Raw genomic sequence first — 144,179 nt, forward strand, 5'->3', positions numbered from 1 at the left:
ATGGGCTAGCAAGCACCTGAAACACTATATCTTAGCCCCAACTCCTCCCTTCACCCCAACAATATAAATAACCCTTCCTTCAAGATTGTGATTCTTATTTTTAATTATTCACATAAACTACACCCCTGTTATGGAGAGGGCGGGGCCTCGCCGGGACTACTCAACTGGGGCAGCTCGAAAAGGTTCCATTATTGCAAGAGTGGTGTCCTAGCTTATTCTGATGGAGGAAGAGGTGAGCTGGAGCCGATCTGCACGGTGCAGTCAAGACACTGCTAAAGTAAACAGGACCAGTAGGTGCAGGGCTTTCGTTAATGTAGTGAGGCACCAGGGAATTAGAGCAGGGACTTAAGGGACCAGCAGGAAGGAAGCCAACTGTAGAAACAAGAGCTGAGGAGAGGGCGAATGTGGATGTAATGGAATGAAAACTAAGAGCCTGATGGCATGCAGTAAAGAGAACGACCCAGGGAGCTGCTTCAGAGCAGCCCACCACAATGTAGATCTGCAAACACATGCATACACTTTCTCAAGCTTGTGGCAAATTTGATGTTACCTCCATTTCGTCAGCTCTTGGATGGTTCTTGGGTGGTCGAACCCAATATAGACGAACAGGCAAAGTTTTACTTCATCTCTCTATCTGGGCTAAATGGCCAGTGAAGAAAGAGATCTGGGGCTGGTTGCTAGATCACTAATTGGAAGAACAGAAGCATGGGGGGGGGTGTATACTCAGCAAGACTTCTGTTAAGGGAATTAAGCTGGAGAGTTATTATAACCAACACACACATATATGCACGCACAAGCAGAGTGTGCGTAATGGAGAAGGGATAAGCTTTGGTTGGATTGGGGGGTCTAAACTGTTGAATGACGACTCTCAACAGAGACACTTTAGCTGTTTCCTTAAAGAGAGTCTAGCAGTTAGGAATAAATAATGAAGTGCTGATATCTTTTCTGCAGATGGCATTGGAGCCAATGGTAAGGCATATAGTGACTTAATTACTTAAACCACCACAGGCTCCTGTGGTAAATGCTTTGCTTATCGTTTACATTAGCAGAATGAATATCAAGGAATGGACATAGCAAGAAAACATAAATATGTGTTGGTCACTTAACTTCAATACAGACTTCCAACAGTGTTGGATTTAAATAATAAAAAAGGCAGTTCAAAATAATTAAGTTTTTCTTTTCCTTTAATATCTACATATACAAATGCATAAGACTTTAAAAACCATGATACAGAAAAATACATTGTCACATTGTTCTGGCATCTAACTTCAACAGAGAGCATTTTAGTCTCGGCCAATAAAGTTCACCTGAGATCAAGTTAGACCTTAAAAGTAGCGAGCGTTTGAAATATACAGCAAGAGAAAGCATTCTATATAAGCTAAATATAGTTCAGAATTTTTTTTGTGAACTGCAGACCTGTAGGGGCTAAGGGATGATCACCACACACTGACTGAAAATACTGCCACTGCGCACAGAATGACCACTGCGACGAAACCTTCACGGAACTGAACCAAACAGAACTGTGCTCTGCCACACGTCACAACGCAGTACTCACAGCAGAACAGAGATTAGCCTTTGCACACAATGATTCAGAGCATTAAAAAAAAAACATCATCATGTGTCAGTGCCTGACAACTGCATACAAAGTGTGTGTGAATGTCACAATACAATCACACGTGACAAGTTTAAACAAAGGCACCAAAAACTCAGGAGCTTTGTCTCCTCACCATACTGCTCACTACATATCAAAATATAATAATAAGCACTGCTGACACGTAGAAGCATTAGCACATATCTCTGAGGGGTTTTGTCAGATCTTCCTAAATGGCTAAGGAAAATACAACAGCAATCTATTAATAATCCGAACACAGGAACTATATGTACCATATTAATCCAAAACTAATGAAGGTTGTGCTGAGCAGAGAAGGAGCAAACGTGGGGTATTGGTTAATAAACATTTAACTCGTGACGTGTAGTTAGTGCAATACGAGATTCTTGCAGTCAGACACTGCTTCACAATCCAGTCAACTCCATGACACTAATGCTGACAATCCATCAAGATTACAGATTGGCCAGTTCCAGTTGTACGGCACACACTGCAAATACTCCACACTTTCCAAGCACCAAAACTAATTCTCTACCAAAGATGATTTGTGATTGGAAAGGACAGTTGGTAAGTGACTGGATTCCTCATGGAGGACAACTCTTACTTACATACTATTCATATACAAGTCCAGTGACTCTGGAAAATGCAGAGATTATCAACACATTTGAGACTATGAAGTTGCAAGCAAAATCTGGGTGTTTATGTTTACAATGGCAGCAGTCAAAGACCTCACTGGACTGTTTAGACTCAGTGACCATTATTCACAGGTAGTCCAGCAGGAGAAGCTGAAGCCGTCCCCATCTCTGGTCCGCAGCATTACCATGTAGCCATGTATGACATCATTGGGTCTCCTGAGATTTCCTTTCACGTTTCCCCTGAAACATAAAACTATAGCAGAACGCTATGGCCGCAGCCACACTTCACACACACATAGAAGACTTCAGCACCAAACCGAGAGTCCAATCATTAATCACAGGAGACATTCTCCCTTGTTTAGCAGCTATATAGGACATAAATCTTCTGGTTGCGTTTTGTCCCCCTGCTCAGGTTTAGCCTGATAAAGAACTGTGTTGAATTCTCAAGCTTTTGGAATTGGCCAGTGGCACTGATCAACATTTTCAAGATCTTTCCATAGTAAGTAGTTTCTCCCAGCCTTTGCTGGACTGACTGTTCAGAGCAAAAGAATCGGTCACTGTGGATCACAGACGGGGACTGAAGTGTATCACATGAAAGCTAGAATTAAAAAAGTTGTGTGTAGCATATGGCAGTTCAGTTAGGTCCAGGCCAATTTGCGAGAGATGGCCTGTTTAAAGCATTCGGGGTCTGTGTTCCCCCCAGGCCGCAATGCCCTCTCCAGGCTGACCAGCACGTTCTGGTGGCACTCGCGAATGTTGACCGGGTGCTTGGCTCTCAACAACTCATAAGCGGCGATCAGCCTCATGTTCTGCTTGATCATGAGGTACTGTATGACGCAGGTAGGGGCGAGCGAGAAGCCATCGCGGCAGTGTACCAGCACACGCTTCCTCTTCTCCGTGGAGGCATCGATGCACTCGTTGATGTCCTCGAAGCAGCGCTGTCGAAAAGACTGGCTGTCCCGTGACGCGTCTGGCAGCTCACTGATGTCCACCTTGAGTCGGGACCAACTGTGCTTGGCCCCCCGCGAGCAGGTGCAAGGGATCAGGCTTAAGCAGGTCTCCCCCGGGAGGCTGCTCATGTCGATTATGCTGTCAATGTTGTTGCGGCAGAGCGTGCGGCCACTGTAGGCCGCGTTCAGGTTCCCGACGTAGATGTAGTCCGTCACCTTGGAGATAACTGGCTCAGAGTACTGGAAGTGCTCAGGGCCACTCTGCTTGGGCTCTGGGGTCTCAGGGCCTGTTTTAACCCCGCCATGTCCTGCCCTGCGACTGTAGTTACGCAGTTTCTTGGAGCCGGAGCGGGATGGAGGGTTGGAGTCAGACTCAGAGCTGCTGTTCCACGGTGGGGAGAAGAGAGAGAAGCGGCTGGATGACTTGCTCTTGGTGAGCAGCTCCACAGGGCTGGATAGGCCTGAGCTGGAAGTGGTGGTGGAGCCAGAAGCACAGAAGAGAGAGGCTCTCTCCAAAGAACCTGTGCTGCTGGCAGCCCCAGCACTATGGGCCTGCTCCATCTGCAGACACACACATACACACACACTTCATGTAATGGCTTCAGACAACAGCTTCATCAGCATATTTTGCATTCACTGAACATATTGAACCTTCTCTTCAATATGTTGTTCTATTGAATACACTGGAAAGGAAGGAAGCTAGAGACGCAGGACACACTGCCCATACCTGAGCTTTGAGGTTGTTCTTCCATTCCTGGGTCTCCAGGGCTTTGAAGCGACCATTGCTGTCAGAGGACACAGAGAGGCAGAGGGGCCGGTGGGTTCTGGGGGGCAGCTGTGGAGTCAGTGCCATGGGGACCGGCCGTGAGTCAGGCTGCTCATTCCTACTCATGATCAGATCTGGACAGGACCCTTACATTGATAAGATAAGATAAGGATAAGCAGTCAATTTTATCTATATTTCTGTTAGACAGGCACTGATACAGTAGACAACATCTACGGTTTCACCTGAATTGCTATAAGCAGCATTTTAGACAAATGCTCGGCTTGGCCTGCAATCAATCGCAAAGAACAAGAAGACAAATATTTTAACACTGAATGCCGGTCCAAAAAACTTCACCTTGAAGATACACTGCAGTTCTGCAGTACTTACTGCACAGATCATAGTCAAAGTCAGTTAGCTGAATACCTTGTGCTTATGTTGTAGAACATGGAGCACTGTTCAAGAGCCTGAAGTGTTGCCTTATGTCTCATGCTTACTTTCAATAAGGTGAAAGCCATTTGGAGCCTACCTTAAACAAATGTTTTATACAGTTTATAGACTTCACACAAAGTTATGAAATAACCATGACTGAAACATCATCTTTTCCCCATGTAACATTCTAGACATTTTCATCTCTTCCTTGTTACTCAGGCCCATTTCTCTGGCAAGAGAGGGCCTGGCTTTCAAGCTCAACGGTATGGTCTGACCATAGTCCATGTGGTAGTGGAAGAAAAGAACTCAATAGAACGCAATAGAATATGAAAACCAATCTATAAAGTGAGAGAGCCACCTGTCTCAGAGTGGCCGTGGAAACCCTGTCTGTGGGACTGATTCTAGGAGGACACTCATTAAGGGAGCTGAAGGGTCTTTTTGATCCACAGAAACACGACGCAGGCATTAATACTCCCACATACCTCACTTCAGACTGCTGCTCAAACACTTTATTGTTCAGCTGATTGACGACAAGCGCGTTTGATAACAGAGCGCAATTTCAAACAGAAGAGGCAGCACAATGCATCCGAGTCTCCGCACCCTTCCTGTACGTAAGCTGGTGCTATACTATAAAATACACATGACAGCTGCCGATGCAGCCTCAAGAAATACAAGCTGGTTGTTTACGAGGAGAGAGAACAATGCCTAAAAACAGCAAAGCACAAAACAAATTCAATGGTAAAGATGATTTCAGGGTACAGGGTATTTCATTAACCCCCATCCTTCTATCAAAATCAACAAGGACTGACTTGTTGACTGACAAATACATAATAAGAAAAAGGAAGAAATAAAAAAGAAAAATGAAGAAAATTTGTTTCCTTTTAATTTGATGAGAAACGCTTCACAATTCTGCTTTAGGATGTTTTCACACCTGCACATTTCAAGTCATTTATAGCACACTCAGATGTGGACCAAAACAACCGCACCAAGACCCTTGAGAAGAGGTGGTCTCAGTCGGCTCCCAAACAAACTCAGGAGCGGCTTGTTTGTGATAAGAACATGATTGGACCTTAATCCAACTCAACTACCAGGTGTATTCGGCAAGTTTGCCAAAGCAGACAACCACATTTACCATTTGTGTTGGACAGATTGAATTTAGCCTCTGCCTTAATCCCTCGGTGCAGTGAACACACACATACACACGCTGCGGCGCTCAAGGAGCAAAGAGGGTTAAGGGCCTTGCTCTAGAGCCCAGGTATCAAACCCACAACCCTGCCATCAATCAATAGCCCAGTGCTCCGACTTCTGAGTCACCACTGTCCACAAACTGCACTGTCTGAGTTGAACATCTCCTATAGTCAGGTGGTATATTGCTCAGATTATTACTACAGCTATGAACTAATGCCACCTCTGCCATTGACCCATGTTATATATTACACAGAAATGTGCCCTAGTCTAGAACACTGGATCTTCCTCCTGTATTTACTTTCTTGATCACGCTGCAGACAGTTCGGACCAATAAGCGGAGAGAACATGCTCACATGGGTTGTTGTGATGCTTTTTGGTCCAACTGAATTTTTCCCTGTGTTAAAACAAAGCAAACCAAAGGAACAACACACCAAGTTTCAGACCAGTTCAAATAAACTGTGTGAAAACGGCCTTAGACGATGAAGCTGGAATAGAGCCATGTTCATACACCTTTAATGGTTGCTCATTCTTACCAGTAGCACATGCTGAACGACAAATGGGCTGCAGATGTAAATGGGTGCGGATCTTGAGAGTGTTAAGGAGATTCTTGGAAACCATGCCTAGAAAGAAAAAGGAGAACTGGGTAGTAGATACCTCAGACCTCAGCTGTGTTATTAGTAGTATGTTCTGCAGCTCTCCCACATATATTTGCTAAGTATATCTAGCCTGACATTTCAATAATGTTCTTATCATGCTCTTGCCAATTTCGACTCACCCCTTGAATGTGCGTCATATCTACATATCTACACAAGTAGCCCTTCACAGGACTGAGAAGGAGTGGAAAACGAGGAGCGCAAATTTTAATTGGAAAGCACTCGGCTTGGTTAGCTTGAGTGTGTTGATCAGTTAGCAATGCAAACTCTGCTATGCGAAATATTTTTCTGACTATGAAATATAGCACAACCTGCGAAGAATTGCTTTGTCTGGCCATAAGCCTTAAACTTGGAGAACCACAATGTTTTTGTTGTTGTTGTTACCCTAGTAGCATTTAGCTAGCTAACTAACAAGCTGTGTCTCTACATCCCAAAGCGCAACAAATCGAACATTATATTTTTTACATTTTAAATCTTATAAAAATGTAAGATATTTTAAATACGTTTTTTGCTCCTATTGCTTATGAACAGCTTCATTCTATATTTTTTAATCAGGTTTGAAAAAGGAAAAGCATGAGGTTGCAATGATTTCTGGGCAGGTTCTGCTGCCGAAAATTAACACTACATGCACTCGATTTCTCATATCACCAATTTCAATTTAGCCACATAAAGTAATGAAGCGGCCCTCGAGATGGCATCAGGGATTTCCCGAGGGCAAACAGAGAGGCTAAAATGCAAGGGCATTTAAAAAATGGTATTGAAACGCAGGGCAGGTTTTGTCCTCAACATATATTAGACACAGAATCTGAGACTGTTCTAAAACAAATAATCTCATGCCATCAAATAAATTAAAGGTGGAACACTGACCAACTTTTAGAACACTGACCAACTTTGTTACACTACAAAGAAAGGCTAACTAGTCATTTTTGTTTATTCTAACTTTCTAAATATTGTGTCTCCTGACAATTTCTAGTTATAATTATTTATATTAAGTGTTTGATATCTATTATTACCTCAATCTATTTTAATGCTGTTATGGAACATAATGTGTCTGAAAGTCTAATGAGTAGCTACCTGTATGTCTACCTGCTTGTCATCTTCGCTGTTGCTGTGTTATTGTTACCATTATAGAGCCCATCCCAAGAAAAACTGAATTTCTGAGTTAAATGTGGTATGTAAACTCTATTAATGTGAAAAAGGTCTTAAAATGAAGGAACTCAGTCCACATAATCTATAAACAGAAGCCAGAACGCCTGATGTTATGAATTCCAGTGCATTCCCATACATCGGCCTACAGAAGTGTTCAGTGTCTGTTCAGTCCAATTGAAGTTATATAGAGTGTATAAAGAGTTTTGGCCTGGGATGCTTTTTAAATAAGTCACAATAAAGAGCAGCCAATCAGAACAGAGGCATCTGTCGCATGTACAAATACACAACTACATTAAATTGACAAAAGTATTGGGACTCCTGCTCATTCATTGTTCCTTCCAAAAGGTATGAAGAGAGCTGACCCTGCCTTTGTTGGAGTAACTGTCTCTACTGTGTAGGGAAGGCTTTCTACAACATTTCAAAGCATTGCCGTGACAATTTGATTGCATTCTGCATCAAGAGAGTTAGCGAGGTTAGCGATGTTGGATGGATGATCATCACCGAACCTCATCCTCAACTTACTCCAAAAGCTCTAACATCCCTGCTGCTCCACAGCTGAATGCTGGGGGGCTTTATACCCCTCTATTCAATGCATGGCATTAGACATGGTGCCAATAGATTCATTCTGTACTGGGACGAGGCACATTTGCACATCTGTGTCAGCAGTGTGTGCAACTTAAAAGGGGTGTCCACAAATATTTGGACATGTAGTGTATCTTACCATTCTGTTTGGAGTGAAGTTTCTTATCCAGCTGGTTAAGTGCAATAAAATCCTGGTTCCATTTTTTCACAGTTTCCATCTTCTGCTTCCTGTTGAAAACACACGAATCACAGCTGGGTATTATACTTTATATTTTTATATACTTATACACATATATATATATATATATATATATATATATATATATATATATGTGTATATTATACATTATACAGGTAACTGACAGCATGGATAGAGAAGATCTCTCCCTCTCTCGCTCTCCCAGCATACACAAGAACTAAATGGCAAGGAAGAGGGGGGAAAACACCCCCTGAAACGCTGTATTCCATGACTTATCGGTTGGGGAAACACCAAAGTGTGAGCAGCAGAAATCACGTTAACCAGCCTCACTGCATCGCTTCACTGCGCGACCATTACAACTAATCCTTACGTAACTAGCTAGTGTCGCAGATTGTGATCTGCTGGATCGGGTAAACCCGTTAGGAGCTCACTGCGGAACACCACAAAGGGGTCTGGAGAGAGGGAGAGAATAAGAGAGAGAGAGAGAGAGACAGACAGAAATAAATAAAGAGAGAGAGAGAGAGCACCTTTATCAACTGGCTGCTGCTTTCTGGCAGACAGGCAGGCTGATGCAGCTGCCGTTGTTTCCTGAGCCATGCATGCAAAATACTCCAGCAACCCAGTACGAGGATCGGAGAACCGCATCAAACGACCACATTAAACACGCTGCGGCGCACTGGCTGCTAGACATGCCATTACAGTACGAAGGTGAGGACACCAACCCGAGCCATTCATTCAGCCTTTGCAGCGCTCAGCTGAATGGAGCTCACGTGTACAAGTGAGCTCACACAAGCGACGAGAGGGCATGACGGGAAATGTAGTGCAAACCGGTGTAGGCGCGGTGCAATGAGGGACTAAGCAGTGTTTATGCTTTCAAACACGTCGTGTAGCTTGTACGTTATACAGAGGCATCCAAACTTTCATTTAATAGACTATCAGTCACGTTTACCGTAAACAAGAATGATCTGGATCTGGAATTATCTCAGTAAATCTGTTTATCGCTGTTTTCTGATGTGATCGTTTTTTGGCTTAGACGTGCAGTTCTAGAAAACATCTTTACACCTCTACATTAGGTAAAAGTTAATAAGTTTGTCCTAGAACTGTGAGTTCTAACCATTAAGAACCATTAAGAAACCTATACGTTTTGAGTCTTAATTATAATATAGTTGGAGATTAAAGAATCTCTTTATAAGATAAAGGTTCCCTACTAATTAAGTTCTAACCAAGAACCAGCGAGGAACCTTTTAAGACTGTGGGTCGTTGAGTCTGATAGGTTTAGAAGCTCTTTTTTACCCATTCCAACAATCAATTTTATGTTAAAAAAAAAAAAAAAACTCTTGTAAGTGATGTATAACAAGACTTACTATAATATACTATTAATTAATATTGTTATGATTAATTATTACATGTGGTTGTTATACTTTTATTAATACTCAAAAAAATGTTTGTTAAATTTGTTTAAATTCAATGGGTTACAGACACAAGCAGAAAAAACAGACCATACTCTTTTAGAAAACTTCACGTCTTCAAGTTCACATATGTTCACTTACCTGGTGTTGCTTCTTGCTGATGTTGTGGGCCAGAGCTGTCTGGTGGCTGAGGAAGCTAAGCACAGCTTGTTATCAGCGCAGGGACAATCAGACAGCACAATCACTTCTGGAGCCCTCTGCCTCCTATCAGTGTTTAATTGGACTGCTTCAGCTTTCTCTAGGTTTCCAGGAAACCCTGCCTGACAATGATGTCACGCTCTGCTCTGCCTCAACAATAACCTGCGCAAAGCTCCCGCAGTCCATATCCTCTTATCCTACCTCCAACGTATTTACTCATGAAGTAGCCCCGCCATGTCTGAAGCTACAGTGGGAATCCTAATGTGTGGTGGTGCTTTTATTATTGAAATATGGGGTATAGTCATTGTAACACATCTTCGTATTGTCCATATGAGAATGGGGTGAAAGTGAAAGGATGGATTTGATACACCTAATGGTCCGTTTGAGCTAGACAGGCTAGACTTTTTAATGAGAAGATTTTATTAATTCTGAAAATGAAAAGAGTTGCATCACAAATTGCATGTGGTTTAACGAGACGTGGCGTTAATGGACCCTTACAGATGCATCATAAAGATGAAGATGTAGTCAGCACCAGTGGGTTGTATGATTTACATTTCAAAAAGCTAGGCCGTGCTCCCCTGCATTCAGCAGCAGACAAGATGTGCATCTCTTAAGACCACTACTCTCATAGGCCTTAGCACAATGCAGATAGTGGAAAACACACACACACACACACACTCACACACACAAACACGCTAAGTTTCCTGAATAGACAAGAGTGATTTCCAGCATGTAAATAGGATTTACCTCATGAATGAGTGTGGGTGGTGATTATCGAAAACACCTCACTTGGCAAGTTCCCTCCATTTATGGTCATGATAAAGCACAAGGACCTGTTGAAGGAGCATGTTTTTAAAATATTTCTACATATTACATAACTATTTTACATAATTAACTAGTTAATCAACCTATTCCTGTAAACTAATTCTTATTTGTCTTTGCTTGGTTGGCCAAATGAACGTCTAATCACTGCCAATGTTGTCAGCCTTAGACTACATGCATGCAGGAAGGATATATTCCTCTCTAGGTTGTCCATGCCTTAATTGTTTTTCATCCCAGCAGCTCAGTCGGACTTGTGTCAGCCTGTCAGAAGTAGCTCTCTTAGCCGTCCACTTATCAGCGCTGGCCCCCTGTGAGGATCACAGCTCTGTAGTGTTCACAGCAGGGACAAGAAAAGGCCTGAATGTCACGCCTGCTGGATGGCTCTGATGCTACAGTATGGCCTTTACTGCGCATACTGTGCATGTAGTTTTTGACTTCTCTTAGGGTCAGTACAAACACATTACATTGAAATTTATTGAAAATGGTTTGGAACCAAAGACAAGGCTATCTCCAGAAAACAAGGTGGTGAACTGGAAATATTTGGGTATGGGAAAGGCAGAAGGTACACATATATGCATAGAGAGGTGGGATGCATAGTCCACCGTTCTGAAAACAGCAGCTTTTTTGGTCTGCTTCCTTTTCTGATTAATAGCTTGTTGATCTGCTCCACATCCGTTCAGACCCACAGCATTAATTTGCCTTCTCACAATGAAAGGTCAGCTGAGGTAAGACATGATAGTTTGTAATACTTACTGAAATGTATCATTAACGTGATTGGTTTACAAGCATGAGAAAGTGTGTGCGCATGTAATACAGCAACTATTATCCATATATTTGTTAGTGTGGAATTTCATCATCCTTGTAGCTGCATGTGGTCACGGAGCAGCAGAAATCTCATTAAAGTGGCCTAATTAAGTCAGATGTGTGCTGACACTATGCATACAGACCCTTATCTATTACAGCCACCAGAGAAATCAGTTTGTGTATGTGTGTGTGCGCATACTGCCATTAGAGAAATCAATGTGTATGGCATGGTAGAGAACATTCCCCACGGTAGTCCTGTAGAATCTATTAGGTGGTAACATCAGAGAGGGCGAGAGGCAAAGCATTAGGGAAAATCAGGCAGCTGACTGGGGCCCCATGAGCCAAGGGCCCCATGAAAATACAAATAAAAATGACACAGCTATACAGTATGTATAAATGTTAAATAATGTTAAATATCAGCACTATGCAAAAACCTTATATCTCAAAACAGCAACTTTACAGGAAAAGGAGACAACTTTGAAGCATTCCTATTGGTCTATTCGTCATAACATTTGACACAATGTAAAACACAACTACTGGATTTTTGCCATTGTAAAAAATGTATAGTTTCAGCAATGTCAAATCTAACCTACCCCGGTCATATTAATGGACTCTTCCATGATGTTATGTGCTGACCCAACTGTGTGAATAGACCAGTAATAACAAGGCCATTAAGATATAATTGTATTCCTTATGGTGGCACCACTTCTGACACTCCAGATGAAGGTGCCTATTACACTGGTGAAGAAGCCACAAGATGTGGATTATTGGATGAGGTTAAACAAAGCCAAGGCTCCCAGGGTCCAGTGCTCCAGACCTGTCCTTCCATATAAGTAAGGTAAAGGTTTAACAGTCAGGTTGGTGACACAAGGTATTAAAAGACCTGAATGAATTAATCTACCATTGTGTATCTGAAGACCCCCTTCCTGTGTTTTACCATGACCCCCTAGGCAAAGATCCAAAATGCATGGCAATGCAAGTCAGAACTCAACTGAGTTTGAATTGCCAGATCTCGACATTCACTATAAATGTGCGCTGAGAAGGATAAATGGGTGAAAACATCTCATGTAAAGTATTGTCCTTTTGTGCATGCATGTCAGTTTAGGAGCGTGAACTGTTCATACGTTGGTACAAAAATCAGATTTGGGCCACTTTACTTGAAGTTGTGGCTGTGAGTAGGATTTAGGTTAAACAAAATGACAACAAAAAGATATATTGCTTCAACCATCAATCACTCGTCATCTGCAGTTGTACATGTAATCATTTTTTATATGCATTTTAGAGTACACTTGATAATATACAGCCTAAAACTTTTTAAAACATGTCATTTTAACCCATGTATCAGTTTTTTTACTCTCTGAGAGTGTGTAAATGAGGTAAAACAGAACGTATTTATAGATATAGCTTTTTTGTAGACCTTTTCATCAGGGTTGTTCTTAAATGACAGTGTACACTAGTCAGTCAACTCCTTCTTCTGATGTGTCTAATGAAGAAATTGCACTTCTGTAATCATTACAATCTTTAAAAATGAAGCACCAGACAGCATGATAAAGCCTGCGGAAGCCTGCACTATACTGTAAGGAAGCACTTTCAGAAAGTCTTATTGGTGAATGGAATTCTCAGTGTGTGTTTTAAGGCCAGTGTTGAGTCCACTTGATCAGCTGAGAGCAGTGTATGCCACTGTGCCACTGGCCTGCGTGGGTTTGACAGCATGTCCGCCCAGTGCCGCAGCTGATTCCCCGTCGCATCACAGCCCAAGAAAATCTTCCCAATGGCGTCGTTCCTGCTCATTTTGTCATGGTCCCACACTGAGATTACCACCTGCACTTTCTGTGCAGACAGGGGAGACATGGGAGACAGCTATAGTTAAATGTATGGAGATGGCAGACTATGTAGGATTTATGTCTAATAAAAATGAAGTAAACCTATGAACCTATGAGAGAGATGTTGTATATAAGATTAGCCAAAAAAAAAAAAAATATTCAGCGGAGAGATCAACTTACCTGAATTTGTTCAAAAGACACATCAAAGGTAAAGGATTCATTGAAGTAAGGATTCAGCGTTTGCTTCTTCACTGATGTCTTCTTTTTCTTCCACTTCCTCTGCTCCAGAATCAACTGGACTTTAACATACGGATCTACAGAACAGTCCATGCAAGAAGGAAAAATTATAATCAACCATAATTATTCCACTAAAATAAGACACTTCAGACTCCGGCCCAATTTGCAACCTATGGGAAGGTTTGTCTGACTTACCTGAATATCCTCCATGGTCCATTTTCTTTAAGTTCTTGGCCTCCAGAATCACCACAGTGAGCTTACTTGCAGTGGGGACATATCGCAGGGAGAAGCAGATCTCTCCCAGATGCTCTTGCTGTGAAGGAGTAGAAATTGCTTTAAATCTTTAAAAGCTTTCACTGTGACTTGGTCAAAATGAATGAGTGATGATGATGTCAAACAATAAGCTTAGTCCCAATTTAGTCATTCATCATTTCCAATTAGTGAAAAATCTAAGAAAATCAATTATTAGGCTAAAAGAATGTAGAAAATATTCAGTAGTGTTTGTGTCAGTTAGTGTAGTGACTTTATAGATCTGCTGTATAACCAGGCACTGGAGGGCCCAAATCTTTACAGGATCCTAATAACAGTGTAATCTTTATCCTGCCTCTTGCAAATGAATCCATGGAATGGCAGTACATTTCCTGACCCCGCTGACCTCCCCACAGTACCTCATGTTTTGAGGGTTCGCTCAAGTCTCTCCACTCCTCCATCACATGATTCCAGTCCACAGTCGAAAGCTCCAGCCTCAGTTCGCCGATCACATCATGCTTGGAGAATCTATTGAAGTCGTATACTTGCATCACGAGAGTGGACTCACCAAGCTCCTTCTGACTTATCTGAACACAGAACGCACGACCATGACAAACTTGCTTTCATCTAATACATACAATATTAGGCTGTAATGCCATGGCTATTTTACTGTAGAAGCCTTGCCACTTTCAACTAAATGTACATTTTACCTGATATTTAAAGTATTCGTTGAACACTGGGTTGAGAGTTTTTCTGAACACTTTGGTCTCAAAGGTTTTAGACTTGCTGGGTAGGATGTAAACTTTTACATAAGGGTCAGATGTTCCTCCATGGTCCATGGCCTTTAACTCTGAGGCCTCCTTTATCCCAACACCCATCTGAAGGAACACACAGCCAGTACACAGCTCTCAGATGCAGACAAGGAAACTGAGACTTACTGGATGCAGTGTGTAATGTGCATTGATTATCAGGAACACAGCAAAGGACTGGTGATCTTCAATACAAATAAATGGATGAATGAATGAACTCATTAATATTTATTTAAATAATAAAATAGAGCAGGTGATATCCAGTGTTTCGCAACTCATCTATTCAGCAGTTCCAGTTTGGGAATTAACCACACTTGTTTACAACTGATTAAAAGGGCTAAGTGGACCTCTGAGCGTGCTGCATTGTACTCTAGGGAATAGAGTAGTTTCCCTCTTCTCTTGTCAGCTGATCCATACTCCACATCCTCGGTCTCAGGCTGCACCTGTCAATCACATAAATCATCCAATCAGTGAAGACCACTCCCTCTAGCCCCACTCAGTGAGAATCTGTACACAGCTAACACACCCATTATCTCACCAGTGCTGTTGTAGTTGTTCCATTGATCCCTTTCAGGCTGATCTTCTGATCTGACTTCTTTTTCTTCTTCTTTTTCCCTTTGCAGCAGCACTTTACACAGCAGCACAGCACACAGATTAGAATCACCAGAAGGATGAGGGCGATAATGGCGTAGATGGCCCATCTTGGCACTGTGAGAGGGAGTTGTAAAAGAGAGCAGTTCGTCCCCAATATCGTTGAAGTAGACCAGCAGGGCTGGTGTCGTTGTAGACAGCACTATTGCACACATCTGAAGCATTAGGCAAGAGCACAGCCAGCAGGATTAAAGAGAGATCAACTTGTAACGAGTGAAAAGTGAGAGGTAAGAAATGTGCGCTGGGAGTGGAATTAGATATGCAGCATGGAACAGGTGCCTCAGCAATAACACACCGTGGGGCAGCGGGTGAGAGGGCTAGGCAGGAGGGCAGCCAGCCAAAAGGCCCAAGGGTTGGGGATACTCACATGGGATCTTGTCTAGCAGAGAAGGCCAAAAGCCAGGGCCTGCAGTGGTGGAGTTGAAGGGGGTGGTAGTTACCGTGGTGGTGGAGGTGGTGAGACTTAGGGTAACTGGGGTTGAAGCTATGGTCAATGAATCGTTAGTGCTTGTGTGGTTTAAGGTAGTGTTGGATGCCATGGCAGAGGTGTTGAGATGGTTAGACATTGAGATGGTGCTGTGAATACACAGAGATGAAATATAAGCGGCAATGTCTTCAGCAGCTAAAATAAATGTTTCTCTATGTCACTCTCTGTTGGTTAGGATGGTAACTACACTTCCTTAAACAAGGATGGAATTTCTTCAGGCCCATTGATCACAGGGGGATTCCATCATTTTTTAAAATAATGGGATGTAAACAGGTCAAGAAAATGACCAGGGTGGTTTAATGTGATATGAAATATGTCTTTTTACAGAAATGTACAAAGTAAGACTTGTCCACAGTGGCGGTAACAGGAACCAGATATTTAAAGTGTTTAATGCCTCTAAAAACTACCTTCAGAAAGTTACTTAACTACACTTACAAAATGGTTACAAATACATTGCCTAATTCATAGGTTCTTGTTTTAGTTAGTTTTAGGAGCTTGGTTTGAACATTGCCTTAGTTGGTTATCTCTTAAAAAGAACTTTGAATCATAAGATATGTACTGTATTTTTATTATTTTAATGGTAGAAAGGTAGCCAGTCTTTTGCAGGGTAAAGCAGTACTCACAGAAAGCTTTTTATGGGGGGGTGGACATTACTAATGGTATTACTAATAAACCTCAGAAGTCAGGTTTATTATTTTAGATTACTAAATTAATTTAGAAGAAGCTATATTTGTATTTCAGACATGAAAAACTCTGGGGTTAAATAATAAAAAAAGCTTTCCAGAAACAACAGTTTTAAAGGATCATAGGATCATCTTAGTTAAACACTAAGATGTTCTTCAATTCAAATCTCCAAAAAAGTATTTTATTCAAGAAGTATTCTCTTAAGAACATCGTAATAAAGATTATTTCAGACACTCTTGATTGTTTTCTTATTCAGACTATTTGTAACATAATCTTTTATGCTGCATTTCATAGCTTACACAAACAATGTGAAGTAACATTTTTCATTTTATTTTCAATATTCCAATAATAATGTTCATTCCAATGTTCAGTGTTATCCATGCAGTGGAGAGCAAAATGGAGGACAAACTGAATTTTCTAAAAAAAGGTTTTCAGCAAACAAGAGCCAGAAGTGAATTTTCTTTATGTAGAAACTAACAGTACTTTAAGAACAATCTCAGCTTTTAATCCAGTTCAATTGGACACTGATTCTGCAATTTAACTATTTAAACTGATTATTTTAGAGGCAAACCTTTGGAATTTTACAGCCTTATACAAGCGTAAAGCCATCATAAAGTTACAACAATATTTAGGAATTTTGAGAGACGTTTTGAGAATACCATTTGTTCTGTTAAGAGAAAAGAAATCACACAATTCTTACGATATTTGAAGAATATCAATTTAACCAAACCTTTTTTCTAAAGCATGAAGTTGAAACAAAGCACATCTAAGAAGAATTTCTTTCTTAAGACACTTTTGTGAATTTGGCCTCTGGTTCCTATAATCTCCACTCTAAAAAACAGTCAGTAAGTTTCTCTATGATTCAAAAGATTTTTAATTATACAGAATCTTTGGGAAACTCTGTGAACTTCATTTTTAAGAAACAATAATGAAAAAGAAACAGTGAATGAGTAGCGTGTGTGTAATAAGGAAAAAAAAGCCTAAATGCAAAAAAAGCTAAAGTGTATAACGCAGCATCACGAAAACTCGAGTGCCTTGACAAGAGCGGACATTTAGCCACCACCATAGTTAAACAATTGCAAAGTATGTCGACAACCTCTGCAACAGTCCATTAAACTGGGCGTGCGTCTGTGGTGATAACATTCTTTTTCTATGAAACACAACCCTGTTAAATTGAGCACTGGGTCGAAAGAACAGACACACACTGAAATCACTGTACATATCTAATATTTTTACAGAAAAACACAAAACTGATGGCAACTTCTAACCTGGTACAGTGTTAGACAGCAGCTTCATGCTTGTACCAACAGTGCATATCAGAGTAATAACAGTCAACAGAAACAATCAGACCAAAATGTCCCCAACAAGCTGAATGGTGCAGTTATAACAAGCCCCCCCGAGCACTAGTGCTCAACTACAGCAAAACAACCAGCTAAACTACAATGATGTAGTTTCCCTGTAGTAAAGAAAACTGAATGACTTCAGAATATAAACACACTCACTGCTGTAGATGCTTAGTAATGCAGGTTGGGGTCTTTACTTGTAGTCCTCCTGGTTTAAACACTGTGCTAATTATTACTGCTTTTCACAGAGTTTACACTTCACAACAGCTAATGCAGAGAGGAAGGAAGTTCCTTCCCATGGCAAAACCCAATCAACTCCAAGACGAAACAAGAGCTTTTGGCTTGGAAGTGCTTCTACCATCTTCCTTCATTTAGTGTTCTTACTGAGGACCGTTCTGGAGGGAGATTTAGGATGTCTTCACTGCAGCGAAATTTCAACAAACTGTAGCTAGGATTTGCTGTGAGAGTAGTCATGTGTTTACCTACAGTATATATTTAATGATAATGCATTTAATATTAACTATTCATTCATAAATAAGCATATGGTTTCTTGCCAAACTGTAGATTTTAAACCTATACAGGACATAAAATACTAAATAATTTATAGTGTACTTACTTTTTAAAAATCTTATTAAATCACCCAAGTATCATACAGGTAATATCAAGGGCAACTCAAAACAATAAAATAAAGATACAGCACATACCTGAATACTGTAATTATTAGATGTATATTTCCTTTCTCATTCCATCAAGGTGATTTATTTTGTAGCTTTCAGTCTCCGTCCCACTTTGTCACTAAAGGCATTCTGGAGAAGAGTAAGCAGGCCATGAAGGAAGCTTCCCTCTCACTGCACCCAACACTCTCCCACAGTTACGCGACACACCTCATTTTCACACAGTGTGTGCTCAGAGAAACAGAAACAGTTTCAGGTATTAAGGTGGAACCCTTTAGGGAAAAAAGGAGAGCAGATAAGACGACAAACTGGATGTAAAAAAAAAATACAGATCTAAGAGGAAGTCCAGTCGCTCCTTATGTAGTTAGACTTGGACGATGTAGCTTCTTCGATTTGTCAGTGTCTTCACCTCAACAGTACCCAAGGATGTTGACAATAAAGAGTCCACAAATATATTTGCATTTGAGGTGGAAGTAAAGATAGAAACCAGTTCTGTGTAAATACTGTACGTTAGTAATGGCACTGTGTAACTAGTGACTACCTGGACCTCATTCTGACTCAGACTTTAAGGACCAGTTCAATACGTTTTAGAAACTGCTTTTTATATGCTTACGCCTTGGATAATAGGTTTCCAATAAAAAACAGGGACTTTTGAACTAAACTTGTGGCATTGTGTGTCCATCTGATTTATCATTTCACAGACAATTGTACAAAATTATAATAAATTATAAAGCATGTTTTATAAATTAATAAATACAAATTCTAATTCAATTTACCTTTTTTTTAAACAATGTGAAGATTTCCTGGTTTCCTGGATAACTGAATTCAATCATCCCTCTATCAGTGAAATGTTCCCTGTGCCACTGGCTGCAGCACAAGCTTGATGGATCCACCCTGTGCTTAACAGTTGGAGAGGTGTTCTTTTTATGTTCACTTCCCAATCAACTAAAAGCTGCATGTTTTCTGTAGTTGAACTGTAATGTAAAATTTAGCCTGCTTTATAATTTAGGTCAGCATTTTTAACAAAAAACAATTGCATTCTCCACCAATCGTTGCAGTTTCTCCTCGCTCCTCGGGACTCCCTGGGATGTGCTGCCTCTCTATACCTGATTAGGCTCAGAGCTTGTCACTGTTGTCTGTGTTGGGGCAAGGATAGATGAATCCATGGGCATGAGGTCTTTGGGAAAAACACTGTTTTACACATCACCTCCATTTCCTTGCTCTTTTGTTTGCAGTTGGGTTAAACATAATATATATATAAAATAAATTACTGGAAAAACCAACATTTCATGATGTGATGTCATGTTTTGATGCATAAAAGGTAAACATTAACAGCACGGTCTACAACATGTCAAAATGAAGGTGGCTTTGCTCGTCTGCCATCAAGCTGTCCATGTTTCAGGACAAGATAAAGCCTTAATTCTACGAGTACTTTACGTTGTTTTCTGACTGTTCTTAGTCTGTCGAAGACAGATCATCTTGGTTGGCTGAATCCCATCTGCCCCTTCACTCTGCGTGTTTATCACACGTGGGTTCAACTTAGCAGCTCACTTCAGGCAACTATGCAGGAATCCCCTCTCATAGGAATATGTGACGGCCCTATCGAGACGAAGAAAGGCACATATTATTACACTAATAAAGCTGGAGGCAATCGGGTAAGAGGCGGGTGTTTCCTTTGCTTAATAACTTTAACACGCAGCAATAGCTACGAGCTTTGTACATGTTAGCTAGCACTAGCTAGATAGCTGGTAGCGTTGTTTGGCTGAACTAGCCACATGATGAACGGCAAAGCACCAGGTAAGCACCGCAGTGGCCAAATCTGACCAACTTCAGTTAGCTGCTAGATGTTATAGTATAGATATTACAGTGGGTCAGGACTGGTAACTAGTTGCTGAGTAAGTTAGCTAGCTACTAGCTAGCGAATACCTGGCGGGCTAGGCGGTTAGCTAGCTAGCGTTAGCTTGGTTAGCTGAATGGCTCGAACCTAAACAGGGCACAAATGATGAATAGGTCCAGGATGTTTCAGGCAACTCAAGTGAGCCTTTAATTTAAAGAAATGTAGTTCTGTGGTATAAAGTACTATTAGAGACGTTAAATAGAGCTCAGACTAGTTAATGTTGTGAGGATCTGACAGCAGTGCTGCTACTTCACGGAGTCGGTGGGACAGTGCACTAACGCGGCTGCCTCTTACACCAGACACTGGAGGTTCGAGTCCAGGTCAGGGATAAGATGGTATATATTTTTAAAATATTAAGAAAAAAATCTAAGTAACATGAATTTAGCGTTGTTGAACATGTGCAATAAATTAATAATAAATATACAAGTAATTTATTTAGTCGTAACACAGAAATACACATAATACAAACACTAATAAAAAAAAAAGCTACAATACAAACACATATCTACAGTATGCAAACACGTGCCGTAATGTACAGGTCCAGGTAGATAACGTTAGCAGGAGATTTAGGTTTAAGTACCAACCAAAAACAGTGTGATGTATATAAAGCAAGGATGTTGCACAGCTGCATAAAGAGTGTTTTAGTAATTTAGAAAATCAGGGGGCTAAGTATCACGTAGATGTGCTTGCAAATTATAACATTTTAATATTGTATTTATTTATAGGACCTTATTCCTGGTATAGCTGATGTATGCATCCAGTGTTCTCTGTGTGATGTGATCCTCGGTCATGTCGTGCAAATCTACTGCCCCCTTGCGGCATCTCCATATCACCGCACCATTAATGTGTTTGCTTGCACTAATCCACAGTGCTATGGCAAAGCAGAAAGGTAAATAATCATTTCCAAATTCATTACACATCAGTTCACACTGCTTACACAGGATATTTATTTTGTGCTTCTTCTTGTGTCTAGCTGGAAGGCTCTGCGTTCGCAGTGCTTGGAGTCTGAGCTGAAACAACTTTCAGAGCGCAAGGATACCAGCAAAGATAACCTGCAGGTAAAACAAGCCCCGGTGTCAACTACAGACTGGTGTGATGAGGCTGATGACTGGGGAATGGAGGCTGAGGACAATGAACTGGAGAGCAGTTCACACACTCATCCAGACACAGCTCAGCCAGTGACAGACAGCCAGCTGGAGAGACAACCAGGTGGACTGGTCGACAGTATTGGACTTCAGGGTCTTTCTTTAAATGGACCAGGGGGCAGCGGGTGTGCTGCAGCCACTACTGCAGTGCCCACTTTTCAGTCCCTTTACATCAGTGTGGTGGAGGAGACAGACTTTTTGGGCTATGATGATGTGGAACATGCTAACAGACTGCTGCAGGAGTATGAGGAGAGGGAGGGAGTTGCTGTTGGGGAGCTTGGAAGGTGAGGACACCTCTATTTTGTGTGGGGGTATTGGAACTGTTTATAGAGAATGACTTGTGAATGCCACAAAGGCACCCCTTATAAACAGCCCATCTGATGTTATTTCCACTATCTTTTAGAAGTTTACAGTTTTGAATTCAAGTGATCTCAATAGTGTTTGCCACTTTACAAGTAAACATAGCAGTGCAGGCTGGCTGTTTTCACCACACACGTTCACAGTTCACCTCTAGCATGATGTCAAATCAAATTAAATCAAAGTAAGAAGCTAATTAGAAACTTTATGATGATTATTGCTGTTTAGCAGCTTGTATCTATCAAACATAGCCTCATTTGCTGTAAAAGAAGAATGTTTTATATGCTTTGACTTTAGTAATATAAACATTTATTAGACATTTCTCCCGCTATACTTTAATGTCCATCATATATGATGGACCATTAGCTTCTGTGTCGTGCCCGTAATCTGCAGCAGCAGTCTTTTCTGGACGTCTCTCTGTAGGATCTGAAAAGTTGCAGCAGCCCTTTTAAAAACATACCCTTCAATTAGACACATCCAAGACCACACACACACTTTTACACTTTCAGTTTTAATGAGCAATATGAGCACCTCGACTTCGCTCGTCACAACTTCCCGGACAAAACCAGCTGGAGAACCCAGGCTACAACCCAGCACAGTTCACCATACGCACACACTATCCTGCATTTTCCTCCAAACTCTCCATCATTCGCTCTGACTCTCTCCATGCACATGTGCACTGTACCCCACCTTAAAGTGACTGTTACAAGCGGCATCTGTCAGTGTGTGGATATATTATGCAGCCATTGAACAGTCAGTTCTTGTAAGTGGTGTGTTAAAAACAGCAACAACAAAAATAATCATAGCCACTTTCTGATGGCTAGATGACTGGGTCAGGGCACCTCCAAAGCATTAGGCAGGTTGTAGGGTGTGCCCGGTATGCAGTGGTCAGTACCTACCAAATGTTGTCCAAGAAAGGCCAACCTGTGAACAAGAGGTCATGGGTACCCAGAGCTCATCAATGTGATCCATGGAGGCCCCACCTCACAACTGCTAATGTCTTGGTGCCAGATACCACAGGATACCTTCAGATAAATTTACAAACACTATTTGAGGATGATGCTGCATATTAAAGGGGTTGCTTTGATGTCTATTATTTAAGATACTAGTCATAATGTATTCCAGGTATAATGTCATTGTTCACTAAAAAAAAGAAAAAGAAAAAAGCTTGTCTTGAATGTAATTGTCCTCATATTATGGACGTCTCTTCAGTTGTAAAGGTGAAGGGGGAGAGGAGAAGTATGAGAAGACAGAAGCCAAACACGGAGATGCAGTCTTCTCAAATTTCATGAAAAGAATATCGCTCTGTCCAGAACAAGTTCTTCGGTGAGTGGACCACACAGTACAGCAGGGGAATTAAAATAGTGTAACAAAGCTTAAAGCTAGCAGTGACTATGATACCTTTAATGTGAACTGTGCTATGATTCACTTTAGTTGAAGCCCTCTTAGTCCATATGGTCTCGATCCAATGGCATCCAAAATACGTATATAATTAATATGTGGATTATATTCCAGGATCTTAACTGCTGTTGCTGTTACACATATTATACATCTGTGTATGAGTTGGAACACTAACATAAGTTCTTCATAAAGTTCTTTGTGTGAATTTGACAAGCATATAACCATAACAAGCGAGCCCCTTGTAAAGAATGACTGAACTACAGCAGAAATGGCTGTATGGTATGGTAAATACAGAGCACATAATGGAAAGACCTGTATCTCCAGTTGTGGTATTGACACTCTGAAGTTTTCATAACAAATATGATTTCACATTCTGCTGCTCTTAACAGTTTGTGATTGTATATTTGATGTCTTGGTTATATGCACCGTTACTGTACTTTGCAGGTACAGTTGGAGTGGCTTACCATTGTTCATATCGGAACCTCCTTCAAACATCCATCAGATGGTGCCACCCTGTGCACACTGTGGCAGTCCTAGAGTTTTTGAATTTCAGCTCATGCCTACACTTGTCAGTTTGCTCCGTAGTACAGATTTAAGTTCAGGTTTGTCTTTTGGTAGATTTTTACATCAGAGCACTTGTTTTTCAGTGTTTATTAAATACACAGACCATGCTGATTAGTGGTATGCTATACTGTATGTATAGTGGTGATGCATATATGGTTAATTTAATATGATACTGTCCCTTTTCACAGCCATTAGACATTGTGATACAAAACACAGACGATTACATTCTGTAAATATGTAGAGTTTGCTGTGTAACATCTGGTGCTTCACTTGTTCTGTACCTCTTTAAAACTATACTTCTGTACTTCTTCAGAGCTCATTTTGGAGTTTGGGACAGTGTTGGTCTACACCTGCAGAGACAGCTGCTGGACTTCTGGATCGAACGTTCCTGTTGAGGAATTCCTTTTTGTGCAAGCCGACCCCGATCAAAAGCTGTTCAAATGACACTAGTAACTGAGAGACAATAAAGAGTATACCAACCTATCAGGTTCCTCTTTTTTATATCATAATGACGCAGGATCCACTGCAGTGTTTCCAAGAGCCCCATACAGTATCTAGTAGTAGTCAGCCAAGGCAGCTGGACATGAAGTACTGGACTCACTTCATTTGATGAAGGACACATTTCTTTACTGTTTTGACAAAGACCCTGGGATGAGCAATGAGCTGACAGTGCTACTAGACAGTACATTCATTTGGATGACTGAAAAATCTTCAACAGTTCTATGCAGTGTTACACAAGCTAGATGATTTACCATGCATCCAAAGAGACTCCTCGTTGGTGAAGCCAGTTAATTTGAAAAATGAATCTTTTATATGGCCTTAAATTTTATCTACAAACTTATTTGAATGTTTTTATTATGTGACCTCAAAGAGAGTGAGGGATGTAATATTTGCTTCAGGGAAGCCAAACTCAAAAGTTGGTTAAATGTAACCTTGTGTTAATTGTAGAATCTTGAACTGTTTTTACAGCAAATTAATAGACTTAACTGTTGGAGGGTTGAATGTTGGGAACAGAGCATAGTGGTCAATCGCAAGCTTAGTGAAATGGGGCTGGAATTCTTATTGGTCCTTGTTCACCCACAGTTCTTAAGGAGAAATTTCATCTTAAACCCACTTATGGAGATTTTGACATTCAACAATGTTTTTATTTGGAGTTTATTTAATGTATGAGGACAATTGGATTTATTGTTATATAAAAGCATATAGGCGAAGTACTTAATGCTGCCATATAGAGCTGGGCAATATGACAATATTTTATTCATTACGAATCTTGATCTTATCGTGATACACAATATGCTTTAATGAGTGTATCGTAAATATCGCCAGTGCTTACAGAGCAATGATTAACTGCATGTTTAAGCACAAAGAGTGTAATTAGTATTACTTAATTGAATGGAGTGCAGCATATTTTGAGAAAAAACTTCAGTACTCAGTGTGGGAGAGTATTTGAATAGCAGTTTTTTTTTTTTTTATTTAAAGCTGTTGGTGCTTTGTTGGTCTACATGATGAAATATTGTATATCATAAAAATACATTTAAGAATAAATTGTAATATAACATTTCTGTCATCAGCATTTGTATATAACTTCACCTACATTAATAATGAAATAATGAATCTATAATTAAATGATATTCTTATCAGCTAGTTGTAATCCTTCCTCGTCACACCCAGAGTCTAACCGCCGCTGCCCATTCATCAGTCCAGAGCTAGATAGGTCTATCATTACTGATCCAAAATTTCCCGATCATACAGTGAACAGTCCTGCAGTTTTAAAACTCACTATGCATCTGACAGAGACTATTTGTCTGACTTCTCTCAAAACATCTCAAATAAAATCCTTAGGAAGATACTGGTGATTAGATTAGATCAGATCTTTGATGAGCAGTTCCTGGAATATAGCTCTAGACAGTGATATTCAGGTCCCATCCAGGACACCTTTGGTCCAGAGTGACTGAGAGAAGTGCAGGGATGGGAATTCGTTAAGAGAGACGAGGGTGTAGTTTGCCAGGCCTGCAGTGCTGCAGTGCCCAGCTCCTCCTGGTCGACCCAGGAGCGCAGTTGAGCGCAGAGGAGAGGCCGAGTTCATGCGAAGACTTCATCTCTCGCGAGGAAGGACGCCATTATCGGAATCCCTACAAACAACACGAGAATTCATCCTTCACACGGTAATATAACCCGCTCTGAAGCGGCGCACGGCCAGTGCTGCGGACGCGTCCGCGCCGTGCACATGTTTAACGCTGTTCATTGAAGAAACCGCCGCTTTCTTTCGTGCCTCATACGCGTTACACCAGGAGCTACTTAGGCTGTAGCTACGAGGCCTGGACCCGTTTCCTCTCTCTGTCTTTCGATATTGTTGCATATTGGAGCAAGTTAGCGGGAGAGGCTAGCTATCTGTGTTTATCAGCGCGGGTAGCAAGCAGTGTCTAACCCCTCTGGTTCAGGGGGATTCAGGGTTCCCGGGCGCAGCCAGACCCCAACATGCAGGCGTTTTCTGAGCTTAGAAAATGACCACTAATGCAGCTGTCAACGTTTAGGACTAAATTATAGAACAAGGACGCGAGGAGCCTTGTACTGAGTGATTGTAGCTAGATGCTAGCTAGCTAAGTAGTTAGCTTAGCATTTGGGTTAGAAACAGGTGGCAAATCCAAGCCCAGCAAGTAAAACTCCAGCCCAGGATTTTGTTTCTCCAGCCTCCCAGGCACCTCTGCTGAACCTAAGCCGACCTGTCCAGGCCGCAAGAACAAACGTCTGGGCTGGATTATTACTTTCTGGGCCTGGATTTACCACCGTAGCTCGAGGAAGCTAGCTAGCTAAGCGCAGTGTGACCTTGCTAATACCAACAAACTGCGTCCATGCGAATTACTTAATGCAGCCATATCAGAATTTGCATATAACGCCACCTACACTAATAATTAATGTTAAATCCGTGATTAAATTATAGTTATATTAGACAGCTAGTTGTTGTAATCCTCCCTCGTCACACCCCAGTCTATCCGCCGCTGTCCATTCATAGCTGAATCTCTGCTGCTCCAACGTTTGGGATTGAGGAGTTAGACGAATAAAGCCGGTTTTCGCAGATGCACATGACCATGAACTGATTTATTTATTTATTTTTATTTTTTTAAGTTGTTAAAAATAAGATCATATAAAATGTATCCACATGCACGAATCCCGGATTAAAAGATTTAAGTCTCCAAGGATTATTTTTTTTCACCTTGATGCTTCATACAAATGATGAATGAAGCTGTAGATAAAACTATAATTAGATTAATCATATAGAAAATGCCTGTAGATGGATCTCATAGCTGATATTTGCAGTGCTGAATGAAATATCTGAACCGTTCTTCGCTGTGTGGTTTAATTAGGGCCCCCTTTTATTTTGGTAAAAACAAATATCCACTGTGGTTAGGATATATAGCTCCTTTTTTTTCTTCAGGCCATTATATATATATATATATATATATATATATATATATATATATAAGAAAAATAAATGGAAAGTCATCAGCTGCCATATAAAATATATAATATTTTACCTGATACTGTACAGTCCTGATGCTTTTGACTGGCTGTAACTGTAAAATTTATTTTATTATTGATTTAAAAGTGTATGTGCTTTTGGCCCTTTCATACATGATTTTCTTGTTTTATCAACAAAAAAAATAGTTTTTTGTTGTAACTGATTTTTATTTGTTTAGTTGGTGTTTAGGCATTTTTAGGTTGTGGTGAATCGGCTGTAATGAGAAGCAGTTTGACCTGTGGTTGATGCATCTACCACTGGCAGGTACATATAGACCAGTTGTGGCAGACAGAAAGTGGGACTTACAGAGACGTGTTTAAGGCTGTACAAATTCAGTCACTGATGTGAAATGAATGCAAAATCCAGATCAATTTAGAAATCCTTTCCAGACATGTTTTTACATGAGAAGTAAAGATAGGCGAGTAAAAAGAGAAAGTATGATCACCCTAAATTATGAGAATGCAAGTGTATGTTGTGTATGTGTTTTTTGAATAGAAGACTGTTAGAGTTCAACTTTTTGAACCACATTTCAGTGTGTGGGAGTTAAAAAATAACTTACAAAAAAAAAATCAGTTCTACATGAAATTTTAACACATTAGCTCAGTTGCAGGCCATTTTGTAACCAAACTTGCCTCTATACAGTGATCACTGAGTATTACAGAATCTCAGTTAAAATGCACTGCATTACCAGATGTTTGTGAACACATTGCACTACTTTTAAGATGCATCCATTTCTGACACAGATTAAACTTCCAACATCCTGACGTCAAAGCTTATGCTGCAGAACGCAACCAAATCTGCACAGCAATGCTCCGATATCTAGTAGAAAACGTTCCCTGACGATATAGACAGTTACTTCAGCTGTAGCATGATAAAGCTTTTTAATACCCTTGATTTCACTAGAAGCGTTTAATGAGCAGGTGTCTTAATGCTATAACATACATTAAGGTGAAGGTGTGGTTACAAGACTGCAATATGTAATGAAAGCCAGTTTAAATACACAGATTTTATTCCTTACTTTCCTGGTTTACAAATCCTGGAGTCCTGAAGCATTCCAGTTGATGTCAGTATGTTTGATATCATATTTATTTATTTGTGATTTTCTTAACACAGCTGTATGTCCCAATTTCTACAAAGACATCCTCAGACTGTTGAACACCTCTTCTTCCCACCCACAATACCATTCACAGTACAAACCGAATATATATATATATATATATATATATATATATATATATATATATATATATATATATATATATATATATATATATATAAATACGTAAATACTTAAGTAAACAATAAATAGGTAAGACAAAATGGTAGGGGCCAAAACAAATGTGTTCTCTGGCAATGACCTGTGTGAAGCACACAGGAAGAAGAACAGCAGTAAGACATATCAAGGTTCTTCTAGGAATTTTCTTCCAGCACTCTAAACATTACACACCCAATAACTAGTATGTAATTGTGCATACGCATAATCCAACAATTCTGCTCAACTATAAAACTAGCAGATCTCAAACCCTTAACATGACTCAGTAAGGATAGATCTTTCTGCTGAACCCCTGACTGTATATCCAATCTTCACCGGCTTAAAAAAATACGACATATTCAACACATCTGTTTTTGAAATGTTGAGGTGATATCACAATTTTTCAAATAACTTATTTTTCAGTTCAGAGTGTGCATTGGGAATGAAAATGTAGTATGAGTATATAAACTTTGCTACCCACACAATCTTTGCCGCTCTCAATATTGTGCCCCAGCCCAATGGGGCACAATAATATATATATATATATATATATATATATATATATATATATATATATATATATATATATATATATATATATATATAAACACCAGGTAATTTATCAGTTCTTCTCTTTTTCTTCTCTTTGGATGGTAACATCCAGAATGCTGTAGTTTCACCACTTCACAGTCTGTTTTAGAGACAATCTGCCATTAATATATTGTCATGTGCTGCAATAAAAAGGTGTTTTTATTACATTTTAGGGATGCTATTTATTCCTCTGCTTTTCAGGCTTGAATGATGTCAGAGCAGGATCTGGTGGAGATAGTCCAGATTGCTGTGGCAGACCTAAATCATGAGGAACATGATGCAGGTAAGAGATCATGTGAACTGCCTACATACTGGTATGTACTTATTACAGATAGTATGTGGGGACTTTTCAGACTTGGCCAGTGTTAATAGGTTCACATAAACTTGTGAGTTTCAGGCTGTCAGTTATTGACTTTAATACTAATGCGGATTACCTGTTTCTTCTTTTTTTTTAATCTGAATCCTTATCTATGGCCCATTTCGAACTTGCATGACTCCAAAACCAAATTTTCTGATTCTGGTAATATGGGCACCCATTGATTACAACTGATCTTTTTTTTCTTTTTTAATTACATCATTTATTTAAACGCTCTTAGTAGCCCTTTTTTACATACCACAGTATGTTGCAGACACAGTATGTTCCAAATTTGATCAAGCATTGTTTAGTTCATATTCCTAGTTTTAGACTCTAGACAAGTAGCACTTTGTTTGATTTTACCTGTATTGTTATTTCAGTTTACATTTATCTGCCCTTATTTTCTGACACACTGATTGCATATCCTAATGTGCAAAAATTCTTCTTACTCAGCACTTTGAAGGACAAAAAGGGAGCTGTATGCTATATGTTGTTTAACAGTGCTGTATGTGGGCTGTTTGGATTGGTTTAGATGTGTTGGAGAACCATGACGAGGCTGATAAGCCTGAACGGAAGCGGCCGAGGATGGAAAACAGTAATCAGGATGCAACTCTAAAGGTGAGAAGTGATTGATGAATAAAATAATTGCTGAAAGGGTGACATAATGCTTAGAATATGTGGATGATAATTTTACATTGTCACCTGTCTGCCATTGCCTCCTACTAGACAATGCTTGTGTCCATCAGCCAAGCCATCTGCCAAAGGCTGGATAGCATGGAGACCAAGCTGCAGGTTCTGGAGGCTACATGTCGGGCCCTAGAAGAGAAGCTTGACACAGTAATGGGGAAAAACCAGGGGCCTATTCGTGTCCCTATGGTAGCTGGATCTCCTTTCGGTGCCACACAAACCTGTGACAAAGTTCGTTGGTGAGTGAAACATAGAAACATAGAAACATAAAATATATTTTATTTTATATATTCTCTGCATGTTTAATTTTTGATCCTTGTTATTTGTCTATTTATATTTATACTTTTTATTCTATGACATCCAATGTGGGCAGCAAAGTAAGAATTTCATTGTACAGGGAAACTAGTTTCCTTACTGTGCATATGACAATAAAGCTTTGAATCTTGAATCTTGAATCAAAGCTCATAAGATGACAAACAGTTTCTCATGGCACCTACACTAGCCTGTTTTTCTTTTCCATGAATATTTTCTAGGTCAAGCAGGGGCACATTTACCAGCTGACTCACTCGAAATGAATCTGAGAAGATGCTAACAGTTTCATGTCATGCTGGGACTAATGTCATTAACTTGTTCCGTATTGTTCGTGTTCTCAGTATGGTGCCCCAGACCAATGTGGTAGTGAGTGGTGAGCGTGCTAAAGCAACCCAGGAGGAGACACTCCCACGCACCACAGACTCTCTGGAGAACTTACTCAGCAAGTGAGTCTTTCAGACCTCTTAGTTCTTTGGATGGTTTGAGTCAAACAGAAAAAATCACTCATGAGTCTGTCAGGGTGGCTCATTAAAGGTGCCCTAGAATGGAAAACTGTATTATTTAACTTATAGTTAAATAAGAAGACTTTGGTACATAGAAGTGACATGCCGTGAACCTCAAACGTTGTAGCTTACTCCTTTTAAAAGCAAAATCCACAGATGCAGAGCTGAGGCCAATTAAAAAAACAACAACATTGTTATATAACGGTCCCAGCTCATTTTATTTACACTCCAAAATGTCCATACTGTACATCCAGCCCACAAGTGAAAGCCGTTCGAGGCTAAAAGCAGCAGCTGTAATGGGAGAATCTGGAACGGAGGCCAAAAAGATATAGAGCTAACTCTAATGGCAGGTGAATCAAGAAGCGCTAAAGCATTGGAGGAGGGATGACCGTGCAAAACAAGGGCAAGCCGGTGAAGCAAGTGGGTGCTAGTCTAGAACAGGGCTAAAAACGAAGCCATACTATGGTTCGCTGTACTATGCTATACTGTGCTACATGGCTTCTGTGAGTCAATCACAGGGATGTAAACCAGCCAGTATAAGCACAGTTCACTAATCCACTACAAAAGGAAAATCAGTATGTTTCATTCTCAGACAAAAGAAGAGTTGTGGGCTCTGAGTGGTCCAGTGGGCTAAGGTTCTGCCACTATAATCACTCTGTTGGCTGTTGTATCGGGAGCTGTGCTTTCCTCCGAGCGTGCTGGCTAGCTAACGATGCTGCATCAGCGGCAGTTCAACAAGAGTCGGAGGAGACGCTGGCTAAGCTTTACCCTCCTAATGTTGGGGGTGTTGCTAGGGGCAGTTCACATGTGCAATTCACATGGGACTGTGTAATTGGTCTTCCAAACTGGGTAGAAAATAGGGTAAAATAAAAATAAAAACAAATAAATAATTAAATAAGGAAATTTGTAAATAGGATTTTTCTTTGCCCAAACCAAAGTCACATAGTTACCATTTATATGACAAAGATCATATAAACATATAAATAATACTAATATGCTATAAATGCATTCTTAGGCACCTTTAATAGCTAATAAGAATGCCAGAATTGTTTTAGCCTTTAATTGTACATATATATACATACATAATAGACAAATCTGTTTAAAAATATCAACAGACAATTGCATATATTTGCCAACTATTTGCCAGATTCTGTGGTTTCAGTTTTTTTGTAACAGATGCAATATCTATTTCTGATTTTGCCCAGAGCTCTTGACTTACCCAGACTTCAACCTTTAGAGTCTGGAGCCAAAATGTCCAATGCTAGTGACTTTGAGCCATTAACAGTTGACTGTTTGGCTGGCAGCACGGTAGGCAGAGGAAGACAAAAAACCATTGTTCTGAAAGTCCCAGCACCTGAAGAAAGCCAGGAGGAGCAGGACAGTGGCTCGGAGGCCAGTGACTCAATGTCCAACAGTGGTCAATCATCAGCACAGACCACCAACAATGTCACACTCATCACTCTCAACTCAGAAGGTGAGAAAAAGTGGCAAATGCTCAAAATAACCCTTATAGATATAGCAGAAAAGGAGCTAAAAAGCAGCGGTACAACGATACGTAAGATGTGATCAAATGACAACTAAATTTAATGCAGATTGAGTGATTATAGGGGTTTGTTGTTTTGGGCTCAATGGGTTAATGATGCTGCTGGATCTGGTTGTCATAATTGCAGCTGTGATGGTGGCCGCACACCAGTAACCATTCTCTGCACATATTCACAATTGGAGCTAAGTTTTAGTCAGCAGATTGCTGCAGGGCAGCATGTGATGCAGGGCAGCATGTTTTGTTTTTCTCCGTTCCCACATGTCTTTCCCTCTCTCCACTTTTGGCATTTTCAATCCTATCTTATACCATCTCGTGTTGACCGAGGAATTTTTCCATTCAGCTGCCTCTGTCAACTCAGTCAGGAACAAATTTCCTACGATCAAACCTATCATCAAAATAGCTTTGTCTCTGTCAACATCACCTGTTTTAGTTACGGGATTTTCCCCTGATGTTGAACACATCAAAAAGCTGCTCCCTCTTCTGGGATAATTTTTCTCTGTACCTCAATGGTGAAATCTAAGAATGTTTTGTTTTTTTTAAAGAAAGGTTCACATATTGAGCATAATGAAGAGATTATGGTTGTTGTGCGTATTGAATCTGTTAAGTGACCCATTGTTTTCTAGCTGAAACAAAGTGAACATCTTTAAAGTTGAAAGCCAGTGGTAAGGCCTTTCTTCTAATCTATTGCACTTTTCTTATTTTGAGAGTACCCACACAGTGTGAAAGAGTGGAAAAGAAACAGTTCTGGCATCATGCACTTATATGCACATAGTGTATAGTCAGGCATGTGTTTGTTTATTCACTTCCTTCTTTTTCCGCTAGGGGTCAGTTTTGTTCTGTATGTATACTGATAGCGGTGGGCTTATTTCTTCCAGACCTATTTTCAGATGTAATTCCCTTTCACAGTCTGCAGACTTTTTAGATCTAGAGATATCAGCCGCCTTTGCAAGAGCATGGGGTATTCCACTCGAATTCTGTTTTCACTCAGGCTTATGGCTTCAAAGATGCACACCCATCTGGTGCGCATAGCAAACCCCTGCTTTTTAACTTAACAGTTCCCTTCTGGGTACATCTTCACCTTACCCATTGATTATATACCCCGTTCTCATCCTCACTTTTAGGAAATACTTAAGTAAACAGAAAAGTGGAGAATGAACAGAAATGCTGCAATTACATTCAAACTCAGATGTCTGTTTTTGCCAAAAGACAGACAAAGGTTAAAAAATGTGCAATTCATCTGTAATCTTGTCCATGTCTTAATAAATCATTTCATCCCCTTTCACATGTGTCCTCTGCAGAGGACTACCCAGCAGGAACGTGGCTGGGAGACGAGAATAACCCGGAAATGCGTGTGCGCTCCCCCGTGTCTCCGGCTGACATGCTGCACATCAGCAGCAACTGTCGAACACCGGAGAAGATGGCCCTTACGCTGCTGGACTACCTGTTCCACCGTGAGGTACAGGCTGTGTCCAATCTGTCCGGACAGGGGAAGCATGGGAAAAAGCAGCTGGACCCGCTCATGATCTACGGCATCCGTTGTGAGTCACTTAACCAGCGCTCCACCAAGGGCTGTGGGCTTTAACATACAACGCAGTCTCTAGAGGCCTGAGGGAGGCCAGTCCCATCTCAGTCTAGCAAAATCTATCACTACTGGTAGTGTGGGTGTGTGTGTGTGTGTGTGTGTGTGTGTGTGTGTGAGAGAGAGAGAGGGGTTGTGGAAAAAAGCACTCTTTAAAATGGTATGATTGGTCTGTGTAGAAGTCTTTTTTTCCCTAACCTTTGGCATTCGCTAGCTTTAGTGTCTATGTTAATAGAAAAGATAAAGCCCAGTCGTCCACTTGTAAAATGGGAGATGACCCATCCTGTGTACAGATTTTTGCTGAACTTAGAAGTCTTTTTTCCCAGGGCAGGTTAAAACAAGTCGAAGTCATCCTTCATTACATATTTTCCACATAGATAAGGAGCAGACTGAATACCAAAGGAAATCCTAAATGGCATGCACAAAGGTCATACAGTTCACTTATCATGCTTTAACTAATGCTCTAATGATTTTGAATGGATGTCTGTGATGATTGACGAGGGCGTTGTTAAGGCACTGCATTCAGCCACAAACCTTTCAGTGTAGACCCGGTCACTCTGTAAAGTTGCTGTTTAAAGATGGTAAACACATGCTCAATTACACTACTCTATTTTAAACTGTTAAAAATCATAGTGGTTCAAATTTAGGAAGATATTTTCATTACTAGCCTGAAGCCAGGCTAGTACAGTCACAGCACGTAGAGCACTGCTTCTTTTTTTTTTTTTTTCCCTAAAGGCATCGGCATGTGTGCTTTTCATTATGTGTGTCCTCTTTGTGTGTGTGTGTGTATGTATAAGGTAGACTAATGGTATGGAATGTGAGTGCTGGTAATCCAAAGCTGCTAATGGAGCACCTGTTGTACCTGTCTGTACTTGAACGTGTGCACACACGCACTTGGTCGAGTCTCGCATGTGATTATTGCAGTGACCTGCCAACTTTTATCTCAATTTTCCCTTTTCAATCCGTATAACAGTCCCACACCCACTGCTTCCCGCCCTCTGTCCATTTGACCACTCACACACTTGCACTGTCAGTGTGACCTACTCTTTGGGACTTATCTTCAGCTCTGCAGAGTCTATAAACAAACCTGCCTCAGTGCACAACCACACACTCCCTTAAAGTAAAAGTAGTGTTTATTCTTCACAGGTTGGTTGGAGCAGTTAAGATCTTATTTGCAGCAAATGATTTCAAACCTGAAATGGATAGAAATGTGACATTGTGGTCCTGGCACGGGCCATTTAAAGTGATAGTTTAGCAAATTTACACATTTTTGTCCTAAATATACTTGCTTTGCCAAGACATGCTTGTTCCACATTATCCTACCTTCACCTCTTTAGTTTTGTAGCAGTGAACATATAATGGCCATCATTGATCATATTATAATATGTATATGTAATAATATAATGAAAATCTTCTCTTTGCTTATCCCAGCAGAGAAGTTAAAGCGACAACATGTAGCATTTTTACCTTAAAATAACAATGCTGCACTGAGTTGTAAAAGTGAGAGTAGTGCCTCAGTCATTGCTTCTAAGGTCTATTAACTGCACTGTATAACTCTGGCAAACATACTTCTTTTTTCTGTATCTCTCAGCTTGTCCAGAAATGCAAAAATACCAATTCTCACTTAATGCTACATTAAGGGTCAGCTCAGTGTATCTGGGCATCGAACCCACAACCATGTGATCAGTACCCTAGCGCTCTAACCAGTGAGATTCCACTGCCCTGTTACACGAAAATCAATCACCTATTTTCTGCCCTGTGTGTGTGTGTGTGTGTAGGTCATTTGTTCCACAAGTTCACAATCACAGAGTCGGACTGGTACCGCATCAAACAGAGCATCGATTCCAAGTGCCGCACGGCATGGAGGAGGAAGCAGCGAGGACAGAGCCTGGCCGTCAAGAGCTTTTCCCGCAGAGCGCCCGCCGCCCGCACGAGTGGAGGTAACCATGACAACAGTCCCGCAGAAGACCTGCTGCTGTCTCACCCTTTTGGTCTCCTGCCATGCATGGGGCCCAGCTGCTCTAAGCAGAGAGTTTTAACTCTTTGAGTGTGTGAGACAGCAGGGCTTTTCTGACTGGCGCACTAGCAAGCGTGTAGCAGATGGTTGTAATCTCAGCAGAACGCCTCCTGTTACTTCCTCTCTGAGATCTGTGGGCCACCACCTCTGACCTGCTGGCACACACCCAAATATCCTGTATAAGCCCACCACAGTGTCCCGTAAACACACATGCACTAGAGTGCTGTGACATGCACACGCACACACACACACACACACACACACACACACCCTGCAGTGCTACAGCATACGCACACGCCCTGCAGGGCTGGATCTCAGTGTTCCAGCGGAAACGGTGCTCTCTGGCTGTTAATTTAAACCATTGTTTCATAATGACGCAGGACGCAAGCAAGGCTAAGTGGACATCCCTATAAGCCACCTGGCACACAGCTCATGACGTCCAGAGCGCTGTACAGTAAGGCAAAGCGAGACTGTTGGCTTAGCAAGGCAGTGTGCTTGGAGCCATATGTTAGAATTTGGGTCTTACAGGACTGCTTTAATAGAACTTTAATAGAATAATTCCTTGCTTGCGTAAACTATCGTTGACCTCCTAATGCAAAGAAGCATTTGCATATCTCTTGTGGGAAGTTGTACCTCTTGCTATGGCAGTCTTGAAGGGTGGGGATAATTGGTGGAGCCACCACATGTGCAGTTATATATCTTACGGTTGTAGCTGCTAATTAAAGTAGATAGTCTAGAAGTAGGAGGCTTAGGTCTGAGGTGCCATCCCTGTTTTTCCAAATAGCTGGTCCTTTAACTCACAGCCACAACAACAGTGTCTTGTTTCTTTGAAAGGAATCGAGCCTCTTCATCACGGGCTGACCTGCCCTGTCTCGTTAGTGGAAAAGTACAGTGTATTGTGTGTGTGTGTGAGTTTCTACTAGTGAATAGCGTTTAATGTGGGTGCAGTGGCCATCAGTATTGCATGTGTGCGGTGGCGGATGGTCAGTAGTGTACATTGCCCTGGCTGGGTGTGACTGCTGCAGTGATGATAGTGAGTGTTTAGACTATGGGCCTGCGTTTACTTTTGGCTGCAGGGGTACGAGTGTGTTTGGACTGCTCACTGAAGAGTCCGTGTTGTGTTTTTGGAGATGGTTTATGCTGTATAAACAAGTCGTAATCTGGAGCTTATCCAAGTCTTTTAGAATTGCGGTAGGGGATATTCTGCTAGTCTGAACTGTGTGTGTGTGTGTGCACGTGTGCATACTAATATATATACATATATATATTGCAGTATGCATAGCCTATATGTATGTATATGTGTGCTAAGTCCACTCAAGCAGTGTGTAGCCTGTTCCTGCGTGTGAGTAAGCATGTGTTTGTGAAAGAATAAACACTTGGCCTAAATTCTGACATCAGCTTGTCCTTCCAGTCTCAGATGTTAGTGTTTCTAGTATCTCTCCCACTTTCCCTCCCTCATATTGAACCACCCTGTTGACACAGATATCCTCTTTGACCTACATAACATTTCTCTTTCTACTGTGTGCAGAAATGTTGTGTGTGTGCGTTTGTGTTTCCTGGTGCAGAAGGAGTTTCCGTAACAGAAACGACATCTATAGACACTTCCACGCAGCAGGCTCTGCAGTATGCTCTGGCTGGTGCTGCCCAACAGGTTCAGATCCACCGCATAGGGGAGGACGGACAGGTGCAAGTGGTGAGTGCGCACATATGCCATTATTCAGAGGCTTGTGAGGTCCCCCGGTCAGTTTTTGAAGCACATCTAAACATTTATGCACTGTTTCTTATCCTCATTCTCAAACAGTTGAGCACAGATGCTTATGCAAACTCCGTCCCTCCACAAGAGAGCGTGTGTGTGTGGCCGAGCCCTGTGTGTGTTAGTGTTTAATCAAGCTGAACTTTGTCAACTGAAAGCTTCCTCTGTGCCCGCTCCTATAGTCTTCCTCATGAGAGCTTTTCTACGACCCCTGAACCGCACAGCTGCATGTGGTCTCCTCCTCCTACGCACACCGAGCTCTTCTTTTGACCTGTATATGTTATGTGGATAGTGCGCTTGCTCTTATGCTTTACTTCTAGTTTTAGAATTTTTTAGTTTTTTTTTGTTTTTTGAGTAATGTTACTGTAAGCACAGTTGATGTAAAAGAACAGTTATTATGTACTGCGATACTATACGGTACTACTATTGAAGGATTGGCAGGTGCAAAAGAGGTAGAAGTTGTAGGGAGAGAGAGATTGAATAAAAAGCCAGGGCCTACTGTTTAACAGTTATTACACTCCTGATATTATATAAGGGATTAGTGAAAGCAGCTGAGCCAAAATTTTACAAGCACTGTTAATACACTAGAGGAAATGTAAAGCACACGCACTGGCAGGGCAAGGCAAGGTCTCCCTGGGCCGCCACACGAGTGCTGGCTCTACAGAAGTGCAGAGAAATGTGCAGAGAAACGTGCAGAGAAACGTTGAGCTGAAATGTTGATATTTTTTCTCCAGATTCCACAGGGACACCTCCACATAGCTCAGGTGCCACAGGGGGAGCAGGTGCAGATCACACAGGATAGTGAGGTATGGATGTCTACTTATTAGGAGTGTAATGGGACACAAAAGTCACAATTTGATTCACACAGTGTTCCAACACTACCATGCAAATCCATTGGATTACAGCTTATGGTGCGCTTGTGAAAATTCCAAATCTTGCCCTAATAGTGTGTACCGTATATTTTCTGTGCGTCTGGGTAGACCCAACTGTGACTCCCATGCTGTAACAGTTTGATACGAATACACGTACCGTTACACCCTTACTACTACTTTTTTTTCTTTCAACTTTGTTTGCTTCTCTTTCTCTCCTCTCCCCCGCATGATTTCCCTTCTCTGTAGATGTTTGTGATATCAGAACTTCTGAATGTGGTGCACCCATTCCATTTAAGAAATTGGTTCCAAGTTTATTTCTCAACTCCCAGTTTTAAACAATGGCACCCTGTTCGCTTTGGCCTGTTGAGGGTGTTGAGAAATTTGAGTGTCTTTTCTCACTTTTGAAACTTTTCTCTCTGTATACACATTGACATTCATCAGTGCTGTTCGCTCAGCACATTGGAAGCACCAGTGCACCAGTTCCCAAACACCTGAAGCTTATTAATGTGCAATTATGAATCATTGACGTTTTGTTCCCCAAGTGCCATCCAGCAAGAATAATGATCATTCAGTGAGGATGACTGCAGCATAACATCTTTCATTTGTCTAAGCTTTGGAATCACTCACATAAGCAGTAATTGTATGTCAATTGCACAATATCTGGGTCAGAAAGGTCTGTGTGTCAACCGTGTGCTCTGCTTAACAGCCTAAGGCTAAAGATGATATCTGAGACAAGCGTAAAGGTAACGGGTCATGTGACTAAAGGCTCTGATTGGAGCCCCATTTTGTCATCCTTCTCTCCTTTGGTTTTCTTAGTTTCATTTGCTTGCTGTCTGTCTTTCCTATCTTCCACATTTCTTTCTTCTTGTTGGGCTCTTCTTTTTATTTTCTCTGTTTTATCTTTGCTACACCTCTGGTATATTTTATTTCCTTAATTACAGCAATCTGGCACAGTAGAGTAGAGCATCGATCTATGCTTGTTTTTTGTGTTTCATTTTATAATTGTATAATTGTTATTAAGTCTTGTTGACTCTCAGCTTTTGTTTCTGTGGATTTGGACTATGAAATCTTGGCTTTACACAATTCATTGTGTTCATTGGATATACTGATTTTTAACTGTTCTAGCGATACGCAAGAATATTGGTATCTATTACTATCTGCAAATAATTGCTTAAAAATAGCACCATCAGGAAGATTTGACCTATATGAGTAGGTCCTACTGGTGCCGCCACAACAGATGTGACCTGTGGAGGCATGGACTACACAAGACCTCTGAAGGCGCCCTGTGTTTTCTAGCACAAAGACATTAGCAGCAGATCCTTTAAATCCTGTAAGTTGTGAGGTGTGGCCTCCATGGATTGCATCAATAAGCCTTTTTGGTAGGTAATGACCGTTGCATATCAAGAACACCCCATGATCAGAGTTTGACCCTCAGATTCTGATGCTTGCCCATCTTGCCTACTTTTTACTGTTCAATTGCTGCCTAATATATCCCACTCCTTGACAGATGCCAGTGTAGACGAGGATAATTAATGTACCTTTACCTAGCAGTGGTACCAATGTTTTGGCTTATTAGTTAATATATTTTGAGACATATCATTTGAGACACATTTCATATGATGAAATGTGCTTATTTACACAGGCAACAAACAACAGAAAGGACGAAAGGGCCTATTTAAGCATAGCATAGGGATGCACCAATTTTGGAATGGTGGACCATTCCAAAATTGGTGCATCCCTACTCTATGCTTAAATAGGCCCTTTCGGCCCATCCCTACTCTATGCTTAAAAAGGCCCTTTCGTCCTTTCTATTGTTTGTTGCCTGTGTAAATAAGCACATTTCATCAAAAGAGGAAAACAGGCAATTTTAAATTTAGGTTGCATCAATAAAATGTGACCTTTCAAGCCACACATAATTAACCAATTTTGCAAGCTTTCATATGTTTTATTAAACTAGTTCCCCACTACACATACAGTATTTCATTAACTAGACTCGTCTGTTGTGGAAACAAGAAACAGACATCGCTTTGTTAAAGCTTTTTTTTTTTTTCGTGCAATTGTACAGTTAAATGAATGCCCTGTAAATACTTCCTCAAAGTCAAAATGTAGCATCCCTGTGAGCAATATGTGAAACTGAAAAACTAAATTCGTATTAAATGTCTTCTCCAGTTCTTCGTATAGGCCTACTCAAAAGAGCCTTTTTGTGGGACGTTCCCAGAATACATGCCAATGGCTGGCTTCCCAAAAAAATATATGGTTTTCATGGTCTCTTAGAAATATGTTTATTTCCATTCAGTAGCCAGATGGCTCATTTCTGGCTGAGCTGGAAAGCAGTTTACACAATAATTTGGCTCACGCTGGCTGTGGAAGTCAAAACTGCGTAACATATCTGTTAATAGTTCTAACATCAGCATTTTAGTTCAGATTTACAAAGGAAGTACTTGTGAGTAATGGGGAGGTTGCCAGTGGTGTTGAGTGCTCAAGTAGAACTTAAAAACAAATGCTTGAGATGAAACTTTTTAATTTAGTCTGTTTTGCCTGTGGCTTTAAAATAAAATATGCATTGTAATGAGTTTTGTAAGTTGTGGGGAAAGCTGGTCTAGTGATGCATGTTAACAGCAGTTAAAGTGCAGTGTCTGCATCCAACATGTGGGAATATGACCTTGATCATTACATAAAATGCAAGATCTTCCATATACATACTCAAAGATGAGACTGCGCGCTTTCAAGCCATTCTAAATACATGCAAATGTAAACAGGAACGTCAGTAATGCAACTTCAGTAACGAAACGAGAAGAAAAAAGAAAGGAAATCTGTATAGCTTTTCCCAGTTAGCTTGAAGGATGCCAGAAAAAGCTTTTTCTCCTCTTTTAACTTCACTGATATTGTTTGTTGTTGAAGTTCAAAGCTTAGCAACAAAATCCCACTTCTTCCAACTGCCATTCACAAAGAGTGTTTTCATTAGAAACTGGGCCTGTCTCATCAAAGCCATTTTTTTAAGAGAGTTTAAAAAGGAAATGAGCCATTCTGAGGTTATTCCCCACTGCCCACATATCCACTGAGTGTGAGAGAGGAAGTCTGTGTATGCTTGTGTGTATGCAGGTTCACGCGTGCTCCATACCTGCCAGAATTTGGATGAGAAAGTATGGGGATCCCCCAAATCCCAGTTCGTTCTAATACAGACACACAGAACTGGCGAAGACTTTGTTCGGGTCTTTTTGATGAGGGTCTAGGTCGTGCTGCTTTTCTGAGCCGCCACCGTGTATTTGAACAAGTCTTGTTTCTCTCCTGCAGATGTGGTTTAGGGAACCAAAATGCAGTTGACAAGTGCAAAGGTGGAGTTCTTGGATCATGCATAGATGATTTAAGCAGCCTGGAAATAGAAAATTATGCAGCCTGATCCACAAAGATGAAGGGGCACATATGACTTTTCTATAGAGATGGCACGTTACACAGGAGAGTTCAGGGAGAAACCCAGGAGAGGTTGTATTACCTATTTAAAAATATATAGATGGCACAATGCCAACAGTATCTTTATTTTCAATATTGATATGGAAACCTTGAGTATCAGCAGGTCTTGATTGATACTGATCTTATTTTCTTTTTGTTAGGATAAACAAATCTTTGCTCTTGGAGAACTGCAGTCTTGGAGGGCCAGATTCCTGCACGGTTGTTTTGCTTTTCCTGCTCAAGCACACCTGATTCAACTCACCTGTTAATTGTCAGGTTCAGACGGTGTGTTGGAGCAGGGAAATCAACAAAATGTGCAGGATCCTGGCCCTTGGTTTCCCACCCCTGCTTTAGATAGTCGTCATGAGGTTGTTTAATTTCCCGTTACCTGCAAAAATCAAGACACTATATTCAATCAATGTAACTGTCACTGCCCTTATACCTCTGTTTGTCCTTCTCCAGGTAAATCCACTAGTGTCAAACGTTTTTGACTAAAACAAACATGGTAGCCGTGGAAGAAGATGTATTGATGTAAATGTTTTTTTTTGTTTGTTTTTTTAAAAAGCAAAGAAAAAGGTGTAAAAATTTATTTTCTGCCAGAGTTTCTTGTTTGTCATTTCCATATGGCAGTGGTTGTGTTTTGCTTGCCCCCACGATTTCCAGTGGTACTGCTCTATTACCTTCGTATCCGTACATGCACAAATATCAATGAATGCAGAATACGAATAAAAGGTTCCATGCATAGCCATAGAGTCTTTATGTCTCCAGCACTCTTCCTTACAGCAGGAATGAATCAATAGCCAACAGCATGGCTTCTTCACAAAGAAAAAAAGGAAAAGTTATTTACAGTGCAAATATTAAGCTGTTTTGGGGCTAAATTTGTTATAGAACTGGATTGGATTTGTTCACTCTTTCCACCTATTTCCTCCAAGCCAGCAGGTATTGGTCTGATCTGGATACTGGATATTGAATCAGTTATGTGAGTGTAAGATATCTTGGGGCAGTATGCTGTGCATGACTGACTGGAAATGTCCTGTGTGTGTGTGCTCTGCAGGGGAACTTACAAATTCACCAAGTTCATGTTGGACAGGATGGGCAGGTAAGACCTAACCACTCTTCTGTGTCTCTTTGTTTGTCTGTTTCGCTCCCTGAATTGTAGTGGACACTGTTCTTCCTGTTTCTTATCTTTGTGTCCACTCTCATTGAAGCTGCCTCAAAAGGTTTGCAGTCCTGTGTAAATGTCCAACCCACATACACCCACCCAACCACAGCAAAAAAATTTTGTTCACTTCACAGTTGTGTGAGTGTGTGTATTTGAGAAAGAAAACAGGTGTTTTCATTTCTGTCTGATATTTCTGTCATGTGTAAAATGACACAGGTATACATAGTTAAAAATGAACTGTTCTGGCTTAATAGCTTCATTTCTACACTCTGTTGTCCTTGTTTCCTTTTTAGATCTGTCTGTTTCTGTCTTTTTGGCCAAACACATTATCAAATTCAACCCGACAGCATCTGTATACAAGACCATGCATTTAAGAATAGATATGTTCATTTCCACATCTCAAAATTTCTGTGTGCAATTCAACAAACTACATGATACATACAGAACGATACTGCATGTACAAGGTTTTCATTATGCTCCTTGTATTTATCAGCCTATGTGTGTAGTCGATTTCCTCACAACTCTGACTTTACTATTTTAGAACTCCTAACAAAGTAGGTAATTGTGGAGTTCTGCTTTCTGTTGAGGTCTCTGTGTGTGTATAAGTGTGAAGTGAGAGCATTTATATATATATGTCTTTGCCACGAACAACATGCCAACCTGTGTGTAAAAGTCCAGGTCCTTAACCAGAACTTTTATCCCTTCTGGCAGTCTGTAAGAGCACCTATAGCTCAGTCTCCTGTTCCTCTGAATCTCACTTTCCGAGCGTAATCCATAAGGAGCTGCACAATGACACAATTTTATTACTTTGACTCTGTACTCTGTCTCAGAAATGAAACAATAACTGCGACTTTGAAGTTCAGAACGACAACTTCAATTTGAGGGGAGTTACATCACTGTTGGTTGAACTATAAAGAAATTAGGGCCCTTTTTACACATAGTCCTATTTCAGGAGAGAGTATGTAATTCAACAGTTGGCTGCTCAGGCATTTCTTGGCCGGCTGTTTGTATTTGCATTTGTCCAAGTATAAGGGAGCTAGCAGAAGAAGGTCTAGAGTTTATAATGGGTGTGCCATTGATATGGCATTGTATCTGGAGTCTGTCGCGTTCATGTATAAAATATTGCTAAATGGTTCACCCAGTGTAAATGTAAATGCCCTCTAGCATCCCACACTTTAACCTCATAATCTTTTAAGTTTCACTTTAAATCCAGTGCACTGAAGCACAGAGCCAAGACCAGAAAAATGGTGTCACTGCCCAATTACTTGGACAGAGACTGCAGTGTATTTTGATTGTGTCTGAAAAATAATGTGATATGATGTTCAGGCCAAGACAAACACACAGTGACTTATTTCTTTAACCTTGTGTTCCAGGTCTGGCTTCATACACACACACACACACACACACACTATTTGACTACTTCTTCCCTTTGTGAGTGTAATTCCCATCGAGACAAATTGAAATAGCAGTTGGAAATGTCAGCATTATTTTGGTGGCAGCATCAATGCAGCCTTATTGATTTTTGATATTTGGGTCTTGGGGCCTGGGGGGAAAGGCAGGGAGTTGATGGGATGTGGGACAAGAGATTGCAGAGCGGAGTTTGTCTACTGTCTTCTGTTTTTGTGTGTGTGTGTGTGTGTGTGTGTGTGTGTGTTGGACAGCGAAAGAACCAGGTTGTGAGCCCAGTGTCCGATTGTGGTTTATTTCCCTGGACCTCTTCCACATCTTGCTCTGCATCAGGTCTCTTTGTCCTGTCCAAGTATTTCTCCATGCCCCTTCTTCGTCCTCGTCTTTCCTTTTCATCTCCGGGTACTATAGTTAGACCTCTTCTCATCTCCTCTCTGGAGGCCTCTCATTCACTTTCTCCCCTGCACAGTTCGGCAGTGTTGACTTGCCGTGTTACTCTTAGCACTGACATTTCACTCCTATCCAGATTTCCTAATTTTGAAGAGCTCTTGGACTATGGTGGTCAGTAACTCTCTAGTTGTAGAATGGAGGCTGTGTGTTTCATGAGTAGCTCCGAGCAAATGTCAGTGAAGTTAGCCATTATAATGTAATCTCTGGTGTTGAGAGGATAAACAGTTACTGGATTTTATGGTCATAGTAAAGGTCAGTATCCAGGCTAGAAATTTGAGGTCAGCAAGAGTATGTTCATGTTGACAGTCTTGAGTTTTTTCAGTCGTTGTCCAGGTCATGACTTTGAACTTGGATAAAGGGCAGCTAAGCAGTGATTACTAAGTCAAGAGTTAAGTAGAGCTGAAGGGCCAAAGGTCACAAAGAGGCAGGGTTTGGCGGGGGTGCCGCTGCTGGTGTCTCATACGCGGAATTGTATTTGGCAGTTCTTGCAATTTTAGCAAAACATTGTGATTTTTGTTTTTGAAGGGGCATGTTGTTGAGATTGTACACTTTACTCTCCTTTTCCTGCCTCTTTTTAAAAATTTTTAAATTTTTTTTATCAGTGAAGAGGTTGAGATTTACAACTTGCCAGCCTGCAGTGGTGCTGAGCATCACTCTCTCTCCCCTGTCCAGAATCCACAATCAACACAAATCCAACAGCCGCCTCTCTTAAAAGCTTTCTGCTGTTGCTGAGGGAGACAAAAAGTCCCTTGCCCTTTGTGACCTCTCCAAACTCCCTTATCTGATGTTTCCAGCTCTTGCTCTCTGATCCCCTCCCCCCTCACTGCAGAGCCAGCGGATGCGTCCGTACGGACAGATAAGAGCGAAAGACTGATGAGGAGACAGAGAGGAGACGGGTGAAAAGGAACAAATGTGTCCCTGGAGTTGCTTAGGTCAGGCACGCGGAGGGATCTGACTGAAAAGATCCTCGTAACATTTGTGTCTCTCCCACGCACCGAGCATTAGGCTCTAGAGATGCTCTTCATTGCAGGTTATGTATCATCACTCTCTCCTAACTGCAGCCGCTGGCATCGACCTGGTCTCTGGAAGGCTGACGCTTCAGTCACTGGCCCAGAGGTTCCACCAGAACAGGATGGGAGCAGCCGAACGGTCCGCCACTCTTAAACCTGTCAGAGGCTGCTCTTGCACCTCAGCCATGTCCAGGCATGCAGCACAGACAGCCTTGCCTCCCAAAACACGCACTGGAACGAGCGCTTGTTCCTCACAAATCTCTCCTTTCGACGGACCAGGTCAGTTTTCTCGTCCCGCTTGCAGGTTGGACAGCAAGTGAGATGTTCGCCGTTCTCTCCCTGTCGGAACACGAGGCCTGATTTACTTGTGTTCCTGCTGGGACGAACGTGCCGAGGAGCGTGATGCTGAGGTTGAGTATTGTACTGACACTTATTACTCCCCTCAGAGCTGGCTGGGAGAAGGAGGTAGAAAAGGAGGAAAGGATGGAGGGAGAGAGAGAGGGAGAGGAAGAGGGAGGGAGGATTGGGCAACACCTCCACGATGAGCCAGGTGCAGTGCTGGAAGGATTCGAGTTCTCTCAGGCCAAGAACTGTCTAGAGGCTTTCTTTGTCCCACACCGGATACAGACATTGCCTTTAAGCTGAGGTCTCCAAAGACCAGTGCATCTTGGGTTTTGCTGTGAAGCAGTGTGTCTGAGAGTACAGTAAAAGAATGTAAAGCTCTATTAGAGCTGGGTTTGACTCATTTGGATAGGATAAAAGATCAATTTCCCCAATTATCACACACACAACACCACACTCTGCATGTTCACGCCAGAGCTACATTTATTAATAATAACAGTTGCCTATTAGAAGTTCATTTGCTTCAGAAATATTGTTTGTTAGATTATGAACCGATTTGAAGAAGATTCCATGTGTTTGCAATTAAAAGCCAGAGAAGGCATTGAAGCTCCACGTCTAGTCTGTATGTGTCTGTTTTGGTTTGTTTGTGTGGGGCATGGTGTTTGTTTCATACTATGTGGATGAGGCAGCTTTATACCTCCAGTTCATGCTGAATCTGTTATGCAGCACCTCGAAATACTGTAATGTATGTGTGTGTCCATGTCCAATTGCAGTGATGTCACTTCCCCTTACTGCTGTGCCTGTGTATGAATGCATTGTTTGCGTGTGTTTTGTGAGCCAGAGCTTCAGGTTTCCTGCATGTTAACATTAAATCCAGATGTTTTCAGTCTTAGCTGGCTAAGGACCTGCTTAAGATCTGAAATTCTCTGGGATTGAACTTTTGATCCAGTGGCTGCCATACCCATGGAGCTTTACCTTTTAGACCCTCCGTCAATTTGCCCATCTTTCCCGCAGTGTCTGAAGAAGAAAAAGTGTTAGTGTTAATCTTTCCCCGACTAAAGACAAATAAACCCTGCCGACAGGAGTGCTCATGTTACAGTGCAGAGTGTCTGTGATGTTTATCTCCTAAAGGAGCAACTTCATATTTCAAAGCTGTGGTGGATCCAGGTCTGCTCTGCTCTGCTCTGCTCTGCTGTTTAAAAGCAAGGACGCTGGCAGCTTTGTCCAGACACACTCTCAGACTCAGAAGAACTTCTGGGAGTTTGTGGAAAAAGTGTTCAGTAGAATGTGTCAGAGCTTAGGACTAGAAGGTCATGACGTCTTAACGAGAGGGACTGAGGAGTCTTCTGTATGACCAAGGGAATTCAGACACTTCTAATAAGTAAAATCAACTATTTTTATTGCTTGTACTACCTCACAGACCATGTGTGCCCAAAAGCACTGGAGCAGTGGAGCTGTGTTTTCTGGAACAACAGCGCTCCTTTCAGTTCCTTCGGGATCAGCTGGAGTGAGGTTTGTGATCCAGACCTAATGAGCTATTTCTTGGCCTCACTAATGCTCTTGTGGCTGAATGCAATCAAATCCTCACAACATTGTTCCAACATATAATGTAAAGCCTTCCCAGAAGATTTCGGGCTGTTAAAGGGAACAATAAACTCTATCACTTTCTATGAATACTGGTACTTTTGGGGGGGCAACATAGAATTAGCAAGTGTCTACAAACTGTTGGACAGATGGTGCTCATGCAGATTTGTTCTTTGGAGCTTGATCAGCCATGAATGTTGCTGATGATTGTGTGTGTGCGCACCACATGGATTTGTCTATGCAGTCGTGCTTGTGTTTGCTTGGTGGAGCCAGGGAGCTGGAGGAACCTGATGCCCCTGCTGGAGTGCACTGCTCTGGGCAAGCGATTGGAGTCTGGCTCCCTGGGCTTGTGGGTAAGGGACTCCAGATGTCTTTGGTAGCGTTTCTGTGTGTGACTGCTCCAGAGGGCCAATCAGCCAGCTGGCCCTTTAGCTCAACACTAGTGGGAGCCAAGGAGACACACACATACTTGCGCTCTCTCTCTTTGCTTCGTTAACAACACCATGAACTGGCTGTCTCTACATGTTGACAAGAGTGGAGAGAGAGATGATCGAGGCAGGGGTTGTCAAGCATCTCCTCTTTTGTTTCGCTTCCAGCCAAAAAGGCTGTAAAATCATCCACTGTTGCAAAAATGACAAAGGCACTTATTATTTACTTATGTTACTGTCCAGTGTCTTCCATGGGGTGATATCACTGTTGTACGGAGGCACCGCCTCAATGATTTGAATGAAATTCACCCAAAAAGTTGATTATCTAGCACTCTTAAATGTACCAAGGTGTTAATCACTAAGAACTGGCATCTCTTAATCCCGAGCTAATTAGGAACATGACAGTGTCCATGATTTTGCACCGAGCGTTCAGTCTTTGATAACTGACTCTTCGACAAACACGGAATCAAGCTTGAATGTTTTGATCCTGGGTGCATATATGACTGCTTGCTGTGAGTGTGTGTTGTTCGATTTTTAGTAAATTATGCTCATTATTTCTGTCAGTTGGATGCTTGCCTGAGCTTGATTGGCTGCTGTTTAGAGAATGTTGGTTTTATCTTAAAACTGGGCCTGGGAGTGTTTGATATGTGGACCTTGCCTCTGTCAGGCCATCTCTGATGTGTACACAAAGACTTTGCAGACAGACCTTGGATGGATGTTTGCTGGCTAATGGCGTTGTACAGGTTTAAACAGAATGTCTCATGCTTGGCTCCAAAGAGGGGAGTGCAGGTGAAGATGGAGTATAGCTTGAAGGGCTTGGGACTGCTGGAAGTTATGTTCGGTAAAGGCTTGAGCTACTTCATGCTGGAGAGCTTTTATTGAGGCCTATGAATGGATTAACTGGAATTTGCTCTGTGCTGGGAACAATCTGTTTTACAAGGTTATAATTGCAGATTAGAGACAGAGATATTTAATGAAAGAAGGTGTGGGGTGATTTATCTAAAAGCTGGCATAGATTTACACAGGTCAAGTGAATAACGTTTGATTATTTTGTTACAATAGCACCTCTTAATGGGTGGATATACTTATTAGGCAGCAAGTGAACATTCAGTTCTTGATGGTGATGTTTTTGAAGAAAGAAAAATGGGCACAAGGCTCTGATGTGTCAAATTGTGACCACTAGACAAAAAACACCAGTTGCTGTTAGGTCCCCAGTGTGCAGTGGTTCATACCCTTACAGATTCACCTGATCTCTGTCTGATTGAGCATTGGTGGGTCACGCTGGACAAACAAGTCATCCATGGAGGCCCCCACATACACTTAAACTTGCAGGATATATTGCTAACATCTTGGTCTCCTATAGCACAGAATAGCTTTAGAGGAGTGCATACTTTGTGGGGTCTGTTCAGAGCTCAGGGGGGCCGTCACAGGATTAGGCAGGTGGTTTTAATGGTGTGGTTGATTGTTGTAAAACAGTGGAAATACAACTGATCAAATGTTTTACCAAATACAATTAGCCCCTTAAGCTCTAAAGAACAAGTGTGTATATAGGTCCACACTTCAGTCTACTCCCACCACCCCTGGTTTGTAATTAACTCGACCCGTTTTATCAGCTCCACCTACCATATAGGAGCAGTGATGATGACATGGTGATAGTGTGTTGGTGTGTGTTGCGCTGGTATGAGTGAATCAGACAGAGCAGTCCCCACCAACCAGAAATATTCAGCCAGCAAGCAAATATCCATACTTTGGACAGTGCCCTATGACCACTGATTAAGGACTAGGGGATGACCGACACAAGCTGTGCATCTACAGAAGAGCTTCTGTCTCTGACTTTACATATACAAAGGTAGAGAGGAACACAGACTAACACACCACCGCATTGTCTGTGTCCCTGTGATGTGGAGAATGACCCACCACCCAAGTAATACCTGCTCTGTGGTGGTCCTGTGGGGTCTTGACCACTGAAGAACAGGGTGAAAGAGGGCTAACAGAGTATGCAGAGAAACAGATGGACTACAGTCTGTAATTATAGAACTACGAGGTGCTCGTATATGGTAATGGAGCTGATATAATGGGCCGAGGTCATTACAGACCAGGGGTGGTCATAATATTTTGCTATGACTGTGTAGTTTCACTCTGTGAAGTATCAGAAGGGATCTTCTGTTCTTCCAAGTGGCCCAGTTCTTTTTCAGAAAAGCAGCCTAATGAGTGTGTTCTCTCTCAACCTGTGTTTGACTTGTGCAGCAAAGCATGCTTTAAGGCTTTGCTCTGGAGCTTATCAGCTAGGCAGCAGATTTTGTAATGGTAAATGAAGGTTTCATGTGATCAGAGAGTTTGCTTGGTCTTTGCTGTGGCCTCTCAGTCGTTTCCTTCTTGTTTTCTTTCTTTCTCTCTTTCATGCTTTTTGCCTGTGTTTTGTTCATTCTGCTTTTCTGGCTTTTTGTATCTCTCTCGCTTTCTCTCGCTCTCCTTCTGCCCCATCTGTTCTGGCTCTGGTCTGCCTGCTGCAGATGTTGTTGACTGCTGATGACTGTAGAAACGGGGAGGAAGTTTTTGAAATTTTGCAAGCTTGTGGTACTGAAGGGAGCTGTAAAGGATGATTGGGACGTAGCCCTTTCCTCTGTAAGAAGAACCGTGAATTTTAAGGAAGAAAAGAAGAATGGTCATAAAAAAGGGCGGATGTGTTGGTATTGGATCAGTGTCCTTGTAGTGAAGGTACACCTGAAAATAGATTGTATTTAAACGTCTGATTTCAATCTGATTGAACATGACCCATGAAGGATTAAGGTGGGCTGTAACAATGGGCCTTTGTGTAAACCCAACTGGGTACAAACCCACTCAGAGCCTACGCCCTCCTGGAACCCAACTAGCCAACATGAGCATGTTTGCTTGGAATGTTATGGACATATTGGGCTTTCAATGATCTCTTTAAATTGTTGTTTTTTGAGGGCTGAATAACTGTGCAACATACATCAAAACACTCATTGTTTTGACCAACACACAGTATGAGGAAAAAGTCTAAGGAGCTCAGTACAGATCTAAGAAGGATGATCATAGATTTGCTGTGATAGGTTTGTCAGGAATGTTTCTTGTAGCCATTTGTAAACAAATATAGATTCCAAGGTCAGTTCAGCAGTTACAGTACAAGTACTTGAGAGGTGTAGCCACTTCTAGAAGTTGGCTGTTCTGGAAGAAGACTCAAATTGTCACCCTCGGCTAAGAGGAAATTGGACTAGATGGTCAAGAACAAGCCAAAAACCACCAAACACAGACTTGCCATGAACTGGAAGCTGCTGGAACACCAGTGTCACTGTCTGCAGTCAGGAGGGTTTTACATCGCAATGATCCAAAAAAACCCTTGCTCTAACATCGACAGCTTCGAGCAACATTTAATGATCATATGAGACAAAAATGTTTGGAGAACTGAACGTGAGGCATTCACTATGCCAAAAAGTCAGGTTTCTGCCAGGAAACCAACAAATTTAAATGGACTTCAGTTCTGCCAATAAGAGTCGTTAAATATCCAGCCAGAATTCTGCCAGAAGCTTAAAAAAGTATAACTTGCTAAAAAACATGTAACCAATTAGTTTTTTTTGAGCCTATGTTGATTTCAGAAAAAAACCCTTGTGCACCAAATTCTTAGATTTTTACTTTATATTATTCTGCCCCAGAAAAAAAAATCTAATCAAAGGAATCATTGAAAGCCCTAATACTGGAAAGGCATTCATGTCCATGATGAGTGTACAGAAATGTCTGACCCGAACTATTACACACACTTGTTTTTCACAATTGTCTTAATTACTTTTGGTGTGTACTGTAGTTGTGTTGATTTGGTGTATTATGTTCATGTGGAAATTTTGCACACATTTCAAAACACGATCTGGTTAAAAATCCGGACTTAAAATGAGGTAAATACAGTCTCAGTTGAATAACACCACACAACAAATTCCACCAAGTTATTATTTGACAAAGGAAGCCACAAAGGAAAAGCCTCATTAATATGTAGAACCAACTTTAGCATCAGTAACCTGTATACTGAATAATGGTTCTCTGTATGACTAACGTTTGTTTATGCACAGCTCTCTAATGTTCACGCTGCAGCTTATTAGTTGGGTTGAGGTCTGGACTTTGACTGGGCTATTGATTCTTTTCTGTTTCAGCCATTCTGTTGTAGATTTGCTTGTGTGATTGGGATCATTGTCCTGTTGTATGGCCCAATTCCAGGCCAGATTTAGCTGTGAAGTAGATGGCCTCACATTTGACTTTAGTGGAATACTGTGGTATACAGAGGAAGTGATTATCGACTCAATGACTGCCAGGTGCCTAGGTCCTGGAGCTGTGAAACAAGCCCAAACCATCACCCCTCCACTGCTGTGTTTGATTGTTGGTATGAGGTGTTTGTGTTCATATGTCTGTATTTTGGCCTAAGTTTTGTTCAGTTAATAATGACACAGGGAATTTGTTGTGTGTTGTTCATCTGGGGTTGCATTTACCTTGTTTATTGTAGAATTTATTATATAATTCAAAGAGGTTTACTTTTCTTTTTCCCATGACCGTAAATATTTCTGCCCTTATTTATATGCTGGCCAGTGGTTAGCTTTCTCTTTGGACTTTATCCATTATAAGTGAATCTTTAGTCTTAATTCTTTAGTGAAGTCCACAGTTCCATGTATTATTACCGTAGCCTAAAGCTAAAGTTCAGCTAGCATGGTTTGCAGGTTCATGCAGCGATCAAGTTCACAGCTTCACAGGGGTTACCACATTCAATCTGTTTTGGGGTGTATCACATGCTTTTATTTATCTTACATAATTGCAGTTAGTGAGATCCATGTCTAGCAAAGGCATTGGAACACAGATAAAGAGAAGAGAAGCATGGGAAGAGGCTTGTTTGCACAGTTGGTTATTGTGTTCCGATGCAAGGCCCTGGCTGAATGTTTTTTGCATTAGGCTGCTGTTGTTGTATTCCCCGTCATCTTTGCTCCAGTTGCTCGATGTGTTTGGTGTCCTGTGTTACTGCTGAAAGCATTACTGCATAACCAAAAGATTTATTCAAACCCTTTTCTCTGGTGTTTGTTTTTGGTCCTAGCAACCAGCTCGCTCTGTGTGTGGGTCTCGGCTCGACTTGATTATTCAGCGTACTTGACTCATCCTGTACCCCGTGCCTGGACTGAATAGATAAAGCAGACCTGATGATCTAACTTTGTCTCCACTCAAAACCTTTTTTTCTTGAGCCGTCCTTCCAGCAGTCTGCTGTGATTGGCAACAGGTTAATGACAGGCTAAAATAGTGCAGTAGAATAAGAACACCAGCAATTTCCTGAACTGCTTAAACTCTCAGATACAACCCTAGAAGATGATTTCTGTATCATCATTAATAATTCAGACAAGAAATTGCTGAAACTGAACTGGATGACAGTTGCAGTGGAGTGTTGCATCAGGGTTTGTTGTTGTTGATGTTGTTTGTTCATAGGGTTATTTATTTATTTATTTTTCCAGTTTGCCTTAATAGCCTTTTCAGAATACACTTGGCATGTTTGCTGTCCTGTGTCAGAACAGATTGTCTGGAAGTTGCACATAACTCTTCATGTTTTACTGTCTGTAGTGGTCATGTGTTTTTTTTTGTTTTGTTTTTTTCCGTCCCCCCCTCTCCGCGCCCCCCCCTTTTTCTCTCCTCTGGACTTGTCTATCTGGACCTGTAAATGCTTGAACAGTTGAGCTTAAGTTTGTTGTGTTAGTTGGATGACATCGCGAGCAGGAGTGCATCTCTTTTGGATGTGTGTTTTGAATTAGCCTGTCTCTTTCTTCAAGTGTGGGAACTTTGTCCTCATGATTTCTAGGCTTGAGTTAGACCAGAGAATCAGGAACTCTGAACTGACTTGGGAACAGTCCTGGGACCGGAAGTCGTTCGACGAGAGTGGCTTTCATTGCTCAGAAATCGCAAACATGCTTCCAAGGCTCATAAAAGCCTCATTGTGTTGAACCCTCGCAGCTGAACATGCAACTAGGTCTCAAGCCTGGGTTTATAGTTCCTGCTGGTTTTAGTGTGCTTGCTTGGAGAACTGTTTGTCAACACTGAAGACTCCAAAGTGTACGTATACACACACACACACACACACACACACACACACACACACACACACACACACAGGCAGATGCATAGGAGATGACACACACAATCGCACATTTGGACAACAGACTGTGTGTGTGTGTGTGTGTGTGTGTGTGTGTGTGTGTGTGTGAGAGAGAGAGAGAGAGTGAGTGTAAGAGGGAGAACATTTTAGGTCTGGGCCTTGAATGGAGTCACCCAGGGTGTGTTAGTGCCTGGCTGTGTTCGATTCTCAGTGTTATTGTTTTTCAGGCGTTGCCTCATTGAAACCCTGAGGACCAGATTACTGTTGGAATTCGAAATGGGAAATGTAAAAACAAATCCTTCAGGCTGTGTGTATGTGCATGTTTTTGCTTTTGTGTGAAACCTCTGGATTGGGCAGAGGGCTTGCTGTACTCCCACCTTCTTGCTGAATGTGCTCCTCATTAAGGTGACCTCTGAAATTCAGATCTGTTAACATCAGTTCTGGGGACACATATTTCGAGCAGGTTTTCTGACCTGAAAGCCCTTTTACTTTAAACTGATTAGAGGCTTAGTTGGTTTCACATATAGCACAAAAACCACATAACCACACAATCAGTCAGTATTGGGCCAGCCATGATTAGAGATTCAGAGGTATGGAATTTATTGAAGGTCAGGGCTTCAAACCAGTTTAAAGATTGGAAACGAGACATAAAAAGAATGAAAGAAACATAAATAAATAAATAAATATGAAAACAAGTTGTACTGTTTTTTCATTTTACAGTGTGCAGCATACTTAAGATAGTAGCTGGAGCTATTTTGTCTATTCTACATTTTTGACTGCAGTCATTATCATTATCAAGTTCAAGCCAAAGGAAACTGACATTTTTGAATTCTGGTAAATATTTGTATATCAATCAGCCAGGGTTGCAGATATTGGTATTTTGTGTAATACTTTCTTTTTATTTATACAGTCTGCAAAAACCTTTAAAACAGTACATTGCTATGTACAGCAAAAATGAAGTACTTCCAAAGGACACTCTGTCAGGACAAGCGTGATCATGTTTGTATTTAAACATGTTAGGGTTTAAAAAGTGCTATACAAATAAATTGAATTAACTTTAGTTTTCTTAAACTGTCCTAAGTTCAGAGTTTACAGATCTATGTACAGTATATTGTCCTAACAGGGGAAACCTTTGACTTGAATTTTTTGCTGTTGACTGTAAATGTAGACTAAAGAACATTGGCAATAACGTTATAGACAAGTGCAACGTAGGAAAAAGGTGTTTGGATATCTTAGTGGTCACTGTTGCTATGGAGTTCAGTGGCTGAGACTGAAGTGAGGGATCGACTATCAATATCAAGAGCTCTGCATACAACTGGCCTGTATGGGAGGGAGGCTAGAACAAAGCCATTACAAAGAATTAACTTGCATGCATATTGGTTTGCATTCACAATACTGACTAGAAGTATTCTGGGGTTGAATACTTTGAAGGTGCTGTTTACAGTCAATTGTTCTCAATCAAAAGTGCTTCTTAATTCTGCTTCATACAGCTTGTCATTTCTTGTTACAGTGAAGACTCATGTGGGGAACTGCTGCAGGCTCCACAATCTTTTATCTTAAGTACCAATTTTTTATGGTCTTCAAACTTTAGCACACACTGCTGCTTTTTCTGTTTTGTGACTGTTCAATGACATTTGGAGACATCAAGATTTTTTTATTTGGCTGCAGAGGTTGTGTGGGCTCTTCCTTTCACCTCACAAATATAAACAAAATCTTATCTGGCCAAGAGTGCCCAAACTTTTGTGCACATATGTGCACAATTAGCAGATATTAGCAAATATCACAACATTTACCTGTGATTTCCCTCAGCAGGACAAGACTTTCTACATATTTCTCTTCACATATTTGGAGCTGGATCACTCTGTGCCTTTCTGCCTGCATTTTAATTGAGCTAGCATGGTTCGCTTACCCTAATTGTTACCATAGGGGTCTGACTGGTCCTGCCGTGGTTTGGTTAAGGAACAGGAGACACTGTGGTGAAGCTGGCAGCTTTTCTCTGTACCAATGGAGACACATTGGGCACTGCGAGGGTTCGGCACAACCTCGAAACATGCCAGTGACTCACAGCTTCAAAGCCAAGGTTGGGGGGGTGCGGTGCGAGGGGGAGCCGGGGCCTGTACTGCATCTTTAATTGAGGTTAGTGTGGGATTTTGTGCTGAGAGACAGATTCTCTCTCTCTCTCTCTCTCTCTCTCTCTCTCTCTCTCTCTCTCTCTCTCTCTCTCTCTCTCTCTCTCTCGTTCTCTCATTCTCTCTCTCCTCCTAATTGGGAATGGATGGCAATTCTGTGTCCAGCTGGTGAGACTGGCATCACACTGTTTGTGCCCGTGTGGGTGTTTGGGCCATGATGTCATCAGAAAAAGACAGAGGTGTGACAATTAGGGAACAACAGGAAGCTGGTAATAATAAGGGCCCAAAAGGACCTCCTGTAGTAACTTCACTGGGCCATTAGCAATGTTGCTCAGCTTTTATCATAGGTCAAATACTTCCTTTGCACAAATAAACAGTCTAAGAGCAAATGTTCTTAATTGTCAGCCACAGGACACGAACCCATGCTGTTGTCTGTGGAATAATGAACCAAACTGTGTGTGTGTGTGTGTGTGTGTGTGTGTGTGTGTGTGTGTGTGTGTGTGTGTGTGTGTGTGTGTGTGTGTGTGTGCATGTGCATGCTTGTGTTTTGTTTAAAAATCAATAACAGAGTAAGCGGTCAGCATGTATGTGTGTTTGTGTTTGTATGCCTTTGTTAATTGCGTGTATATCTGGCACATACTGGCTGTGTGTGTATGTCCGTGCCAGCTCTCCAGAATATGGGACTTTCCACCAGCTAAATGACACAGGTCGCACATGTGCGCCCACAAAGCACAACTCCCATCTCATGGCACAGTGTCCACTATGCGCTAATTCACTGCTTTGTGGCTGATTTCACACAAACCACAAACAAGATTAGACATTTGGTAAGGAATTCTAAATGACTGACTAATCTTGTGCAGATTTATAAATATGAAGGATCCCTTCATCAGCAGCAATCAGGGCCTCTTTTTTTCACGATAAAAGCCTGTGCTTTTGGATGAGCAACTCTGGATGTTGAGAAGCTTAAAGGAAAAATGACATTTACACAATGTTCCACTTACCACGTCTGATCAATCTGCCAAGACATGTTTGGTGTCCAAATTTGAATGTTTTTTTTTGTTTTGCACTGGAGCTCTGAGGCTAATGTAGCTAATTAATCAAGTCTTTCTTTTCCGTAAATGTATACTCAAGACTTTAGGTACTAGCTTCAAATGACATGGTTAAGCTGTGTTCTCATCTATAAACAAAAGCACAGGGCAAAAGTAGTGACAGCGAGGATAGACTATATTTCCAAATTTTAATTAAAAATTGGAATTCATAATCATCTGCATTACTTCCAGCTTTCTGGTTTAATTCCACCTTAAAACCTTGAGATGTGCAGGGCGTTGTGTCATACTTCACTAACTCAAACCACACCACCATCCTGAGTTTGAATTACACTAGTGAGGAGGTTTGTAGTGTGATATTCTCAAATCTTATGCTGAACAGTATTTATGTGTTGTTCTAGCGAATAGCTAGGGTTGCTAGATGTTGCTTTAGCGTGCAATCAAATCTGAAATTTCCTAATGGTTTACTCTCATTCGACTATGTTTAAACCACTCCCCTTTTATTATTTTTTAGCTACATTAGCCTGGTACTAAAGCCTGTCATGATAACTCTCTTTTTTTTTTTTCTTTCTTTTTTTGGATGATTTACTGCCCCAGAAATAATTGCAACTTTTAAGACCATTTTATGCCACTCATGTAAGGATAATATAATAATAATGCAAATACGTTCTTTTAAAGAGCAGTAAACTTTTAATAATAAGCAATAGGCAGAGGTTAGAATTGGAAGATAGGACATATTTTACATTAAACAGAAATAACTCAGAAATATAAACTGTCTTAAAACAAAGTTGATATACAGACCCATTCAGTGTAACAGTATTGTGTATTGCAGTGTATTGCAGTCAGCAAAAATGATTGAGGTCATGTCCATATATTGTATGATAAGTTGATAACGTCATTGTCGTGTCAGGCCTACCTTGTACTACTCTGAAGAAGCAAACTTCAGACACCAAGCATTTCTTGGTTGATTAAGTACAATTGGGGTACCAAACCATTCCTTTAAGAAGTTCTCCCCTCAGTGTTATCTTCGTCTTTATCATCATCATCGTGATCAGGGAACTCCTGCAGATATATATACGATACAGTGGCTATTGTTACGTAGTGGATAATACCACTGCCTCCTTCCTTTTTACCCTGGAGGTGTACTTTATTTGTCACATGTACTTTGGAGCCTTAACCTCAGTTAATTCTGTCATGTTCTCCAGAACTATCCGATCTACCAAATCAGATCAAGTGCTTTGGACGGCAAAGTAGATTACATGTGGCCGTGCTGACATTGCAGGGCAATAAACAAGTATTCCAGAACAATCATATAAGGCATTGAAAACAGCTTAAATGGCTTATTTACAAATGCACACAAGACTATTATTTTCTATTGTTATTGTCCTTATTTCTTGTTCTTGGCACTGCACATTCTTGAAAGTAGGTAAACACACATCAGCTGTTTCTTTTAAATGTGTGTGGGGTGCACAGTGGATGCAGGCAGTAAACATTTTTTTTTTAATTTGAGTTGCTGGCTGCCTGCTTTACAGCTTTTGTGGTTCTCTTTGACACACATAGTCCAGTTGTGATTGGCACAATGTGAGAGGTGAAGCTAATGGAGGAAAATTACTTCTTTTGAACTTCGGAGTGTTACAAGTACATGCAGTATTGAGAGAGTTTATTTTAGTAGTTTTCACCTTGGACAAGCATAAACTGAAATTCTTGATGAGAAAAGTGAAGGGTTTGTCTTGGCCTTTTTTTTGCTATAGTTCACCAAATGTATTGTTACTGTGGCACAATGACTTCTTGATCTCTATTTCTGACGTTTTTCACATTGACAACATTTGATTCTTTATGTTGGGTAAAGGACCAATTTAAGTGGACTCATAGAAATGCTCCAAAATGAAACTTCATCTGCTTCTTCCCATCTTTCTCTAGGTTTTGAGAGGGCCTCAGCTCATTGCAGTAGCGTCTACTGATGGAACAGGAACTGTGGAGGCATCTCCCCTACAAGGCAACGACATTCAGGTTCAGTACGTCCAGCTGGGGCCTGTGACTGACCACACGGGAGCTGTCCAGGTGGGGAAATATACCCATATTCACACATTCTTCACCACAGGGGCACAATACTCATATAAAGTACCATTCCCAGGAAATAAATCTGTCTATCTATCTGTCTAGTGCAGGATGTGATCAGACTATGTGCAGCTGCTGCACAGAGGGAGTATTGTAGTAGGATTGCAGAGACAAATGACCACTGCCTGTGGTTTCCTGGGCTACAAAGATATAGAAAAGTGCTGAATTATCCTTCACTGTATTGTGTAGCATACACAAAGAGGACAGTTTAGTTGAATGGAGACACCTACAGTGAGGGATCTGTTGGCCGTATTATTCTCTGGGAGGTATTTTGTCAGCATGGTTTGGGTCCACTTGTCTCCTTGGAGGGAAGGGTCACTACAAATGAATACAGAGTTATTCTGAGTGATCACCTTTACCCTATAAAGGTGCCCTTTTACACATATCTCTGTCCTGGTGAGAATTCTTTCTTCCTGGATAGTAATACATACATGCACAAGGGTCAGTTGATAACTAAGAAACAATATTAAATACATAGAATTGTCATGCTGCTTGCCTTCAGCAGCCGGAGTCTGAGAGAGCACACTTGGCCTTAATCTCTCAGGGGTGGGTTAATGACACCTTCTCCCCACATCACTCCTAGTGTGTTGTTCGTCAGCACAGACGTCTGTTAGCTGTTGCATCGGAGCCGGGGAGCTACGCTTTGGCAGAAAAGGGCGGTGGGTGGCTTCATATGTGTTGAAAGAAATGTGCTAGTCTTCACCCTCTTAAAAAAATAGAAATAAATTAGAAAGTTGTAAAATCAGAAAGAAAGATGGCTAGAGCTACACATGGCAGATCTGTTCTTTGCACTTCCTGGAACGCCTGCAACCCTGGCTGCCTCCCTGCCGTGTGGGTTCCAGAGCTGCTCTGAACTGGGAGGTGAACCGCTCCTGCACTCGGCTCTGCTAATCAGCACATCACATCAGTTTGTTTTTGCAAGGAATAATAAATAGCCTCTAGCCCCCCCCCCCCCACCTCCTGCACATACTCTGCCTCTGTATCTGTGGAAGTGCTCTAATCATTTCCTCATGATGCCATTATCATGGTTTAAAGATGCTAGGGCCACGTTTACAAACGCTCAAAAGTTTCACAAGGTCGAATGATCTTTACAAGGTGAATTCAGAGTTGAATCTTAAGGATGCATAAGGTGATGTGGCTTGAAGCCGTTTATGCATAAATGCTACATTCATAACTACATTTCCTGTAGTTAAACGAAGGGGAATATATTTTTCCACCAAAAAGACATGCAGTGAAAGCTGTTCCATGTCTTCCCATCGCCGTCCTCGTTTTGTAAACATTTAACATTAGTGTATAAGCATGCAAAATGTGGAATGCTAGAAGAAGGGAATGTAGTAATTAGTACATGAGCTTCAGACTTCCTTGGTATGGTGGTGGAGTAATGCAGGCCATGTCGGGAGAAGGGGGAGAGCACAGCTTCCAAACTGCAGAATTTAAAGTGGCCAGGCTGGCAAGAACAAAACAACTGGTTAGACCTTGGTTTTCTAAATGATCTCACATGTCATTTAATTGTTAGTCTCTCTCTGGCAGCTGTTTTATATGAGTATGCATCCTACACTCATGTTGGAATCATGGTGCATTCTTCTGGAGCGATGGCATTATAAAACAGTACTAACAGCTTTTTCCTCCTTGATGATTCATGGCAATGATTTTTGGCTTGAATTCAGCAATTGGATTGGAGTACCTTAGCCTCACTGTGTTCTCACATACTTTCGTGTTTACTTTTCTTTCTTTTCTTTCTTTTTTCCCCCTAATTCAGTCATTTCCAGGTCCCACTCAGGATTTTGCTACCAGCACTGAGGTGTTAATTCTGCACAACCTCTTAATGTGCATTATGGCAGATCTTTTAAGTCCTGTAAGTTGCAAGGTGTAGCCGCCATGGATCAGACTTGTGGTTCCAGCACATCCCACTAATCAGATTAAGATCTGGGGAATTTGGAGGCTGGGGCAACACCTTAAATTCTTAGTCTTGTTCCTCAAACCATTTCTTAACAATGTCTGTCGTCTGGCAAGGATCATTAATCTTTTGAAAGAGGCCACTTATCATTAGGGAATTCTGTTGCTAAGAATGAGTGTCTGGAACAATGTTTTAGACTTCTGCATGAATGCCAGCAGAATTTCCTAGATTCCCACACTTCCTCCACTTGTCTCTTTACCACAATGCACAACATGTACCTGGCCTTGATGTATAAGCAAAAAAGGGGATTCTTCTTCCGTTGCTCCAAGGTCCAGTTCCAACGCATGTGCATCCATTATAAACACTTAATAGCCCAGAGGATTGGGCTAGAGGCTGTTTGTTTCTTCTCTGACAACTGTCAGTAGATACCTACCACTGGTGGCTGGGAACAACCCACATGCCTTTTTATTTTGCAGGTTCCTTGTCACAGTTCTCTAGCCACAGCAATTTGGCTCCTTCTCAACTCTCATCTTCACACTTACCCAGTTTTCCTGCATCCAACACATCAGCTACAAGAGCACAATTAGCAAATCCTAGAGGCAGACATCAAATGCTGAAGATTAAAACTGGATGGCTTCTACAGCAGGATACTGATCCTAAAAACACATCCAAATCCATAGTTGACTGCCACAAGAGGCACAAGATGAAGGTTTTAAAATGGCCCACACTGTACCCTAATCTAAACATAATTGGAAATATGTGAGTAGAGCTCAAAAGAGCAATGGATGCAAGGTAGTCCAAAAATCTTATAGAACTTTACAAAGAAATAATGGGTGAAAATCCAAACAAGAAGATACAAAAAGTGTTTATAAGATGTGATATTTACCAAGGGGGCTGCTAGTAAGTACTGACTGTACTGTGCAGGGTGTCCAAACCTTTGCTGTTAATCTTTAGCTTTATGATATCTTTAGAAATTCATAGTACCCTCTGCTGTATCTCTCCCCCAGTACATGGTACTAGTTCTTCTAGTACTAGATCTCATAATTTCTGTTCTTCATGTCTGTATATAAACTGATGTACATTTTTTATATCTGCCCTAATGGGATCTTGTCCACATCCTAAGCCTGGGTTCTTAATTGCCCTAATATCATCTCAGACGTTTCTTCTTCTCTTGTGTCCTTAGTGTGCATACGCGCACGCACACACACACACACACACACATACACACTCTCTCTTTGGCTGGCCTTCACCATGCAGTCTCTGATCTTCCTTCAGAAGAGAGAGTTAGTGTGAGAGAGGCTACGCGATTGGGCTTGCTCCCCTGCAGAGTTCCCCAGACCGGACTCCACCCGTAGGCCCAGGCTTTAGTCACAGACCTCCTGGAACGGATGCCCCTGCCTTACCCACTCTGTGTGCTTAGTCCACATTGCCTTAGTGTGAGAGACTCTTTTGGAGTGGTTTATGATGACATGGATACACTGGAGAGGGTGTTCGCTGTTACCCCACGCATCGAGCCATGCTGCATTGGGTTGTCTGGCATTCATTGGAGATTGTTGCCGCAATCATGTTTGTTTGTTTTTGGAGCTATCTGGAAATGTATTTAATGGTTGAGGATTGTCAGGTTGAAAAGATTACTGTATACAGGGCTTTTGACAGAAAGCAACAACAGAAAAAGTAGAACAGCCATTTACAGATGGCTGCTCTTCTGTGAGATGTCATGTGCTGACTTCACAGTAAGGAAGACGATATACAGCTAGGAGCTGTGGACAGATGAATCACACAATCCACAATCATGACTGAGTAGCATTTTGATGAATTCTGAATTCATATCAAGAATCCACTTCAACGGTCTGATTATCCTTTGACTTTCAGAATGGTTATTACAAGAGAATTGGCAATGCTCAAGCTTGGCAGTAGCCTTCATGGATCTAACTGAGATTGGCAACAGCTTCATACTGCCATCAGTTGACCATAACATTGCAGAATTAACATGGACAAGTCTAATAACCAGGTTCATATTTCTTCATGTGAACCTTTTAAGTTTTAAATCATACAAGAGAGCATATTATCTTGAAGGGAATTTATGGAATTTATGGAATGGGATCACTGTGGGTTGAAATTTCCCTTTAGAAATCATTAGAAACCATTTCTCACATTTGAGGAATGTACCTGAAACAGACCGTGCTTCAGCTATCCCTCACCGGCTCCTTCCCCTGAACTCGTAAGATCATTGTGGCCATGCAGTTCTCCCCAGTGTATGAAGTGCAGAATTATCAGAATCGCTCTCATCTGTCTCAAAAACATGTGGTAGCGTTTACACGAGCACTTGAAAAATTGCTTGATTCTTCTTTATTTATTTACCCCGACATTTTTGCCTTTCTTTATTTAATAGTTTCCATAACGCTCACTGGATCACAAAAAAGACTAAATGGATACAAGTAAAAGAACGTTTCCGGGCAGGAAGTGCTGTTCCCTGTACACCTCAGATGTATCTTGACAGAATGAATGCTGTTGAAAGCTCTTACACTGTCCTGATGCTGGGTCAGAAGTGGGTCATGTTCCAATACTGGACAGCACAGCTGGCCGGGAACTTGAGTTAAACTAAGGCATGTGAGTGTGTATGTGTATGTGTGACAGTGTGCTAGACTGTAGACAAGGTTTGATTGTCACTTATTGGCATGGTTGAGTATTTGAGACGGTCGCTTTGGTAAATTCCAGATGTCACTGCTGTTCTCAATAAACCAATTTATAGTTTGATTTCTCTTCTGAGACCCAATCTGATGTGTTTGCAGTAGAACACTGTGAACCACCAAAGCCATTATGCTATATAAAACCCAATTCACATGTAAAGCTTTTGCAGAAATTCCCATTACTGCCCTCTTGTGGGAAAGGCAGAATTCAGAATGAAGCGCTTAAGGACTTGGCACAGAACAGAGAGCACACAAATCACACCCATTGTGTGTATAATGTCAAAACATTCAGGTTTAAAGACTATAGCACTATGGGGACTGATGTAGTGTAGGCTGTGCTGAAGCAAAGCTGTGTTGCAGTGACAGCTGTGTGTGTGTGAGAGAGAGAGAGCGAGAGAGAGAGAGAAGGAGAGAACGAGAGACAGGCAGGTAGAGAAAGAAAGAGAGAGTGAGTTTAGTAGGAGGCCGTGCCTGGGCCATGTCCTCGAGTGCAGACTCCCTCTCTGTGCTGTGCAGGTGTGCAGTCGAGTCCCCTGGCGAATGTGTGAGGAAGGAATGACTCACTCAACACACTCTGCTCTCAGATGTGACTCATCCTCGTCCCTCTTGCTCTACCTCACACACTCTGTTTTTATTGGGCTGACAGAGATAAAGCATAGCCTTAATCCAACCTCTCTTTTCTTTAGTTCAGTTCAGTTTAGTTCAGTTCAGTGGGGCTTTGCTGGTATGGCCCTCGAACAATGCAGTATTGATGAAGTGTTTGGAGGGCTTGAGTTTAAAATGATGACGGTGATTTAAGTGAATGAACATTGTGCTAATACACTGTGCAAAACCGCAGTAATGGGATAAAAGCATGTTAGTGTTGGCGACATTATTGTATTACCATGCAGTGCTGTCATTCTGCTTGTAGGCTTTTCAGTCTACGTCCCTTGCTCCCTTACTTGTTTTACTTTGCTCCACTTCACCTCCGTTCATCTTCCCTCTCGCTGTCTTTTTTTCTTCCTCAGGCGGAGGCACTAGGTCCAGCGCTACAAGCTGAGATGGAGGTGAAGGAGGCCATTCAAATCCAGCAGAGTGAGAATGGTGAAGTGGTCCAGATCCAGATGCCAGTCAACACTGTGGGCACCTGAGACACCAGCTCATGAGCGCTCTCTCACACACCGCTATACTCCTACACATATACATACACACACATACACATGCACTAGCATGATTCTGCTGCAGAACTGCCTGTGAGTGTGTGAGAGAGAGAGAGAGAGAGCGGGGGAGAGAGAGAGAGAGATAGAACCTGAGACTGAAGAGTTTGGACACTCAAACTCAAACAGAATCAATGACTTGCGTACGCAACCATGAGCTAAAGCCAGGCAAAGAGTCTTAAATCAAACAAACACTGCACAAATTCCTTTTGTGTCAGTTTGTCTACTGGCAATCTCCTGACAATCACAGCCTGTTTAAACGCTCCTTCAGCTTAGTAATACTATAGCAGTGTTGGCTGCGCCGCGGGCTCTTCAATGCTGCGTGTATTACAGGCTCTGGTCCAGCAGTGGACAGGAGAAATTAGTTCTTCTTCTTCTTTTTTTTTTTTTTTTTTTTTCCCCCCCCGGCATCTGCGATCCATCACTCCAATACCTCCACTGCACAGGATGGGTTTATTTAACTAGAGCTTCAAGGAGCGTGCTAAGCTATTAGGCTTTAAGCAGTTCACCTAATCTCCTTCCATTAGGACAAAGGCACTGTTCTGTAAAAAAACTGAAGCTTGCTAATGAGAGCTTTACTTCTCACGTTTCTCAGACGTAGCGATCAGCTAAACCAGCCCAAGGTTGCTGAGCATTGTTTCATGAACTAAGCGTAATTTAATTATTTTCTTTTATTTTGTGTTTTTCTTTGCTGTTGTCATTCTTTTGGTCTCTTATGAGGGCCTGCCCTTCATCTGTACCCACTCTCCTGCTTGTGTACATGATGGTTATGGTTATCCCACAAAAGTGGCTTGTTTGTTTCTGATGCTTTATTGTAAGAAGACAAAAAGGATTTGTGGCCCTCTTTAAAGAGACAGTTGAGGAATACTGTACATAGGAAATATGAAAATATAAAAATGTATTTGGCAGTGAACGTGACCATGCCACCATGTAAGAGAGTGTGCGTGGGAAGAAATAAATGACTGTCGCCACCCTGTACTGGTACTGTCTTGTCTCGACGTACTTGTCTTGTCTCGATCATCAGCGGGTAGAACAGTAGCTGCCAGACCGAACTCAGTAGAAAACAAAGAAACATTAGGGCCCATTTTCTCTCTACAGATTGCTGTGTGATGATGAAGATGGTGATGCACTTATGGGGTGAGTTATGAGGGTGTTGTGCTGTAGATGAGGGAAGTTCTAAGTTCAGTGCCAGTACTGTCATTGAGTATTTGGAGATATTAAAGCACATGATGTATTGTACATTTTGAAATGCTGTGGCGTGCTGGTTCAGAGTGTTGTGGTCTGTTTTCTGTTCGTTTCATATTCCAGGGGGCTGGGTGCGATAAACCAAAATGGTTTGGGAAAGATCAAGAACTTTCACTTGATCACCACGCATGTTCTCCACAAAACTCAAGACACTGTGACCGGACACGTCACTTAGGAGTCCACCATTGTTGTAAAGCTTCCTCTGTGTGCGCGGGTGTGTGTGTGTGTGTGTGTGTACTCTTTAGATGAAGGAGTGGGCCTCTGGTGATGGGTATCAGAATGACTGGGGGAGAGCTAGATAAAAAGTCTTTTTGGAGCTTCAGCAAGAGTTCCCACGCACTCTGTGATGTAATGGTGTATTTTGGAATGCTTGCAAGAAACGGTTCGTATGAAGATTGATAAAACCATCGCTTCTCTATTTCCCTTTGTTTTCTCTTAGTCTCTGTGTCTTTTTACCACCACTGTTTAGCTTCCTCCTTCTATCTTTCCAAGGCGTCCAGAAAACCTCTTTCTTTCTCCAATTTCTGTTCTTTCTCTTTCTCTCTCTCTCTCTCGCTCGCTCGCTCGCTCGCTCTCATCCGTTTTGTCTGTCTGTGTCTCCCTCTCTTCCTCTTCACCCGTTGCTCTGTATCAGGGGCAGTCTTGGCAGAACTGGAGCTGCAGTCTCCTCGCTGCCCCCATCTCTAATGGGACCTGGCCGTCCTCTCTCCACCTTTTAAAAAAAAAAAAAAAAAAAAAAAGAAGAAGGGAAACATCCCAGAATGGAGCGGCTCGATTTCATCAGCTTTTACAACCAGGCGTAAGGCCAGACACTGCTGATCTGTAGGCCTGAGGCTATGGTGCTGATTAATCAGCCAAAAAAAATAAAAAATAATCTAACAACACAATAACACTGATAATAGAAGAACAGAGGAGTAATACATATGGAAGGTTGAACAGATGTGAAGAGGAGGAAAAGTGGGGTGTATTGTCTCTTTCTCTCTCTCTCTCTCTCTCTCTCTGGCCTTTACCCACACCCACTCGAACCCCTCAAACCTCAGCGGCAACTTGGCTCACACCCCTTCCCTTCCTTGCCGACTGTCCGCGTTCAGCTTGGATTCGCCTGCTCTGTTATTCCATCCTTCTCCCGCTTCCACCCCTTCTCTCTTAATGTGTTCCCTAGATATCCCTTCAAAGCTCATTAAATGCAAAAGGAGAGTTTTTTTGGAATCCTAATAATAAAAAGAAGAAAAACAACAAAAAAGCAACAGAAGTTGCAAGCAAAACAAGCAATTTAATAATGCTTCACAATGCTTCACGCTCTTGCCTTCTGTTGTGGTAATCGCAACTACCAGAGCAATGGGTTTTGACAGTTCTGCCCAGTTGCAGGAACAATGTGGCCACAGCTGAGGCTTCCATGGTCAGAAAAACGACAGACGGGCAGCGCAAATGCAGTTAAAACAACCTGGTTAACTTTAAAGAATAAATGTCACAAGTTCTGCCTTGCAAAATTGAGATAAAACATGACAGGCTTTGAATTTATAACATTGAATTGCATCATTTGCTCTACCTCCCATTAGTCTACCTCCCTGCATACAGACTTACAAAAAATGATTGGCTAATAAATCTTTTATCTCTTAGTAATTCATAAACAAAACAAAACAGGTCTCCGGTGGTTACGGTGGGAAACGATGGATGAGGCCCTATGGAGGCTCAGTAGTTCAGTAGCAAAGATACTATTTTCTACTGAGTTCATGTTGTTTTTTGTGTGTGTGTGTGTGTGTGTGTGTGTGTGTGTGTGTGTGTGTGTGGACCTCCAAAATAACGTGGGACATTTCTACCATAAACATAAATTATCTTTCCTGGATTTTTTTAAATAAATACATTTATTTATTTGTTTATTTATTATTTTATTTTTATTTTTTTACAGTGAATCCATTTTTTTTTTATTAAACCACTTTAGTATATGTATGTTATGCATGAACCAAAGCTTATTAGGCTTATTGACATTTTATATGTGGTCTGTTGAAGGCCTGTGTCTCACTGCTTTGGGCCTTTGGTTGCAGTTTATGTACTGATGTTTTAGAACATATAGATATAATAGAATTTAGTATTAGCTTTGATAAAAAAATGTGTCTAATATTACAGTAACGTCAACTGCATTAGAAATGTTGATGACTACATAAAATCAGTCCTGTCACAACACTGTCAGTCCCGCCATACAGGACATTATGATATAATTGATTAATTGATCTCTTTATCTGTGCAGATAGGGTGGAGGTATACATCCACCATGACATGTTTGTTAAAATCCCCTTTATAACTTTTTTTATTTATTTAATGCCTGATGGTCATTCTGTGCTTACCGCCCACTACAGTTAGCCATAATATTGCTTATTTCTTAAGGAATTACAAAATCATGTTAGAAACAATCAGGAACATGTGAAGAAATTCATTAGAAAACCATTCTAACTTCTAAATTGGTGTGTAACAGTTATAAAACTATATGCTGAGATGAGAGGATATGTGTTCCTTATAGTTTAACATGTCCTCCATGTGACCCAATGTTCAGATTCAAGAATAACATATTTTTACCCAAGATTTCACCAAGTGGTACATGAATGGGTGAATTCAGCACACACTGATGCAGCGGTGGATAGAAAGAAATCAGTGGTTCCTCAGCGGACCCAAGTTCATTTGAGGTTCTAAAGGAAAGTAAATGGCATTCTTAGATTTATTGAGTGTTATTTAGTGTTCTGTACAGTACAAGTCCAAAGGCTGATTTGTAGATAATTATATTCCACTTGGGTTTATTTTAAGGTTGTGTTAACTTCAGATGTTCTCACGGACATCTTCAACGTCTCCCTGCGCAGCTCCACTGTCCCAACGTGCCTCAAGACCACCACCATCGTCCCCGTGCCAAAGAAGTCCACGGTGTCCTGCCTCAATGACTACGGTCCCGTAGCTTTCACGCCCATCATCATGAAGTGCTTCGAGAGGTTAGTCATGAGGAACATCAAGAACCAACTGCCCTCTTCATTAGACCCCCTGCAATTTGCATATCGTCCCAACCGCTCCACGGACGATGCCATCACCACCACCCTTCATCTCTCCCTTACCCACCTGGAGAAGAAGGACACCTACGTCAGAATGCTGTTCATAGACTTCAGTTCAGCATTCAACACCATCATCCCACAGAACCTCACCAGGAAGTTAAGCCTGCTGGGCCTCAACACCCCCCTCTGCAACTGGATCCTGGACTTCCTGACAGGGAGGCCCCAGTTAGTCCGGTTCGGGGACAGCAGCTCCAGCACCATCACCATGAACACTGGGGCACCCCAGGGCAGTGTACTGAGTCCTCTGTTGTTCACCCTGCTGACTCATGACTGTGTTGCGAAACACAGTTCTAACAGCATCATAAAGTTTGCCGATGATACAACTGTGCTGGGTCTCATCAGCAAAGGCGACGAGTCAGCATACAGAGAGGAGGTGCAGCAGCTGACAGACTGGTGTACAGTCAACAACCTTCACTGGAATGTAGAGAAGACCAAGGAAATGGTTGTTGACTTCAGGAAATCAAGACCTGACCACTCTCCGCTTAACATCAACGGCTCCTCTGTGGAGATCGTTAAGAGCACCAAGTTCCTTGGTGTCCACCTAGCGGAGAACCTCACCTGGTCCCTGAACACCAGCTCTACAGCCAAGAAAGCCCAGCCTCCGGAAGCTGAGAAAGGCCCGTCTCCCTCCACCCATCCTCACCCTCTTCTATAGGGGAACCATAGAGAGCATCCTAAGCAGCTGCATCACTGCGTGGTTTGGGACCTGCACAGCCTCTGACCGCAAGTCCCTCCAACGCATTGTGAGGACAGCTGAGAGGATCATCGGAGTCTCTCTCCCCTCCGTCATGGACATTTACACCACCCGCTGCATCCGCAAAGCAACCAGCATTGTGGATGACTCCACCCACCTTTCACACAGACTGTTCTCCTTCCTGCCATCAGGAAGAAGGTACCGCAGCATCCGGTCCAACACGACCAGACTCTGCAACAGCTTCTTCCCCCAAGCCATCAGACTCCTCAACACAACTCAACTTCTGAACTGATATCTTTCTGGTACATGTACACTCTCCCTCTCTCTCTCTCTCTCTCCAACCATTTACCCCAGGAAAAAAGGGGACGCATTTTTGCACAAAGCATTTGCACTAATAACTTTACTACCTCACTGGACTCTATTAATTACACATTGCACAATTTGCACACTACCGGCAATTATTTATTATTCTCTGGTCTGTACTGTGTTGTGTTGTCTGTCCGCACTTGTTTGTTTGTGTTGCACTTGTGTCTTGTATGCACTGTCTATGTTGCACCATGGTCCTGGAGGAACGTTGTTTCGTTTCACTGTGTACTCTGTATGTAGTTGAAATGACAATAAAACCCACTTGACTTGACTTGACTTGAGCTGATCCTTATGACTTTATGCAGCCAGGCTAATATTTACATTTACATTTACAGGATTTAGCTAACGCTCTTATCCAGAGCGACTTACAAGGTGACTCGTATTACACAGGTGGGCCAATGTAGTGTTAGGAGTCTTGCCCAGGGACTCTTATTGGTGTAGTGCAGCATACGGTCACCCAGACTGGGAATCGAACCCTGGTCTTCCACATGGTGTAATAGCTCACTGGCAGCTTGTGGTTTTATCTGTTGGGCCACACCAACCACATATAATATATATAATAATAATATATAAATAATAGCTGCCTAGCTATCCTAGTTCGAATCGTTCTGAGTAAGTAATCAAGCAGTAAGTAAGTAAGCAGTAATAGATCAACACTGACCATAATATTTTCTCAAGGTTATGTGAAGCAGAGCTTCTACTTTTGAATGTAGATTTTGCTGTTGGCAAAGATTTGCATAGTTTTAAAAAATATCCACTGAAGTGAAAATGTGACGTGCAGAATAACATTTATGTTTGTAAGGAAGATTTTAGACTGAGACTCATAAAAGCATAAAAACAATGTTTTAACACCAAAGTAGAGCTGGGCAATATGACTATTTTATTGTATCGTCATAAATTTTGTTATTGTGATAACAATTTGCTTTTTCGATACATATTGAGGATATGTAAGTGCTTAATAAACACTGATCAACTGCATGTTTCATCACAGACTGTGTAATTAGACTGGTTTAATTAGATGAAGTACAGCATATGTTAAATAAAAATCACTGTACTCAGCAGGAGAGAGTATATATATTGTGTATCATGAAACATTTCTTTAAATATCGTGATATATAATTTTTTCATATCGCCCAGCTCTAGGTAACACCAAAAATATTTTACTTAAAGAATACAGTGGAGGTTCTCCATGTTTCTCAGCATCATGCTTTCCCCTGCTATAACACAAGAAGGCAGGGGAAACTGGAAAAGTGATTTTCTTGACAGAAACGCAGAATGCTTGCACAGCTTAAGTGGTTTCCTCTCCAGGCAGTTGCTAGGCTGATGCTCTGGGATATCTAGGATGAAAGTGTTGCTAAGTGGTCGCTGTGGTACCCTATGTGGTATTATCAGGACACAAGAAAGGTTCCACAGACTTTTGCACCCCATTTATTCCTATGAGGGGATCCATAAAATATTTTTGATGTGGAAACTGTATATTCAACCTACGAGCACATCTGTTTTGATTTTTATTTGTTCAGGGTTTTCTTCAAGAATGGAATGGAAAACTGCAGGCTTTGTGAACCTGAATTAAATATATAACCTTGCAAATGATAACAGCCAATCAAAAAACAGTTACTAATTTGTCAGACTGCACAACCAGCACTGCTCCCAGCGGACCACATAGACACACTTAACTACACACACATGTTCAGGGAACAGAGGTCCCGCAATGTAAAAATACTATGTGCAATTAAGAGTAATTTGCAATAACCTGTAAATAATATTGCTATTGCTTTTTTACTTATATTAAAATATATACAGTGCCCTCCATAATTATTGGCACCCCTGGTTAAGGTGTTCTTTAGCTTCTAATAAATTGAGTTTTTTTCTAAATGATATAGGACCACGATGGAAAAAAGAGTAAAATCCAACCTTTAACTCAAGTGAATTTATTCAGTAGGAAAAAAATCCCACATTAAGAAATAATTGTTTAACATCAAATCATGTGTGCCACAATTATTGGCACCCCTGATGTTAATACTTTGTACAACCCCCTTTTGCCAACAAAACAGCACCTAATCTTCTCTTATAATGTTTCACAAGATGGGAGAATACAGATAGAGGGATCTTTGACCATTCCTCTTTGCACAATCTCTCTAAATCATCCTGCGACCTGGGTCCTCTCCTCTGCACTCTCCTCTTCAGCTCACCCCACAGGTTTTCAATGGGGTTGAGGTCTGGGGACTGAGATGGCCATGGGAGGAGCTTGATTCTGTGTGTGGTGAACCATTTCTGTGTAGATTTGGCCATATGTTTTGGGTCATTATCTTGCTGAAAGACCCAGTGACGACCCATCTTCAGCTTTTGGGCAGAAGCCACCAGATTTTGTTTTAAAATGTCCTGGTATTTCAAAGCATTCATGATGCCATGCACCCTAACAAGGTTCCCAGGGCCTTTGGAAGAGAAACAGGGCCACAGCATCACTGATCCTCCCCCATATTTCACAGTGAGCATGAGGTGCTTTTCTGCATACTCAGCTCTTGTGTTACGCCAGACCCACTTAGAGCATTTGTTGCCAAAAAGCTCTATCTTAGTTTCATCTGACCAAAGCACACAGTCCCAGTTGAAGTTCCAGTACTGCTTAGCAAACTCCAGACGTTTGCGTTTATGATTGTGAGTAAGAAAAGGTTTTTTCTGTGCATGCCTCCCAAACAGCTAGTTGGCATGCAGATAGCGCCTGATGGTTGTTTTGGAGACTTTGTGACCCCAAGAAGCTACCATTTGTTGCAATTCTGTAACAGTGAGCTTTGGAGACCTTTTTATTTCTCCTATCATCCTCCTCACTGTGCATGGTGGCTAAATAAACTTGCGTCCTCGTCCAGGCTTGTTTACCACTGTTCCAGTTGTTTTAAACTTTTTAATAATTACTCTGGCAGTAGATATGGACAGGTGGAGGTGAGTGGCTATTTTCTTGTAGCCATTGCCTGACTTGTGGAGGTCAACACACATCTGCCTTACTTGAATGGTATGTTCCTTTGTCTTTCCCATGTTGAAGAGAAATGGCCTCTGTGTCATGTCATATTTATACTCCAGGGAAACAGGAAGTTGTGAATTACTAATTAAATTTATTATTTATTTTATTACTAATAAAAATGTTCCTACATACTCTGATCAACTTCGTAAACTACTGTAGAATTGACAGAAATACTTTAATTACATTTATTTCCTAAGAAATGTTAGGGGTGCCAATAATTGTGGAACAGGTGATTTTATGAAGAATAATTATTTCTTAGTCAGGGAGTTTTTTTTCCCCCTTAAAATTCACTTGAGTTAAAGGTTGGATTTGACTCTTTTTTCCATCGTGGTCCTACATTATTTAGAAAAAAACTCAATTTATTAGAAGCTAAAGAACACATCTTTACCAGGGGTGCCAATAATTATGGAGGGCACTGTATATATTACAAAATTGCTTATTTATATTGTGTATATAGTGTAAATGATTTATTTATCTACATTTTTTGTAACTGAGTGTCTTGCTATCCCTTTCTGCTGTGACACTGAGAATTTCCCCACTGTGGGACTAATAAAGGATTGTCTTATCTTATCTGATCTGATCTCTCTAATTTCAGTTGATCAATTTCAGTCATTCAAAAACTCTTTTAATCTAAAACTGTGTCAAATTGTGACTCTGACTTGGACATCACACATTAACCAGCATCATAATTCCATAATGTGAATAGGACAGGTTTAGCCAAATGGCCATTTTTTTTTTTTGATCTACAGTCCCAGGGCAGCAGGTTGATGCCAACTAAAGTAGCAGCAGTAGCTTCACAAGAGAAGGTAAAAACATATATATATATTCTCAGTGGAAGTCAGAAGATTTTGGATCATTCCTATTGGTCCATTCATCCTAAAATCTGTCAAAACGTCAAAAACGTGGTCAGCTGAGTCAGACTTTTACCCGAGGATAGTACAGGCTCCTCCATCCTCTGTGTAGAGGCAGAGGTGAGGTGAGGTGAGGAGAGCTGAGGTGAGGGGATGTGAGGTGTGTTGAAGTCCCTCTCTGGTGTTGGGAGAGTAGTGGTTAACTTTGCCGCCGGTAGGAAGGAGGGAGGGAGGGGAGAGGGGGGGCGGGGGGGGGCTCGCAGAGAGGGAGCTCGCGCAGCGGCCATGGAGGATCTTCTCCGCTGCGCTCGTGAACATCAGCTGCACGGTTTCTCTGAGCCTGCCCGACTAAAGCGGAGAACAAGGGTGAGTGAACCTCCGCCGCTACACTGCTCACTTCGTAGCCTGGAGAAATGCGAGGGCAAGTGGAAGGTTTCACATGAGGGGGGGAAAGGGGGCGCTTGTCCTTACGGTGAACTCGAGAGGCGATGACTTTAACAACTTTGACAGGTTCAGTCGACCGGTGTTCATTTAGCATCATCAAACGGCGGAGGGAGCACTACGCTGCCTTTCACAACAACCCCATTGCTCGCTGTGACACAGGTCCAGCGGATTACCCCTGAACCCCTGAGGAGAGAGGAGCAGCTGGGGCTGATGTGATGAGGGGAAGCCATGTAGTGACTTAGCTACGTGATGTTGAAAAATCAGAGCATCTGCATGGAGGATCTACAGAAGAAGCTGGATCAACTTACTTAACCCTAACCCTAAAGTGCTGATGAACTCCTATAGACAGCTAAAGCTTAGCTGGCTAAACTAAACCTCTTACACACACACAAGAAGTTTCCTTTATCAGCAGCGAGGAAGTGTTCGTAAAAAGTTCTAACTGGCTTTGATATCTGTGGATGGAGAGGCTGGATGTGGGAGAAATGTGAAGGGAGGAGGGGGAAGATGCTCAGTCTGCTCAGTCAGAGTTTGAGACACACCAGCTGCACCTTGCACGCTGAGCAACAGCTTGAACTTGTGGGACTCAGGCAGTGTTGCTGTCAAGGTCACCACCCACCACCATATCCTACTTGTATCTGTATTTGTCTGGTATATAAACAGACCTAACAGTATTCCGCTTGGATGCTCTCTCTCTCTCTCTCTCTCTCTCTGGTATTTAGTCTTTTGTTTTGGCAAGAATTTGCTCTTGTATTGCTCTTAAATTAATGTAGCAGGACATTCGCAGAAGTGACTAATTAACCTGTTGAATGTGAGGAGGAGGAGGAGGAGGAGGAGGAGGGGGGGGTGGTATGGAAGATGGATGGTTTTGGTAGCGGCACTCCTTGCCAGAAGCTGTAGTGAACTAATGAAGGTAACAATACAAAGATGTTGAAAGCACAGCCAAATAAACGTGTAATGGCGTGTGACCACTTAATAGCCAATACATTTGTCAAACTGCTGTATGGCTACTTTGTGGATTTGCCTCCTCCCTCCCCTCTCTATAGCACATTCCTGCTTCGGCTTGCGTGTGATGGATGTCTTACCACTGTGGCTTTACTCACTCTCACCACATTCATACTGTTTAACGAGTTTGGAATATTATTGACTTCAGATAAACAGTACTTTGCTTAAGAGCGATATTGGACTCCCAACTTCCACGGCTCGATTGGTCATCTCCGAATGTGCCATCAAATCAAAAGAGTTGCAGTGTAGCTCTGCAGTTTTGATCCGATATCCTTCTAATGGCTTATATAATAAATATTGTCAGAGAGCAGTTACTGATCTTGATTCCAATTCCAAAGCGTCCCCAGGTCTGCAAGCTTTCAGGGTAAGCCCAAGTTAGAGAGAGACAGTGGCTGTGTCCAAGGATGGAAAGAGCCCACGCCAAATCTCTTTAGTTGCTTTTTATGAGGCAAATAATCGCCATGCAGTAAGGGGCGGGTGTACACCAAATTGGCATTGCAAAGTCAAATAATGGCTGACGGTAACAGCTTTGGCAGAGAAGTGCATGGTCATTATTCATGCTGTGTCATTTGACTGGAAATACCTCAAATCAAACTATCGAATTGTCAGAAAGGATTTTGGATGTACTTCTCAAACAGCAGGGAGGGGTTATTTTGGATTCAAATCTAGGGTTGCACAGTAGTTGGATTTATATATATATATATATATATATATATATATATATATATATATATATATATATATATAATTAATGCAGCTGTAGAATGCTTTCTAAATGACCAGTCATTGCTAAGAGTTGATGACTGCATTCACAGCATTCCTCAAAACACAATGGAAATATGTTGCATGTACTCCGGTTCTTTCTTTTGGGTAAATTCCAAAATATGTTGTGCATAAGTGAAAAGCTGGCGTGCTGGAACACAGTCCAACTGCTACCAACCAATCCGAAAGCATGTGGCAAAACGTGTCATTCTTGCCACAGTCATTTGTCCATTTGATATGTGAGATGTTTATGAAACGTGCAACAATGATGGGTTGATTGCGTCATCAGACAAATGCTAACTCCTGAGTAGCAATGTTGCATTTTGCCATTTAACCTTGGACTGTGTTTTAATATATCTGATTTTAGTGGGGCAGTAGAGTGAAACTCTGATTAAATGGGACAAATGCTGAACGGTTCTTTTGTTTTCTCAGTAGAGCTACACCCTGGGTGCCTGTTTGGAATAACATGTTCCTATTCCATGGGAGAAAGAGCCCTTGTTTGTTAATGCAAGAGAACTCTCACGTGATGAAAGTAAATCCATTTCTCTCCCAACACAAAGTTTGACTTGTCTGGGAAAAGCTGCCTTTGATTTTCCTCTTCATATCTTTGTTATGGTTACAAATATGATCATGCCAGAAGTAGTGTTATGCTTCAGATGCAGCCAAAAATGTTTGATAATTTTTGCCTCTCTTAACAGCAAGACACCAATGCCAAGAGGTCATCCCGGGGGACGAAGTGTTTAGAAAACACGTCTTATCAAAGTTGATGTCATGTGCTTGTAATTGGGTCAGATTGACAGCTATTAATTTATTATTGCACACTAAGTCTTTTAGGTCAAATGTTTGGGATTTTTGTGTACGCACATTCACATAGGGGCTCGTATGGGAAGTAAAAAAAAAAAAGAAGAAAAAAAAGCCAGCAGCAGCGCTCACACGCTGTCTCAGCACTCCGTGTTCCAGACAGACGGACTAGGTCATGCCCTGTGAGTAAGTGTAAAGTACCGGACTAAATTGCTGCCGACTCCTCGCCCTCCCCTAGTGTTGTTTCCCACTGCCAGCCTTTGATAGTTAAAGCGAGTTAATTAGCAGGTAGGAACGATAGTGTGTGTTAATTGTTGGGTAAATGGCAGGCATTGGGTGATTGGTGGTGTTTATGCCTAGACTATGGCTGGCGATGTCTGGGTGATGGTCTCGGTGCATGAAAGGGAAAAAACAGTAAGCAAGAGTAATTAATGGATACTCAAGGCAATACTTAAGGCAATGAACATGTTTCTTCTCGCTCCATCTCTAGGAATAAGATGGTGAAGGTCTAGATGAGCCCAATCATCTCTCAGCTCTTACATTATTGATTACTGCTGGTGAAAGAGCAAAAGAAATGTTGGATGAGTGCTCGGTTTTTATGGCTACATTGGGCCAAAAGGATGTCCCTTTTTGGATTCCTGACCCCATTCCCTTTAGCCTGGCTCTGTGTTCCTGACATAAGCCTTTGCCAAATCTCTCTCATGTCTGGCATGATGTGTGAGTGCTTCTTGTCTCTCAGTGAACCGTATGCTAATCTGTACAATAACTTATCAGCCACTCAGAAGACTGTAAATTATACTAAAATCTCTTTATTGCTTAAGTGGATTTATGAGATTTTCACCAAAGCATTTTTTAAGGGAAAGTTTACTGGGATCTAATCTTCTTAGATTCACTCTGGATGTGCAATGCAAGACATCAAATGTTGAAAAGTAGTAATCCTAATAGAGAGTGTATTTAAGAGGACTCTTGCTCTGTTGTTGTTGTAGAATGAGGGAAAATGCAGTTCAGTCTTTTGAACGAACCTTATAAACCTCTACTGCAGTCAGTGTCAGTGGAGGGCTGGCGAATGAGCTCACGAGTGCCCCGGAGGCACAGTCCAAAGCATGAGATGCAGTTCACTTAATCTCCATACAAGCACCACAGCCTATCGGGGCCTGTCATTGTCTTCATCTCCCCATAATGCACTCCAGAGTGTGTGGCAAAGAGTGAGGCAGGAAAATGAGAAGCAGAAGGTCCATTAACTTTGGTGCACCAAAATAAATCACATGCAATACTTTAAATACACAGCGTGGTTCCTTAGACTTGGGGCAGGCTCTTGGCTAAATCAGCTGTAGGCCCAATCTGGTCCAATCCACATGCTTTGATTTTGAATGAGGTAGCAGGTCAGACCTGAGCCAGGGTTCAGATGCGACGAGAGAAAAGACAAGACAATGTGACGGGAGGGTTTGTTCGGCGGTTCTGATAATCCGCTCAGAAGTCAGCGATGAACAAAAACCTTTTGTTGTGTTTGCTTCAAGTTTGTAGTCTCAGTTCAGAGACATCTCATCTAGGAGATCCAAGTGTTGATCTGATTTGAATAATTATTTATTTCTCATTGAGGGAGATGAACACTGGGGAAATGGATTATTTTCTTGAGATTAAAAGAAGCCATTGTTGATAATAAGCTGTGCTATATTAATCCTGGGCTATATAATGTGTGCACATTAAATCCAGGTCAAAGATGCTGTAATTAGTGTGTGTGTGTGTGTGTGTGTGTGTGTAATTGAATGAAAACCTGGAGTGTGGATGGTTTGGTAGATTGTAAAACTCTCTGTGGGTGTACTACAAGGAAGCTGGCATTATCGTGTGTGTGTGTGTGTGTGTGTGTGTGTGAATGAACGTACTTGGAAGGAAAAGGTGTTTGCTTTGAGACACATCTGGTGCAGCTCTATTAGTGGTTACATGATTAGTGGGGGTGGACCAAGAGAGAATAAATCTGCTCTTCCACACACACACTCTCAACACACACAATATGTCAAAGCTCCAGTCATTCTGTTTGCAGTCAATATATCACCGTTGCTTTTGGCTCTGGTTTACTAATCAACTTAACACACAGTGTTAAGGTTTTCAGTAATTTTACTTTGGATTCTGCTGTGTTGAACAAGTGTTATACAATGTTAAAATAACAGCCTTTCATGGCTGTAGAGCTCAACTGACCTCACCCTCTCTGGGTGGCTAGGATGGCCCTCGCCTCCCCCCACAACACTCAGTGTGATGCCAACCAGCCGGCCTATACAATCTGCCCATATATAACATAACAGAACAGAACTAGCAGTTAGCCTTCTCCTCCAAGCATGTTCAGCTGTTCAGTCATGTTGCGTTAGGATGCTGCAGCTGGCTCTACCTGACTCGGAAGAAGCACGTACCATCTTCAGCCTCCCAGCACTGGTAGTTGTGTGTATTGCTTATTGTATTTTGTGCATTGGTCTCTCAATCTGACATGGTGCAGACAATACAAAAATAATCACAGAGATTTATCATCTTTGTGATGGATGTAACTATGTCTATTCATGGTAGATAGAAAAATGTAAATCTGCTCTAAATGCATTCGAGTTTCAAAAATAATGTGCAGTGTGAAAACAGCTTAACTGTGCATAAGAATATGCTGGAAATATTGTTTATGTTTGATTACCATTACAGAGCTGTGTTTCTGCTGCTTATATACATAAGATTATTGTCAGAATTTTATGAAATGTCATGACATTGAAATTCCAAATCTTCAGAGTTGCAGAATTCTTTTTATTTGAAACGAGAGACACAGGAAGTGTAGATGGGGCGATGCTCAATGTTAAATTAGATTTTAACGTTCAGGTTTTACAGTAAAAAATATAATGTACATATGCAAGGTAACATAAGACTCGCTGCACACTGGATGTGCCACACCGTGTAAAAAAAAACAAGACAACCATTGTTTATAATTGAGACAGGCACACCGACAGCTATTGCTTTGCTATTGGCCTACCTTCTGTTTTATTTAGGCAGCTATACGCTATGGTAGCAGTGTTTGAAAATGCAGCACAAATCAACACAACAGCCGTGCATTATTTGGACAGCACTGCATTAAATTAGACCACAGAAAATCACAGATCACATGTGACCTAAAATGTGCGGAGAGAAAGGCAGCCATTCAAACAACTGAAAAAGGTAAGTTACCTCAGCTAAGGTTACTATCCTACCCCTGACATCAGAGTATACTCTACAGCCACACTGCCTTTCGGTGCTTTACATTCAGTGTCCTCCATAATGTTAAAAAACTTAAAAGCAAACCTAGGTATTTAATGCTCACACTAATGAAGCAAGGGAACACACCTGAGTAATCATAAACACCTGTGAAGCCAAATGTCCCAAACATTAAAGACCCCTGGAATGAGGAGGAAGTGTTGTAATTTCAACATGGTTAAACCAAAAAGCAAATACCCTTAAATTAAAGTCTGGACTGTGTACTTTGATTTGAAATTGTAAACTGAGAAGCAGATCGGCATATTGAGGTAAAATATGCCCTGAACATTATTGAGGGCACTGTGTTAGAGATGGATTCATTTGTTTTTGTTGTACTGATCGCAGATCGCCTTTCAGAATGATCTGCTGTTCGCCAGTACTGAACGAGGAAAGGGCTGGACATAGGGGTGTGCGACATTGACATCTCGATATTTTCTTGGATTCTGCCAATAACCAATAAAATGTGTTTATACTTATTTATTTGTCCCGGACATTACAAACATTACAAAAATCTTTTTGACATAAAATTCTAATTTAATATGAATGTATTATATTTATATTACATTATATTTATATTTTATTTATTATATTATTATATATTATTATATATTATATTTATTATATTGTATTTATTGTAATTTTTAAAAGTTTTCTAAGTTTTATCATTTTACTTTTTGCATGTTTAAACATCTTAAAAAATTCAAGATCTATTTCACTTCACTGTATATTATGTGACTGCACTGTTTCTTATAGAAGTCTACAGGGGTCACACTTTCTGGTGGCATCACATTTTTTCAGCCCTCTACACTTTTAGAAGAAACAGTGCAGTCACATAATCTGATAATGGCTCTCTGTCAGAATATGTGACTGTACACAAGTAGAAATCTCAGAAACTACCCACTGAGGTCACAGGATTCGACGGTCACAGATTGCGGTCCAACAGATCCTCGGCTTGTAGCCTTGTGGGCTGCGGACTCCCGAAGTTTTTAAAAATCTTCATATTCATCATGGAGATTAGTTCGCAGATGCTGCAATTAGTTCATTGTTAAGCTCTCTTCAATTGCAACCGATTTTCGACATGGTTTGCAGAAGGCAGTCTTTTGAGAAACCTCCAAGCTAGTGAGGACGAGCCAGGTCTAGCAATTAAATCTAACACTGCAGACTGGCAGGGTGTTGCTGCTTGTGTTTTGTCTCCTAGTGCAGTTTGTTCACTCATTTTTAACTCCAGTCATTGTTGGGCAGAACACTCGAGAAGTAGACGTTACATCCTAAAATCTGCGTCAAGTCCAATGCCAAGAAATTGTTGACCATATATGGGTTTTTCTATGCTGTGGATAGTTTGACAAGCTAAAAAATACTGATATACATTTGAGCTTGGATTGTCCACCCTGAGTCTACTATAAGGAACTTGCGGGTGGGGTGGGGTGGGGTGGGGTGATCTGATGTTATAGTATGCTGCTATGTTCTTGACACTTCCATGAAAATCATGCAGATGCAAGACAGATGCATCTGACAAATGCTCTTGTTAGAAGTGCATCTTGCTATAGTCTAGCAGTTTTTTTTTTACCGTATCTGACTCAGCTCTATAAGGCACAGCTGGCAAAGGTAGCTAATGACACTTTGACCTACACAGTGCAGCTATGCATGGGCTCTCGCAACTGTTGCTTTTGACAGCGTTTTAAATGTGGTTGATTCCAAAAATCATTATATCTCCAGAGACAATGCAGGAACATTACAAAAGCTTGTGGAGACATTGATGTGGCATCATGCCACACATATCACTTCATATACGGATCTCATAAGCAAAAACAGATGAACTATGATTCTAAAATGTGCAGAGAAGAACTTTGCATGGTAAAGAAATGTAAAAGGAGGCCACGATCAGCAAAAGCTCAGGATTGAATGCACAAGTCTTATTTGTAAAACTTTAATAATAAGCTTAGACACATTCTCAGACTTTCAGATTTAGGCCTAAACCTTGAAATGGCTTTGTCAGCACTGTAACAATCAGTTTCCCATGCTCGAGTGAGTCAGCGCTAAACATCAAATCTAAAAAGAAATAGCCTGTGGTGAAACAAGCGTGCCGACGTTTCATCATGCCAGAACCAAACCACCAAATCCTCCTTCAGAACAGATGACCAAAATACAGACTGCTCTCCATTAGACCTAAGACTTGATATGGCACAGGATGCAGCCACAACACCCTTGAAGTCTTCACAGATGGTGCGTGCTCTCCATAGGATGCCAGAAACCAAAAGCAGTCGCATGCACACTAGGGCAAAAACACTGGCTTGTCAGTAAACACAAAAATTCCATTTGCTCCACAATGAACTCATTTGCCTAGGTTGCATCTTTCTCATGGCTTTTGTATGTTGATTTGTTGGAGAGGCAGAAGGGTATATGTCACCTACTGTGAATTTCTCCTCCTGTTTCGCACTGTTTAAACGCTTTGAGAATTACCCTAGCTCAGTTTCCCAGTTTCACATGACACCATCACTTCATTGTCACTGCATCTGTGTTCATTTGTTTGTGTGTGACGCCTGTTCCTTATCAAAGACTAATGTCTCCCAAATGCTGACACACACACACATGCTTTTGCACACACAGTGCCCTTTTAGTGCCACTCCTTTATCCTCACGTGTCTGTGTTCTGTGTAGTCCAAAAACTCTGTGGCTTGAGTGTATACATATTGCTTGTATAAGTAACTCAACTACTGTACTGTAATTGCTTACAATGTCTTCCATGTGTGGCTATTGTACTCTTGTAGACCTCTGGTGTGGGGTGTTTCTCAGCTTTGAGCATATTTATAGCTCTCTGTAACACAGAAGCATATAGTGTATTCTTCTGATAAGCTCCCAACCCAGTGTTTTCCCTACCATTATATTGGCTGGGCGACCTGCCAATTCAGGCTTACATGGTACCCTTTTTAGAGAATGGAAAAAGGTGTTCTGGCTAAGCTTGGGCGATAATGTAAATGTAGACAAATGATGTGAGCATGACTGAGACTTACCCAGTAGCTTTTCCTTGATTGTAGCATAATTACAAGGGGTGTAACGTTATATGTCATGGTATCAGGGGCAGTGGTGGCTCAGTGGTTAGAGCACCGAGCTATTGATGACAGGGTTGTGGGTACAATACCCAGGCTTGACAAGCTGCCTCTGTTGGGCCCTTGAGCAAAACCCCTAACCTTCTCTGCTCCCTGGGTGGCGCAGCGATGTTCAAAACTGTGTGTGTGTGTTTGCTCACTAGTATGTATGTGTGTACTCACTGCAAAGAGGGGTTAAATGCAGAGGCCATACACCATGTGTCCAACATAAATGGTGAATATGGGTGTCTTTTTTTTGTGGCTTTCTTTTCATTGGTAAGGACGACACAGAGTTCCGTTTGTCACATTTCAGAATAAAAGTCCTGAGCCCAGACAACACTGTGTCAAGATCCAAAACTGACAGTGAGCAGTGGTATTTTTATTTTAAATCTTAACAGCTTCATGTTTAGCCCAACCTTTTCCCAGTCAAGACACTGAAGAAATAGAGAGCATTCATCAGTCTATATATATATATATATATATATATATATATATATATATATATATATATATATAAACACGCTAAATGATATTTTACAGATCTTTTATACTGATCTTATATACTGATCATTTGATGCCACATTTGATACCATATAATGTTTATATAATAGCATAACAATGTAGTTACACTCTTTTAAAAGACAATTAAATCTAAGATTAAGAATTTTTTAAACAGATCTTTATTACTTTTAGTACTTTTTTAAAACTTATTATTCTTTATTCAATTTATTGTATAGTGTATTTTCTCTCTTAGTGTAATACTTGTTAACAGTCTGGTTGTTTGTTACATGTTGTCATGCTGGCTAGGCGAGACAAGGAAACACTCACAGGGACAGAGCAATGCAGAGAAACAGTCTTTAATGACCGAACCAAAATGAACAAACACAAACAAAACGAGGCAGCAAAGTACAGGGTCCAATAAACGAAAACAGAAAACAAACAGGTGACAACTGAACGGGGATAAACCTGGAAAACCACCTGAGGCTGGAAAGCAGTCCGGGAGCAAAGCGAGAGGGGACAAATCAAAAACCGCGCTCGTCAGGCGCTGATGAACTTGCTCGACTCAGGTGCTAGGGAACCGGACGCCAAATCACCCTGGCGACCAACCGGTGAACCAGACAGCGAACTCCTGAACGTGAAACCGCTCCGATAGAGCATATACTACTTGAACTTGTAGAACTTCCTAGAAGTCTCCAGAGAGTCGCAGAAACTTCCCCAGCTCCTGGTTAGTGCGCTCGCACTGGCCATTGGTCTGAGGGTGGTATCCTGAGGAAAGACTTACACTCACCCCCAGGTGCTCGCAAAACGCACCCCACACCCGGGATGTGAACTGGGCCCCTCGGTCTGATACTATGTCCTCCGGGATTCCGAAATTCCGGAGGACATGGTCTACCAGTGCTTGGGCCGCCTGCATGGCTGTGGGCAACGTAGGGAACGGGATGAACTTAACCCCCCTCGAGAAACAATCCACCACTGTCATCACCACCGTGTAACCCCCGGATTCGGGCAGATCCGTGACAAAGTCTACCGCCAGGTGAGACCACGGGTGGTCGGGGACGGGCCGAGGCATGAGCTTCCCCGAAGGGAGCGTCTTGGGGGTTTTGCACAGGGCGCAGGTGCTACATGAAGCAATTATACAGTGAATGTCTGCCCGCATCCCTTCCCACCAGTACTTGGCCGCCAGTAGGTGGAAAGTACGGGTCTCACCTGGGTGGCCGGCCGTTGGAGAGGCGTGGGCCCAGCCAATGAGCCTCCCCCGGAACGTGCTCGGTACGTAGACCTTGTCTGGGGGGGCACACTGTGGGAACGACGGTGCGGGAAAGTGCCTCGGCTATCTCCGTATCTAGGTCCCATTGAATCGCCGCGACTGAGACCGAAGGTGGTAACAAGGGTACCGGGTCGACCTCCCCCCCTCCGCCGTTTGGTGGATGCGGGAGAGGGCATCCGCCTTAGTGTTACGGGAGCCCGGCCTGTATGTGATGTGGAACTGGAACCTGGCGAAAAACAGGGACCACCTGGCTTGTCTGGGGTTCAGACACTTAGCTTGCCGGAGATACTCGAGGTTCTTATGGTCGGTAAGGACTAGGAATGGGTGGGCAGCTCCCTCCAACCAATGACGCCACTCGGACAGCGCCATCTTAACCGCCAGGAGCTCCCGATCCCCTACCCCGTAGTTCCTCTCTGCTCCTGTGAGCTTCTTGGAATAGAACGCAATGGGGTGTAAGCGGTCGCTTACCTCCTGTCTCTGTGACAGGACGGCCCCCACCCCTGTACCGGAGGCATCCACCTCCACCACGAACGGCCTACGGGGATCGGGGTGTCGCAACAACGGGCCGATGTGAAAGCACGCTTGAGTGCTTGGAACGAGTCCTCCGCGGCCGGTGTCCAAGTGATGCGCCGCGGGGCTCCCTTAAGCAATGACGTGATGGGCGCTGCCAAACTACTGAAGTCTCTAATGAACCTCCTGTAGAAGTTTGCAAACCCTAGAAAACTTTGTACTTCCTTGACCGAGCCTGGTGTCGGCCAGTCCCGGACTGCCTGAACCTTTGCCTGATCCATAAGAACCCCCCGTTCGCTGATGATGTAACCCAGAAAAGGTATCTCCGGCACATGGAACACACACTTTTCTAGTTTCACAAACAGCAGGTGGGACCTGAGTCTCGCCAGGACCAGGCGGACGTGGCGCACATGGGTGACCAGGTCGGGGGAGTACACCAGTATGTCGTCCAGAAAGACCACCACGAATCGTCCGAGGTAGTCCTTCAGGACGTCATTGATGAATGACTGGAAGACGGAGGGGGCGTTGGCTAGGCCATACGGCATGACCCGATACTGGTAATGCCCCCTGGTGGTCATAAACGTCGTCTTCCACTCGTCCCCCTCCCTGATCCGCACGAGATTATACGCGCTGCACAAATCCAGCTTGCTAAACACTCGGGACCCCCGCAACTGTTCGAGGGCAGACGGGACCAACGGCATGGGATAGGGGAAGCGCCTGGTAATAGCGTTAAGTGCCCGGTAGTCTATACACGGCCTCAACCCCCCCCCTTTCTTCTGAATGAAGAAAAACCCTGACGCTACGGGAGACTTAGACGGCGTGATGTACCCCTGTGCTAAGGCTTCGTCTATATAATCCTCCATCGCCCGTTCCTCCTCCCTAGTGAGGGGGTAAACTCGTGCTTTAGGTAAGACCGCTCCCTCTACTAGGTCGATGGCGCAATCGTACGGGCGGTGGGGGGAAAGCTTAGCAGCACCGGACTTGGAGAAGACATCAGCAAGGTCCTCATACTCGGACGGCAAGACGACTAGGGTTTCGGGTTCAGGGCTCTCCACCGAGGTGGATCCGACGCTAAGGGGGGCGAGATTGAGGCAGTGTGTGCGGCAATACGAGGACCAAGATACTATCTCCCTGTCTGGCCAGGAGATGTGAGGGTTGTGTTTACCAAGCCATGGCAGACCTAGTATCAGTGCATGCTCGGAGGCCGGGAGTACCAGCAGTGAGGCCTCCTCCTGGTGCAGGAAACTCGCGGCTAGGTGGACCCCAGTGGTCACGTGGGTAATGGGGCGAGGACCCATGGGCTGCCCGTTCAGGGCGGTGATGCGGAGAGGTCTCTGGAGTTCCTCCACCGGGATTCCCAGACGCTCCACGATGTCGGCCCTCAGGAAGCTCCCCTCCGCGCCGCAGTCGATCAACGCTGCAAAACACACACTGAGACCGGTAGGTCACTAATACCGGCAACGTGATCGACCTAGACACTAGCCCCGGAACGGGCAGACTCACCGCATTAGCGCGAGGAGTCCCCTCCCCGCGCCCATCGGTGTTAGGGCGAGAAGCCATCAGGATCCTCCTCCGGCAGTCTCTGCGACGATGCCCCGCTTCCCCGCAGTAGAAGCACAGCCCCTCTCTGGTCCTACGACTGCGTTCCTCCGGTGCCAAGCGGCCGAGACCCACCTCCATGGGCTCACTCTCCGGTGTACTTGGTGAGGCGGAAGAGTACGGAACTCCAGGGAGTATTGAGCCGCCGACTGGGAGCCCTGCTCCATGCGCAGCAGCAGGTCGCCCTTGGTGAGTCCCTATCTGGGGTGTAGAAACACCGCCTTAAAATGTTTAAGGTATTCCGAGAGGGATCCTTCGCTAAGCTCCCTCCAGGTGGCAGTGGCCCAATCCAGAGCCTTCCCTGCGAGCCGGGATACTATAAAGGCGATCTTCGCCTGGTCAGTGCCGGTCGGGGAGTTCTTAAAGAAGACCTCACACTGAAGCAAGAACCCCTTGCAAAGTTCCGGATTGCCACTGTACGTATCCGGTTTGCCAACCGGATACGCGCTATGGGGTGTGTAGACGGGACGGGGAGAGCTAGCAGGCTCCAACGAAGTCTTTACTAGATTCGTGAGCCCCTGAACGTCACCCACTAGTTGGGTGACTTGGTGCTGCTGGCCCACCTGTTGCTGCGCCAGGTGGTCCACAGTCTCTGACACGCTCAACAGAGTGTGTTGCTGCTGCCCCAAGAATTGACCTTGGGCGCGAACAGCGTGATCCAAGGCGTCCATCCCCGCTGTTCGGAGGGTGTCGGCCGAGAATTCTGTCATGCTGGCTAGGCGAGACAAGGGAACACTCGCAGGGACAGAGCAATGCAGAGAAAACAGTCTTTAATGACCAAACCAAAATGAACAAACACAAACAAAACGAGGCAGCAAAGTACAGGGTCCAACAAACGAAAACAGAAAACAAACAGGTGACAACTGAACGGGGATAAACCTGGAAAACCACCTGAGGCTGGAAAGCAGTCCGGGAGCAAAGCGAGAGGGGACAAATCAAAAACCGCGCTCGTCAGGCGCTGATGAACTTGCTCGACTCAGGTGCTAGGGAACCGGACGCCAAATCACCCTGGCGACCAACCGGAGAACCAGACAGCGAACTCCTGAACGTGAAATCGCTCCGATAGAGCATATACTACTTGAACTTGTAGAACTTCCTAGAAGTCTCCAGACCTTGAAGCCAACCTTACAGCTTGGCATCGCAAGAGTAATTCTCGGCGCCAAGGCATCTGCGTTTGCTCCCTTTGTACTCCAGCACTCAGTTGAAACAAATCAGACGTAAACAGAAAACATGGCGCCTTACTGCGACCGCTGTCAACATAAAAGTCCTTAGTGAAAAAACCCACGGGAGGAACAGAAAGTACGTGAACATAGAAATTAACCCAACATTGACTGAAAAGTTCCGAGGAGCCTGTGGACCGCGGCCCGAAGCCGCCCCTGGGGTGGGGGGGGGGGGCGCGGCGCCGCAGGGCTGACACATGTCATACTTGTGTTGCTCATATCAATTAAAATTCCTTGTATGTGTAACATACTTGGCAAAATAAAGAGATTCTGATTCTAATTCTGAAAACAGTTATTCATTTTAGTGAGGAATAAACAGCAATTCAGTTCAGTTCATTGGTTATATTTGTTTTACAAGGTTAGTAAAGTAATGGTTAAGTCATTCCTCATGTCTTAAGTTTCTCCCAAATGGTGAGGTGTATGGTTCAATTTAAGTTAATTCAACAATGTATCGGATCGGTATGGGGTATCAGCTGATATTCAAAATGTATGTATCAGTATTAGAACAGAAAAGGTTAGATCGGTGCATCCCTACTTTTTATTTTATGAGTATATTCTCATAACTGTATTCTACATAGATAGTATGAAACATTGCCAATATCCAGTCCCTTTTTAGTAAAATATTGCCAATCCTGTGTGCTGGCACCCTTTTTCTGGACAAGCTTCTCCAGTTTACTGTCTACCAGAGAATAGATCTCACACACCAAAGTTTTGCCAAAGTGAAAATGTGTTCTGTTCTTTTCGAGTGGCATTCAAAATTAGTGGCATTAAAATGAGCATGAATCTGTAGTCAAAAACTGCTTGAAAATGAAATGCATCCCCAGAACTTTAATACATATACCCAGCATAAGAATACACTTTCATTTAACAAGCAGTTTGACTTACATGTCCCTCAAGTAATACAGTGAAACAAAGTATGCATATTGCAATTAGATGCAGTAAATAAAGTTATGTCATATTATAATTATTTGTTCAGGCTCTTCTGTGTTCTCTTCATGTTTCTCACAAAGTTAATTATTTATTTTTTAGCGGACTGAAGTATTTATAGTCTGTAGTATCTATAGTAATTGTACAGTATCTCCCTGTATTTTGTGCAGTCTATTACATTTTAACAAGATGTCCAGCCCCCTATCACAAAAAAACAACAACAAAAAAGCATAAAAAACACAATATGATGGCACAATTTATGGGATGGTGTCATTGAGGAATTGCCAGAATTATGTTTGTACCACATGGAGTGTTTTGATTTTGCTATGTTGGGCATGTCAGCAACTTTTTGCTGATTTCCTTAGACTTTTTGGCCCTCATTTTCACAGCTCTATTTCAATATCATAATACTTGAATTAAGATTTTTTTAATCCAGAAATTGTGAACAATTTAATGATTTAAAGGTAGGGGTCAATTGTAGGCATGTTGTGGCCTTGTTATCTTTCATCTGTGTAAACTTGGAGCTTCCACCGCACAGAAGTTGAAAACCTATGCAAACAGTATTTTTAGTTAGTAGTATTTGTCCCAGCTTTTTATTTCACATTAAACCAGTATAAACAAATTGATCATGAGGGATGTTTTAGAATAAAATATGACAACACAGCACTGCTTCTTCATCTTTTAATTTTCAGTTTAAACACTGTACTTTTCTGTTCTGCTCGTAACACAACTAAATGGATTTGTTGGTTAAAGTAAAACAGAGCCGATTAACATTCTTGCTAAATCACCTCTGAAAATGGTAAGGAAAATGAAGAGGTCAGCGTAAGGATGTGCTGACTGTGAGCAGCGGTATTTTCATCTTAAATCCTAACAACCTCATGTTTATCCTAAACCTTTCCCAGTCAAGACACAGAAATAGAGAGCATTTGTCGGCATGTATTTTTGTGTTTTGCTGCGCAGAGCAAGTGTATGTTTTATTGATCATCAGATTATGATCAGATCAAAGATTTTTTTCATGTATTTCAGATATGCTTTATATATATATATATATATAAATCAAAGCAGATGAACATTCTGGCTAAATCACCTCTGGACATGGTAATTACCATGAAAATGAAGGGGTCAGCATAAGGATTTGCTGACCGTGAGCAGCGGTATTTTCAATTTAAATCTTAACAAAATAATAAAAATACAATAAACTATGTTACTCATTTTAAAACCAATTCATGCCACTAATGTAATGTTAATATAATTGCATAATAATGTAGCCACCTTTTAAAGAGTGATTAAGAATATTAAGATTGGAACTGTACTATAAAATTTTGTCAGAAAAATCATGAAAAGTGATAAAAAAATATATATTTTCCTAATAAAAAACCCCCACTGTTTTGAAACAGTTGACATACCTTTACGTTAACGGACTCTCCCCATTTGGACTTCCAAACTTTCTGGCTGGATTTATGCAGTCTTTAGTGAAAACAGCTATTAGTTTTGTATTACACGTCTTCGGCTGTCGCTAGGGGTGTAATGGGTCACTAAACTCAGAATGGATTACAGATCGGATCATATTTTGGCTCTGCAAAACAGAAAAATCTGAATGCTGTTTCTGTAGGTTAGGCGTGGTGCACAGGATGGCCCGGAATCAGTTTTTGATTTAATTACTTTATTTGATAAAGATGAGATCAAGCTCACTTTACAATCATGAGAAACTTTCAAGCATTTTCTTTTTTGCCTCAACACCTGTCTTGTCCTTGTTTTTTGTTCTCTTTCCTTTCCCTTTCTCCCTGGGTTTACACACCCTCTCAGTTTCACTGTGGTTGATGTTTTTAATCCCATAAGGCTGAAAGAAAAATATTAATCTTGTTTTTTAGTTTATTCTTCATTCAAGTCTTCATTTCTAAGTAGCCCAGTCAGCTTTTGTCAAATTAAATGAAGATTATCTGTTGAAGCTAAAAACTGCATAGGAATATGCTTCAGACTTCATTCAGCATGCCGTTCCGGCATCAAAAATAAGATGTTAATAATTTAATTTCTAGGGTGAACGTATGCTCACAGGACATGATTTATTGAGACATTGGATCTTCAGCTCTGACAGCATTATCATTGCTCCCATCTCACACATTGTATAAATAAGGCCTCAGTTTAGAGCTGGGCAATATGGAAAAAAAATTATATCACAATATTTAAAGACATGTTGTACATTATACAATATTTATTGCAATATTGTGTTATGTAGACAAAATGCACCAACAACATAAAAGAAATAAAAAACTGCTATCCAAATACTATCCGTACTGAGTACTGTGATTTTTACTTAAAACATGCTCCACTCTGTTGAATTAACTGACTGTTTACACTCTTTGTAAAGAAACATTAATCAGTTAAGTACTGACAATATCCATGATAAACTCATAATATTGTGTACCACCGTTACCACCATATACAGTTGTAATAACAAAAATTCAGCACTCATTGCAAATTAGGTTTATTAGCAAAATGTACAAACTTTCATATAAACTTTCAAATCACACTTTTAATAACTACTACAGTCTCAGAATCATTCAACCCCTTCATGACAAGTGTCTTTATTACTTAGTACAGCACCCTTTTGCTGCTATGACATTTTGCTGCAAACATGTGATGCACAGCCAGACACCAGCTTCTGCCAGCGTTCCTGAGGAATCTTAGCCCATTCCTCATGGCCTCCAGTTCACTAATATTCTTGGGTTTGTGTGCTGCAACCACCTTCTTCAAATTCCACTGAAGATTGTGGGATTTAAGTCAGGCGACAGTGACAACCACTCCAGAATTTTCCAGGACTCTGAGGTACGCTTGGGATGCACACATGGACAAAATTGTTGGTAACCCATCGGTTAGTGAAAAAACCCCCACAATGGTCACAGAAATAACTTGAATCTGACAAAAGTAATAAAAAATAAAAATGTTATGAAAATTAACCAATGAAAATCCTACATTGATTTTGAACCATGCTTCAACAGAGTAAAAGTAAATTCGTTAAACAGGCCTGGACAAAAATGGTGGTACCCCTGAAAAAAAGTGACCAAAGGGACATGTTAAATCAAGATGTGTCCATTAATTAGCATCATAGGTGTCTACAATCTTGTAATCAGTCAGTGGGCCTATATGTAGGGCTACCGGTAGTCACTGTGCTGTTTGGTGACATGGTGTTCACTCAACATTGGCCAGAGGAAGCAAAGGAAAGAGTTGTCTCAGGAGATTAGAAAGAAAATTATAGACAAGCATGTTAAAGGTAAAGGTTATAAGACCATCTCCAAGCAGCTTGATGTTCCTGTGACTACAGTTGCACATATTATTCAGAAATTTAAGATCTGGATATGGCCGCAGGAGGAAAATTGATGACAAATCAAAGAGATGGAGAATACGAATGATAACAAGAGAGCCCAGAAGAACTTGTCAGATTGCACCATTCGTCATTGTTTGAGCCAAAGTGGACTTCATAGGAGACAAACAAGGAGAACACCATTGTTTAAAACAAAGCATAAAAAGCCCCAAAGCTCCAAAGCTTCTGGGAGAATGTCCTTTGGCCAGATGAGACAAAAATGGAACTTTTTCCAAAGCACATCAGCTTTATGTTCACAGACAGAAAAATAAAGCATATCAAGAAAAGAACACTGTCCCTACTGTGAAACATGGAGGGGGCTCTGTTATGTTCTGGGGCTGCTTTGCTGCATCTGGCATAAAGGGTCTTGAATCTGTGCAGGGTACAATGAAATCTCAAGACTATCATGGGATTCTAGAGAGAACTGTGCTGCCCAGTGTCAGAAAGCTTGGTCTCAGTCGCAAGTCATGGGTCTTGCAACAGGATAATGACCCAAAACACACAGCTAAAAACACCCAAGAATGGATAGGAGAAAAACTTTGGACTATTCTGAAGTGGCCTATGAGCCCTGACCTAAATCATATTGAGCATCTTTGGAAGGAGCTGAAACATGCTGTCTGGAAAAAGCACCCTTCAAACCTGAGACAACTGGAGCAGTTTGCTAATGAGGAGTGGGCCAGAATACCTGCTGAGAGGTGCAGAAGTCTCATTGACAGTTACAGGAATCGTTTGATTGTAGTGATTGCCTCAAAAGGTTGTGCAACAACATATTAAGTTAAGGGTACCATCATTTCTGTCCAGGCCTGTTTCATGAGTTGTACCATGTCTAAAAGCAATGTCTGACTTTCATTGGTTAATTTTAATAACATTTTATTTATTATTACTTTTGTCAGATTCAAGTTATTTCTGTGACCATTGTGGGTTTTTCTTTAATTAGCCGAGGGGTACCAACAATTTTGTCCACATGTGTAATTGTCCTGTTGGAAGGTCCAATGATGCCCAAGCTTCAGCTTCTTTAGAAAAGAAGTTGTCTCTTAGGTCGATACCTATTTGTATCTATCTTGCCCTCCACATGCTGCAGATTTCCAGTGCCAGAGGAAGCAAAGCAGCCCCAGAGCATCACAGAGCCACCGTCATGCTTCACTGTAGGCATGGTGTTCTTTTCAGCATATTCTCTCTCCTCCAGACATACAGCTGATCACTCCACAGAATCCCAAAACCTCTGTGGCTAATTTGTATGTTTTTGAGCAGATTAGAGACGAATGTTCTTGCGGGCATGGATATCTTCAGCAGTTAGTATGCACCTTACTATGCAAACAGACACCTTGGTGCCACCAAATCTTACTGTAGGTCATTTGCAGTCACCTGAGGGTTTTTGACCACCTGTCTCCTCAGGAATTCGGTCATAGCAGCCGGTGATGCCTTTTTCTTTCTGCCACGTCCAGGTAGTGTAGCCAGTGTTTCTTTAACTTTGAACTTGCTTTGAAACTGTGCTACCAAGTGTATCTCTAGGAACATTCAGTAAGTTCTATTTTTGTATATATTTTTTTTTGTGTGTGTGCAGGACAATGATCTGTTCTCAGAACTTTCTGGACAACTCTCTTGACTTCTCAATCAACACACCTTAAACCAGTCCAAGTATTTAATGTGTTTTAACTCAAGCACACCTGATATAACTAATGAATTGCTTGATTTGCCACCTGATTTGTAAATGTGGGCTTGTATGAGAGGTTCTTTTCAGGGGTTGAATAATTCTGAAACTGCAGTGGTCACTAAAAGTGGCATGGTGTGTTGGATTTGGAGAATGTGCTTGTTTTGTTAGTTGTGTTGAGCTCTTTACATTAACCTTGTTTGATTGGTTTATTGAAAACAGTTGTACAATTTGCTAATAAGCAGAATTTGCAGTGGAGGTTAATTTAAATTTCAACTGTAGATCTGTCTAGCTTGTCAGGCTCCAGGTGGAATAAGAATGCAGAATAAAAAAGATACAAGTGATTAATCACACTGTGACGAATACAGACTGTGTCTGTCTGTCTCTCACTCTCTCTCTCTCTCTCTCTCTCTCTCTTACCTTTACTTTGTCCTAGATTCTTCCCTTCTCCTATCTGTTAAGCAAGGGGTTCTAGTTTGGTTCTTGTTTAGTATGGCATGGATTCTGTAAATATGTAAAGTGTGCAGATAAAGTTGTATGTGTGTTGTATGTCTTTTTGTGGCGCTGTGACTTCAAGAATAAGCAGCATAAATGATTGACAGTCATGTTTTATTGTGAAATGAAATTGACTAGTAGTTTAGAATCTGCTTTGAGCTGGATTGCTTTGAAGGGGCCCAATCTTTAGTGTTTTGTTAGCCCTTTAATTTGAATATGTTTATTACTTTATCAGATGGTCCACATAAACTCTTATATTTCTGGTTGAAGAAGTGGTGCTTTCCTTTTTTGGCATTTTCAAACAGTACTTTATTGGTGCTTCTAAGCATTTATTGGCATTTCCTGTAAGTTTTTCCTAAAGCTGGCTTTTTGGTCCATGTCCAGCTCCCGGGTGTGGAGCCCAGCTGTTTTGCCTGGGAATGAGGCCTCCCTCCTCAAGCGCTGCAGCAAATTAATGAGGCGCTAAAGCCATTGATGTGTTTAGGTGATTGATGTGTGTTTGTTTGGCAGGGTCTGTGACTGACTGCAGAAGTGGAAGGGTATCTACGCACAGCAGCACTTCTCTCCTTTCACTCTTGCACAGGTATGAAAGGCCTTTGATGCTTCTCTTCATTAATCAAGAGTTTATTCTGCCTTCATTGGAGTAAGTTTCTCTAATGTCCAGGGAAGGCTTTCTACTAGATTTTGAAGCATTCATCGACAAGAGCTTTAGTGAGGTCAGGATGTTGGACGATCATCACCCCATGTCAAAATCAGTGGATGGTGCACCATCATTCCAGAGAACACAGTTTCACTGCTCCACAGCTCAACAGCGATGGGCCTTTATACTTATTAGGCATGGTGCCAGTAGATTCATTCACCTGCTCCAGAGAATCTTATTATATGGGCAGTACGTCTGTACAGGGACTAGACAAGTGTCTGTGTCAGCAATGGGTGCAACTTAAAATAGCTGAATGCATTCATTAGAAGGGGTGTCCATAAACTTTTGGACGTGTAGTGTAATATCTGAGTGCAAAAGCTGCTTAGGAGAAGTGTTTTTGTTTATTATAAACTACTGTGTTAACAGCTGCCTTTCTTACTCTCCTTCAGATATCAATTATTATTATTAATATTATGGATTGTGAGAATCCAAGTGGTCTTAAAGTGTAATAGAAAACCGAGAATCCCTGTACATGAGCAATCTCAAGTGTTAAACCAAACATGAGACCAGAAAAAAATAAACTGAGAGTTGGGGAGAAGCACAAACTACTGCTTGTTCCCACTTGTTGACATGGAGCATAAATTGCCCGAGCGTCAGTGGTGAGAGGGCCGACTGCTTTATGCTTTGTTCTCCTGTCTCTACAGTTCGGGGCAGATTACAGAGGTAAAGCATGTTCCACTTTCACAACTTGCTCACTGGGTTTGTATCAACAGAAAAGAAGCCTTAAGGTGTCACCGAGGATTAAGAAGCGCTTATGTTAGATATGAGATTCAAGGACCATTTCTCACTGTCAGCGCACCCTTACAGTGAACTCTTTCCTTTTTAGAAAGTTGATATAGCAGTGATGAGCTCTGTTGAGAACCTTGTCTTACACAAGCCCATCTGAAGGTCTAGTGGGATTTATCCAGTGTTGCAGATTCACTGGCTCTGCAGAAAAGTGTGCGTATGAAAACCCAAATATGATCTTTCAAGAAAACATCTGGGAACTGGCATGCAGATCCCTAACGCACAAATCAGATTTGATACAGGGGATGGACAAAATAGCAGAAGCGCCACATAAAAAGCACATTAACTTTGAAGTGACAAAACCACAATTACAAAGGGATTTGAGACACACAGGTGAGCCATATTATGTGGAATGTCAATTAGTAGTATATGCCGGCTATAAAGGAGGTTGAACTCCGAGCACTTTGATATGTGATATATCAAAGCTTCATGAGGCATTAAGAGTCCAAAGTAGTCATATTGTCAGTGTATTTACAGATTACAGGTGCATTGGACCACATGACCCACACGATTACTTAAAGAGTCATGGACACCAGTCTTAGAAGTCATGACAAGTGATCAAAACTTTGTGGCTCTAGTTTTCATTTTTGGTCTAGGTTAGATTTTTAGATTTTTTATACTATTTGAAAATCACAGCCGCCCTTAGGAACTGTATGAATACAAGGAGTGATCCAATAAAACAGTCCGGACAAACAGACAAAAAACAATGTCTTTTTACGTCCCTAAGGACAGGGAGGAGAGTTTGGAGTTGGACAGGAGAATATGATGACTGGTCTTAAGCCTAGGCTGAAACAAGTGTATATGATTTCATCCATGTGTTCATTGTGATGAGAAGTCATCTGCCCACATCCATTAACATTTAGAATTAGGAGAACTGGAGTTCTGTTGATAAAAACACAGTGGGGAAGCCATGGCAAAGGCACAAAGGAGGATGCACTACTCCAAGAAGAGTCAGAATCATGAAGAGACACAGGCTAAACCTTTAGTGTCATGCTGCGATGCTACTGGCCCACTTTCTGATGCGGGAGTCTGTGTGTGTGTGTCTGTGTCACACACTCTCCTGCTTTGCGTGAGAAACTTTCCCTACACTTTATCTGGACTGCAGCACATCCACCCAGGCTTGTTCATGTTTATTCCCCATGCTTATTGTAGCTTACGCTTCGCCAAGAACTATGCCTTTAGCTTTGTTGGGTTTGTTTCCATCTTTTGGAAAACACCACAAAGTGATATTGTTCCTGTTCTGTTGTCCAAAGTGAAGACAGCACTCTTATACCAAGAAATTACACCACTTGAAGACACTTGAAGGCCTGAAGCTTTGTGAAAAACACATTATAGTTCCAAGCACTTAGAGTCACTTCATTTTAGCATGTCTCTGATTAAGAACTGCACCGGTTGCCACAGCTGAGAGCTGAGGTAATTCCGTTAGTGACACACTGCTCTGACAGCAGCTATAGCCATTAGGGCTGGATCTCTACTATGGTGTGGATTGTGAAAAGGCCTCACAGTGCTAAGTGCTGTTTCATGTGTCCTCCTCAATGCATCATTACCTAAAACACACAGTGATTAACGAGGTGCATTACTGAGGCTGGGAGCAAAAACAGTTCGCCCTCACGCACACACAGTCACACGCCCCCTTGCACCATTAGTTGAGACTGTTTGGGCTGGTTTGTGATTTGTTGGTATTGCCATGTGGCTCCTTTTTGTGGATACATTTCACTGATTCTTGTCTTGAGTTTTGGTCACCTGTCTCGGCTTATTATGAAATGAAAAAAAAAAAACGTTACTCCAGGCCGCTCTTTGTGTGCCAGCATCCAAACTGATGGTATGAGAAAATGTCTGAAATGCAGACAAGTGTCAACAGTTGATGTGGTCTGAGGGTCTGTCGACTTTTCGGCACCGCTAAACACTGCAAACTTTATGAATGGCCCTGAATGGCAGCTGAACTAAGCGTGAACCCAGTTTAGCCTGTATCCTCTCTTTCTGGCTACCACTTGTTTTTCTCAGATGCTCTGCTTTTTGGGGGCGCTCTCAGCTGCAACCTGCTTATCTTGGGTGGAACGGTGCATTCCTGCAGTTTGGACAGGTCTGCTTTCTACTGGAGCCATGTGGCCATGTGCCAGCATTAAGCCTAAGGAACACACACGCATGTCCATGTATGTACACTCAATGAACGCTTTATTAGGAACACTATAATAATATTGAGTAGGACCTCTCTTTTCTCTCATAAAACATATTCAAATTATCATAACGTGGATTCCACAAGCTGTTGGAAACGTTCCTTTAAGATCCTGGTCCATGTTTGGTCCATGTTCTGCAAGTTTTTCATGCTGCTCCCATTCTACCCTGACCCAAAGTGTGCTGTTGGAGTACTGGGAAAGCCACTGAAGAACACTGAACTCATTGTCATGTTCGTGAAGCCAGTCAGAGACAGCTTATACTTTGTAACATGGTTCATGGTAGAAGTAGCCTCAAGAAGGTGGGTGGGGTTCATGGATTTATGCTGTTGCCACCAAATTCTGACCATACGGACCATTCATCAGACCAGGCTGTGTTTTTCCAGTCTTCAGCTGTCCAGTTTGTCAGTGGTGGGCCTGTACCCATGCTGCCAATAGGTTGTATCTGCTATAGAGATTCCTAGTTTTCACTAGCAGTACTTCTCTACAGGGACTAGACAAGCTGTGTGGGTGCGTTGGGCAATGGGTTCGACTTACAGGATCTGAATGCATTCATTAGAAGGGGCGTCTACAGACATTTGGACACAATGGATATATTTCACTGTTCGTTAGTCCCAGGGTGTGAAATTGTGTATTATGTTGAGGCTGTGTTTTATTTCTTTTTTTATACCAGACCGCTAAAGTGTGTAGATACCTTTATCACTATTATTTGAGGTAGTGGTTGTTTTAGGGATTTATAGACTATAGACTGTGTTTTAGTTTATTCAAGAATGGGCCTGAACATCTGGCCTGCCTGCAAGCTGGTCAGATAATTTTATATGTTTACTTGTTTGTTTTCTCTTGCACCTCTTGGAAGCATGGCGTCTGTTGGAATCAAACTTTTTTTTTCTTTTTCTTTTTTTTTTTTAGGTTTAAAGATCTCATCCTGTCTTGAATGTGTGTTTATTGTGCAGATGGCAGCCTAAAAGTAGTGTTGTTAGTGTGTTGGGTGTACGTGTGTGCGCCTGTGAGTTAATGCTTGTTAAATGTGTCGACCACCCAGAGTCCATAACAATAACACATGTACTTCCTCTCTCTGCTATCACTGTGGCTATGGCTGAAAGATCCTAGACAGGTCAAACCCCATCAGTCCACATCAGAGAACTAGCCTTTTCTGTTTGGAATTGACTAGTCAGGCCTACCCACTGCATTTTCCTCCCTTCTACTGGAATCTAAACATTGTAATCCCACAGTATACCTACTGTTCTATTTCATGTAAATACAGGAAAAAAAGTATTTCACTTTGCTGTTAATCAGACTGCAGCTGAGAATCAAGCTTTTATATGAAAAAGAGATATGCATTGTAATAGCTTGCTTTTCCTTTTTTTCCCCAAAGAAATGTTAAGATGCATAAATTCTCTGTCAGGTGCTGAGCCTTTAAACCAGTTTTAGAGTATAACCTTTTGAAGAGGCATGCATAATTGTCAAGCCATGATGGAATGAAATGGAAAATTATTAGAGCCCAGGGAATTCCCCTTTTGCTGTAGAACCCATATATGTACCAATATAGATAAATGACCTAAGGTATATCTGGCAACATGCTGCATTAAATCTGTTAACACATTTGTTAGGACGGTGTTTATGAGTGATTTATGATGCTAAATGATAGTCCTGTGTTCTAATGTGGTTAACCAGGGAAAGATAGTGCTTTGTTTTACACTGTCGATGCTTCTGGTGGGTAATTTAGCCTTCTTCAGTCTAGACTGCATAAATTAGGGCTATGAGCATGTGTTGACTGATAAACTCTATAGCATGTGATGTGAGCACTCCATGAAGAAAGCACTGACTGCATGTTTTATTTTCTGCTGCGCCTTTGTAAATGGGTTGCCTCTGATGTGGGGGGAATTAGTCCTTTGAATACTGTAATCTTGCATGCCAGTCACATGACCCATGACCCTTTTTTGGAGCGCTTGCTGAGAGGCCAGGTTTAGCGTGTGAGCATAGCATTTCATATATAGGAATTTGCTCGCCATAGACTGCCCCGCACTTCCGCATTTCCGAGTTCTGCCTTTTCTATTCCATCATTACGTTATCAAGAAACATTGAGACAATCGATGTTTTGGCATTTTCTGAATGGATTCTGATTCATCCACATAAGCCTCAAGATGCATCTAAGAATCTCCCCCTATTTCTCCCCACCCTTAGTTTTCTGTGGGTAAACAGGACCTATTTTCTGTTCTTAGAAGAGTTAGTTGGGCTAACAAGCTCCAATAATATTCAGAGACAGGCTGTTTGTTGCAGTCTTAATAGAAGGAGTCAAACTAATATCCAAAATAAAGAATATGTTGCTTAAATGTCTGCAATAATCTGGAGAGCTGCTATGAAATGTCCAATTGCCCACTTTTAGCGTGATGCCACTATAGCAGGCAAATCCATATTAGCAGTTTTTATTTTGCCCTCAATTGCTGAGTCAATCCTTGTGTTTTTAGTAATAATACAACCACAAAATTTTGGTAAGATGTGCTGCTAGTTAATACAGAAGTCAAATTACCTTGTATTTAGTAAACCATTTATATAATATGAGCTTTATTTAGCTGGATAGACGACTTTTTTAAATGACTTGTACAGTCTGACCGACTTCCCTGATCATTCAGCCTGAAGATACATTAAATCACTGCAGTGGAATCTACACTACACTGCAGTGTAGGAGCACGTCAACTAGTGTAATATGGCCGTAAACTCCTCTTCATGCTGATCCTGTTTTATGATACGTCTTAAATGTTTTGAACATGATTAGGGTTAGGATTTAGGTAGCTAGGCCTAACTCAGTGCATAGGGGACATTTAGATGGCTGTGTATTATAGTACCATCTGGGCAAGGGAGTAAGATGTTTGTTTCAAGTAACTCTTGGATGGGAATGGAATTTATTTCTGTGTCATTCAAATGAACGTTTGTCATGATAGTGCTTCTGGTTATGAACTAATGGATTTCAGTGCTTACTAATGGACTGCATTCGTTGTGCTCTATGAAAACACAATGGAATGATGATGAATCATCATGGGAGAGTGGAGAATACAACAAAAGCCTCCTCAAAGCTTTGCCGTTCTGTTTTCATTTGCTCCAAAATGCATCCAGATTTAAAGTCACTGCATTCCATGGCCCTATGTGCATGTGTGTTTCTGTGTGTGTGTCTGCACGCACACATACAGGGCTTAATACTGTATGCTCTACATCATCAAGAGAGACAGTATGTTGATTACTATTATCTCGATAATCAACATTACTATTATTGATGTGTTTTTAGTTCATCAGGCTCAACAACTTGGAGGCATCGTTCTGGTCCTTGGGGCGCCATCTGAAAATCTCATCAAAAGAAGAATGGATTTGGATGACAGTCACGTGGCTGTTTTGCTTAGGAAACACACACACATATACTTTCTCTTGCTCTGTCTTAGACATGAACCATCATGTATAAACAGTTTGTCACTTCTGCAAATGTTCAATCATTTCCTTATGGTTGGATGAAATGTGAATATTCCTTTATTCCTCTTTTCTTTCACACAGTTCTGGTAAATCCTAGTGAAGAAAGGCCTTTCTCTAGTTAGACAGACAGACAGAGCTTAGTTTGTGGTCAGCGTTGACAGGTGGTGTTCTGTTCTGTAATCCTTTCTGTGAGCCAAAGTTTATTTTTTTATTCTGCAACATCTTTGTTATAGTGGTTTCCATCCTGAATCAGGTTGTGGGTGTAGTTAAGCTGCATGCTTTGTTGTAGTATTCAGATGATATATATATATATATATTGTTTTTTTTTGTTTGTTTGTTTTGTTGCCTGTGTCACATGCACATTGCAGTTTGCCCTTTCACACATTGAAATGGTTGAAATCATGTTGACGTGATTATGTCATCATTCTTACAGATCTTTCAGGTGCACTTTCATGCTGTGCCTCTCCTGCTCTACCACATCCCAAAGGTGTTCTATTGGATTTAAATCTGAAACTGCAAAGGGCACTGGAGAACATTGTCATGTTCATGTAACCAGTCTGAGATGACTCTTGCTTTTTGACATGGTGCATTATCATGCTGGAAGTGGCCATTAGAAGATCAGACAGTCAATAGTGATGCACAAGCTCAGCAGCATTACTGAAATAGTCCATGGAGTTCAAGCAGTGATTAATTGGTATTAAGTGGTACAAAGTGTGACAAAAAAACATTCCCAATCCCATCATGCCACCTCCACCGACCTTTACTGTTGACACAAGGCAGGTTGGGTTCAGAGATTCATTCTGTGGGCACCAAATTCAGACCCTACTAACTGTGTGCCATCAGACCAGGCTACGTGTTTCCAGTGTTTAACTGTCAGGTTTTGTCAAGCCTGTGCCCACTGCAGCCTCAGCTTTCTGTCTCTTGGCTGACAGGAGTGGAACTCAACATGGATTTTTGCTCACCACAGTTGTACAGAGGAATTTCCGTCGGCTGAAACCGGTCTGGTCTTTCTAATCAAGAAGATGTTTCTGTCTGAAGAACTGAAAACTCAATTGATGTTTTTTTTTTTTGTTAGTGCACCATTCTTAGTAAAATCCCAGGAGATCAGCAGTTATAGAAATACTCAAACCAGCCTGTCTGGCACTGAGGTCATATTTTTGATTAGATAATTGGATGAAGGAGTAGGTGTAGAAGAATTCATAATAAATTGGCCTTCTTCCACCTACGTGATACTGCCAAATTGCGTAATGTACTCTCCTTACATGACGCAGAGAAGCTGGTGCATGCATTAATAACTTCGAGATTGGATTACTGTAATGCCCTTTCTGGTTGGATGTTCATGTAAATAATTAAAAAAAACTTCAACTAGTTCAAAATGCAGCTGCTAGAGTGCTCACTAGGGCTTGGAAATGTAACCATATTAGTCCCATTCTCTCTATTCTCTCTAAAGATATATACAAATGAATGTTAAAGAAGACTGATGTTGCTTATATTGGCGGATGCATTGCAGTAGTGAGCGTGTGTACATTCTGAAGGCCTGCTAAGGGCTGTGTGAAATTATAACTTATATGTATACTAGACTGAAAGGCAGACATAACTGCTTCCTTGTCTTGTCATTGAAGGGTTAATGAATACATTAGTCTGCCTTTCTCAAGAGAACTGTTTTATAATTGCAGTATTGTAAAGCTCTGCTGTTGCCTCAGGTTGTCTAGAGTGGGGCCTCATGAAAATCTCTAGTGTAAAAAGCATCTTATATAGCAAATATGAGTTTACCACATGCTTCTTCAGATATTTGTTTAGCTGTGATCAGTGTGTAATATGATGTTGAAACATTGAAAAAGGATTGGGTTAAAGTGTTTTTCTACAGTATGTCTGTCGGAAATGCCCCTCAGGCTGTCCCTCGGAGTGGAAGCAGAAAGTCCAGAGCTTGCCAGCATGCTTTTCGATAGACGCCCAGCCGTCAGACAGCCCGCAGCCTAATCAACAGCACGCCATTCCACTCACATCAGCAACAGCTGTGCAATAATATGCCTCTCATCACTCATTTACATTCACTAGTAAATCCCCTTGGATGCCGATGGATATCATGGTTCAGCATCAGTTTGTAGTGTTGAGACACTTACCCCTTTAATGTATGCGCGGCCATGTAAAATGACAGCGACCACATAAAGACACACACACTTGGAATGACTCACTTGGATCACCAAGTAAGATAAAATAATCATGAGATCCAAATATTACTCATTATGCAGTCCATGTCTACACCGATCAGCCATTACGTTAAAACCACTGACATGTGATCAACTGTGATTAGCTGGTTACAATGACACCTTTCAATGGATACATATGAGGCAGCAAGTAAACAGTACGGTTACTGAAGTTGATGTGTTATGTGCCAACTTATAGGATGTAAAGGTTTTACTGATAATGCCTTAGTGCCAGATGCCACAGGACACCATCAGAGGCCTTGTGGAGTCCATGCCTCGACAGGTCAGGGCTGTTTTGTTGGCATGAGGTGGGCCTTTTAATGTTATGGCTGATGTTATTTTGTACTTTATTTCTGCAATAAAATCTATGTCAACACACCTTTTGCCAATAGTAAGTAAACCGAAAGACAAAAGGATATTAATGTAATATATTTTATAGTGGAAAAATTGTCTGCATTCGAATGGAGCAAATGAATCAGTTTTCAGTGCAAACACACCAGCCCTTCCAGACAGAGCAAAACACTCTGGCTGAAGTGAGCTGTCTGATAACAGTGTTTCATTTGGAGAGGAACTGTTGACCATGCTCCAGAACCAAAGCCTTGGCAACTTTAGCTTTGGGCTGTGTGTAAAGAGAGGGGGTGGGGCATCTCCCTTTTGAATGATGTGCCCCAAGGTGGGAGGGTATTAAAAAGATGAAAGGAGTGTTTGGGTATGTTATGTCTGTGATTGCAAAAGATCAGCGTTTTATCTGCATGCGCATAGAAGCTCCAGTACTCATGCATTGCTAAATTTATCATTACCTGACGCCCTATGAGTTGGGAGACAATTTGACTGGCTGGTCATATTTTTGTTCTACCACTAGGGGGGAGACCATAAACATGTTTGGAGGAGTTAAGATTGTTTCACTGGTTTGGGTATAGTTTAGAGTATGAACTGAATTATCAGTTTACTGTGATTGAGCTGATGGTGTTGGTGGTGATGGTGTGAATTTCATTTGAGTACGGTAAAGTGCTGTGTTGCATTATTCTTTTTACTTACAGTGACTATTTCAAAGGTGGTTGGTCTCTAGATACAGTTTGATGTGTATGATTGTAAGCCTTTTTTGCCTATTGTTGTTCAGTGGAACTTGACAGAACCCCTCTGTGGCCTCAGTGAGCATATTTTAAAGCATGCTGTATAAAAGAAAAAGCAACTGTTATGTAGGACCAGTGCAAAGATGCCAAAGTCGGATCTACTCATCATGCAAATCTGTGGAGACATGCATCAAGCAAGTATTGATTGACAGTATTTACACACTTTCTATAGGTTTGCAGCTTATTTAGTGTCAAGAATACACAGAATATAAAAAGTAAATTATTAAAGGATTTGCATGGCCCAAGAAAATGGCACAATATCTGAAGGAATCAGTCTGCATGACACCGCTGCAGAATGTAGACAATACATTGCATCATAGCAAAAACACAACTTCTGACTTCAAAGGTTAACAGTGCCTACAAATACACAAACCTAACAACTGATGTACATATTGAATATGTTAGACTTTAAGACACAGCTTTTAAACATCAACGCGACATGGTTAGAAAGTCCAAGTGTGTGCACGTGTGTGTGTGTATGTGGGTGAGTGATTAAGTGACAGAGAGAGAGAGAGAGAGTTGTTAGAATAGCTCTGTTTGTGTACAGTGTGTCTCTCCTGTATTCTTGTAATTGTGAGTTTACAGACAGTAGTGGTGGGTCTGTATTAAAAGGGGCGGATGTGAAAACAGCATGAATGTGAATGTGCTCTCTGGTGCTAGCCTATGGTTGGTATCATAAATATCCCAAATATCCTGTATTCGCTTATTGGTAGTCTGAGCACTGTGGCTAACACTGCTACCCTGTATGCAGCAGACTGTAGTTTGTTTTTTCACTTTGGGAAGTACACAGTTGGCTATACCAGTAAAACACATACACTCTTAAACACAAACATTGATATGCAACACCAGTAAGGGTCCTTGTGCAAGCCTGTAACATGTACAATATCTGTATGTCTGTAACATGATTAAAATAAGTCGCTCTGGATAACAGTGTCTGCCAAGTGCCGTAAATGTAGTCAGAAAGACCCGTATTTCTTACATCTGTGTCAGACAAAAGCATGGCCTTATCCTAATCCATAAATCACAAGTGAAATATCTGGTAGCTTCCTGATATATCTCTGGGATGTCTGTCTCACCAACCCTTTACGGTAATCGTCCATTTTCTGTCTCTTCTGTCTCAGCTTAAATACAATATTGCTGCTATTTTAAACTATTTTCCAGTATTTGTAAATCACTGCCAAGCTCAGTGCCAGAGTGAAACGTAACACAAGCCAAAACAATTATTTCATTTAATCCCTCAAACATTTCTTTCCACAGAGAAAACAAAAGCTTGGACGTAGTTGCCCTGATATTCAAATGAGTTGTTGAAATCTGTGGTTTATTATTTGAGACTGGATAGTTGTTCCTCAGTCAGTAGAAGCTTGGAGGAGAACCATGTGAGAAGATCATTTATGGAAAGGACCCTTGTGAATAATACCAGATAATAAACTCACGATAATCTACAGATTATGTCTCTTACTGAACATTTAAAAAATACTTTTCAAGGATTTTCCAAGAAGCGCTGTGATATACTATCAGTCCTGAAGACGGCGAGCAGCTCAAAGTAACGCAGACGCCCAGTACTGTAAATTTCTTCCGTCCTTTTAGTTTCCCTCCCGTGCCGATCCCCCAAAAATAAAGCTGAGCGAATACAATTTCCAATATCCTGTGTGCTTTGGAAAGGTGCATGGTAGCATGAACGTGAGGCCTGATACGTTCAGGATGTGGCGCGGGATTTATGAGGCCCTGCGTTTTTGTGCTCCAGCTCCAGCTCTACTGCCTATAACCCTCCGTCACGCGCCTCTCGCTCCTTACACACTAGTCCACACCATGACACAATGGAACCTCAGCACCTCCATTCTTCCATCCCTTGCTTTTCACGCTCCTGCAACCTTTCTTGCCTCCTGACAGGCCCTGCACTCCTCATCACATGTCTGGAGGTTGATGGTAGGTGAGAAACAGCTCAGGGAGCACTTACTCAAGGTGCCTCATGGTGATGCTTGCATTTGACCACATTCTCTCGTGTCATAAAGCACGTGCCACACAAGGTTTCACCTTTTAGTGGAGTGTGTCTGTGGGAAATGATTGAACAATGGCCGCGTTTCAACCTTTAGCACTTCCGTCTGCTGTGAAGGAATGCGATTATGGCCGATGAGAGAGATGTAGTAGTGCATTTGAACTCTAAATGTACTTTATGAGTTTGTGTTTGCAGCACTGAGCCTTGGCGGTTTATTATAAGGTCATGAAGGGAATCTGTCTTCGTTTTTGGCCGAACTTGCTGAACTCCCGACTCCCGTCTGAGGAGGTTCAGGACTGACTGATCCTCACGTCAGAGGTGTTTGGACAAAGGCCATCTCCAGTTCACTCAACTTTTCCATCCATTGCCCCCTCCCCACCACCTTGAGCTGCTGTTTTAATGGAATTAGTGTAGTTAGATACAAAAGCCATCTGTCTGCATCTGCATCCTCGACTTAGGTCCACAAACTGTCAGGAAGCGCTGTGTTTTTGATAAGAGAGGGCACAGTTATCTTCTCGTTTCTTTTATTGTGCCGACACATCCCAGCTAACCCAGTGTACGTGCATGTGTGTGTTGGGGACCATGAGTAGAACGGTCAGCCGACGTTGGAATGGTGCAGTATGTTAGATCACTCAGGCCCGCTTCAGGCTTGAGGGTCAGGGAGAAGCTGGGGTTGTTGTTGTTTGACCTTGACTGGTGTGTGATAAATCACTCACGGTTGTTATGTTTAGAGAGAAGAGGGACATACCAGTGACACATATGAGAAAGAGACAGGAGTTAAACGTAGGACAAGAGATAGGAAGAAGAAATGAGAGAGGAGGAAAGAACAGTGCACTCTCTCATTTTGCTCAAGTTGAATTTAAAGACTAGAGGCTCAGGGGGATCTGATCTTTCCGCAGTTATGTAGGGGAATGACATGGATGTGGTTGCTATGGGCAACAGAGCAAGGTCTCGGTACACCTGGGTGATACTACCTCATTTTCATTCCACAGAAACGACATCATCTTACGGCTATTGAACTGCAGATAAATCAAAATGGCTATTGTCCATACATGCTCCTCTTATCACAGAGGACTACCTATATAACATGCAGGCCTGAGAGAAATATTTTTGACCACATTCTTGCAAGACTTGCACATACTCATTCCTGGCACTCTGCCACCTCTTTTTTTTTTTTTGTCCGCATTCGAAGTACACAGCCAGTGCACAAGGCCTAAAGAAAGTTAGTTGTTGTCAGTGGGATGCCTACTGTTTTGATTGAAGCGGTTGGCAGCAGGGCTGCCGATGCTGTGCAGTGGAGTTTGAGATTCAGTGGCGCTAACACGTGCAGACGTACAGGCGTTGAGTAACTCTCTCCTCTCATGGAAAGTGTCCCCTTTAGCACAACACCCCTGTGCACAAGGATCCAGCTGGCCGGGAGAACCGTCGCCTATAAATGTCCGCTAGCCTCATTAAAGTGTGCCATGCTGTTTGATTCTCAGGGTTATTAGTTCTGTTCCCCTCTGCTGTTCCTGGACGAGCTTCATACTCAGCCTGTCACACTGACTTTTAGAGCTTAGAAAATGTCTTCTGGAGATAAGAGAGATTAGGGCTTTAGTGTGTACTCATTTGTGTGTGCACTGTAGCTCCCATTACCTGTGGGTTTGGATGGGGCAAGGCATTGTAGTCTCTTGTGGTGTGACGTTAATAGAGATAAATTCTGAAAAGTTTGTTGGGACTTGGCATTGCTTCAAATGAAATATACTGTCTACTAAAGATGTCATGAGAACTGACACTTTGGTACTTTGGTAGCTGAAAAGTTGGTGTTATTGTTTGTGAATGACATTCGGAAGGGCAAACATGAGCAGGTTTAGGCTAATGCTGTAATGGCTCATTCAATGAGGGAGTAGCAGAAACAAAAAACAGCAGTCAAAAATGACAAATTGCACCAACCACAGAAGAGATGGATGGAAAATATTAATATTCTGAGGGGATCACATCGCTTTGCCAGAAAACGTAGAAAAACAAACAACCAGATCCAACTCTAAGACTGTATTTTATTATTGAGTGAACAAGAGTTTACGAACAGTGGGAAATCTATATTGATTAAAGCAGTTGACTAATGTTACAATCTAGTGACCAGCTTTTGCCCCCTGGCTGTGTGCACACCTACAAATGGTTTGTAAACATCTGCCCATTTACAAGAAGTGGCGTAGTGTTTTTTTTTACTACTATTTTTACTTACTTTTACTTATAGTGCGGTCCGGTTAAGCAGTCAAAACTTCTGAGTTTTTTTGTACAACAAAGCTCTTAATGGCATATAATGATCACTAGATCACACTTCATGGTTATATGCCAATAATGGACTTGATGTGTCAGGTCATCGCTCTTCTTGTTCTAATCAACAAGTTTACCTGTTTGTTGTTAATGTCCAGGCTGAGTACCACAGTTGAAATGCTGTGGTATAACAGATTGAGTAAGTAAGTGTTTTTTATAGCCTAAATACTTCATATTTTTGTAATATTAATATATTGTTTTGTGACTTACCGTAACTAGGCTATATGCATTATGTTTCCAGGCAGCTGGGCACTGCATTATCCTATGCCATCATAAAGTTGATTTGTTGTGGGATTTTCATGGCACAGTATTGTTTTGTTTTAAATAACAGTTTAGTTTTTTTATTATTTGTACAGAAGATAACATTTTATTAAGAGTTCATGTCGAAATACATTTATTTTATTGGTTTATTTTTTTGTCATGTTATTGAAATTTGTAATGTATTGTAAACTTACAGTAGAGTAGAGTAGCTCTGGGAGACACTGGAAGCCTACTGGTCAATTGATCATTTTAATAATCGACATGGTTTGCATACTAAAAGGATTTTAAGCTATAACTCATACATAGGACTTGTACTTGTACTGCTAGCTGCCTCATAGTCTCTATACGTTTTTTCAAACATCGAAATTAGTGAGATACTCGGTAGTATGTTTTTAAGCATAGTACGACAGTACATGAACACATGCAGTGGGGAAAGTATTAATGTATTAAAATAATTATAATAATAAAAAATCAACATAAGTAAGATAACGTTGATTAGAGTTTCTGATTGTCGATTATGATACATTTGCAATTAATTTGCCCAGACCTACTTACAATTCCAGAGTTCAGTGCATCACTGGTTGTAATTAACAGCTGTAATTGCAGTAGTCAGGTTCTTTCTTGACCTGATGATAATTCAGCTCTTTAAAATGATACTGCTGTCTTGTCTTTCAAGCAGCTTCTCAGCAGCTTCCCCTCAGTGTTTTAGGGGCAGTGGTGGCTCAGCAGTTAGAGCACCGGGCTATTGATAACAGTGGGTTCGATTCCCAGGCTTGGCAAGCTGCCACTGTTGGACCCTTGAGCAAGTCCCTTTACCCTCTCTGTTCCCTGGGTGCTGGAGTTGGCTGCCCACCGCGCTGGGTGCGTGTGTACTCACTGCCCCTAGTTCACCAGTGTGTGTGTGTATGTGTGTGTACTTGATGGGTTAAATGTGGAGGACACATTTGATGACAAATACGTGCACCTTTACCTTTTTTACCTTTTAGGTCTAAGAAGGAAGTAACTGCAAGAGGCTTCATTTACTTGCCAACAACTAGGGATGCAGAACAGTTCGGTGGTCATGCTTATTCTATTTAAGAGTTTGAATTATCTTGATTTTGTGACTCATTTCATTAATATGCTACTGCACCCATAAAATGTCTATTGTCCGTATAAATAGCTAATCAGTATGTCTTGTGTGGGATCATCCCCCCCCCCCGCCCCCCTCCCCCCCGCCACCAGCACAAAGAGTCATCTTGCGTGAGGCCTTCCCTGCAGCCTCATTATGACATATGTGTCTTGTTCTTTTGCACCTCAACACTGCCCTTCTGTCTGTGTCATTAACCACATTAAACGCCCCTCTACTTGTTTTCTGTTCTTGCATCATGTGTTCAGAATTGAGCGTGGCATTGTATTTTTATCGTGTGCAGATGTGGAATAGGATGTTTAGAGGCTGTTATGCAGGGGTTTGAGCGTACAGGCTTTTTAGTCCACCCAGCTCAGTTACTCTTCTAGCTTCAGATGCTGATCCCTCAGACGCAGCCATTCTCTAATGAATCACTTGGATCACAGCTCAGTGCTACAAATTCACTGGTTTTAATGACACGTCACGTTCGTAAAAAAGGGGACAAAACAAAAATAAAGTTTCTGGTCCAGTGGCCACATCACACAGGGGTTTTGGAACAGTGCAAGCTCGGCAGCATATGAATATAATTATTTCTTTTTTACTCAGCACTGAGCACTGCAGGCTGGCATACTGCATACGTAGAGGGGGGTTTGTGTCACAGCCTCATGCAGGTCAAGGAAAAAGCCAGGGCTGATTCACAAATGCTTAGGTCAAACATTGTGGCTTGGTCATTGTCTGATTAAAGGGGATTTTCTAAGATGAAAATCTACCTTGTGAAATCACTTTACTGTGCAAAGTTGCAGTTTCTCATCTAAATAAGAACTTATTTCGTTTGTGTCTCCCTCCCACTTCCTGTTGCTGTTTATTATGTGCAACCTAAGCATGAAGAATGTGTCATTTGCTCTGCACATCAATGCAACCACATTTACATGAGACTAGAAAACAAATATACAGATGTAATGCTGACCAATTGAACTTGGCCAGTCAATGGCATATTTGAATGACTGATTTACTGTAAGGCTCAGAAATGTGATATGATTTACTAAGTTTAACTCTTTCTTATCCTTTCCAAAATGTGTAACAGTACTTGTATGAATGGTTTGCTAACTTAAGGGCTGTTTTCGTAATTGCTCATTGCTAATCTCGAATTGGGGATAATTGGGGACGGTCATTGTAAAGATGATTAACACATATTGGGATGATGCATATTCCTAGACTCCATCGTTCCATTTCTTTCCATCATCCAGTACTTTCTGCAACAAAAAATAACAAGCAGTAGAAAAACACTCTATGTGCAACCTTCATTCACCTTGAACTTCCTTTCCCTAAAGAAAATGTTTGGAAAGTAACCAGCATAATCCAGTTTCAAGGCTTGAATAATAGGCAGTCCCCAGTGTGTCTGTAATTGGTGTAAGGTCTAATACTTTATGTGAATGTATGTTCTGCCTTTGTTATCAAGCAATTGTGAGTGCAAATTACATTTCCTTTAGCCCCAATCTTTGTAAATTGACTTCAGGATACTCAAGATTTTTGAAATTGTAGAGCTTCAGGACCCAAGGTTGCACAGTTTAGATGGTTAGAAAGAAAGCTGTCATCTGTTCTTAGTAGATCCTGAAAATACATGTGGTCTGCTTTTGTTATCATGGAAGGACAACAGAGGCCTTCCCCTTCTCTGTTGCATAGCAGTGTAACAGCTAGTGCATGGTCATGACATGTGGCATTTGCTCTCCTGGTTGAGTGTGCTGAACTTGACAGTGCTTGGAGGCCACTATTATTGAAATTTCTCATCCATCTGCTGGATGAGAACATTCATCCTTAAATGTTCTCAACTATCTGAATAGGTACACAGTATGATTCATTGTAGGAAAGAATCAGAGCCTGTCTGTAGCCTCCGCTGAAAGAGCTCTGAACGTGCAAGGAGAGTGGCGATGGTGGTCGCAGACATTATTGATGGGTTTCTGGGGGCCATGTTATTTTCATTACAGATGTGGAGAGTAGAGAGTGGATGACTCAGTGGTCATCTAAGTGAACTTAGTTTTGCAGCACACACTGCAAAAAAAAAGCATTGAAAATGTGTAACATAATCACATCTTTTTTCCCTTACTATTGTGATTTTCAGTCTGGGCTTCCACACATGGAAGCGATTATGCACAGAGGGAGGTGTGTACACCCCCCCCCCCCCCCCAATTCTCACCCAAGTGCCCAGGTTTTCCCAAATACCCTGTACTCCCCTATGTGAAGACGATATGTTACCCCTGCCATTACCCCCTTGCCCCAGCCTCACTGCATCCAACAGAGAAGAGTCCTGTGGTTCTGCTGCGGTGGTGTTGGTTCTAGTCAAAGGGATTAAGGGACTGAAACTTGAGTAGATGACTTGGAACATATTTCTGCCCCTCCATCAGCTGATTGGTATATTTAATTATGAATACACTCCATGGAGCCTGACCCTTTTGACTCACTTGTTTAAATCACTCTGAATATGTTAACTTATGTGCCTTTTTCCTTTGTGACTTGCTTCTCTTCCTCTTGTTTTCTCACTATCCAAATGTCAGTCCTGTGAAAAGAGAGGTCAGGTCTTCTGCAGCACATTGAGTGCAGTCCAATTAGATGGGCTGAGATGTAGAGAAGGCAGGAGGAAGCTAACCATCTGGCCTCCATCAGCTCTTGTGTAAATAGAGCCAGATTGTACAGACCAAGCCATGCCAGTGCTTGGCCATGAGTACTGATCACAAATGGGCAGCGTCTCAAGGTACAAAAAGAACAGAAATGATACACATTATTAACGCAATCCATATGAGAAATGAAGAAGTATTGTTTTCTGATCTCCAGCTTTGCATAATTGCCACATAACTGTATGCCCGGTTAGGCTCTGGAAAACTTGGTGTGTGACAGAGAGAGCTAGACGGTACTGACATAATGTGACTGCACTTTTTATTTATGTTGTTACGTCACTGTATATACTCTATGCTGCACATTACATGAGATTTTATTGGATTGACTTTGTTCTTTTTCTTGATTTTATCAGACATAATAATGATGTAATGTTTATACACTTTTAAGATAACGGTACAGGGGTAGTGCCACACCTCCCTTGGAGGGAAAGAACCAGGACCCCTGCCAGGATTCTCAGTCTGTATGGGTCTGTGCTGATTTGCTGGTTGGAGTCCATGGACGAAAGAAATAAATGAAAAAGTGTGTGAAGGGCACAGAGTGCATCAAACGTTTGAATGATTTAACTCAACACTGGACGTTATTGTGTACTAGTCAGTGACTTATTCAAGGGGTTAAAAATGTATAAAAGCATATAAGACAAGAAGACATATTACAGATAATACTAAATTCTGTATAGTGGTTCATACTGTGCTGCCCCTACCCAGTAAAACACTCACTCAGAAACACTAATATCAGTTATCACCTCTCAACAGTGATGAAAGCAGCAGCTAGCTTCATAACTGAACCTGATTCAGTTCAGCAGAGTTATGCAGTGTGTGATCCCCAATATATCAGTCTCAAACAGTCTGCAGAAATCAGTCGGTTAGTGTGAGAGACCCATTCTGTTTATAGTAAATTAGGCTTCGTGTAGAGAATCCTAAGGCTCAGGACTTTCTCTGACTGGCACAAGACAATAGACCACTGTCTGACTTGCTAAACTTTACCTCTGCCCACAAGCTGTTATATATAATATTATCTTAGTAAGCCTGCATTTAATACATTTTATAGTGTGGTAACAAAGGACCGGATGCGTTGGTCAGCATCACAGTAATAGCATTCACCAGATTAACAAGCTGAGGAGTCTTTCTTTGATTTTGTTTCTTAATAATGAGGTGTTTATGCACTGGAGCATGGCATTCAAGCCATGATTTATTGATATTAGTGTTGCAATAGAGGTAACTTACGAGTTTATGTGACTGTGAACTTGTCTCACTTGTGCCAGGAAAACATTCCTCACACCATTACACCACCTCCACAAGCCTGGACTGTTGATACAATGTAAATGGGGTCCATGGATTCATGCGGTTGGTGCTACTGTAGCCTTCCTGTCGGCTCAAACCAGCCATTTTCTGTTGACCTCTCTCGTCAACAAGCCGTTTCTGTCTGCAGAACTGCTGCTCACCATCATTCTTATGATTAATGTTCATTGCACTGCTGCCACACAACTTTTACACGATACATAATTCATTAATGAGGGGTTATATTGGACCCTGTTTACACCTGGTCACTTCATGGGTATGAGGATTATATCTGGATAAGACCAAGCCTCATAAAATACTAGTGTAAACACACCCATGGCTCATTTCTAACAGATACAAATCAGATCCTTTAAACCACTTCAGGACCACGTCCAGAGACATATTTGTGCAACAATACAGCAGTGTAAACGTACCCGTTTCTCCAAAATGCATTTGACAACCAAAACTCCTCCCAGTACATCCAAAACACCAGTAATAATTGCTAGGTAATTATTGGATGAGCATATTTCATCCCACACAGCAATCAGATTTCACTCTGACTGATCAGTGACTACAGAGTGTAAAAGCATGTGGCTAAAATCTTATCAGGAGACAATCCAGATACCTGTCACGTGAAGTTGTAGATGTAGACGGTTGTAGATGTTCCTAATTAGATGTTGAAGCAGCATCTGCTCTCATGTTTCTCCACTTATTTATTCTGATTTGTCTTTTGTTACCTGTTTGTGTAGTACAATAACTGACATGCAGGCAGTAGCCATGTAGCAGTAGAGGTAACATACAGGTTTATGTGAGTGTAAACCTGTCTTACACCTTTGAAACTGTGGGGCAACAGGGAACTTCTGTTGTCATATTTCACTCCCGATGACTTCAGGTACTGGAGTGTTGCTGATTTATCTCTACCCAGTGGGTGTGCCTATCACAGTTCCTTCAGGCCTCTATGAAATTCTGCTGTAAGAGTTGCCCAGTTTGACTTTCACCTTCAAAGCAAGTTTCCACATGCTTCCAAATCAGTCAGTTCTTTCCAGGAGGATCGGAGCCTCAAAAACAACACACTTGTTCCTCCCGCAGTAACACTTGAGGCCTGCCCTGCCTGTTTCAATATTGGTTGCACCTTGTTTCAATTCTTCAGCTCAAGCACTGTCCAATCTACCCCAAACAGAATCTCCTCATTGATCCACTGGCTAACTGCACTCTTTTAAACTTAATTAGTTTTAAAGTAGACCTTTCAAAGACATGGTTAACTGCCTTGAATTTTGGCAAGTAGTTGGTCATTTGTAATATTTGACTTGCATGGATCTTTTTGGAAAAGAAAGTATGACCATAAAAAACACTTTAACAATTGTTCATGTTCAAATATTTTATTTCATTGACATTTTTGTGATAGAATCAAAACTGATATCAGGAATTGTAGAATTTTAGTGGTATTGCTATCTACTATCAGATGTCTGGTATTGTGACATCCCCCTGCTGTGATACTGAATAGGTATCAGTTTTCCAGTTTGTGGCTATTACTTTTAATTACTGCTTCCTGTTGTCTGTTTTTCTTCAGCATTTATTAAATCAATCACTAACTGAAGGGGCCAGTTACATGTGGAAATGTGCACCAGTAATAATGCTAATGATTTTTTACTAACATGGATGTTTGGTTTGGGGTCTTGATTAAAAAGCATGATTGGTGAAGTGCTCACCTTTTTCATTTTAGATCACATCTGACTTCCAATTAGGAGCCCTCTGGAACTGTGGATTGGAGATATTTGAGCTATCACAGAACAGTTTTTTGGAGCACAGATTTATTTTGTCTGATCATTTGTTTAGAATGTTGCTAAGCTGCTTTATGTGCAGTGTTCAGTCATATGAATGCTAATATCCTGTGTGGTATACAACTTTAAAAGAGAACCTTAAGTTTCTCTGGATTTCTTTGTCCAGACTCCAACTTCAGATATGCTGTCCTTTTGAATCATGGATGACATACATGCTCCGTTACCTTATCTCAGGCCTGTACAGGAAGACCAATGTCTCTTTGAATGAGAGCTGTATTCCAGACCTGCACGTTTTCTCCCAAACTCAAGGCAGGTTTTCACATTAATCCAGGAATTCGGAAACGAGTGCTGACAATTTAAATTGGGAGTACATGAAAGGTGGAGGGTACTGTGTGTAGGTGTGTATGTAATTCTGTACAGCCACACAGGATTTTCATTACCTTTCGAGAGTGAATGAGAGTGTTGTGTCTTTGATCAACACCATGTGCTTTTTGGAGGCTTTGTAAAGAGACTGTATTAGATCTGTCATGTGTAAAATGAAGGCTCTGGGGTACAACGAGACCTCATTGTTTGGAAGCGAACTCTATCCATCTGCTAGCATTATTATTCAGAGGCAAGTTATTATCCTCCAGGCCTGTGGGGGGCAGATAACACCTGAGGAATTGTGATGCCCTCCACATGTACTTCTGTATCCGATGTGGATGAGTATTGCGTTTTTATCAGGAGCAGATGAAATGCCAAACTTATTGGTCTTCTCAACTCAAATTAAGGTTATCTGCGCTCAACCAGTTGCCTTCTAGAACAGAACCTTACAGACATTTTTGTCATGATTGTCAGTAAAATCTGCCCACCATTTCTTCAGCCAGCTATGCTGACAAACAAATGTGGGTTGCCGATGTCATTATATATACAGTATATAGGCTAAATTGGAAGTAGGGTCTTCTATGCGTTGCTTTCCATATTATTTTAAAGAAAATTCTGGATACCACAGAAGTGTAAAATTTGGGTGGAAAGAATTTATTTGAACATGACTCAGGTTTCTACTTATGTGCTTCCCAGTGGGAATCAGCAGGGAGGTGTCTCTTCTTACCAAGTTCCTGACGTATTTGCCACATGTGTTCCAAACAACGGCTGATTCATCTGTCTGTATTCACACTGTCTGTTTTGGTGGGTTGATGGAGGGAGATGAAAGAATACCTCACACAGAAGCTCGTAGTCTTGATGAAAATACCGACATACAGTGCTATTAGAGTAACATACACGAAGGCTGTTGGATGAAGCCGTCAGAGGCAACCAACGGATTACAAAGTGGTTTAGTTCACAGTATGGTGGATCTGTTCAGACAGTTTTGCCCCAACTAACTTACTGTCGGGAAACATTGGTCTCTGTTGAAGTCTGTGTGAATGGATCAGCTCTCACTTCTATATATTAAAGCCACAGTAAGAGCTGATTTGGGGAGCCCCGCCGCCCACACCAAAGCTAAGAGGTGATGATGGGGGACGTGGCCCCCCAGCAGGCCCTTGGCTCTACCCATGCTCTGAAAGCCTGTCTGTTTGGCTGACATCTCCATCTTTCAACACCACTCCATCAATCGCAGCTTGGCCTGGCCATCCTTGCTAGGACAAGCTCCTCTTTGTCCTTTCGGCTAACTCACTGGACTCTTACCCCACTTTTACACCCCACAGAGTGACAGCCAAACAACAGACCTGAATCCTACAGGACCCAGCCTTGAATGTCCTTAGCATCAACAACGCATGAACTTCATAGTACCTCTGGTACTAGCATACCAGTGCAGAGAGAGGTAGAACCTCACTATAAAGCTTTTAAGCAGTCTCCAGTGGAGTAGACAAGTGAGTGAATATGTGCTTCTGACTCCAAAACCATGATTGAAGAAGAGATATAGAAGAGATTAAAGTCTGGTTAAAAGGTATATGTTGGGGTACCATGATTGGCTCTACTGAAGTGCATCACTGCAATATTTTGAGGCACACTCTACAAAATCTGAGGTCTGCTGTTTTTGTGGTCTCTGGCAAGCAAGGCAAATACGTGCTCAAAGTGGAAAACTCACACTTGCTTTATTTAACCCTGGTGGTCTCTCAGAAGGACTTTGTGTTACGTCACCTCCCCACAGTGGAGTTGATATTATAGAGAGTTTTGGAGCTGATAGAGCTCCTGTGGTTTGGGACGAAAGTGATGCTGAGAGGTCCACTCTGCATTCAGTCTTTGGCTGCTCACCGATGTTGATGACTGTGTTCCTTTGCACTTAACTCTGTTGTTGCTCTTCTGTACACTTGTCTGAGACCCAGACAGATTTATTGGGTGCTGTTGCTAAAAAATAAACATGGAATCCAACCTGTTTTCTTCCTCCCACTCCCCACTTGTCAGTTTTCCAAGAAATTCCATGCAAATTACAGGGAATTCTCCCTAGGAATGCATTGGCAGGTACAGTGAATTACTCCAGCATTTCTATTTCAGGCTTTGCAAAGCACAGACAGTCTTTTGCTTCAATCAGTATAATCCCCTTAACTCTTAATAATACTAGGCGATCCAGTGACCAGGATATAAACCACACAGACCATTGTCAGAGGCTTCATCAGCAAAGTTTGTTTTTGCCATCAGAAAGTAAATCCTACAACCAGAGTCACTCTCTGCTCTTTCCACTGACCCCTCTCCTGGGAGGCCTTCAGCATCAGCTCCCGAGAAGCCAGCCTCACTCCACACAGCAGCATTTTATGTGTTATTGTAGACGTGCTCCCCCATAAATCTCACTTTCTTTGGCAGATTGAGTTGTTACAAAAAACGAGCCCCTGTATGGCTGTTTTTTCCTTTTTTATGTTCTAAAGCATGGCAAGCAGAACTGGCTCACTGTTGTCTTGCAGCCAGGGAGGCAGTGCTACCCCTGCAGGAAGCATTGCCAGTAGGAACCAAGAGCATTCATCCACTTTTCAACAAATGAACAGACAACGTATTTTGGAACAGCAGTATAAAGTTTCATACAGTTTTTTTCCAAACTGACCTTTGTCTCTAAGAAGTATCCCACAACCACTTTTGGTTACATTTTTCCTTTTACGACTGCATTTAAAGTAGCAGCGCAGGGGATTTTATTGTCTCGGCCCGTTTATTATGATTATTTATGATTGATTCTACATGTGTGTATGTTCCGCCCTCAGGTGCGGAAAGTGTGGTGTCATTTGCGTCTGGATTTGTGCTTACTCCGCCAGCATCCTGGAAGAGATGTGTTTTGGATTTACTGTAGGAGCCTATGAAATTTGGTTTTGGAGGCATTCTGGTTCTGTCAGTGGGATTGATATGTAGCTGGCAGGGGTTGAGTCACACTTTGTGTTTATATTGGAGGAGTTGTTTGAAGACTGTCGAACTGCTTCCATGGTCATTATTTTGAGAAACATGGTTTAAGGCAGTGGTTTCCGTGGATAAGGCCCAGGAGATCAGGTTGAGCATCTTTCCGATGACTGTGATAAGAAGCTACACACAACACAAATTCTTTCATCCGTGCCGTGTGCCATACGAGTGAGCGTTTCCTCTGAAGTTACGATAGGTTTCCGGTGTGGCTTTTAATCCTGCAGCAAGGCAAAGATTACATCAAAAGTTGTTTTGATGTAGCCATGCATGCCAATGCACACAGACATAAAATATGATAAGCATTATTGGCCAGAGGCCAGTGGCTCATTTATTGGCCAGTGTTCAAAAGGATGATGGATAAGAAAAACAACACCAGGCGCTGGCACTCTGCTGAAGGATTAAGCTAAAAACATGTTACGATTTGTGTTACATTTGTGCATTAACTGAACTAATTTTGCCCTTGCTGACACTTCTCACAGCCTGAGGGATGTTTGTTGTGTTGATGGCTGGTTGGAGCTGATGTGGCCCTCCAGCAGCTTGGCATTGTCCTGTCTGATGTGAAACAGTTAGCCTAAAATGCAGAAGCTGTCAGCATAAATGCAGCATAAGGGATGCATTGATTACAAATGTCACTCTTTTAGTTGTTTCCCACCTCGTAGGAGAGAAATCTCATTCCTTAAAATAATTGGTTGGTCCAGTGATACAAACACAAAAGAATATCTCACCAGCCATTAGTAAATGTCTGTGTGCATTGTTTATTATACACAGAAGAAACTTTCCCTGTTTCACAGCAGACACTGTCCTCTCACTGATCATTTAAGATACTTGAAACACGAATGGATATATCCATCTAGCATTGAAGCAGTTTGCTAACAGGGATGTCATGCAACCAGACATTTGATAGTCAGTACCAATACCACTGGAATTCTATGATTAATACTAGTTTCGATTCCGCAACAAAAAATAAATGAATACAAATTGGAGAGAGGGGTCTTAGAGCACATCTAAAATGAACAACATACAACATTCTCAGCCAGTGCAGCACAGCCACAGTCAGTCTGTGTGTGGAGGCTAATGAAGTGTAGATTGTAGCTGGTGGAGGTTAATAAAGAATCATTGTCTGCATGTGTGTGTGTGTGTACACTAGGGGTAGGCATTTAATACATACATATGCATACATGTAAAACGTCATTTTTGTGGATAATACATTAGACATAAAAATGTACCTATGGACCTGTGGAAGTGTCCACAAGATGGACGAAGATTGAGGCAAGTTATACAGAACCAATTTTACAATCTACTCAGAACCCTGAGCTGTTAAGCTGCTAGCAGGTCAAAATTGAACTTGCAGGGTAATGTGGGAATTGTAGTGACTTTACAAGTGTCACTAGTGTAATGCTTGCATAGCGTTGCCATCTCTCCCCTACATCATCCTCCTCCCTCTCCCTGCTACACGTAGAGAGAATGAATGGCTCACACGTTCGATTATCCTTCCTTTAATCTCGATCACTCGCTATTCTGTTTGCAGTGAAACAGCTGTAAATAAACATTGAGTATTTCATTTATTTTTTCATATTGTTTCAGCTCAAGCAATCATGGTGGATCGGACAAGGTGGATCGTTGTGTCAGCATTGTTTGACAGTTGTAGGTCATTTGTGGGACTATTACATACTGCAGGCTCTGTCAACTGCCTCAGGGAGGAGGATACTACACCAGGTGGGAGCTTGCATGACTGTTCAAAACAATGCCTTTAGGGGGGTTACCAAACTCAGCCTAAACTGTGATTTCCAAATCGCAGTGTGAACCAAACCGTGACTACCGTGTGCTGTTACACCCCTACTGTACACGTGTGTGTGTGCATATTTATGTAGGTTGAGCTGCTAGTTTTGAGAGGTGTTTTCCATGCAGATTACCCATGCAGTAAGAGTAGCATGGATTGTTATTGAGGCCATTCTGCATAGCTGTGCTACGCATTAAGCATTCAACTGTGATTTACGAGGGACACGACTGAAACTCAAACCTGTGTGTAACTGCAGAGCACCGAAAGGAACATTCGGCGTCTTGTATACAGACTATAATCCCACATATAAAAGACTGTGCTCATACTTGATCCAGGGCCATCCTTAGCCGTAATTTTCCTTGTCTTTCCGATGCTTTTCTCTGCTACTCACACACGGGCCATTTGATTCCAAGATGAAACAACAGTGCTGGGAGTGTGTGTTAATATCAGTGTCATGTGTGTCAGTCCCATTCTCAACTGACATACATTACATGCGCAAAACACCACAGCTTAACATATATGACTACCATTTTTACTGTCCCTCTGTTAAGCTCCAGCGTTTACATGATATTAACCCCAGCTGCCCATTCAACATTACAGATGCACCAGCCCAGACAAGAACCCAAAGGGGTACATTCTTTTGGCATGTAACCAGACAACCCATTTGATTTGATAGCCATGATGTTTTTCTTTAAAGCTGTCTCCAGTGTTTCGGTTGTCTCTGGAAAAAGAAAGGATAAACAGGTAATTGAACTTGAGCTGTCCATTTGCAGGACTAAAAATAGCATGAAGTTCTAGTCTGTTTAAAAATACTTTGTTTACTGGGTTTGGAAAAAAAAATCAACACATGAAATGAAGCCACAGCGGCTCCTTGGTTTCTTGGCTCTGTGACTCAAAAGGCTGTCTGCCAGGATTTATTTATTTTGGAAACTTGCTTTTTATATATTTTGAACTTGTGACTCTATATATAGCCTGCGCTGTTCTCTAAAACTGTAGGAATGTGCGAATTATTTATTACATATATAGATTATTAATAGTTGACCTGAATTCTGTTTATAACATCACTTCAGGATTGACAACGTATTAAACTGGCAGTGGCGGCTCAGTGGTTAGAGCACTGAGTAATTGATCACAGGGTTGTGGGTTCGATACCCAAGTTCACGCCAAGCTGCCACTGCTGGGCCTCGAGCGAGGCCATTAACCCTCTCTGCTTCGGGAGTACTGTAGTATTGACTTTCTAAGCTGGGAACATGCAAAGAGTAGAAACGACAAAAACAGCAAATTAAAAAGAGTGGCAGGTACTGGCTCTGTGCGTTTTTCTGTGCATGTATGCGGGTGTCTGTTTACGTCTGCAGGATTTGAAGCCCTCAGTATCTCAACCCATTATGGAGAGCGGTGGAGCACAGACGGTCCATGTTCCTGTGGTCTGGGCTGCAGAGCCAAATTGGGTCCACGAGCTCAGCGCTCCTTAATCCTGGCAGGAGTCGACGAGCAGGAGCAGGACTCCTGTAGCAGCCAGCGGGGCTTGGACATGCAATTTTTTCCACTCTTTATTACTGTGTATCTGATTCCTTTTTTCCTCTGTTCAATATTGAACAACACAAGTTCATGACATTATGCATGCCTTGGCAGCGGGTTAATGCAGAGTGAACAGTGAGGGTCTGACCAAATAAAAGAGCGGCAGGCCGAATAAAAGCAACAAAAGAGTGAAACCCACACCGACCTCATGCTTTTATTAGGCAGCCAGAAAAGTGTCCTGATTCAACGAGAAGCCGTTCCTCATTCAATTACATGTTCCATGCACTCGTGCCAAGACTTATGGAAGAAGGGCTTCCGAGCCGAGCTGATCTCTCACACACCTTCTGCGCTCTCTGAGTCAACTGTGTGTGTGTGTGTGTGTGTGTGTGTGTGTGTGTATGTTTGTGTGTGTGTGTTAGAGTTTACATTTGGGTAAAGAAAGTGGTAAAAGGATATGTGTGTGCATGTTCTAATAATAACCAAGGAGTGTGATGAATACATGCTGAAGTGTGATCTGTGTGTTCAGTGTATCTCTGTGTATGTATATGTTCGTGCAGTTGGAACTGGTGTATACAGTCCTGGGGAATCCGAACTCTGTTTATTTTGGAAAGTGTCAGCTGAAGCTGAAGCCTATGTGTTTGCAGTATATGTTCCCTTCTGAGAATTAGTTGTCACATGTTTATATAATGAATGTTTAATTGTGCTCCAATCAGGAAAAATCCTCAGCTTTGGATGTTCTATTTGATATGTGCTCTCAGTGGGAAAACATCTGCTGGTGGTGTGTGTGTGTGTGTGTGTGTGTGTGTGTGCGGAATAGTTAAATGGAAAGTTAAAGATGAAACATTCTGTTTAACAGTCAGAGTTTAAGCAAGATTTCCTTTGTTTTTTACTATGTTTGTTTTTACTAAGAGCACTATGTTTGGGCTATGAAATCTCTTAGATTACTTTTTCCAAGGTCTCAGATCTATTCCATGAACACAATCAGCAAAGTTCTCCTTTAATTGTATGCCTTAAATCTCTAATCGGCCAATTGTGTGGGAGCAGTGCCAATGCATAGAATCAGGCAGATATAGTCCAGCAGCTTCTGGTAATGTTCACATCAACCATCAAAATGGAGAATAAATGTAATCTCAGAGCCAGACAGGCTATTTAAGTATTTCTCTAACTGTTGATCTCCTGATATTTTCAGCACCACAGTTTCCAGAGTTTGGAAAAGTGCAATAAAGAAAACATATGCAATGAGTCTGAAGACAGAAATGCCTTGATAAGAAAGGTCAACAGAAAATGGCCAGACCTTGAGCTGACAGAAAGACCATGGTGTAATGCAGCCACTTTGTACAACTGTGGTGGGCAGAAAAGCATCTCAGAACGCACAACCCGTTGGACCTTGTAACAATGGTTACAACGGCAGACCACATTGCATAAACACTTCTGCCAGCAGAGAACAGAAAGCTGAGGCTGCCGTAAGCACAGGCTCACAGAGGCTGGACAGTTAAAGGCTGGAAAAACGTAGTCTGGTGTGTTGAAACTCTGCACTGCTGAGGTACACAGTAAGGTTGTGTATTGGCAAGAACCTGGTGATACAATACAGGTGTTACAATATATTCAATATATTGCAATATCTTGTGATATTGTAAGCAAGAAGAAATATTAATATATTTAGTTTTTAGTTTATGAAAACTGTCATGATATTTAAACACAACACCTGTGCATAAAATCGGTACAGTATTGCAAAATATAAAATTCAGATCATTTTAAATATTCATATTTTCACCCACAGATAAGGTCCATGGAAACAACCTGCCTTGTGGCAACATACCAGGCTGGTGGAAAGTTTTCTTGGGCCCATTAAGACCGATCAATACCAATCATTTAAATGTCAGAGACTATTTGAGTGCTGTTGCATTTTTTTCACAAATGTGCAAATGTGGTCTCAAACTGGTTTCATAACCAATTAATTCAGAGTTCTTCAGTGATCACCGAATCTCAGTTTAACCCAACATCTCAGAGTTGTGGTAGAACAAAAGATTCACATTGTTACAAATGCAGGAAATGTCTTATGCAGTCCCACAGGTTTATGTTCACGTTGTGTGTAACAGCCTTGACTTGTGTGAATCTACAATCACCCTTCACAGATCTGCGCTGAACTCTTTAGGCTTTCCGATTGTATTGTGTGTTGGTAATCCAGTTAGTGCTGTCATACAGACCCTTTTTATGTGGCACAGAGAAAATACCAGCTGTAGTCAGTCATGATCACTAAGAGAAAGTTAAGAGGTCTTGTCCTTGACAAGTTTGAAATACATTTTTGTACATGTTTTGTCCTCTTCTGAGAAAGGGGATTTAGTCTTTTTTGCACAGACAACAAAATGTGAAGCTGCCCTGTTTTTTTTTAGGTAATTTCATGCATTCAGATTATTGTGTTGTACAATTTTTGGTGTTTACATTTGTAAATATGGCTGTATGTACCATGTAGCTCATGGTTAACTGCATGATTTGTCTCTCTTTCAGTCTCTATGTAACGACCTGTGATTACGATGTAAACAGAGACTCACACAGGTAAGACTATTTTTGGATTTCCATAAATCATGTCTACTCCCTCCAAGCTTTGCAGACACTTTTATACCTGTTTGAAGTGTGGTTTCATCTTGAAGAGGTTAGGGGATACTTGGTGTGTCTCATTTTGTGTGTCTCACTTTTAAGATTTATCTCTAATTTAATGTTGTTCTCTGGTTTTATGCTTGTTAATAAATTTGCATATAAACACACAGAAGCACTCCAGAATTTGTATCTGCTCTTGTGTTCAGACACTGTATGCTTCCCATACTTCACAGCTTGAAGGCTTGTATATGTAACACTGGGATTTTAACTTTGGGTCTCTGTGCCTAATTACACTCACACTCTCTCTCTCTCACACACACACAAATATGCACATAGTGCTTTCTCTCCCGCTCTCTCCCCTGCAGGCTTGGCAGTCTGCTTATGCATGAATATGAATTTTATTAGCTTGGCCTACTCTGAGGTGATAAATGAGCAGCCAGCTATCTGGTTTTGGGGTGACCAATAATGAAAGAGAGAGAAAAAGGGAAAAGCGACAATGATGAGGGGTGGTGAGTAAATGACTAAAGAGATGAGATGTAGCTAGAACTTCCATCCTATTACACAGGGCTGCTTGCTTCTGTCATTTAGTTCATAATCCTTATTGGCCAATCTGTCCTAGAACAACTCCGAAGAGAGAGGTTGGCGGCAGCTTTGCTAAACCTTGTTCATCTGTGAATATGATGTAAAAGCTCAGCACAGTGCACAGTAAGCTCATGAGGCCAGTCAGTCTCAATCACATCACTTTGACTTTACCCCAATTAAGCTCTGGGCTGTGGTGCTTAGGCTCCATGCACAGAGACTACTGTCGGAGATTGCGTAATGTTGGCCACTGTGGTTCAGGGTCACGCAAGGGGAACAGCTCCTTGATCTCGCCACTCTTACTGGCCTGTTAAATGGACCAGTAAAATCACAGACTCACTTTGGTTTGGACAGAGGAACTGCTATGATCTCAGTGTTAGGAGGTGTTTCCCTGTTTACATTATCCAGGCATGCACACAGGTTAGGGCAGCATCGGCACCGCTATGTGTGCATGCGCAATATTCATCTCACAGAGGACGGTGAGTGTTAGTCACGTAATGCAAATGAAATCAAACACGTCATGCTGCAACATTTTTGTTTTTATTAAATATACATTTTCCATTATCATATCTGCCAAATATCTTTTATTTTACTCAACCTTGGATACATAGAGTGCATTATGAATAGCCTGACATGTTGGAATATTGACTTTTGTGAAATCTGGTGAATATTACTGTATTTTAAATATCTCAATATATATTGCAAAAATGCATTGCCATGTCAGTTTTCTTTAGGTACACTAAATACATTGAATAATTAAAAATGTAAGGGACAAAAGAGGCAGTGCAGAGAGAAAAAACAGATATCAAAAAACTTATATTTATAACTTGCTTAAATTTCAGAGGAAAGTGAAACATTATTTTTCATGAAACTTAAATCAATCTAATAATAAGTGCTAGTGGTATAACAGAGTCACCAATCTGATATAATTTTTGGATAAGCAAAAAAAAAAAAAGAGGGAGACAAATATAAAATGCTAAGTGTAGCCTTTTATTTCTTAAGTTTATTATTAAGTTTGAAAGTATTTTGTGTCACCGCTTGGTTATTTTGACATGGTCAGTTTGATCATTAGTATTAGAGACTTTTATTTTGACATGGTCAATTTGATCATAAGTATTAGTGATTTTTATTCTGACATAGTTTAATCAAGTATGTGTGACTTTTATTTTGATGTGCTCTGTTTATTCATTTGTATTAGTGACTTTATTCTGACATGGTCTGCTTTTTTGTTTGTATTAGTGACTTATATTCTGACATAGCTAGTTTGATCATTAGTATTAGTGACTTTTATTTTGACACGGTCAGTTTAATTATAAGTATTAGTGACTTTTATTCTGACGTGGTCTGTTTGTGATGTAGCATTTGCACAAAGCGATTGCCACATCTTACACTGTGTAGAAATCGTGCCGGTTTTACCTGCACACTCCATTCACGTGACAGACAGCTGCTCAGTCTGCATGTTTTCACTGCAGCTCTGAATCCAGATTTAGGGAATTATTTGTGTGAAAGGGAACAGCAGCAGTAAACCTGTATTCCACACTGTTCCTGTTAAACCCATTCATCCACGCTTCATGCGTGTCCCTGTGGAACTGTGGAGGCGATTCATACAGATCAGCTGTAATCTGTTACACCACTAGTAAGCATGGTTTGGCTGACAGCCTGTCAGTTTACAAACAGTAAGTGGACTTACCTTTATTAAACAGTGTTTGTTAACCACACTATTAACCACATTATTAACCATGTTATTCAGGCCTCCCAAATACGAAGTAATGTTTTGGTTTTGTTTTCATTACTTTAGTTGTGAGCCGCCCCTTAGTGAGTATCTGGGACTTCGTTCTCCCACTGGAAAGAAGAATGGAGTGAGTGGAAAGTGGGCTGTGGGCCACTGTGCTGATCCACCTGAGCAGCGTCAGATCAGAGCATATCCTTTCCCCAAGATCCCTCACTGCCCCTCTCTGAAACGCTCCAGCTTTTGGAAGGATTTGGCCTGACCTCTGAGATTTAATGTCAGCAGATTTGGGAGAGTCAAGTCCTTCTGTTTTTGGTAGCTGGTTGCCAGACCCTTAGCTCCTCTCCCCTCTTTCTCTTCCTCACACATGCAAACACACACACACACACACACATACTTTGCTGGATCACAAGAGCCTACAAGGAAGCCAGAGCCAGGTGAACCAAAATCACATAGCTTCCATCTGTGTAGACACAAGTGGAAAGGCAAACAAAGAAACAAGCAAACAAGTCCACGCAGACGTGCTGCAGGCACGGTGGCATCTCTCCTGATAAAAGGTTGGGTCTTTCTCAGGGCCGTATGTCAGAGGGAAACTAAGCCTCTTTCTAAGGCTAAGCCTGTGCAGAATGAAAACAAAGCTCCTGCCTGCCTGTTTCTTTTGGCCCTGTTAAAAACAATGAGTTCGTTGAAAGAAGTAAATACGTTTAATGAATGCTGTGTGTTGTCCTCTTGTCTGGGAATGTTCCGAGAAGCATGACACTGTCCTAGATCTTTGACATCTTTCTTTGCCTTTAGTGCTGTCTCTGTGGAGTTTCCCACACCCTTTTGCTGTCTTTTGCTAAATCATTTTAATCTTTTATTTTCAACTGTTAATTCTGGATATTACATCAGCAGTGTAGGTTGCTCTGGCTAGCTCTGGGTTTCCTCTCACTCTCATGGGCAATGCGTGTACCCACAACTCCACTCCAATTTCTAATATTCATCAACCTTCTCTTATTACTGCTGACTCAAGCAGATACAGGACGACCTGATCCGACCAGACATCCTGCTGCAAACCCCTAACTTCCAACCAGAAAACTACAAAATCAATTTTTCACACTATCATTTAAGACACACTCTTGAGGGAAGTTAATGACAATCAAGTATTCTGAGCTGCCGTTGAAACTCCCCGTTGGCTTTAGTGTCAGAATTCAACAGTAGCTTTTTCTAGCAAAAGCAGTTGAGTGCACAGGAAAGGCCGGAGAACACCCCCAGGTCTGGCGAGTCAGTAGCAGAGCTGTTAAAAGCATTTAGGCTTTAAAGCTCTATTGTTTGTGTATCCAGAAGAAAACGGAGACTCCCTCACCGTCAGCCACTGAGACGGATACCAGTGACTTTGAGCTCTGGGATTTTCAACTGTTGCCTTCCAAAAATAAAAAAAAGAGACAAAAAAAGAGAGAGAGAGAGAGAGAAAGAGAGAGAAATCCTTTGTCAATTTCTGTTAAGTCTACAATAAAAACTTTTACTTTGTCATCTTGTTTAATGTTTACATTTACATTACATTTACGGCATTTAGCAGATGCTCTTAGCCAGAGCGACTAACAAAAGTGCTTGGCTATTTACTCAAGAACAACCTCAGCTAGTTTAAATAGACTAAAATTCAAAGATACCTCTAAGTTTAGACACTACTAAACACATGCCAATTGGAGACTATAGTACTCTACCCTTCGCCCAAGTATTCTCGGAAGAGGGGGATCTTCAGTCTGTGTTTGAAGACAGTAAGTGACTTCGTTCCACCACTTGGGTGCCAGGACAGAAAAAAGCCTGGACGCTTGTCTTCCGTGGACCTTAAGGGATGACGGGTCAAGCTGAACCGTACTTGAAGCTCGAAGGCCTCTTGGTGCAGATCGGCTTTTGATCATTACCACAACAGTGTTGAGTTGTTTGTGAGTCTTGTTGCACTGATGTGCAGCATACAGCAGCAATACACGCTAAAAAGCTTCTAGGCAGTTATTAAAACTGAGAAAGACTTGAAACTATCTGAAACTATCAGATCCTCTAGGAGCATTCCTGAAGAGTCTTAGCTCATTCCTCGTGGGCAATGACCTCCAGTTTACTAATACTCTGGGGTTTGTCAGCTGCAACCGCCTTCTCCAAATCCTACCATAGATGTTCTATGGGGTTCAAAGCAGGCAACTGTAATGACCACTTCAGAATCTTTTAGGACTTCTTCTCAAACTGTGCCTTGGTGAACTTCGAGGTATGCTTCAGGTAATTGTTCTGTTGGAAGGTCCAATGGTGCTTCAGCTTCCTTAATGAAGGTGCAGTGTTTTCTCCTGGATTTCCTGATACCTAATTGAATCCATCTTGGCCTGCACAGGCTGCAGGTTTTCATTTGCCAGAGGAAGCAAAGCAACTCCAGAGCATCACCAAGCCACTGCAATGCTTTACTGTAGGCACGGCGTGCATATGCTTCATTCTTCCTTCTCCAGACACACCGCTGATCCACAGGCCCGGAAATTTCCAGTTTGATTTAATCACTCCACAGAACAGAATCCCAAAATGTATGTGGCCTATTTGTATGGTTTTGAGCAGATTGTTTTATCTCAAGCACATCTGATGCAACTAATGAAGACTTTCATTTACTACCTGGTTTATGACTTATGAGGGATTCTGTTCAGGGGGGGTGAATAATTCTGAAACTGCAGTGGTCATTAAAAGAGGCATTTTATGTTGAATTAGGAGAAATCATTTGTTCTATTAGTTGTGTTGAGCTCTTTACAATAATCTTGTTTGATTGGTTTATTGTAAACTTTTTGGTTTATTGTAAAAAAAAAATTTGCTAATAAACCCAATTTGCAATGGGGGTTGATTCATTTCCACATTACAAACTCCATGTGACACCCACTAAGCTTTTTGAGGTCTTGTTGACTTTACATTGGTGAATAAATACCTGTGTAGGAGATAAGAAGGTGTTTTAAATGTCTTAGGCACCAGAGGTCAGGACTGGTCCATCACCTGTATGTATGTGTGTTGTGTTAGCTTTCACTCTTCCTGTACTTCCTGTACCCCCTCTTTTCTTCTCCCAGATGGGTTCCTCATGCCTCTTACCCCCTACTGTGGTTTCTGCTCCCTCCATCAGCATGACTTCTAAAGGGGAGGTGCGGGCTGATACACACAAACAACCTGGACTAAATTTGTCTACTTTCTGTAATATAATACTGTGGCACCAATTCTGCACAGTTGTCCACCTCCAAGAGTGTTGAGATGTCCTGCGACAGTTTCACACTACCTTTCACACTCCCAGTGTTGGTAACATCTTTTGATCTTTGATCTTTTGACTTTAGTGTGGCAATTGACTGTTCCTAAAAGTGGGTAAAAATCCCCCCAAAAAATACAAATGAAAAAAATTGACAGTATAGATAGATAGATATAGAGGCAGAGAAAAAGTGCCCAGAATTCTACGCACATGTGAATGTCAGCACTGTGTACATGTGAGAATTCACACATACTCTCTCATGCGCTTTCTGCTACATACACACACATGTGCACACACACACACACATTCCGAATTCTCACCCTTACTGTGTGTGGGGAATTGTGTTGCCTGTGTTTCTGCAGGCAGACAGATGAGGCACACACTCAGCTATTGCTCACAAGGGCACAGTTCTGGGCTGCTGCAGATTCCAGACATCAGCCACAGCCTTCAGAGTGCTTTACTGAACTGTGTGTGTGTGTGTGTGTGTGTGTGTGTCTGCATGTGTGCGTTATACACAACTTGTACAGTATAAGAGCTTGCAGAAGGTCCCAGCGCTGCTGTTTGTTGTCTGGGATTATCGACAGCCTGGAAGGTGTGAGGGTGTTAATATGCTCTAACGAGCCATGGCTTTGGCGGGGGTCGCAAACTCAGTCAGGCCACACGTCACGCACTACCGGCCAGATCTCACACTGGAAAAAGTAGGCCTCAGTTTTGGCATTCGCACGGGTGACGGCCGAACACTTTTGACACTCCTGCTCCACGTCCAAGCGTGGCTTCATCAGCGGCGAGCTGCCCGAGGCTGTGCATTATGTGGTCTGGTTACATGACATCAACTCACATCGTGTGCAAAGCGGCCAGCCTGGTGGAGCGGGCTGCTGCAGAGTATTGTCTGTTTGTTCAGCTGCTTTGCATGTGTTTCTGATGGGTGCAGAGAGTATGGCCATGTCGGATTAGAACTGATGTATATATGCATGGGTGTCTAGAGAGAATGATGTCCGTACAGTATGTGAAATGTATAGAACATAGGGACTCCAACACGTCATATATGGAACCTGTTCAAACAGACCTGAAATAATGCCGCATACATGAAGGTTTCTCAATATGCTCAACACATGTTTCGCTGCTGCCATCCATGTGTTTTTTAAAGGGCATATAAAGTAGCCCTGCCCTGCACACTGGTTTCTTCTTTTGTATATGTGGTCAGGAAGTATATGGATCTGTGTATGGCCCATACGGCAGAGACATGGGTGACTTCAGAACTGTTTGACTGCGGTGCATGGTCTTTGTGCTGTGAGGCAGCTGATGATATACTGTGTGTGTAAAAGTGAAAAGCGTTAAGGAAGAGTACAAACCAGCAGTAGTAAAAGCCACCACATATCCAGCCGGGGTTTCTCCTCACTTGTTATCTCCCTCTCGGACTTTCTCCCCCTCTCTTTCTTTGTATCTATCCATCTGGCTCTTCCTTTAAGTAGTTAAGTTGGAGCAGTCAAGCCCCTTAGCCAGTCTCCCCTTGAGAGCTGATGAGCACTCATCAAATTTTATCTCATTGCACTCTGCACGCACCCTATGCTGAAAATATTAGTGTGTAAATCACAGAAGGAAGGGTGCTCTATGGCTGTGACGTCCCACCACTAACCATCCCATTATATTTTATATAAAAAAATATATATATATATTTTATAATATATATATATATATATATATATATATATATGAGAGAGAGAGAGAGGGAGAGATAGAGTATTGGTACACCTGGTCATTCTTTGTTTCTTCTGACATTAAGAGTATTAAAAAGAGCTTATCAATAGGTTCCTGACTTTCTTCCCCAGAGTGTCCTATTCCATTGGCAGTACTTCTTTATAGGGACTACATCAGCTCTGTGTATCTAAAGAACTATTAGAGGGGCTGTCCACAAACATTTGAACAAACTATTAGGTGTCCCTTGGTGCCCAATACCCTGTGGCCGGTTCACAAGTGGTTCCTTTTAGGGCTGCACAGTATATCGTTTCATAATCGTCATTAAATTGTGGGCATGCGCAATAGTCACAGTGCTAGGCGTGCAACACCATGTAAGGCAACTTTTTTGTTGCTTGATGCAAAAGGAAAATTCACATTGTTCTCATTGTCTATGCCATATCTACCAGAGGAGGAAGATATCTGCCCAATACCAATTACCTTACTTCAAACTTCGATACACAAAGTGCATTATTCATATTGTGATGTGTTGAATCAGTGAACTCTGGTAAAGTCTGATTCACTCATTAATCACTGCATATACCATATTTGCAGTGGTTGAACCATATCTGACATATGTGTTATTTGTTTAGAATAAGACATGCTAGGCTGATGTTACTAAGAAACGCTGGACTGTCACCAATCTCACTCGTTTTTCAGTGAAACAGCATGGATAGACCTTGTTTAAACATTTAAGCTAAACTTGGGACTAGGTTATAATCTGTATAACATCCAGCTTTGTAATACTATTGAGTTTTCAGTTTGGACTGCAGTGTACAAAATGAAATCCCAGGGATATGGCTAGGTTGATTTTATCTGATGTATATGCATTTGGATGACTGAGGTAAATGTGGTGCGGGTTACTCACAATGTCTGCCCCACTGTTCAGCTATGTGGATAAGTGTGTCTTTGTTATAGAGTCAGACGGTGTTCTAAACCACATCGATTTTATGCCTGAAACAAATTATCTGGATATATTTTGAGCGGGTTGAGAGACACTTTTGGGCATGTATTTAAAATGATGACATTGGTGACAGTCCAGTGTTAGCAACATCAGACTAGTCTCTCCCATTCTAAACTAGAGAAGAAAACTTCAGGTACCAAACATGTCTTGGCTGATCGATTGTGCCCTGGGGTCATGTGAATTGTGAAGGGAGAGTTTTTTGCTGAGCTATTCCTTTAAGTGTATGAGGATTTTGGATATGACTACAAATCCACTATGAGGCATATGTAGAACCCCTCAATGGAAAGTAGAACTGCCTTTTTTGAGTTTTCTTTTTAATATGCTATTATGGCATGGCTATATAGGACGTGTTGACATGTTCTGACATCTCAGACATATTAGGTGTAATGTATATGTGAATATGATGAGGTAAACAGGGCTTGCTTCAGGCAGTAAGTACGCGATATATCACAGCTTTTAAGCAGTAATGATATATTGTAAATGGAAGAATATTGACTGGTTAAAAGTGGCCCTGGACAGAGGGCTGTTCTGGAACAGTTGGGCCGTAGCATGGGGAGAAAGAGTTATATGAAAGGAAAATCGGGAGATTGTTTGAATAATGTGGAATAATGTTGAATAATCAGGCTGGGATTCAGGAAATAAAAAAAAAATATATGGAAAGTTTTGGAGCTTATTTTTGGCTCTGAATCGGGAGCTCTGCACTGAATGATTTGATGTGATATTGGCCATGCCTGAAAAAGTATTTGTATGGGTGAGTCGTTATGGGACGAGGGGCAAATAAAAGAAGGATTTTTAAAACATCTTTATGCTTTAAATTTGTTGTATCAGTGTGTCTGGTAAAGCCGTCCATGTCCTGCCCTCTCCTTATTCTTTTAAATGTGTCTCTGGTGCATGGTAAATGTTCTGAAGCCTGGCTCTTTTATAAGCGCCCTTCTAACAGCAGCCGTTCAAACCTGCATCCAAGCATAGCCAGCAACACCAGAGGAGGCGGCTGAGCAAAACATAGTTGAGTCTGTAAAAGACACCCTTACAAACAGCAGTCACACACCATTTCCCCATCTCAGGCAGGAAGAAAGAGGAGACGGGAGCTTGGAAGTAATGCTGAAGAAAGAGGGAACAGTGGTGTGTGTTTTTCTGGGGTTTGGGGGCTGCCAGAGGCAATACTCCCCCAGCTTAGCCCACAGTGTCAGGAAGGCCAGCTGGGCTGCGTGGAACCCTGCTGTGGCCCTACAGCACTGGGGGTAAATGGAGCGTTTCTCCTCCTTTTTCACTCCTAGGGGCTTGGGTCTTGGAGAAACCCGAGCCCAAGAGGAAAACTAGCCAAGCAGATCATTACATAATTACATTTCAGCAGAGTTATGGTATGCCACAAGGAAGCACTGTTATCACCATTATGGGAAGATAGGATAGCCTAGGCCACAAGACTGTTATTATAATGTAAGTAACTGTTTATGGATGCTGGATGCAGGCATTTGTGTTCCATTTTATTGTACTGCATGGATTCTGTACTGTGTTGTACTGTAATTGGGTCATAGCATCTCCAGAACAGCAAGGCTGGTGGAGTGCTCCTGATCAGCAGAGGGAAGAACCTACTGACAATGCTCTGAGGGAAGCTGTTTGGCGACCAAGGGGGCAATGAAAACTATCCCATCTGGGTTGAATCGACTGAAGGGATACTGTGCCACAGAGATTTGAATAATACAGAGATACTGAATAACAGAGATGCCAAGGGTTTCTCTCTTACACTCTGTTTGAAGCACTACTAAATTTATAATAAATAAAAAAGTATTTTTATATCATTTAGAAAATACATGCATTATTGAGGGAGTTAATAATTGAACAGCTGGTGTTGATTTGTAATTACTTTTAAGTTCTGTAGGTGAGGCTCTGTATTAAAGATATTACTTTTTTTGTATGCATTCACTGATGTAAGATAAAGAAGCTAGGAGATTTGAGCTATGAGCGAGATGAGGAGTACAAATATACAACATTGATTAACAGGAAAATATGGTCAGTGAGCAATAAGACCATGTGTGTTTTACTGTGTGAAGACCTTTGACTGGGGGACTAATTCCTTGACTAATAGATTGATGTACTAGCTTGTAGACTATGAACACTCCTGCTCTAGGCTGCTCTAGATCAGCAGCAACTTTCTTCTGGGTCCAAGTCAAACACCTCATTGCTTCCTTTTAGTTCTTTGCGGTTTTAATCAAATTCCTTTTAGCTAAATAATTCATTTGCTGATTGCCGTGATTTGCTGTGACGGGAGACCTACCGTTTTTATCACTGTAATACAGTTGATTTGAGCCATTTTCCTTTTTCTCTCTCTCTTTTTGTCTCTTTCTTTCCTTCCGCCTCTGCCTCTGCCTCTCCCTCTCTTATAGCAGTGGGCCTAATGGTCTTCAGCTGCTGCCTAGGTGTCATTTGCTTTGGAGAGGAGGCTGGATCTGTATACCGGTGCCGTGTGTCTATGACCAAAACAGGTGAATTGACAATGTTTTTTATCTTGACACACATTTCACAGGCAATGTGTGCTAACCTGTTATGAATCTGACCTCTCTCTCTCTCTCTCTCTCTCTCTCTCTCTCTCTCTCTCTTTCTCTCTCATTGTCTATATCGCCATGCCAGATATCCTAATTTTCCCACCACATCCAAATAGCTCTCACCGAAGTTCCTCAAACATGGGTCATTTGTCCCTTTTCTCAAGCCCCATGCTCTCAGCAGTTGGAAAAAATGGAAGTCAACACACAAATACAAGACCAATTTTCCGTCTGTCATAAAGCAGTGGCGTGGATCGCTTTTAATGTGAGGGAATATATCCTGAGTAATTGCAGGGATAATTTCCGCAGCAGAAGCTGAGGTCACACATGAGCCTGCTTCCTCGTCCAAGGGACAAAGGGTGAGGTCCGTTCACCTCCTAATCCTCTGCTCTTAATGGTCTTTTTCCTCCCTGACTCCTGGGGTGATCTAGTGCTTCGGCCAGGGATGTGAATCTATCAATAAAGCCCTCACGGCTGCAGAGCAAAGAAAGGAATATAGTTTACTTTGCCCTTGAGAAAGACTTTTAATGTGCTTTTACACTACCCAGCTGAAGAAACAGAAAATACACAGCATTTGAAGAGTGTCGTAAAGTCTGCGTGTTTTCCTTCATGATGAACTTTGCTGATTTTGTTGGCCCTGTTATTGCTTCGGGTCAGCGATTTAAGTTTGGAATAGTTCTGTTTAACCCTTTAAGAGGTAACAGCCATTGGGAGACTTTGATTTTATCTTTATCTGTCTTCCACTCAGATCTGTGGAGATGGTGTTTCAGTGCTGCACTGTAATTATATCATGCTCTCTCTACATGCTTTTATTCAGTTTTTCCGCTTCTCTTATTGTCTGACAGGCATCAGCTGTGTGTTAAACTGTAAAAATCCAGTTACTGTAGTACTTTTATTGGGTTTCATTTCAACGCTTTTCATTGGGTGCTATTCTGTTCTGTTCCATTGTGTTCTGCTTGAATCCTGTATCCTAACCATTTAGTAACTGATCCATATCTCATTTAGATTGAATCTATTTTGAATATGATTTTTGTACCTTTCATAATCCTACTGATTAACCCCTTAAACAGCCTATGGGCCGCTAACGAGCCGGAACTGTTATTACAAACGTCTATTACTGAAGAAAAGCCCCACTGGTTTGTACAGAAGTCACTTTAGTTACTGAATATTACGCCTTAGTGTGTAGTAAGTCTTTCTGCATTAAGGGGTTAATGGAAAATGTTAAATCGGATGCAACCCATTTGCTCCAACTAAGTATGTACACATTGTTACACATACATTTTGTGGTCAGTCTGGCCTTCTGCTTCTTCTGCTTGCTTCTTGCATCTCTCGGCTGCCTGTTTCAGCTCAAGAGGGTTGCCAGTGTAAGCTTTAATGTGAGGACACAGGCACGCTCAGGGCCTCGTGCTCCGAACTTTCCCTTCTCTCTCTCTCTCTTTCTCTCTTTCTCTAGCTGCCTTTCTATTTCTCCTGTTGTCTTTCTCATTTTCTGCCTTTCTGTCTTTCTGTCCCTTTCTTATTTTTTCTCTCACTTGCTGTTTATGGTTATGTTCTGGTTATGTATCTCACATGTCCCTGGCAAGGTGGAATCCATTACTTTTGTGACGGGGAGCTGTCTGCGACTTGGTCTTGACAGTAAAGCAGGTCTTCAAAGCTGGAAATGCTTTTCAAAATTGGTCTCCTTTTTTTGGACAAGATCGTGAACTCAGCAATCACGAAACATATCCGTATAGCCTCTAAAACACTGAGACATCCATTGTTATTAAGTCTGTTCCGTTATACGAAAAAAATAATATTACAAATTTTTAATTTCCAGTACCTTATTAGAGTAAAATTCAGTTTGGCAGATCTCTCCCGCTCAAGCTGCCTTAGCTACAGGTGAGACTGATGTGGGGTTTGTGACCACAGAGCCAGAAGACTAGCCCAAAGTTGTTTATAGCCCTTGGAGACCCAAGGTGAGCGAGATGCAGCAGGGCAAATCGTGACTGATGAAGTGGGCTGACTGGGAGAGGCGCTAACGGGAGGGTGGGATGAGGAAGAGAAGAAGAGCAGAACTGTTTCCATGCGAGTGTTTCCACTAATCCTAAAGTGCAGCCACTGGAAGACACTGACCTCCCCCTAACATGTGTTCACTATTAATTCTCCATCAGTGTTGTAAAGGGCTGCCTTCCCCGTGACAGAAAGATGAGTTTAGAACGGGGTGTGTGTCAAACCTCATAATGTTCACACTGATGGTGGGTGGGTATGTGCGTTTGTGTGAGTGTGTGTGTGTGTTCTCCTCTATGATTAACATCTCCTGCTACTCCAGGCATCTCTGCACTTTAATGCCATGTTATTATCCAGAGCTCCATTGAGGTATATCCCATGTCAGGTATTTTATGCTGTATTAAAAACTCAAAGCCAAAGTGGTTTTAGGCTGGCTGTCACTCCGCCAATCTAAAAACTGTATATTTATGGATGATATTTTGCAGTCTGGGAAGTAGTGGTTGGTTTATGTGTTAAAAAAAAGTGTTGGCTGGGATAACTTTTGTCTCTATTAATGGTATTTAGAAGTAAATTCTCTCTTAAAAAAATAAAGCAGCTCCTCCAGTATCCCAATGAATTACAGTGTCGTGCAGAATGACTAGCTTCAGAATAAAATGATTTAATATTAGATTTCAGTTTTAAAAGCACAGTAAAGCATGAATAGATCTTTAGATATGAGGACATATGTAAATGAAATGTACAAATTGTATTATGTTGGCCTGTACCCCACTAAGAATTATGGCAGTCACTTCGGATTTGGCCTTTCAGTGTTCATAGTTCTTTAACCATATGGGAACATCGTTTTGAGCATTTAAAAATCAGCCTATATAAATCACAAGGCAGATGCTTCTTGTTCAAACTTTTCCTGGCTCATGATCGTAGCAGAGATATACAGAACATGTATTTTGCCTGTAAATAGCACATTTATAGCATCTATAGCAGCTTACCCATCAAGTAGTTTAAGCCATGTTTGATAATAGATAGACAGACAGACAGACAGACACCTTTTCTGAAACATTGTTAGTTCTAGTATAACTTACCACCATCTCCGCCTCAGCTGCTCAGCTTCAGTTTGCCTCAACAGTGAACCACCAGCACAACATATGTTGTCATATATATTTTCTTTAAGCAAGCATGCCAGAATCTAAAAATATTATTTTTATATACTTATTTTTGTAAGCTTTTGACTGTTTAAAAAAAAAAAACAACTTGACACGCACAGTATAACTTCCTCAACTTGAACTTGATCTCAGTCGATTGACGGGTCTCCAACCCCCCAATCTCAGTCTCCGACTATTCGACTTGTCGACTTTCAGGGGGAAGCCCCAACAATATGACACCATGCAGTTGATGTGTTTGCGCAGGTGCACAGCCACAGGATACGGAACATATATACCACATCTATTATAAGCACAACTTACCGTCACCAATTTTAATGCCAGGTCTGATATCCGTAGTCATCTTTTATATGTCCTTTTTGTTTGTTTTCCTCATGCTTTAAACATGAAGCCCAGTATTACACAGTGTAGCGTACAGAGAGGTGTTATTGTACTTGGCTTTAATAAAAGACAGGCTGTGGCGACTGTTCTGCTATATGGCTCATGAAAGTTCACTGCGTGATTGGATTATTTTGTTGGCACTGCTATTATGTCATTCTCAACCTGGCCAGAGAATGCGGCTGTGTTCTCCAGTTCATGTCAGACTGTCAGAGTGAGCATCAGAGTCCTACATTAAATATTTCAGAGAGAGAGAACAAGAGAGAGAATTACTTTGATAGTGTGTGTGTGTGTGTGTGTATGTGTGTGTGTGTGTGTGTGTGTGTGTGCGTGTGCGTGTGCACTCGCATGTGTGTGCGTGCATGCGTTTGTGTGGTTTAGGACAAATGAACAGAAACAATCTCTCCGTGCCTCTTTCTCTCCCTCTGTCCTAAACCTCACAGCTTGCTCTTGAACAAGGATTACATGCATATGGCATCCAAGTTGTCTGTGCTTGATGTATTTGAAGAACACAAAGGGAAAAAGCATATTCCTGTTCCAGCTATCTCTAAAACCTCATAAAGCATAGTAAAAAAGTTCAGTCTTTTCCCCATCACAAGAACAGCAGGCCAAATTCAAAACATGTCCCTGGACTGGAGCTGTCATTTGGATGGGGACTTTTGGAGTTTTGGTCCATTGAAAAGAACAACAGCGTGGAGGGGAAAATGGTAGAGCCTTTGTTCTGAGTACATGCCCAAGGTGGTGTCATGTGGCACTGAAGTGTTGTGTTGACACATGATTTATGTGCATGAAATGCTGGGACAAAGTTACTGTTGCATTGCGGTGGATGAAGGCAGTGGCTATCGTAAGGGATGTGACGTTATATTGTGTGTGTTTGAGAGGGAAATACAACTTTTTTCCTTTGGGGGGGCAGAGTGCCTTGTTTGTGGTGGGCCGAGGGCCAAAATAACTACACAGTAGACAAGTAAAGGAGGTACTTGAGTTGCAAATTGAGTTTATAAAAAATGCATACAAAGACACCCATGTTTATTTGTATTGGACACAGCTGGAATTTGGCCTCCGCCTTTAACCCATTCGTGCAGTGAACACACACATACATGCTAAGGAGCAGTGGCCAGCCATCACTGGGGCACCCGGGGAGGGTTAAGGGCCAAGGCCCCAACAGTGGCAGCTTGCTGAGCCCGGGTATCAAACTCACAACCCTGTCATCAGTAGCCTGGTGCTCTAACTGCTGAGCCACCACTGCCCCAAAAACATCACACTATATTGTGTTACTCAGATACTCAGATACTTCATGTACAAATAATTTTTTTTAAATAAGTTATAAAGCATAGTAGAGTTTTAAACATCTAAGCACATTGTTTAAAACATTTATCTCATCAGTGAGAGTGTTTAAAAAATAATTCCTCATTTTGAACAAAGTAGTTGATATCTTGTGTGGTGGTTTGAAGAGCAAAGCTTGGTTCCAGTTTTTTTTACATTAACACCCTCTGCCAGCACAGCCTGGATTTGTTCAATTTCATCACCAGCTTACCTAAGTTAACATAACAATAAGCACTGATTTACCAAACCAGGTGTTGAATAAAAACTATAAACAATACTAGACTCTCATGAGGAGAACTTTGGAGATGTTCTAATGAGCACAGTGATGTAAAACTACTACTTTTTGTGTTTATGTAATTTGTATTTTTTCTAATATTGATGTCTCACTGGGCAAATTAGTACTAACTGCCCAGATAACAGGAACCTTATATTTATAATGTTCAGGTGCCTAAAGATGCTGTAGAGTCTATGTAACCATGTAACTCCTCTTATGCCTTCTCTGAACTGGCTTCCTGTAGCTGCTGCCTGCATCAGATTCAAAACCCTGACGCTGGCCTAAAATCCAGGAATGGACCAGCCCCTCCGTACTTGATGGCAATGGTCAAAACCTGATCTGCCCGAAGAGCCAGCTTGTCTTGACCCACCATCCTTTATGATCCCCGGAAGACAAGCATGGGTATGAATATGAGCATCTGTTAATGTGTAATTCTCTGACAGGCCAAATCAAACGTCCTCACAGGATGTAGCCTTGTGGTGTGTGCTGATATGTGTGTATATAGTGTGTGCTGCTATGTGTGTATAATGTGGGCTGGTCAGAGCAGTGTATTTGACAGCGCCTTAGTGACATTAGATGAGAAACATAGGAACTGTTTGAACTTGCTTGCTCGTGTTAACCTGAACCTGGAACTCTGACGTCTGTGTATGTGTATACTGACCCGAGGCTGTTCCACTTGTCTGTGTTGTATCTGAACGTGAGCTACGTGATAGAACTACAGTAGAATCATGCACATTTTAAATCCCTAACTGCATTGCCTTAGCATTTGTTTAATCTGTAGAATTGTCATAGAAAACATCCCAGTGCCTCCTCCCCACCCTTAGAATTATTAAAGGTTTCTCTTGGATGTTATGAAACGTATTAAACACTGATCCATGTTTAGTGGCTCTCGTTATGACACCATAAATGGACAGTGATAAATGGACCATGTTTAATATGGTCAGGTAGCACTGATTTGATTTAGCGTGCGCCAAAAGCCCTGATTCATTGCTAGCTGAAGCTCATGAAAGAAGCATTTAGATTTAGAGTTTGACCCAAATAACTAGCAGCTCAGGACCTTAGAGTGGCAGTCCAAATATACTGAGGTATTCTGACACAAGCTGGCCCTGCCAAGGACAACAGCTCTGTTTGTTAATGTATTTATCTAGACTTCCTGTATACATGGAGATGTATTGGAACCTGCAGAGGGGTGGAAGAGAGGCCTGTGTGTGTCAGTGTGTGTGTGTACTTAGGAGACTTTGAGAGGGCTGGCTGAAATTGTGT

The 144,179-nt window shown here is 41.7% G+C and overlaps 4 protein-coding genes across 8 annotated transcripts; 2 read left to right on the top strand and 2 right to left on the bottom strand.

The window, feature by feature from the left end:
- Nucleotides 1-1,188: 1,188 nt before the first annotated feature.
- LOC140549882 (uncharacterized) lies at nt 1,189-8,899 on the bottom strand. 2 transcript variants are annotated; one of them, XM_072673638.1, is made up of 5 exons: nt 8,685-8,899; nt 8,098-8,186; nt 6,108-6,194; nt 3,919-4,103; nt 1,189-3,752 (listed from the first exon to the last, which is right to left on the bottom strand). In XM_072673638.1, exons 2-5 carry the CDS (start codon nt 8,174-8,176, stop codon nt 2,880-2,882), a joined length of 1,224 nt encoding a protein of 407 aa, XP_072529739.1. In that variant the 5' UTR covers nt 8,177-8,186; nt 8,685-8,899; the 3' UTR covers nt 1,189-2,879. The 2 variants fall into 2 exon arrangements, with proteins under 2 accessions (XP_072529739.1, XP_072529740.1); XM_072673639.1 differs by lacking the exon at nt 6,108-6,194.
- A 3,739-nt stretch (nt 8,900-12,638) lies between these two features.
- syt8 (synaptotagmin VIII) lies at nt 12,639-18,552 on the bottom strand. 2 transcript variants are annotated; one of them, XM_072673640.1, is made up of 9 exons: nt 18,378-18,552; nt 15,527-15,735; nt 15,047-15,216; nt 14,856-14,951; nt 14,410-14,577; nt 14,119-14,286; nt 13,646-13,763; nt 13,394-13,527; nt 12,639-13,220 (listed from the first exon to the last, which is right to left on the bottom strand). In XM_072673640.1, the coding sequence occupies exons 2-9, from the start codon at nt 15,723-15,725 to the stop codon at nt 12,981-12,983; spliced, it is 1,293 nt and encodes a 430-aa protein (XP_072529741.1). In that variant the 5' UTR covers nt 15,726-15,735; nt 18,378-18,552; the 3' UTR covers nt 12,639-12,980. The 2 variants fall into 2 exon arrangements, with proteins under 2 accessions (XP_072529741.1, XP_072529742.1); XM_072673641.1 differs by lacking the exon at nt 18,378-18,552 and adding an exon at nt 17,833-17,983.
- Nucleotides 18,553-19,698: 1,146 nt separating this feature from the next.
- On the top strand, nt 19,699-25,286 carry pdcd2l (programmed cell death 2-like). The gene is made up of 6 exons (XM_072673643.1): nt 19,699-20,002; nt 20,970-21,133; nt 21,218-21,673; nt 22,959-23,072; nt 23,592-23,749; nt 24,025-25,286. The coding sequence occupies exons 1-6, from the start codon at nt 19,910-19,912 to the stop codon at nt 24,153-24,155; spliced, it is 1,116 nt and encodes a 371-aa protein (XP_072529744.1). The 5' UTR covers nt 19,699-19,909; the 3' UTR covers nt 24,156-25,286.
- Nucleotides 25,287-25,748: 462 nt separating this feature from the next.
- On the top strand, nt 25,749-66,918 carry banp (BTG3 associated nuclear protein). Of its 3 annotated transcripts, XM_072673645.1 has the most exons (14): nt 25,749-25,876; nt 27,410-27,495; nt 29,276-29,357; nt 29,962-30,047; nt 30,156-30,355; nt 30,770-30,874; nt 32,137-32,405; nt 33,773-34,012; nt 35,832-35,993; nt 37,636-37,763; nt 38,558-38,629; nt 43,200-43,244; nt 59,757-59,897; nt 65,549-66,918. In XM_072673645.1, the coding sequence occupies exons 3-14, from the start codon at nt 29,282-29,284 to the stop codon at nt 65,669-65,671; spliced, it is 1,647 nt and encodes a 548-aa protein (XP_072529746.1). In that variant the 5' UTR covers nt 25,749-25,876; nt 27,410-27,495; nt 29,276-29,281; the 3' UTR covers nt 65,672-66,918. The 3 variants fall into 3 exon arrangements, with proteins under 3 accessions (XP_072529746.1, XP_072529745.1, XP_072529747.1); XM_072673644.1 differs by lacking the exon at nt 27,410-27,495; XM_072673646.1 differs by lacking the exon at nt 27,410-27,495 and having other exon boundaries at nt 25,750-25,876; nt 32,236-32,405.
- The last annotated feature ends 77,261 nt before the right edge of the window (nt 66,919-144,179 follow it).

Source organism: Salminus brasiliensis, chromosome 2, assembly GCF_030463535.1.
Source record: "Salminus brasiliensis chromosome 2, fSalBra1.hap2, whole genome shotgun sequence".
Lineage (NCBI taxonomy): Eukaryota > Metazoa > Chordata > Actinopteri > Characiformes > Bryconidae > Salminus > Salminus brasiliensis.

Bases quoted from the DNA above. Each gene is read 5' to 3' on its own strand.
- LOC140549882 (XM_072673638.1), bottom strand. From the start codon at position 8,176: ATGGAAACTGTGAAAAAATGGAACCAGGATTTTATTGCACTTAACCAG. The intron at 6,195-8,097 runs GTAAGATACACT...TTTTCTTTCTAG, and splicing joins ACTTCACTCCAAACAGAATG to GCATGGTTTCCAAGAATCTC. The intron at 3,753-3,918 runs GTATGGGCAGTG...GTGTGTCTGCAG, and splicing joins AGAACAACCTCAAAGCTCAG to ATGGAGCAGGCCCATAGTGC.
- syt8 (XM_072673640.1), bottom strand. From the start codon at position 15,725: ATGTCTAACCATCTCAACACCTCTGCCATGGCATCCAACACTACCTTA. The intron at 14,952-15,046 runs GTGAGATAATGG...TGTGATTGACAG, and splicing joins GAACAACTACAACAGCACTG to GTGCAGCCTGAGACCGAGGA. The intron at 13,764-14,118 runs GTACTGTGGGGA...ACTCCTTCACAG, and splicing joins GCGAACCCTCAAAACATGAG to CAAGAGCATCTGGGAGAGAT.
- pdcd2l (XM_072673643.1), top strand. From the start codon at position 19,910: ATGCAGGAATCCCCTCTCATAGGAATATGTGACGGCCCTATCGAGACG. The intron at 20,003-20,969 runs GTAAGAGGCGGG...ATTTATTTATAG, and splicing joins ATAAAGCTGGAGGCAATCGG to GACCTTATTCCTGGTATAGC. The intron at 23,750-24,024 runs GTTTGTCTTTTG...GTACTTCTTCAG, and splicing joins TAGTACAGATTTAAGTTCAG to AGCTCATTTTGGAGTTTGGG.
- banp (XM_072673645.1), top strand. From the start codon at position 29,282: ATGATGTCAGAGCAGGATCTGGTGGAGATAGTCCAGATTGCTGTGGCA. The intron at 30,356-30,769 runs GTGAGTGAAACA...TCGTGTTCTCAG, and splicing joins ACCTGTGACAAAGTTCGTTG to TATGGTGCCCCAGACCAATG. The intron at 35,994-37,635 runs GTAACCATGACA...TTCCTGGTGCAG, and splicing joins CGCCGCCCGCACGAGTGGAG to AAGGAGTTTCCGTAACAGAA.